The sequence below is a fragment of the Electrona antarctica genome (assembly GCF_951216825.1).
Source record: "Electrona antarctica genome assembly, chromosome: 11".
NCBI lineage: Eukaryota > Metazoa > Chordata > Actinopteri > Myctophiformes > Myctophidae > Electrona > Electrona antarctica.
In genome coordinates this window covers 21,196,880-21,341,058 of record NC_136792.1, presented here as the reverse complement: position 1 = coordinate 21,341,058, position 144,179 = coordinate 21,196,880, and the positions used below count along the sequence as shown (strand labels likewise).

Sequence of the window (144,179 nt, the reverse complement as noted above, 5' to 3'; positions counted from 1 at the left end):
GCTCCCGTCTTATTCAGGGAAGCTGGTGTAATCACTTCATTTGTGCGGATCGCAGAGTGTAGCCTTTCCGCATTTTTCCCAAGCGATTCGCCTGGTGTCGCCTGGTTAGAACGCCCATCCCACACCATATAAGGCAACAGGAAATATCGCAACACGTCATCATAGCCTGCAACAGCCGCGATGAGCTTTAGAGCAGTTAATTTTGACATGCGGGTCTCTGCACGGACAGATCTTCAAGCAAACAGCGCGAGTTATATATGTATATAATTATAAACGAAACTTGCCAACTTGGCAGGCATTACTTCACTCCTTGTTAAATGTCAGAACGTTAATAAGTTAACTGATGTTACAGTTACTTTCACATAATGAGAAAGAAGTTAATTTGTACTGTTCACCACACGACCAAATGCTATATTAAAACTCGGCAATGATAAAAGGCCCTATTGATTAGTCTACTGCGGTGATTGATTCCCTGCAATCCCGTCGGATTTGGAAAGCAAATATATGGACATGCATGGACACAGGACATATTTTCTTTCTTTTTGTTTCTTGTGGGATTAATTCGTTTTTGGACTAAAGGCTATAGGCTATTTCATCCGATCCAACTACGTTGTATGTTTCCTCAGCTGCAGGTTAGAGTTGGCTATTCTGTGTGGCGTCCGCATGTGATCAATATACATTATTATAAATTAATACCACGACGCAAATGGAGGCAGATAGGTGCTTGCAGCAAAGGCATTTAGGCCTACGTGAAACTTTAATTGGCTGAGTCTTTGTCAACATGCTGATCAGCGAGTTACAGTGGCAATAATAATCATCATCAACAGCCTTTCTTGTCTGTCTGTCCGTCATGTTTGTGAACAAGCGCGAGTGGAGGTGAGCTGGCTTAAAACTATGATATGACTGGCCGACTTTCAAACACGCTGATGCCATTCATTCAAGGCTAATGTGGTCTTCTATTTTTTATATAGGGCTAATTCCCCCCCCCCCCCCCCCCCCCCACACACACACACACACCGACAGTCAGACTGACTCAAAGGAGCTCCGTAACAAAACAATTTCAATAGGCCTACTGTAGGCATTACTACACTAAACAACGTTGGATTCGTACAGTGCAGAATGCAGCTAAGTGTATGTTCTTATTGTAATTGTAAGTTTGTTTTTTAACATGCAGCGCGAGCCGATCTACAAGCTCACAACGCGTTACACTGCGAGTAGAAAGCTGTCAAGTGAGCAGCGCAATCGCGCATGCTAGAAATATCCTAATAAATAAATAAAAAGGTGTCGGGCTTGCAGGGGCAGTTTCTGTATGGGATGGGACTCTAGGCTAACCTGCCTCTAGAATGCTTGCATTTAGGCATACAAGTGATACTTGGCTTTTATATAAGCTATAATTTTTTTTATGTGCTGACCAATGTTGACACATGCCTACATATTTTATCTGAGGTTTGGGGACTTTTAATTGAGTCAGCATGAAGACTAAAGCCTTCTGAATAAATCTACGCAAGCAGTACACGACCATGAGAGCTGGCGCAGCTTATAGCGGAGTTTCCGACCAAACAACGTCACCGTCAAGTTCACGTTCAACTTCATGAATTCCCACGTAATGTGGGAATCCACGTAAATGCCTGTCCGCTCACGCTCCGCTCACGTTACGTAATGTTATGAGCGTAAACGCCGTTGTGAATGAGGACCAGTGTGTGTGTGTGTGTGTGTGTGTGTGTGTGTGTGTGTGTGTGTGTGTGTGTGTGTGTGTGTGTGTGTGTGTGTGTGTGCGCTCGGCACTAATCAGTCTCTCTTTTAAGGAGGAGCCTGTTGAGAAGAGGGAGGGGCTAACAGAGGAGGCAGCCAGATATGAAGCTGCTAGTCAGCGTTTGGCCAGCGAGGCAGTGAGGCGGGGCTGTGCCGACAACGTCACTGTGATCCTGGTTTCTATTGGCTTCTAAACACGCCACACACTCACACATTTCCAAACTGCAGACAATACGTGCCAACAGGCGCCAAGAAAGCACCTAGTCCAGGCATCGCTTCTGGGTTTTTAAACAGCTGGTGGATGGAAATGACGCTCGCGCGTGGCTGCAACTTGACGTGTCGGAAAAGCGTTTTTTTTTGCCGATGCGTCAAGTTGCAGCTGCGCGCGAGCGTAATTCTATCAACCAGCTGTTTAAAAACCCGGAAGAGACGCATGGACTAGGCGTTTGACACTTAAGTGTGCTTACACCCACACTGATGACTTTCCATGGACACTGACCGTCTCAGACTTCTCCACCACAAATTTACAAATAATTATTAAAAATAACTTTTAAATGACAAATCTGCCATGCCTGCACTTATTAAACACAAAACATTCAAAAACAATGTTTAACTTAGTTTAAAAATATTTTGGTCTGTAGATTGTTTCAACTTGTTCAGCAGACACATTCCACCAGCATGTACAACAGACAGTGGCCTTGTGTTTAGGGTGTCCGCCCTGAAACTGGGAGGTTGTGGTTCGACCCCAGGCCAGGTCATACCAAAGACTGTAAAAATGGGACCCACTGGGTATAAGCACACCTAGGATTCCATGCACGGCCAAAAGCCGCGTCGGCCTGATGTGTGTGTGTGTGTGTGTGTGTGTGTGTGTGTGTGTGTGTGTGTGTTCCCCCAGAAAATTGGGCCTCATATCATACCGGTTAATGTATCCAACTTTGAAACTGATCGTTTGGTCCAATTTAACTCAAGAAATTTAACAATTACACCCAGCTTGTAAGCCTACCATTTGGTAGGCTTACCATTTGGCCGGTTGAGTACCGGCCAAATTCAAAGTGTAACAAGAAGTATGTCATGTAATTGAAAGAAATTAAAATATTAGGACATAAGTCCCGAGCTAAGAATGCTTACTGACAGACAGTAGTTGTACGACAGCAGGACTGGTGCAGACTCACTCAGCCAAGAGTCTTAAACAGTTTGCACTCACAAAATAAATGTGCGTTTTTTTTTATTTTATTTAACGCAGCAGCAGACTGACATTTTGGCTCCTCAGGGCTTTTTTAATTTATTTTCATTCAAAACGCAAACATTTCTTCTGAGTTTCGACTGTTTCGTAAGACAAGAAAGAGGATTGGCAAGATAGGCCATGCAAACTAAGTATTTAAAACAAAAAGATTCCTAACTTAACTATTGAAATAATGCCACCTACTGTATACTCTTATTTATCTGGATGAACAAAACAGTAGAAATATACAAAGCCCAGTGTGTGTGTGTGTGTGTGTGTGTGTGTGTGTGTGAGAGAGAGAGATATATGAAATGAAATATTAAAATTATAAATTATTATAATTATGAACTTATATATTTATTATAGATTAAATTAAAAATATATTTTTTTCAGCAAATGAAGAAAACCTTGTATTTTTAAAACAAAGCAATACTACTTCTTCAAAGTTGGTGTTGTAGCTTTATATATTGTCAATTACTGCATGAGAGGGGAGTTGGCTGCTTTATCAGACAATTTGAGGGTCCAATGGAGTTAAGAGTTTGAAATTACAATAGTTTGTATAGGAAGGGGGTGTGTCTGATGTAATTAATATCAAATATCTAAATCTTGAATCAAGCAACTTAAAAACTGCCTGGGCTGGGGTGAAACACAAAAGCCTGAGTAGATCATGCTAAAGTGACCCCAAGTGAAATATCCATCTTAAAGCCTTGGCCTTGGGCCCCACAGGGTTCTATGCTGGATATGCCATTATTTCCCTCTAAATATCTTTGAAGTAGTTAAGTGACACAAATGTTAGGCAAATGTAAACATTTACATAGAGGTGTAGTAGCTATATTAATGCAGTTAAAAAAGAAAAAAAGTGAGTGATTGAGTAAAATATTGGAATGTTGGTGCGCATTGTTATACGATAAAACCTGTAACTTCACAAGCTAATAGTAGGCTGGGCTGGCTGGATAATATATTAATCAAGTTCGGAAGAAGAATACGTGGTAGTTGGCTGCATGTATTTCCAGCACAAAATAGTGAGGAAGCATGATGCAGGTGTATTCCTATGCTTCTAAAAGCACAATGAAACATTAACATATTGTAGTCTAGAGTCTAGAGTCTAGACAACAATAAAGACTAGAAAGATTAGCATTGTAACAATAAAGACAAAATAGTTTGAAAAGAATATCAGTCAGCGGCGCCCGGTTCGATCGCCGGCAGGAGATGGGGGAACAAGAAGCAGCATACAAACTCTTAATGTATTAACTAAGCCCACGTTAAGTAGCAGATAATGGCTGAGCCTGATATTAATTATTTTTGACTCGTCTGGGGGGTGCACCGTTCCTGGAGATACTGCAATACCAGGTCGATGCGTGGAGTGGACGGAGCAAGCCCCTATTCCATCTCCCAGTTCCAAAAATCAATTTAATATATGGTCCCCGGGTAGGGGACGTATCAGATATTAAACTGATAAGAACAGATACTACACTTGATCTTAGCCAAAAGGCCGAGAAGCGATGCCGATGTGCCTCCCGAGAAAGTGAAGGCATTCTTGGCAATACCAGGCAGCGTCATGTTTCGGACACAAAAATAGAAATAAACACAAAACAAAGTAAAATTAAAACCCTATGCAATGAAGTGCGTAACGTAGGCGCACGTTATTTGATCATCCGGAGAATTTAAACACCGATATGATATTAGCATAGGATATTAGTCATTACTTACTTCCTGGACAAGCTGACGATGACGCATTTCGCCATGGACCAATACAAAATGGGAAAGAGCGGTTACATTAAAACCCCGTTCAAATCGACGAACATGCATTGTACGAGCTATAACCTACTAAAGTTCATCATGAATGTGTAATTAACCAGATACGATTGTTGTTAATTGAAATGACAAATCAAATCGGTAGGTATGAAGCGTTTCAAAATGTTTAACTAGCCACAAGTCACGACCATGGCTAAGAGAGTTCTGGCGCTCTCCAGTGGACAAACAAAATAACTGCGGAGCAGTAATTTGAAGTAGCCTGTGCTGGATCTCTCGAAAAAGATTTTATAACTGATTCAGGCTATTAATGCAAAACAATTTGAATGCACAAAAGCGTAAAAGTATATAAAACATTGCAGTTAAAACACAGAAATAGGCTATTATTTAAAAAGAAATTACATACCGTATATCAAAATAGAATAAGCTACAGACAGCTTACATTCCAGGCCAAGGTTTTAAAAGAATATAATACAATTGAATATATAAAACTAAATAGTAACGTATGAGGTAATACAAAGAAATATGGATTTGTTTACAAAAAAATCATCCTGCACATGATTGGTTCAGATTACTTTGTAGTTTTAGTTTGATAAATGTATGGTTGAAGAATGGTGACTGAATATTTTCAATGTAACAATAAGATGAAAACTTTTTCTGAACCATGGATAAAACAGGGCATATATAATTGGGTTCACGGTTGAGTTGAAGTAAGCCAGCCAGAGAAACACTTCAAATAGATCAGCAGGTGTGTTGAAACCTGTGTAGACATCAATTATAGAATACAAAAAGTAAGGCATCCAACAAAAGATGAACATACCAACAACAATAGCCAGTGTTTTGGCTGCCTTGTGCTCAGACCGTCTAATCAGTCCCTTTCCACTGTTCAAGTTGTTAATGTCATTAATCTTTCTCGCATGCTCTTTAGCCACAACAAATATTTTAGTGTACAAGCCCACCATTACAGCACAAGGAAAGATAAAAGCTATGATTGTGTCAAGGCTTCCCCAAAGGATATTCAAAGGAAAGTTACAGCTCCCAAGGCAATAGATGGATTTCAGGTAATTCTCTAAACCTACTACATTAGCACCTGAATATATGAGCCCATAAGAATAGATTGCAGCTAATGTCCAGCTGGCAAATACCATAAGCCAAGCCACAGACATGGTGATGGTCCTGGAATAATGCAGAGGGTTACATATTGCCTCATGTCTATCCACAGCGATACAGATCAGGTGGAAGATAGAGACAGAAGTGAGGAAAAAGTTAAAGCTACCGTAAAGCAGGCAAAATGTGTCTCCGTAGAACCAGCAGCCCTGAACTACTCGGATGGTGCTGAGGGGCATGACAGTGACACCCACAAGAAGATCTGCTAAGGCCAGTGATAGAATCAAGATATTTGTGGGGCTGTGCAACTGCTTGAAATGAGCAATAGACACAATGACCACCAAGTTCCCCAAAATGGTTACTAGCATGCCCAATATAAATACCAAATATAAGCCAACTTGGGCCCCCACGCTGAATTGGACCCTGACACATGAGACATTAGAGTATGGGTAACAGAGCTGCTCCTGAGAAAGACCATCACTCATTGTAAAGGCAGACACACATACAATTTACAATTTAGGCATTTAGCACGCTCTCATCCAGAGTGACTTACAAAGTGCAACATCAAAGTGGCATGAACCCTAGTCAACAACGTAGGGTAAATGGTCAAATATACTGTAGGCATATAGCAAAGAGTAAGGTAACTAAATTAGCATTATGAAACTAAATAAACATCAACTAGCATCTGTCAAACACAACAAATAACGTTCTTAGCATTTGCGGTCAAGCAAAAAATTGTATGTCTGTTTAAAAAATATGTCAACAAGTAACCAACATACAACTGCATATGGTATAACCAGCATCTATAGGGGTGGGGGGGGGGATGGCAACAAGTGATACAAAATACAAAATAAATAATTAAAAATGTACAGTAGGCATTCAGCAGAGATCAGAGAAAGTGTGAGAGCAGAGTAATGGCATGAACCCTAATAAACAAATGACAGAGTAAATGGTCACGCAAAGAAAGAGGTGAGAGCCAAGTTCAGAGCTAAGAAAGCTACAAAAGAAGTGTGAGAGACTTGGAGATCTCTGACTAATCATAGAAGATGGGGATATATATATACCCCCTGCATCTCTCTTCATCCACTAGGGCCTAGCTAGGCCATCCAATCACAAGTCTCACACTGACACTGTACACGTACAAACAGGCTCATCAGAGACATTTTATTTACGGTATGCTTTAGCTCTTGTGACATATCTACACACAACTACATTTATTGTTTGTTCGTAGAACATCCTTATAATTGCACTTGATTGCAACAAGGTGACCATTATGAGTTGGGGGGAAAAAAGAATGATAATCACCATCAATAATAATAATTTAAATATAGCAGCATGGCAACAAGTTTCCACTCATGAGATGATTGGAATGTTTAGGGGTTTTGTGATATATGCTTAGAAAGTTAGAATATACTTAACAGCTAAATTCTTCTTGTAGAACATTTGTAGAAAATATATATTATATATAACAATATAACATTAACATCCATGAAAGTCCAAAAATTGGATATGTTTTCCTGAATGTAAATACAAAGTAATGTATGATTTGAACATCCATGAACATTTGACATTTAAGGCCTAATATTTCTACAATTGCTACAAATAGCTAAACCCGTGGCTATATTTGAGAAGTTCAATACTTTACATTATATGCAAAAAAAGAAGATGAGACCAAGGCACTCTTGTAGAATCTCTAGAATGCCTTTGTCTTATCTTTTTGAGCAGTGCCTCCGCACAACTCTGTCATTTTGTCGACCGTTTCGGACGTGGGAAGGCTCGCCGGAACAGGGCAGGCCCCCTGGCCGTATTCCTGCAGGGTCTGGATGTTCCGGGGACCCCCACGCGGTAACTGTCATTTCTCGATCGTTTCGGATGTGGGAAGGCTCGCCCGAACCGGGCCGGCCCCTGGGCGTGTTCCTGGGGGTCAAGATGTTCCGGGGACCCTCACACGGTAACTCATTTAACTCATTTTTTCCAAATATAATCAAAGTAGGCCTACAGTAAAGAGCACAGTACACTACAATACAGTACAGTACAGAGCACAGTAACAGTGCAGTAACTATAACAATAAATGTATAGTTGCACCGCTCAGTTCACACAGGTGTGATTTTTTTTGCATCAATTCTGTCACCCAGTTGTACCAAATATCACCTACCACCTACCAAACATTTCTATTCTGGCCAAACAGATGTGCTCCTTCCTCTCCTCTCTTTTTTTTCTACTTGACATTATATACTGTACTTACCTCAGACTGTTTTCCAAAGTTTTAGGGTATTTATTTACATTTTTGGGGAAACAAATTTCCAGGGCACAAATCAAATCAATCAATTTGGTTCCTTTGTCAGTTTTCTATGTTTCTATTATATCACTAAACTAAAAATGTAATTATACAACAACAATCTGCAGAAATACCATTTCATCATAATCATTAATTCTGAGAACACTGAAGGGTGAGTAATTTGTTCCATCTGTCCTGACTCCTTTGGAGTCTTGGAAAGTAGGCCTAATGAAGTCCCTGGTTTATAATAGTGACAAGGGAGTGAGATTGCTAATGAATTCCCAGTTCCTAGAGGTGTGAACACTGAACAGTCAGTCTTGGGCCAAAATTGGCAATGTACCCATGAGAACGCTAGCATAGGGGGACCATACCAAAACAACAACCTCAAACGCCTTTAATTGATGTTTGTATTACATCAGGTCATTTATGACAAACAGCAAACCGATTTAATATGATCATTCAAACGTAAATGTATGAAGTTGAAAATCTAACAATAAGGTAAAGGAGGGTTTGTCTGGACTGGATAAGACGAATCTGCCAAATTACCAGCAGTAACCAATTGTCAGGCATTGGTGCAGTAGCACACTGCAGAACATAGACTGACTTATTTGTGAGACACTAAACATTTTGTGGGGAAAAGGGCAGAAGGGAAAAAGGAGGGGACCAAGATAAGACCCCTGGGGTCTTTTCCCCATTATTAATGAAGTACAGTGCTTACACTAATGTGGTGAGCATACCCCATGCATATCACATGTTATTACCATTTATTACATGGCTTGGTTGAATGCTTGATTCTGATTGGTCAATCGCTGAATTCAGCGGTGAGTTATGTCTTGATAATGACCACTCCGCTCTATAACAGACCCAGGCCCGGCGCCAGGATGAAATGACTGAGGGGTCAATTGAGATTTTTTTTTCTCAATATGATATATATTAAAAAAAAATCATATTGTGTTGCTAAATCAAGCAGGCAGTGTCAGTTCTATGACTCAGCTGGTCATATGCAATATTGGAATGATAGAACTGCCCCGCCAGGGGGGGTCCGGCGGGGCGGCGATGAAAATGCTTCAATCTGGTGCACTTTGAGATAAAAATGAAGAGGCTAGATCTATAAAGAACTACACACATCATATTAGATTATTATCATCTTTACTGTGCTATTCTTGCCATTTGCCAACATCACAGTAGGCTACAAAACAACATTGGATAGGGCAGGGGTGGGCAACTTTGATGATGGAGAGGGCCACTATATTTCAAACTCACTCCAGAGGGCCACAATGCATATAGTCAAAAGTAGCTGAAGTAGCTCAAAACGTGTCGCAGTGCGATGCATTTTGAGCTTGTAGATCTGCTTTTTTGCTATTTTTTTTAATTGGAATCCTGAATTATTTTCACCTATTTTTTAATTGGAATCCGGAAAAGTAATATTTTTTATTTAATTTCAAATACATTTATATGTTATGTTAACTTTATGATTATGAACTGAAATGCAAATATTGGACATAAAAAAGGCTAGTACTAGTCATTAAGCTACTAATATAGACTGAAAATTTTAAAGTGGGTCATGTTTGCATGTTTGGAATTGTAACAGCTGAAATCAATAATATATCAGTATTCTGATATTAACCTGCAGACCGCATTAAGTGAACTGAGTCTGTGCTCAGAGAATACATTCTTCAGCGTGTCCACAATAGTCCACAGCCCACTTTGCCACTTGCTCTGATCCACTGCATCAATAGCACCCCTCCCCCCCAATGGCAGACAATCATATGTCAGACACATACATTCAGTTGATCCGAATTAACATGTGTTAAATTCCTGTGCCTCAGGAATGTCATACTTCCTGTTCTTTCCAGATGGGAGATGGCCATGAAGCATGTTAGATGTTCCTTGCAAGTCTGTACAATACATGTTTGTGTTTGTAGCAGCATGTTTCGAGTTGTTATAACCAGTGCTGCTAGTGAATATCACTGCCAAATATCACTAGAAAACCAATCCAGCACAAAAGGTAGTTTTATATTTTATTATTGACATTATTATTTTTTTCTTTAGGGGTCAAGGAGGTCGGGTTGAGGGGTCAAGTACCCCCTTTGACCCCTCGTGGCGCCGGGCCTGAACAGACCGCTGCCTAATCAAATCATCTAAGCACCAGGTGCGTGGCTGCGCCCCACTTGATTTACTGCTGTTTCCAACATGACAGCCATGTAAACACACACAGTCACACACACTAGTGACACACAATGTAATTTACAGCTAAACATTGTTTTCCGACAGTGCTCCAGCCCTGCAGCTGGGTAGACGCAGCTGCGACGCAATTAACCACATCGGCTTCGCCTTGGTATTATCCCTTACTTAGACGCCCTGAGAGCGAGAAGCGCCCTCGCCCTCGCATCCTCCTGGGTGACGGCAGACTGCTGGGCAAGCGCTGGCGCTTTGGCATGGGGGGTCAGATCAACATAATTATGGAATGAATTATGTACTGGCCATATATGGAGCGTGTCTTGAGTGTACAGGGTTTGATGAGGTCAGTTAAAATGTAAAAACCGCACCAGTTAATGTTAATGACTCAGAAACTGGGGTTCAACATAACTGGAGTGGGGCGGAGCAGCAAACCAAACCAATTCAAATGCAGGAGAATCATTCAAGTGTTTTGACCAATGGTCTCTGTGAAAGCAGTATGTGGGTGTCGGTAGCGCTTAACAAAACAATGAACTGATGTCTGATCAACCTTAAACACTGGTGTGACTGCATTTGCATCTATCCATTGGCGTTGGTGGTGGTGACTTACTCACTCTCAATATATCCTTGGAAGAGGCAAGAGGGACTCCAGTGTTTGTGAACTCTTCATAGTTCACATTTTATACTAGATTTTTAGGTTCAAAGTTCATTCATGATTGGTGTGTGGTCAACAAGCACAGCTGTAACCAAAACAGGTAGGCCTACATTTGTGTTTATTTTAACCACTCATCGTATTGCAAAGTAGTCTTGGTTACTGTATTGCTTATAGTGTGGCTGGGGTGAGAGGTCTGACTGCACTTACACAAACGTTTTCATGCTTTGCCGATTTGAAGATAACTTTACCATTAACTGCTGTAAATAATCTACTTTTAATTATAATTTAGTTCCACATGAAGGACATTCTGCTGACCATGTTATTTGTAGGACACCAGGGGACAGCAAAGATCCCAGGTAACCAACTTCTTCTTAACCAAGCTGTGCATGCTGTATATGTGCATGTGATGTGACCCATGTTTATCATGTTTTATTCAGGTTTTACTCTGACTGGTGGTTTTGCATTTGTACATACTGTGTGAGTGGTAGGCCTACATATTCTTCTCCGTCATTTTGGTACTGTGCTGAATTGTACATTTTATTGCAGTCTTTTGTGGCCGAAGAAGCGCAGAAGACAGATTGTTTACATTCCCAAACCAACTCCTATGGAACGATTCAACTTAAAGAGTCTGAGCATTAGCCAGCTGTGTGAGCAGAGGTCATGCGAGATGAAGATGATTAACATGCTGAAAGAGAAGCAGAAGTCTTTTGAGCCAAGGAGACATGTACCCAATCATGGTGAGTTCAGACCCCATGATTCCAGACTTTGCAGAGAAGAACCTATCTGCTATCCAGAAGAGTGGGTACCTGAGAAGTCACACTCAGGTAGAGCCATTGCCTGCCCTGGACAGACGGAACTACCTCTGCTCTCCCTTAAAATACAATACATTTGCAGCTAATACAACAGCAATGCAAGCTTCTGTGAAGCTCATGGAAAAAAAATGAATGATGTGATCTCAGAACCTTGGCTGTCATCTGTCCACCATCATTAGGCTGTTTACATATGTAATTGTTAACCTATATCGTATGATCTATAATATAGATCATACTGCAGGTATAAACCACAAGAGATGACACAGTATCTGTATAGTTCTAACAGCTTTGGTCCATATAGTTACCTGTGGCAACCCAGAGTTTGACCAGATGGACCATGCAAAACGTTATGGTGTACAAATGACCAGGGAAGACCAAGAGTCCTTAAAGTTGCTCAGCATTGTAAAGAAGATGTCCGAACTTGAAGCAGGTTAGTAGTGGCACTGACATCAGTCTTCTGTCAATGGTGTGTGAAAGAATATGTCCTCAATTACTTTATGTCTGTGCTGGTGTACGTTGTTTCCCGTATCCATTTTCCAGGAAAAACTGTGTTGGACTTCCCTGTGTTTGGAGTGTTGGACAACACATTCTTCACAGGGACAATTGATACGCTGCATTTTGACAAGCAGAAGAAACTGGTGCTCAGCCAAGTAAAGAGATTACATAAAGATGTTGAGCTTTTTACTGCAGATTCTGGAGAGCATAAATTTCAGGTAACTATATCTTTGCAATTAATGCACTCTTGTATTTTAACTAATTATTGCTGATTAAGTACATTGCAAACAGTAACAAACCATCTTTACTTATACAGACAGCTATGCATAAGCTCCTTTTTGACTGTATGGTGAGTGGAGGTGTGAAGAGAGAGCAGTTTCTTCAGCATCTCCAACTGCAGCCTCAGCAGAGTCTTGGGACAGAGATCCGTGGTCTATTACAGAGTCTTGGGACAGAGATCCGTGGTCTATTACAGTCTTGTAGTACCTTTGGAGAACTCCTGGATCATGTACTAAGCACCATGGTCTTCTCAAAGATCAGACGGGCTGACAAGTTGCAGGTCATCTATGTTGTTGAGGCCACTGATGGGACAATGCGTGTCCAGTTTAAGGAGACTCAGCTGAGAGCAGAGCTGGCAGGACACCTGGCCTATTGGAAGGGCCAGAGAGAAGCCCATGGTGTGGACATTGAGGATGCATGGAAATGTGGAAGCTGTCGCTACAGAGATGACTGTGAGTGGAAGAACAATGACTTAGTGGAGGCAAGGATGGACGGAAGGCAGCAATTAGGCAGTCACACGGTACAACGCCTCATTTCTGGGAGTCCACCCATAATGGATTCCACAGCATATTTTTGCACCATTTTTCAGTAATTGGAGAGATTTTAGTTATTTTTCTGTGATCCCATTGGATGTGTGTTTGACTGGGGCGACTGTGGCTCAAGAGGTAGAGCAGGTCGTCCAATGATCCATGGGTCGGCGGTTCGAATCCCGGCTCCTCCTGTCTACATGTCGAAGTGTCCTTGGGCAAGACACTGAACCCCAAATTGCTCCCGATGTGCTGGTTGGTACCTTGCATGGCCTCCGCCGCAATCGGTGTATGAATGTCTGTGTGAATGGGTGAATGTAATGCACAATCTATGTAAAGCTATATAAATGCACCATTTACCATTTATTTACCCTGTACTGATTACTTTTCTGTTTGACTGTACCCTGTACTGATTACATTTCTGCCAATAAAGCATTCAATCAATCAATCAATCAAGGAGGCAAGTAATAGTCAAAAAGCATTGGCATTCTTTATGTCACATTTAATGATTTCACCATTTTCCAAATCTACACTTTTTATAGAGACCTCACATGTTATAGACCCCCGCCCAGTGGTGGAAGAAGTACTCAAGTGTTGTACTTAAGTAAAAGTACTGTAATATAGATGTACTCTGTTACAAGTCCTGTATTCAAAATGTACTCAAGTAAAAGTACAAAAGTATCGGCATCAAGATGTACTTAAAGTACTAAAATTACTCATATTGCAGAATGTCCCATTTCACAATTTCAAAATGTGTAGGCTACAAAATCTTTTGAAAATAGCCGATCTACAAGCTCACAATGCTGAGCTTGTAGATTCAAGATTTCAAATGGCCGAAATGTATATAGGGTTGTAGTGGTTAATGTATGTTTTCTAATCAAAATTAAAATCTCCAAACTAACTAGTAACTAAAGTTTTCAAATAATTGTAGTGGAGTAAAAGTAAACATTTTGGCTCTGAGAAGTAGTGGAGTAGAAGTACAAGTATTGAAAATTGGAAATAGTCAATAAAGTGCAAATACTGTACATCAAAAGTGTACTTAAGTAAATGTACTTAGTTACTTTCCACCACTGGCCCACACCCTCCCCTAATTGAGCGCAGAGTAGAATAGATGCATCTATGTACTGTGTATACTGTAAATTGTATTCAAATTACATTGCGTCTGAGTATAAATTTCAAATATATAAAAATGCATTTGACAGCAATATTCTCTTGATCCAAATAGTCACTCACAACAGAGTTTGTTTGTCCATGACACAAAGCTTGTCAGTTACTCCTTTTTTACTTTTCCAAAATGAGCTACGGTGGATTCAAGTACTTCATTCTAACACAAAGTAATAAGAAACTACTTTATGTACACAAATATCTCAAACAGGAAAGGGGGGGGGGGGGGGAGTAACAACTTGTACCCCTGCTGGTTGTGTTAATTCCTGAGAAAGCTCCCATCCATGTCCCTATCGGAAAAAGCGAATTGCCTCCATTAATTGCATCGAGTTAGCAGAGTATTGTTTGCATGGTGATAAACTATAGCCTACAATAACGTTAATTACAATAAAACACTGTGAGAACTCATGAAATAGGATGATATTTATTTTCTTTATACAAGTTGAATTCCTGTCAAGGTTAATTTTATGTACTTGGAACTGTATTATATAAACTTCCCTAGTAGTATGGAAAATCAATCCCTTTCTCACTGAGATTTGAACGCAACCATCAGAGGCTAATGTGAATTACTTCCCCTCCCTGCTGTATCCTATCAAATATAATGCAAAGTTGACTAACAGTCAGGAAACTTGGCTGTTGCTTAGGTTCATAAATACAAAGGTCTGATAACAAAACTGTAGGTGAATAGTTTTCATTTAGATAGTGTCAGATTGGCTGGATGGTGAGGGAAAAGGACAGGGACAATATTTGATCATTTTCAATATAAAAGCCTGAATGGACATTCATGTGGTTAACAACCAATCTCCACGAGAAAACATGAACCTGTGTAGGTACACAAACCAAGTTATTGAGTTCAAGAGGTAGAGACCAACATGGTGAATCCTTTTTTTATATACATATACACACAGTAGTGTTCTGCTAATCAAAGAAATGACGAGAACAAAGTAAATACTTCTAGTTTAGGTATCACCCACAACTCTGTTGTCCACACAAGTGATACAACATACAATTAACATAACTGTTGTACATTGTGAATCATCATTAGTTTGCGTTTGCTGCTCTACAGAACCTACTCACAGCATTGAAATCAACAAATATTTACATTTATATGCAAGTCTTGAAAATAACAAACTTTACAACCCTAGAAATTTGCATGGCAATAAACCTTACCAGCAGTATTGAGGAAGGTTTTTTGTGTTCTGTAGATTTGCTTAAAATGTCCCCCCTTTTAATCATATATGCACACATACATATGAAACTTCGAATTGCGAGAATGCATGCCATAGAATCATCTAAAAATGGAATAGAAAATAAGTCTAAATATATTAAATAATTTACTTCAAATCTTTTTTGGAAGGAGTGTGGAAGTAGGGTGGGTATTCATGAAGAGAGTATGGCAGATGATGCAAAACATAGTTTGTAGAAGTAGATTGGCTATTTTCGACAAGCGACACCATCTTGCGACAGTATAAATTAGGCTTCAATTATTAAAAATCATAAATCATATACACAAGAACAGATGCTTCAATAACATGTTACTTGCTTCCTGTAATACAGTGAGGACCCCATCATTAAATGCAATGCATGAATGAACATTTGACACAATCAAGACCACATATACAAATTATATTGCTGACATGTTTGCCCTATTAGTCCAAATAGGAATGGCCAGATTAGACATGCAATTACTATTTTCTTTCCTTGAGACTACAGTAATTTATGGGCTGCTTCTCATGCTGTGTCAACTGACATCAGAATACCCTGATGAACTGTCTGCTCCAATTCCCAATATTTTACATTTCTAACTTCTTACATTTGTTAGTATATATTCAAATCTTACTCTTTTTTTAGATTCCAAAACCACTCTTAAGTGACAATATGTTTTGCACTTTTTAGTGTGTTCACATTTTATGCGCTGAGACGCTCTTGGTTGTGAATGCAGGTTGGTTAACTGTCTGGTGGGGTCCTAATCAGGCACACAGAAAGAGAACACATGGTACATTCCTTCAGTGAAAAACCACTAATAATCTGATTGAGGTGACAGTATGTTTCTCATACTGTAAGTGTTTAGCAATACATCACATAACATAAATTAACAGCAGTTCATTGGTCACATATACCTTCAGCCGTATTGTTAAGTTTTCATGTCCTACAGGAAACTCCTTCCTTTATAAATAAATAACTACAGTTGGGTGCCACCGATATTGTCCCTTATCATTTGACCCATTTAGGCCTGACCTCAAAATTAAAAAAAAATCCTTCTAAATCCTTTTCACGATTTTTCAAAAATAGCAGACCTACAAGCTCGTAGCGCGCCACTCGGTGGCGCGCTATGAGCTTGTAGATCTGCTATTTTTCAATAGCTAAATTATAACAATGTTTAAAACACCAAAAGGGGTTCCCGCCCAAAATGGGTTAACTGTCCTTTCGCGCAGATCACGCAAACCTCAGCAAAAAGAAAAGGACAATATCGATGGCCTCCAACTGTATGTAGACCTATGGAAATGAGATGAACTGCATTTTGTTGTTGGGGAAAGAGGTCAAATTACTTCAGTTTTTTTGCCTGATTTTAACCACATGAACCCTAGCATCCCTATTCTAGGGCAAACACTTACCAAAAATAGCAGATCTACAAGGTCACATTTCACAACGCATCACAAAGCATGGTAAGCTTGTAGATTGGCCATTTTTGGCAAAGAGATGTTGATGTGAAAAATGAGCAGACCTAGTATAGAGCCCAGGGGGACTCCGGTCAACTAGGTATAGGGTAGGGTTTAAGTGGTTAAGAATGAAAGACACATTTGTGATGTAACACTGCATGGGGAATGTCCGTTTCATTCTTAAAATGTATACCGGTAGCTTTTGACAGGCAAGTACAAAACAAAACAAAATACACAATAAAAGACTAACTTCCAGGTAGATAACTGTGCTGTGGCTAAGTGGATTCAGTGTAAAAATCTTCAAGTCTGATCAATGTTATGTTTCATTGTTCTCATTTCAAACAGAAATAAAACTAGACTATACATATACATATATAAAATATTTCCTGCTACACCCCCCCCCCCCCAATCAATTTATGTTGGCGTTTTATGGGGTAGTAACTTTTGCTTAAAGTTGTGGTATTAAGTTAAAACTGCAATTACTGGGCCAGCAAATGATCTAAACAACAAAAGACAAAACGTTGTTGTGTATAAAACTTGCATAGATTTACCACTGACAATCTATGCAAGCATAAGGGTGTAAAACTTGCACTGCATTTATACTCATAAGCGTATGCACGTTTACATGTGGCCCCTAATCCAGTGTTTCTGAACCAGTTGTTCAGGACAAAAAGTGGACTGTAAGATGTTGACAGGGACAGGGTCACAGACAAAAAACACCTTTAATAGAGAAAAAATAAATATATCATATATTGGGTCCTGACTCCTGACTTCATGGTCAACATAAAATTGTGTACTAGTGCAAAACCAGTTGAGAACCACTGCTCTAATCTTTGGCTAGAAAACATTTATTCATCATAGCAAAATTGTTGGCCTAATTTTTAAGCACGCCAAAATTGAGACGTACTGTACGTGTAAAGATTTAAAATAAGTTGTTCCTGCACCCGAATGAAAGTATTGAATTCAGTGTAGGCACATGAAAACAAGTAAAAAAATATTCTACACATCGTTTAGCTTCGGGTTTGCATTTTAAGTTTGTATGAAGTTAAAACATGTTAGAACAGGGTGTCCTTTAAAAGAAATGTATATGTTCTGTTGAGCCGAACTGGCAACTAATGTCCTCAACAAGAGTAAAAATGAAACCTAGCAGTAGAAAGGGGCTCTCCTGCAAATATCACCACCAGGCCAGGTGGCCTACCAAGGGCTATGGAAGCCATGGATTGGACCAGAGGAAGCTGCTGGGGAAAATAGTTTCTACAATATCCGTATGGAGCAACATTTTGTATTAGGTCACACTTCCCTCCCCTATGGCCATAAGTGAAATTTGGAGGTGTGCACTAAAGAGGTCCCTCAACATGTGATTTCAATTTGGGGTTGATATTGGGTTCTTGCATTTTAATAGCCCCTCCCACAATGTATTGGGTTCTTGCATTTTAATAGCCCCTCTCACAAAACATGTTTCTGCAACAAACAGTGATATTGGAGCATTTGTGGCACCCCCCCCCCCATCACTCTTAAGTGAAGTTACTTTAGGTGCTTCGTTATGTAGAGAATTCAAAATTGGGTAGATTGAGCAACGTGTTAATGATTTTTGGCATTTTTGTAACAGGCCCTTCCCACAAACTTTGGAAGGCAAATATAGCCAATTGGAATGGCATAGAAAAACTCTGGTCATCATATGACCCCAGAGATAATGTGTAGCAATTTGTGTGAATTCTGGACAAAATTGAGTAGCAAAAAGTGCGTTTTGAAGAAAATGCAAAATAGCAGAATATCTGGTTAGGCAAAAATGGGCGTGGCCTATATGTGCCGGTGCATCATCGTCCTACGAATCCAGGCTGAACAACCTGGTTCAAGAGTTAATGAACAAAATGTAAAGCGGGCTGGTATAGCACCACCATGAGAAAAATTGGAGTGGATGTACTTCCTTGATCTGTGTCTGTATGCACAAAGGTTTGGTGCCGATCGTTCCATCTGTTTCCAAGATTAGCCTCAAATACACAGACGGACACACAGAAACAGGGTCTGGCTGAGCCAATAGAGTACATTGTAAAGGCTTGAATATGAAATCTAAATAGATTGTCTGAATATAAAGTAAACTTTGATTAGCGAACATTTGACTGACTATTATAGTCAACATTTATGCGGCTGGTTGAATTCAGTGTGGTCTAATCTTGTAGGGCAGTAAACATCGATTCCAATTAAAGATACCAGTCTAAAAAGACTTTTTTCCCGGACAACCGCATAAAAAAAATAAAACTCTTTGTTACAATAGCTATCGAATCCCTGTCCATGCCTCGTAGCGCCCTCTCCTTCTAGATTTAACGATTTAAGCTCCCAGGTGGCTTATCAACCTGGAAGTGGTAATTATCGTATTTATTTACATATAAACATTCTGATTTGGTCTATAAAGCATTGCTTTTATACACTTGCATACAAAACCGTCTAATATCCAACAATCAGTGGTTTATACTATTTCTTTTATATTTTTCATCTTCACTATGAATGTACACACACAGGTAGGACACTGTCCTGCTCTCCAGTGAAATGCTACGCAGTTTTGGGGGAAAAGGGAATAACAGAACTGTACCCATTTCCGACCTCCTTTCTGAGAGGGGATGTGCACTGGATGGGCGCAAACCCCTATGAACAGAAGTATAATAAGATTACAAAGTTATGTTCATTCAAACTTTGCGTGCAAATTAAAACAAAAAAGGAACCGTGCATGCGGTGCGAGAGAGTTGGTACACGCTCCTTTCTGGATTAGGGGTTGGAAACTAGGTTCATTCTGTCAGGTGCCTTCTTGTTCCCGGTTCAGCAGCTTTGTCAGTTGCAGTAGCAGTGAGAAGACATTTGCAACAGTAGCTATTCCCACACCAGTGGAGATGGGGGCATTTCAGATGGCTGGGCCACTGTGGAACTATACAGAGACAAAAAAATACAATGTTTATTTCAACTACTCATCGACTCGCAAACTAGGTTTTTCACTTATGTTAAAATATAAATATGATATATTTTCTATATTTATATTACAACTACAGAATAATACATCTTCAACTGTCATTTACAGCACATGAATAGAAGTACATTATGGAGAAATGGTGTTATAGTTTGTAATTCAATATCCAAATTTGTTGATTAGTTTTGTCTAGACTTTTTTGTAAACGGCTAAATCAAAAATTATTAAGACTAGTCTGTACCCGTTCGAATATATGAAAACCAAATGTACAGTGTGGGTATTTGCGGCACCCCCTATGGATGAAAACGGAATTGCTTTTGTCTCTGTCTATTAAAAGGGTAAGACCACTTTTTTAGAGGTTTGGGTTGTTTTCTTACCTTATTATGGGCAAACTCCACTCCATGATTTATTTCGTTCCGTACCCTATCACCCTATTTTTTGAGTGGTGCAACCACTCCCTTACGGAGCTATGTGTGTGGGTGCCTGTCTGGGTGGGTATGAGCACGAAAAGGGTGGGTATGAGCACATAATAGCATGGTTGTTTTTCACCACCTGTGCGCAACCTAACACACACACAAACACACACGCACATATTAACTGTATATATGATGATTTCGGGTGTGCCAGTACAGTACAGTACTGTAGAGGCCGGGTACAGTAGAGGGACCCCCACACGGTAACTCTGTCATTTCTCAACCGTTCCGGACATGGGGCAGCTCGCCGGAATCGGCCTGGCCCCTTGGGCCCTGTGGGTCGGGATGTTCCGGGGACCCCCCCGGGGACCCCCGGGGACTCCCCGGGGACCCCTGGCTGTGGTCCTGTGGGTCTGGAACTTCCGGAGACCCCCGGGGACCCCCACACGGAGTTGCACCACTCACTTCACACAGGTGTGATTTTTATTTCTTAAATTGCTAATAAACAACACAACGGAGCGAAATAAATCATGGAATGGACTAGTTTGCCCATAATAATGTAAGAAAACAACCCAAACCTCTAAAAAGTGGTCTTACCCTTTAAACCACCCTCGACATGTGTTTAACCTAAAGGTTGGGGTGGATTGGACATAAACATTTGCCCCTCCCACTAACTCAGGAAGCAGATTATGGCAGAACGATACAGACTATCAAAATTCTGCCTGTTGTGTTTTAATCAGATAGACCAGAGATCATGTGTACCAATTTGTGAGATTTAGATCAAATCTGTAGGTGGAAGAGCAAAAAGTTTGTTTTGAAGAAAATTCTAAATGGTGGAAAATCTTTCCTGGCCTTTCCATGACCCAAGGAATCCAGAGAAAATTGCCATTATAAGTCAATGGGGAAAATTAATTCACTAATAAATGTAATTAACAGCGTTAAGTTTGTTAAATTGAAAAAAGGGCGTCGTTGACCTCCATAAGGTAATGGTCAATGTCCGTGTGGAAATTCAGAGCTATTGGTGCAGCCAGGGAGGAGACAGACAGTGTTTCATACAGACAGACATTCCCTTAATTATATGTTAGATTATCCAAGAACACACTGTGCTCATTTCACACCAAAACTGACCCCGGGCACTTCATGGACAAAGCACTTTTAATAGAGGAACACTGTGTTACTTTCTTGAACTTCATCAAAAGTGTGAAATGTTTACCTTGGCCTCTACATTCTAACTTCTCCATGAAGTCACAATCAAATAATAGATAACACAATATTCCCCTGTTAAAATATCCAGAAAGCCCGTTTTTGATCTTGTTCCACTGGTTGAGAATGACTATGCTAAAAGCAAACAGAGCATTCCTCTTACCTAATAAAGCTTTTGAAAGCAGCTGATTGTGGGTTAATACAGAGAGGTACTCTGTTCCCTTTCTGCTGTTCCAAGATGAACTGATGGATGATGTCTGTGGAGAACAGAAAAGGGCATCAGCCACATTAATGTATAGTTATGATTACATTCAGCACCATGTCTCTGGCCAAGGGTAAAGCCACCAACCTGCCACTCCCCAGCACCATGTGATCACAAGAGACACTGTTATACATGAACATAGCATACCAGACATCTGCATAAATCTTAGCTACAGCACAGTGGGTCATTTATCAGCCACCCAAATCCACCCATTCAGTATAATATACACCAGCATATGTTATAAAGACCAGCTAAAGGAATAGCAGCAGCTGGTAAATGGTGCATTTATATAACACTTTTATCCAAAGCGCTTTACATAGATTGTGCATTACATTCACACACCGATGGTGGAGGAAACCACGCAAGGCACCAACCTGTACATCAGGAGCAATTAGGGGTTCAGCATCTTTCTCAAGGACACTTCGACACCAACTCTGGGGGAGCCTTTCCCATCTGGCTGTTCTACCAGACAATCTACCCCTAAACCACTGCCGCCCCAAGTGGTAAACATGTCCATTTTGTATCACCTCATTGTTTTAAAGCCCAGCTTATTATTTAGTCATAAGTCACACACACACACACACACACACACACACACCCCCCCCCCCCCCCCTACTTTATTTACAGTTTGCTAATAAATACAGTGGTATGCGCTTTCAGTTCACAACATTTAACGAACACATTCAATTGTTTCAGCATCTTGTTTCAACATTTCAGCATGATCAACAGTAAAGCCTCTCCGCTGACTAGTGTTGTGTTGCTGCAGGAGACGGAGTGTGAATGAACCGTGCGGTCACTGGAACAAAGCCACCGTATTAGCATTTGAATACCTGTTCTGTGAACACCGTAAAGGTGTGTGCCTATACGTGACAAAATGACCAGGGGGAGGGGAGCTTCAGCCTTCAGTCAGTGGGTCAAGCACTCTCGAAGTTGGCACACACACACACACACACACACACACACCACCCCCCCCCCCCTGGTCGTCATGGCTCACTTGCAAATGAGATGTAAATCACAATGTGATCTCGGGTTAAGTAGGAGACATAATCCAACTCACCCTTGACCTGCCGCACAGAGCTGAGATTCTTCTCAAAGCCATCGTCAAACTTGGGATTGGTGACAGGCTCAAAGTCGCTGGTGTAAACGCGACCAGAGGAGGTTGTGAAGCAGCACTTGCACATGCAGGTGTGGTATCGCAGTCGGCCCTCATCCAGGTAAGGATGAGCCAGGGCGTCCTTTGCTGAAATCCTCTTCGACTGAAGATCAGAACAGAGATGTCAGACTTCCTAAAACAGTGATTCTCAAACATTTTCTTGTCAAGGACACTTAAATTGATATGAATATCGGCACAACTCTAATAGTAATCATTGCTATGGATGGAGTGTTTGTATTATGTATAATGACAATGTTATTAATATTTTCCAGCAAAACAACCACACAGGGTTTGTGCATTTTCAGCTCAGGATACCAATTTCATAAATCAGGAGAGAGAACTCCTACAGGAAAAACAAATGCAATTAGAAGCGATGACACACACGACACACACAAATGAGCAGACAAATTTGAAACTGGAACACTATGAAGATCAAAGCTGACAAATTGGTACTCTCTCCTGATTGGCTGAAATTGGTAACCCACCTGAAAATGTATGTTCTGTTTAGAGACAGGGACCCCGCTACTGAACAAACACTCTATAGCAGTGGTTTTCAACCAGTGGTCCAGGGACCACCAGTGGTCCTTGAGGAGGTTCCAGGTGATCCCCAGCTAAATGATGCAGAGTTGGTAAGCAAATGGACCCTTATTAGATCTTTAACTCTTGAGAGCGTAAAATGAAACCAAATGAGTTACATTTTTGTTAAATATTACTTAATTTACGAGAAGTTTACACAATTAGAGAATGTAGAAAAATTATTATTTTGTTCAATGTTCGTTACTGTATCTCTCCTAACAAAATGTTCCGATAACAAAATCTACTAAGTTTTGGATATGAGAGGATAAATCTCATCAAATGGTGGTCCATGGCTCAAATTCCACATAGATAATGGGCCTTGACATGAAAAGGGTTGAAAACCACTGCTCTACAGCAATGATTACTATCAAAATGTAGAGCTTTAAGTTTAACAAAAACACATTTGTGTTAGTGTTTAAAAACGTACCCTACCTTTAATTTAGATAAATAAATGTACAGTATATAAAGATTTAAAGTCAAAGTGAATTAATAACCACTCACAGGGTCAAACACCAGCATCCTGCAAAGAAGGTGCACAGCTTCATGTGTGGCTTGGCTTGACAGAGTATACAGAACAGGAAGGGATGGCTGGGAAATAATTCAACAGGTCATGATGTGATACAAGTATGCAAGCATCATCTGTTAAGAGGAATACAGTCACGTTCTTTGTCCTGGCTGAATGTCTTAATATGAACAGTGTTCAGAAGGAGAAAGCTTCTCTGCCTAACCAAACATCAGCGTTCTCCCTTCTAGGTAGAGATGGCCAGCATATTATGTACCTGTCAAAATACTTCCTTAATGTCAACGAAGTCCATGGTCACAACACCAGAGGGAGTACCACAAACCACGTTCAACCCCGATTCGGCTCCAACAAATGGTTAAATTAATTTGGCTCCTATGCCACTAAAATGTGGAATGCCCTACCAACAGCCATTAAGAAATGTGAATCCCTAGACTCAAAACCGCTCTTAACACTTTCCCTCCCAAACATGACTTACACGAGTTGTGTTTTCATTGTTTAATTAAAGACATTCAGGGTTTCCATCGGACAGTGTGTGATAGGTGACACGTTTTGATGACGTCATTGCAAAAACATCCGTCGCACCGGCATGATGATTTCCTGATTATTTCCTTTTTTTGCATATAAGTGTATATCTACATCTTTAAATGATTCTGATGAATTGAAAATGGAGGACCCTGATGTAAACAAGTCTTAGTGCTTTTGCTGGCGTTATCATCAGTAGCAGATTTTGTATTGACCTGTACTGTCGTTGAACTTTCTGTACCCATTCTACAAACAATACAATTTCAAATCAATCAATTAGCAATGCATCATGTAGCCATCGTTTACCTGTTTATGAGGTCCCCTGAGGATGTGCGCGCGTGCGCCTTCACATGCTGTCCTCATAGCTTCCAGAGAAGGAGTCCCCAAAAGGTCGGTGATCAAATCCAGCTAAGATAAATGCGTAACATTAGAATTTGTTTCATTACATTCTCAGAAGAGATAATCATTCCTAACTGGCTCAAACTTCTTGGAGTGATTCACGTTTTGTCCTACTTTTATAGCGTGTATAGTTTCAATGTACTGCAGTATAAAAACGAACTTTCTTAATCTAGGAAATAACCTCTCCAGCAGGGTTAACCAGAGCTTGAGATGTGTCTTCTTAAACCATTAGATCCCCCAACAGATCCAGGAATTACATTTGTTTTTAAATGACCTTGTACAGCAGGAGCAATATTATAGGTTTGAATATCGAGTTGTGATTTTACGACCCACTGCAATGATGTAACTGGCATGTAATATTTATCCATAATGTGTTAAGTAATACACAGCAATCACCATGCTATTTAATATTCATAGTTAACACTACAACCCCCCCTCAAGGCAGATTCAGAGCTCTGCAGCTGAATCTGTCGGCAACTCCTATTACACCGTGTTGTTATTAGGAATGAAAACAAAGGAACACCACCGGAAGAGGAGAGCTGAAGGAGAGTGAAGGGGCTGACATCAGTTTTATTTTTATTTTATTTTTTTTGGGGGGGGGATATCATATTAGCTCATTCACAAGAGGAAAACAACATGTGTTGCACTAGCAGAGGATGTAACGTAAGTCAGAAATGTAATTGCCAAAATGACAAGCAGCATCAACACCTACTAGCCAGTGGCAGCACCACCTGGGGAGGCCAGCCAACTAACCATCTCACAGGCCAATGTAGGTAGAGTCTTAAAGTGTGTGAACAGCCGTAATAAACACCCGGTTTTGAATGACAAAAGACAATGGGAAGTGTGTTTATTGTTGTGCTAGCCTATGCGTCTGTATAGGTGGTTGTGTGTGTTCAGGTCAGTTACCTGCTGAATGGGACTTTGGGCTTGGAAGAGGATGCGTCGTCCCAGCAGCTCAGCGAAAATGCAACCCACCGACCAGATGTCAATGGCATTCGAATAGTGGCGACTCCCCATGAGGATCTCTGGGGCACGGTAGTACTGGGTCACCACCTCCTGAGTCATGTGGCGTGACTCGTCGGTCTCCTCCACCCGCGCAAGACCAAAGTCACAGATCTGGAGGACAATAGTTCACAGACTGTGACAACTGAAGGGATCTGTTCATTCAGACTAAACTAAATCTCTTTCATTTTGCACGTTGTGAAAACAGGCATTCCTGGCATTGCATAAATGCAGAATGTTGAATAAATAGTGATGTTTCTGCTGCAATCTTGATAATGGTAATTTGTGATGCAGATACCTTTTATGATCTAGTTATTATTTGCTTCAACGCATAAGATAGAAAAATGTTCCGTTTAGGTTTTGGCAACATTTGAAAAGAATATAATATATTGTGGAATATAGTTATATAGCTGTAGCTGTCTAGATTCTAGAATCTTAAAATTGCATTAATATGTTGCCGTCATTTTACAATAATCACAGCTGTGCAATGTCAAAACGCACCTTCAGCACACAATTGCTGTTAACAAGGAGGTTTCCAGGTTTGATGTCTCGATGTAGAATGCCTGCTGAGTGAAGGTATTTAAGTCCTGCAGGGAACAGCAAACCATCGGCAACGAATTAAAAGACCAGGAACACACACACAGACACAGACAGACACACAGAACATATGTATAGCATAGTATAGTATATATGTATAGCTTCATTATATAGATATTCCACTGTTACATTCTTAGCTTACGGTACGCATGTTTCATGATAAATGCTTTTTATGTGATGTATTCCCATGCTTTTTTGTTCTTGCTTAATGTAAGTCGCTCTGGATCAAGAGCGTCTGCTAAATGCCTAAATTGTAAATTGTACAGACAGACAGACAGACAGACTTTATGTTGACCTGGATCAACTCCTTAAAGGCATAGTTCAGCGTTTAAAATGTGGGTTTGGTATTGCATAACCCAAGGTTCTTGTCACATAGTTGTAAAGTCTACAGTTCCTCATAAATGTCCACTGGAAAAGCTTGATAGTATATTGTAGCAATGTTAATGGAAAACAAATGCGATCAGCTGGTTAGATAGACTCGCTATCAAATACTCGGGTAATACGTTCTGCCTCAATCATGTTGCATTATATCGCAGTGTCATGATTTCGCATCATTTGTGGGTGATGCCTGGTTTGAATTCACATGTACTAGGCACTGACTTTGCATGCAACAGTGCTGCACAGGTGTCTATTGCATTGACTGTATGTAACCCTCCATTTACAACAAAATGAAGTTCTCTAATCTAAGCTATCATTTTCCAAATATACCAAATGCACAGGAGTATATTTCATTTCAATGTAGGAATAAATTAGGTAGTAAATGTTTGATGAACATCAAATAATTTCATTAATGAGAGCTACTGTACAGGGCAGGCGAACTTACCTCGGAGGATCTGATAAAGAAAGACTTTGACATGGTCAGAGCTTAGAGGCTGTGGTGATACAATGATCTTATGGAGGTCACTTTGCATCAATTCAGTCACCACATAGCTGTAAAATGGCTAGTTAAGGCAACAATAAAGCAAAGCGTTTACTAAAAGAAGCTATTGAAGGGACTAAAGGGCCTGAAGTAATAATTACGTGCCACTGTGCCACAACAACACTCTCACATGGGCTTCATCTAACTTTTAATAATAATCTTAATTGGTTTTGCTCATGTTAAACCATGTCTTTTTGTATACCATTTAAATAGTCTTGAAAAAAAAGCTGCCATTTGTCCCAAAGTGACTGCAAAAAAAAGCAATTTGTTTCAAAAAAAGCTTTATACCCTGTATAACATGTATAACGATGCAATGTGACATACAGTAGCTGTTTACAAAGTGCTGTACCCCCTCCAACTGTATATACTTTCTAGAGAATCACGGTCATACAGAAGTCCCAGGACATGAACAAAGACAGATGTAATTGGGCTGCTTAATACTGGCCAAATGCAATATTGAAGGATACATCTCTTCAAAGTAGTCAATGTGTGGAGGCTGTAGAATGTCCAGAGCAGATAATACCTGTGGACAGAGAACAAGGCCAAGTTAAACCCCTACGGAATACAGATTCAGTGTGTGCATGCGTTTGTGCCTAAGTATTGCAGTTGGATGAAGATAAAACCATTTTTACTGTTAAATCAAATCTGACCATGTGTCCCAATCCTTCACTTAAAGGTCTTAAAGGTTTATGCGCAGCATGTATTATTTATTTTATATACGTTATGTACTGTATTATGTTCTTCTGTGTGAAGTGAGCCTTAACAATGAGATTTAACAAAATAGGAAATGTCAAATTGATTTTAGTCGAGTACAACGTGTAATACATTCCCCCCCCCCCCCCCCAAACGCCCTGGGGATCAGGACAGGACAAAATACACAGGGAAATAAATGTCATGCAAAATGTTGACATATTTCTGGGTTGGAGAAGTGTTGAATTCTGATGGGTTTGCTGTGACACCAAGTTTTAAAACGATGTTCAGAATCTATGTTTCATTGTCCAGCTTCCCGTTTCCATTCAACTCTAGAATATAATAATAATAGAATAGCAATTTACTATTGGCTTCACTGTGGGAAGAACCTGTCCGAAATCACCTCTCTGAGTCTGCACAATCACCTCTCTGTCTGCACAATCACCTCTCTACGTCTGCACAATCACCTCTCTGTCTCTCTGCGTCTGCACAATCACCTCTCTGTCTGCACAACCACCTCTCTGCGTCTGCACAATCACCTCTCTGTCTCTCTGCGTCTGCACAATCACCTCTCTGTGTCTGCACAATCACCTCTGTCTCTCTGCGTCTGCACAATCACCTCTCTGTCTCTCTGCGTCTGCACAATCACCTCTCTGTCTCTCTGCGTCTGCACAATCAACCCTCTGCGTCTGCACAATCACCTCTCTGCACAATCACCTCTCTGCGTCTGCACAATCACCTCTCTGCACAATCACCTCTCTGCACAATCACCTCTCTGCACAATCACCTCTCTGCACAATCACCTCTCTGCACAATCACCTCTGTGTCTGCACAATCACCTCTCTGTGTCTGCACAATCACCTCTCTGTGTCTGCACAATCACCTCTCTACGTCTGCACAATCACCTCTCTACGTCTGCACAATCACCTCTCTGTGTCTGCACAATCACCTCTAAATCAGTAGTCACGGAACTTGTACATCTGCTATTTTTATAGCCAACACAAAAATCTAAAATGACACAGATGCTTTCCCGGTTTTAATGGATTCAATATCACATCCTTAAATATTTTCGTTTATCTCGAGTTTACGACCTGAGGGGCCAATAAGATAAATGTCAGAAGTCCAACGTCGTGTAATTAACAGTTTGACAGCAGAAACACAATTTGCGTCCTCACTTTTCTGTCTTCACATTTCTTCCCTCACTTTTAGCTTTGCTCAGCCAATCAAATCATCACTATGGGGTGATCAGCCAATCCCAAGCCAATGTTTGTGTCTCAAAAAAACAAACAGGGAAACAAGTGCATCTTAAAGGAGAATTCCATACTAGAAGGCTTTCTTACCTTTCTTTGTAGTTGTTACGTCCCCACCAAAGAGGTCCAGGTGTTTTTTTGTGCAAAAACTCCTTATTGGCCATTTCCCCTACCATAAGCCCTCAATGAATTGCATTGCATTGAATGGGGCTATGGGGTGTTATGCTAATTCGCTTATATCCATCGAAATAAGTAGTAAAGTGTGCCGCTTGGGATATTATTTACATTATAAAGAGAGGATATATACAAAAATAATAATAATTTTGAGCGATGGAAATAAGCGAATTAGCATAACACCCCATAGCCCCATTCAATTCCCATTCAATTAATTTAGGGCTTATGGTAGGGGAAATAGCCAATAAGGAGGTTTTGCACAAAATAACACCTGGACCTCTTTGGTGGGGACGTAACAACTACAAATAAAGGTAAGAAAGCCTTCTAGCATGGAATTCTCCTTTAAGCATAAATGACGAAGAAGACATTTTACAGGAGGAGGAAATAATCTAGGCTTCTGTGCAGGACAATGTCAGGTGCTACTCACATTATCATGTTTGAAGAAGCAGAGCATCTTCAACTCTCTGAACACCCTCTTACAGGAAACAAGGTTTTGGAAGACATTGGGCATCTTTTTGAGGGCAACACGCTTTCCATCTCTGGGGTCTGTAACTGACCTGTGTGAGGAGAGATAGGAAGACAAAGTTAAGTCAGTCCTCATTAATCCAGTGGCAGTGGTGGTGTGCAAATGCCTCACACTTAAACAGGATTTTGTTTTTGCATTGTCCATGTTTTTTGAGGGGCGCTAGCCCCTCCTATATACAGGTTTAATGTTTGTCTTTAGTTTGTTTGTTTTGTAAATGCCATTGACAATGAAGGGAAAGTTTACGTCATAATGTGCCTCATTACGTCATATTGTCTCTTTATTGTTAATGGCGTTTAATGTAATGTGTGTGTCCTTGATTTTTGTTGTCCTATTACAGAGACACTTTGAGGTGATGATGTACCGTAAACAAATAAAACTGAAACACAGGACAAAGTATCATGTCATGTCCCACTTTGGAAAACCATTAGTACATTCAATACAAGGCAGGAGGTACATCTTCAAAGAACTGCTGAAAATTGTGAACATTTTAAATAAAACAAATAAAAAGGAATTCTCAACTTTTTCTTAGTGAAAACAGATATTCTACAAGCTCATAACGTGTTGCATATTAGTCTTACGGTGAAGTATTTGGCTTCAGTGGTTAAATGTCATGGCCTGAATGATGGCACTAATGACAGACAATTAGCACAATTACTACAAATAATCTCCGCCACCGTTCGCCCGGTCGATGCCAAACTGTGCACACTCCCTGGATGCCAACGATGAACTGGCAATTCTTTGCATGCACAACATTGCACATTCCCACTAGGCCGAGGAAGAAATGCCACTTGAAAATGTTCACATCAGCTTCATGGTGACGCTATAACTGGCCCATGTGTGTTTTTACCTATAACTGCACCGATCTGTGTAAAACTTTGTATGCATAGTTACTCCCTAGAGGCCATGGAAGAACCTTTGTCCGATTGTGGTGAAACTGTGTGCATGCATTCCTCTAGGCTGAGGAAGAAATGCTACTTGACATATTTCCCAAAACGCTCCTATCCTGGTGGATACGTTTCTAGTTTAGCAATAAAACATTTTCTTTTTCCTTCCATTTGTCAGTCTGTTTCTTCTATGTGAAGTGTAAACCACACACACACACACACACACACACACACACACACACACACACACACACACACACACACACACACACACACACACACACACACACACACACACACACACACACACACACACACACACACACACACACACACACACACACACACACACACACACACACACACACACACACACACACACACACACACACACACACACACACACACACACACACACACACACACACACACACACACACGTTGGCAACACTGCTTGTGAGGGGTTAAGGTCCCAGTAGTAGCAGCTGACCTCAACAAGGCCTGAACATGTTGGTTCTGGGACACCAGAATTAACTTTTATATTGGTCTAATAATAATTCAACCCAGCATTTGTTATGAGGTGTCCACTACAACCAACCCCCCTTTTACTTGAATATTTCATATAAACTATCTTTTGCAGGAGGTGAGGTGATTATCAAGTAGCACATAGAGGATACATCCGTTGTATGGTAAAACAATAAGAAAGTGCTGTGATAGTTTATTTAACTTTTTCCTTTATCTGGTTTGGCTGTTCGAGGAAAGGAGTTACTTCAGTAGCAATAAGAACAATGATAATAGCAACATAAACATACTAGAAATAATTCTTATTTTTCGAGCATATAAAAACAAAGCGTAAACAATGTGCTTTAATAAAAAGAACAATTCTTTGGGCCAGTGACAAACCGATACTGTGGCCTAGATAAAGAGACAGAGGGACTGACAGAAGAAAGGTAGACTTAACAGTGAGGAGAGAGAGAGAGAGTGTATGTGTGTGTGTGTGTGTGTGCGCGTGCGTGCGTGCGTGCGTGCGTGCGTGCGTGCGTGCGTGCGTGCATGTTAAAGAAAGGCTTAGTAGGACATGGCCAGGAGGATTGCTATTTAAGCTACTCTGATCAGCAGCACATTGAGCACAGTAGTGTATGAGCACTGCTGCTGCTGTCACAAGCATTCAGGTTTACAGAACCATTATTACACACACATCTTTCTCTTGATATATTTTTAAATATATCAGCTATATTTATTAATCAACATCATAGAAATTGTAATTAAATCATACCAATATTTAATTTTGGATATGAAAGGGAAATCTGTCAGAAGCTACATTGGTGTAATACCTACATGTCATTTAAACTTTTAATTCTTTATATTCTTCCAGGCACACAGAAATCTTTTTTCACGATTTTGAAAAACATTTTTAAATAGTTCAAATAGCCGATCTACAAGATCACAGTGTGTCAATGTAGATGGGCTATTTGAAGTATTTGAATGTTTTTCATGGACGTTTAGGGATAAGGCCCCATGTTCTCAGCCTTCAGATGACACACGTTACTATCCGAGTCCACAGTTCGTCCAGACGATCTGAAAGTAATAAAAATAGCCAATTTACAATTGACGCGCCGCAACGTGTTATGAACTTGCATATTGTTTTTTTCACTAGTTTTATATTTTGTTAACGATAAGAAAGACATACAAGGTTTCCACTCGACAGTGACAAGTTGATGAACCTGATGGCACAGTGACCTCAAGTGCCCCTCAATAAGGCACGTGCACAGATGTACGCTGTCAGAGTTAGGGCTGTTATCAATTCAGACTGGTAAAAAGCCTAAACCTTCCTCACCTCCAAAACCCTGGGGCATGCTGGGTAGCCAGATGATGGCCAAGCATATAAAGCATATATAAATGGCCAAGGATATAAAATGAGATATAACGTGATATGAGCAGGGCTGCACACAACTGTTTTGGTCTAGTACTCAGAGGAGCACCTGGAGAAGTTACTTGGTACTCCAAAATGCGGCGACCTGTCTCGCCGGATGGATAAAAGAGGGATGCATGAATAACTTATAGAAAAACTATATTTGTCCATGTGTGGTCCAGCCCTAAATGCATATTCTAATAAAAACAACTTAATACTTCCTAAGGATAATATGAGCATCAAAGCAATATTTAGGTACTTAAAATATATATATTTAAATAGCCGATCTACAAGCTCACAACGTGTTGCGGAGGCGACACGTTGTGAGCTTGCAGATCAGCTATTTGTTTAACATACACGTTGTACGGCGAAGCATACGTCAGGCTTCCCTTTTGTTTTTACCGAGGCAACGTACAGTCAGACTCAGACAGTTAGACACACATGGCTCCTCGGTGCAAAAATAAACAGTGTACACTACCCGAATTTACGATAATAAAGGGACAGTATGTCGGGACACGGTGTTGTCATGTTGATAAGCTTCATGTTGTGCAGCAGCAGTGCCAGTCCGCAATGCTTTGCACTCTTCCCACTGTCGGAACTAAAACCTGTACCCGTAAAAAGTCAGTGGCTGGTGCCTATAAGCCAGACTGAATCACGACAGTGTGATTTGAGTCTGGCTTATTAGCCAGGCTACGGTGCCTAGGCTGTGAGAGACGGCATCGCACACGAGCAACTTGCTCCAGCACCCGGAAAACAAACATAAGCACAGTGGCGAATGGGAAGAGTGCAAAGCATCCAAAGCATCCCCTTTTACAACTTTTACTTTTTAGTTTGCTCCACATCTGAAACGGAGAAGCCGAACCATTTGTGTCAGGATTTCTCAGTAGTAAACTCCTGTCAACCGAACCGCCCTCCTCCCAGCAGCGAGCAGCGAGCAGCATGGAAATGGATCCTCCCTCGTTTGAGTAAGGACACGCTGTGATTGGCCACAATGGCCAGTGCACTTGTGCAAGACCAGAGTAATGTAATAAGAGAGTGGTGACACGCTTTGATCTCGCCGCAAAGCGGGTGCATATGGGCGATAGTTCCAAACATTGCTCCTATGGCTGGAACTATTCCATTGAGATAGAATGAGCACTTCCTTATTCCATTGTTACAATGAGAGTCAACGGGAGTGTCATTACTCTCTTTTATACTACTCTGTGCAAGACGTACTTTGATTGGCAGTCGGTGGGAAATGCTCTCGCTACAGATTTTACTAGTATTCTGGCCATAATAATCATTCTAGGCGGCCCCAGCAGGCGGTACGCAGAAGCGCTTCCCGGCGCTTGATTGACAGCACAGAATTAATTTTGACGACGCATGCGCACTGGCGTAGCGCCTGTGTGCAGCCCTGGATATGAGATTGTCATATCGCCCAGCCCTAGTCAGAGTGCAGCTACATCCTGTGGAATGCATGGTGGGTGTATTTAAACACCGGAAGCCCTGGAAGATGCTAGCCAGGATATGCCAGCTTGAACAACAAATTATTTCACTTTCACAACACATTTCCCAATGTCGGAATAAAGTAATGACTGATCAAATCAAACGTTTTAATATTCTCGCAAGGCATCAGCATGCTGCATGTTCAACCAACAACGAATCCCTTTGTTATTTCCCTATTACATTTTTCAGGTTTTAGCCCCCCCCCAAACCCATAAATCAATGCTATTGAACACCCTTAAAATCTGTGCGTTGGTTAAAAAAGATATTGATAATATCAATAAAAAAGTGCTTCTGACGAAACCAGCCAACTCCATTGGATCCTCAAACTGTGTGCAAAAGCAGCTAACTCAACCCTCTCTCCTAATCTCTAATGCAAGCATCTGACAATATAAAAAGTCACAATAGCAACTTTTATGAGGCAGTATTGCTTTGTTTTAAAAAAAATATAAGGTTTTCTTAATTTCCTAATGTTATATTTTTCATTTCCTAGTGAAGTATGAACATTTTGGAGTTAGGTGGTTTCTGCTTGTATAGTTGCTGGGGGATATGGTAGACATTATCCAAATGTATGCATGTTCTTTACAAAAGACCTTTGCTGTTAGCTTGTATGTTAATATTTAATATAGGTTTCATGTTTATCCTAGTTACTTTGTAGCACACAATTGTTTGGAACTCTTGACCGCTTACCCTACCCTGTTGTTTGTTGGCTGACTAGAGTTCATGCCATTTACTCTTACTCGAGGCACTCTGGAGTTTCTTATAAATAACTAAATTGTAATGTGTAGTGTTATATTGGGGGCCGGAGGGGAAACACCAAAAAACGTTTTTACCTTTGCTTAAGTGCCCTTCAAGGGTCAGGTGTTTAAGAACTCTACCCTACATTGTTCTTGGATCAAATGCAGACAATGCCTTACTTTCTGTCTTCTTTCTTCTCAGTAAACTAAACGGCGGGGACTTGAGTATCCAATATACCGTAACTTAAAAACCTAGCACTCAGGGAGCCTTTTAAAAAGTCACACCTTATGCCAAAGAAGGCTCTGCTAAAACTTGACTGTATGCTGCTGCCTGTGCCAAACACTTTGTGCCTTATTGGGACTCCAGGTGTTCACTCTTTAAATGAAAAGGGAGATATTTCCTTTTACATCAAGTCTCCCTTTCACATCAAGTAAGAGCATTCTGTCCTACTCCTCTCTGCTTTAGCCCTCCCTGCACGATCCTCAGTAAACCTTCCAAATAGGATCAGGGAAGACAACCAGATGGCAGCAGCCTAACAACCTGGGATATTCTAGGATCCCAACACGTGCACCTATGACTAATGCCGAAACAAAGGCTCATGAACAACTAATTAACCACAGTAGTAGTAAACGACAGCCCTTTCAAAGATACAAAACATCCACCCATATGTACACAAACAAACACACGCACACGTTTTCGAGGTACGCTTTAAAGAGGTCTAGCCTAACTGCAGATCAAATACAAGCAAAAGTAGTTGGAAACGTAAAAAATAAAAATAAAATAAATGTTACATCTTTACTTTTAAGTTATTTGAACTAATTGTGGAAATCTTCAGCAGCGAAAGCACTAGCAGATACTTGTGTTCTCTAGGCCCAATAAATCAGTTATTAATGAGGAGTTTTTCCTGAATCACAGTTACTGTATAACAGTAACAGAAACTTGTATTGCAATGTTACACAACTTACCCTAACTCCCATTTAAACAGTTTATATGAAATGACTGGTGAATTAATATTTGTAGTTTATTCATTATGTACAATTGTAAACCAAATAAGATCTTAAGGGCTACATAAGCTAGAACAGACTTAGACTACGGTTTCTGTCATTGTCATTTTTCTTCTTTTTTTTTAAATACAGGTTTGCACATCATTCTAGTGATATAGATGGAAGTGCTCTTCACCTCAACGCTCCAAGAAATGTTCTGAAAATGTTTCAGTCATTATGCATAGACATTAAGATTATATCACAGTTTAAACCAACTACAAGCCTTCTGAATCCTATTAAGGTTTGTGTCCACATCTGTGTTAAATATTAAACAGCTGATGAGAAACTATTATTGAAACAAGTACTGCTCTCATATCCCCGAGCATGCTGTTCTATTTGAATCATAATTTAGTCCTAAACTAGGGTCATTAATGATTTAGGCAATTAATTAGGCAGGTAATTCTTATGGAAATATCCTGACCTGAACTCCTGTGGAAAACGTTTACATTGTTGTGAAGGGTAATCTGCAAACAATTAGGCTAGAAATATATTCTCACTAATATTTTAATTTTTAACAAATATGTTACATACAGTGATTTGAAAATGTGGAAGGGTTTCAATGTGGTAGTTTAAAATATTCTCCCTTTTTTCACGTTGGTGAAAGAATGGTGAAGAATGGTGCATTTATATAGCGCCTTTATCCAAGGCGCTTTACATAGATTGTGATGCGCGCACACACACACACACACACACACACACACACACACACACACACACACACACACACACACACACACACACACACACACACACACACACACACACACACACACACACACACACACACACACACACACACACAGCAATTAGGGGTTCAGTGCCTTGCTCAAGGACACTTCGACACTAACTCTGGGGGAGCCCAGGTTCAAACTGGCAACCTTGCGGTTACCATCCAGCCACTCTACCCCTGAGCCACCGCCGCCCCGCCTCTATAGGTGTACTATTGTTTAATTACTTCCTCTGCTTATTCTCTTGTTTTTGTATAAAACTTTGTGCTGCTGGCTGGAAAGCTGCTATAATAATAAAGGTATAATGAAGTTATAACAAAGAGAATGCATGTATGTATATATATATATATATATATATATATATATATATATATATATATATATATATATATATATATTATACAAACTTAAGGCAGCTTGACAAAATAAGGAAATCAGATGTTTAATACAAGTGACTTACAGAGAGAAGAGGGATTTTAGAATTTGTGTTACCAAGACATACTTCCACAGGAAACGAAACAACTGTTACGACTATAGTCTACTGCAGGTGTTGAACTTTGTGTACTTTTGGTTTTGAGCTACAAGTGACAGTGACACCACCAGCACCTTGTCACTCTCCTCGGTCTGCTCCACAGGGTGCTGCACAAGCAGAAATAATAATGTAGGCCACTTACCAGACAACCCCAAAAGCTCCATAGCCAATGGGTCTGTCAGACTCGATATCCAGCTGTGGTTGTAAGTGATGAGAGTGTTGTTGCTGCTGCTGCTGCTGCTGTTGTTGCTGTTGATGATGATGGTGGTGATGGTGGGCTTTGACAGCAGCGGCTTGAAGCTGGGCAGGTGCTGCAGCTGCCATGGGTCCGGGGGCTTGTCCAGGAGCAGGAGAAGGGAAGTAGGGTTGCTGCTGACTTGGGTTCAGCATCACCGCAGCAGCAGCCGCCGCCGCCGCAGCGGCGGCCGTGGAAGTGTGCTGCTGAACAGGATGGACGGCAGCGGCAGAGCCAGGGTGCTGCTGCAGGTGGTGCTGGCCTGTGTGGTGGTGGTGGTGCATGTGTGGGGGTGGGAGATGTGGCAGCTGGTGGTGGTGGTGGTGAGGATGGTGGGCAGCGACCGCCGAGGAGCCACCGTTGTAAGCAGCCATCATCTTTGCTGGGTTTGTGGCAGTCGTTCCACAAAGAGCCATTCACTCAACGGGGATGAATAGAATGGACGAGGACGAGGCAGAGAGAGGATGGGGAAGTGTGCCTTTAAAGAAACCACTTCCAAAAGTGAAGATGAATGGCCAGAGGGAAACCGTTGGCCAAGATGGTTTGCAGTATCTCGATTCATCAAAATTTAAAAAGAGATGTAAAATGGATTTGCTTAAAATTAAAAAGATCAAACTTATCAGTAATTTCAAATCTTTGCCAGACACAAAACCTCTCTCATCTACCACCTTATCATTAAGCCTCCAAGGGTTTGACCCACTTCCTGCAAATTAATTTCCCAGCTTGCACACCATTAGGCTTCTGCAGCCCTGGCTGCTAACGGAAGGCATGTCGTGATCATTTAGGGGGAACACTATGCAAGTCTGACTTCGACTACATAGGCCTTCCAGTGAGTGCACCTGTCAAATAATATGAAAAGCAAAACATGCAGATAGTAAACAACCCTCACCCCCCTCAACGCCACCCTATATTTCCCTCATGTTCAAAGTGGCATCTCCCTCTCCCCCCTACGACTAAAAAACAAATATTCACTTTCCCTTATCTAAACAATGTCACATGGGAAACAGTGCCTTCATCTTTCAAATTCAGACAAGTTTGCCATGAGGTCTTGTCCAGCACCGAAGCTGTGTCCGCTGTCGGTCAGCTTTGTGTTGTGCTGCAAAAGGGAGATTACAGATGTTATACATAGGCCTGTATATCCTAAACAGTGGCAATGTCCCAAGAAGACCGTGGTTCCTGACCAGATAAATCAGAGGTGAAGCCTGGCCTAGGCTAAACCACCACAACGTAGCTTATACACTCCAGGCCTCGCCATCCACTTGAAGTCAGAGAGCCAGACTGCAGCCGGCCGAGAGGACACAAATCCACATCATTTTGGACAAAACGACGAAGCCTTTGGCTTTTAATCCAACGCGAAAACAAATCCTCCTTCCAGGCAGAGTCAACTCATTTTCTTCTCATCGGTTCCCGCATGTCTAACGCTGGTTAGACACAGTGTCCACTTGCGCTGCCCAAGACATACATCCACCATCCACAAGAACGGAATGATATATTTATTTACACAATAATTAATGTGATTGGTTTATTTCTGTAGCCTACTCTCTCGCCGGATGGTGCTGCCAGGACCGCGGAAGAAGCCAGCAGGGTACCCAATCGGACAACTCGTGATGGAAGCCTGTATCTCCGAATCCTCTTTGTGTAATGGTCCGAGGACCCGACAGCTCGGACTGGCAGCCACAGGGGTCTAATTTCGGTTTAGGCCCCTAAACGTTTAGGAACTGTCGCCGTTGAGGTGACCATAAAAAACTACAGGTCGCAAATGCAACTGATTGAAGCAGTTGATCCAACATGGTGAACAAAACCCCAGCAGCTACTCCTCGACCATGGGATTACATGAAGGAGGGCATCGAACCAATCACATAGCCGCTTCAGTACAGCGTCACCTCAAATGTCGTGTGATTGGCTCTGCATGGAGCCTCTCGCGAGCAGTGCTTTGATTGGTTAGTATCAGTAACAGTCCACTGTAGAGATTCTCTGTTATGTTATGTTGTATAAACATAATAGTTTACAACTTAGTCTAGGCTGGCAGATGGACACCCACCACAACTCTAAACGAGTTTGATGTATGCGTTTACAAATACACAGACTATATTGTGTATTAATTAATATACTATTACAAATTAATCTAAAACTCATTAGATCAGCTAAAATCGGTTGCCAGACAACAACCTAGCCAATCACAGCGCGGTTGTTTATCTGACCTATGCTACACTCGTGACTCAACTCAACCTATCACAAAGTTTATTAATCACGCTTATTACATGACTCAAACACATTTTCCCCCAGTTGTCATTGGACATTTTAATTAAGAAAGTACTGTCCATCCATGTTCATCAGGTAGCCTACGCACCATGGCTTGGCCACTACCCAAAAGAGGAATTAACTGAGGCTCTTTCAATCTTTTTTTTATTTTTTATAAACGGCAAACACGTGCTGTTTTGACAAGGCTAAAAGTGAATATTACATTTTCATTTGAATTATGGGTGCACTTACTGCACTATGCTTCCATATATAATAATGTAGGCTACATTACTACATTTAGTTATTACATGGGCAGACGCCGACGGTTTGAAGTCCAGACTGACTTGTACAGTCAACTGCCATGTCATTACACATACAGTACCTGTAGGGGGCACATGAGTACAGATCTTAGGTACAGATACGTTATCAGCATAGCAACAAAACAGAAGCAGGGCAGGCATTTCAGGGAGGCCACGAAGGCCATGGCTGTGGTTCAAGTGGTTGCCCCTCAGTTTGGCCTTGTGCCCCTCAAAAAATAGCATGCCCTGAGGCCACAGTGGCCTTAATGTCCCAGCTGACTGTACTACTTGCTGACTGTACTGTAATTGTATTGATACATTGTGCTGCCTATTTTCCCGTTTTTGAGGGGCGCTATACAGCTTTTGTCCCCACAAAAATGTCCGCAACACAAACATTAACAATGAAGGGAAAATGTACGTAATCTTGTCCCCTCTCCACACGTCTCATATTTGCCATCGACAATGAAAGGAGAAAGTAAGTCAAATGTCTGCCAAATATGACGTAAACGGTAAATTTGTGGCAACAAGCATTCTGATTGGCAAGTATGAGATATATGATGATGTACGGTGATAAGCTAGCGCCGCTCACTTCACACGGGTGTGATTTTGAACTTGTTTTTGATTGTTTATACTAGAGTGAGTTTGGAAATTCACACTGGAGTACCCCCTTCTTGTTTGTTTATTCAGTACACTGGGCGGGTTGTCGTAAAAAAATCTGGTGTGCTGCGCCCCGGATGTGGTGTGCCCGCACTGACTGACCCTACTCAGAAGTTGGGGTTGTTCAGTATGAGTGCGTCAGGTGTCTCGAGCACTCAGCTAGCAAGGCAAGCATTTAGTACATCACCATCATTTACCTTGGCCCTTGTTTTTACTGGTTAAAACGACCATTTTGAACTGGTCATTCGTAAATAAACCACACTCGGTGCGTTGTGACGTGACCGCCCAGCACACTAAAAAAACAGAGCACATTCCTGCTGCGAATATCCGAACGCACCCTAGTCTCCATTGTACAGCATCTTGTAACATTGCTTCGAAAGGTGCTTTATGAATAATTGCGAACCAAGTGGGCACTAACTATAGAAGCTGGCCAAAACTGTCTGTGTGTCACGCTGTAACACCACCCGCCCGCCACCAGAGGGCAACTGAAATTGGAATGATACAGAGGTGTGTGTGTGTGTGTGTGTGTGTCAGACTGCCACAACATCTTTGTTCGCTTCCCGCGTTTACGCGTCTTACTTGTATGTACTTACTTACTTTCTCCTCTGTCTCTTTCTTGTCAATATGTAGACACTCACCAGTGTCTCTTTCTTGTCATGTAGAGTCAGACGTAAACCAATCCAGTGACTTTGATTGGTGCAGGGCTGGATCAGATTGTAAATACTGCATCCTTAACCCATAAATTCAATTAATTATTTCAATGGATTTGTTTGATGGCCTTCCTGCCCTGGCATTTGGTCTTTGTGCCCTCAAAAAAGGCCAAAGGCCAACAAAGGCCAAGTGGTCTTGCCCCTAAAATGACGAAATTCCAGGCCTTCCTAGGAGAAAATAATCTGATGCAAATTTATTTATTCAACAAGGTAAAAACATTGAACTTCATACAATGTTCATCGGATATGGATAACAAAAAAAAGCATATTCCCAAGTGAAAACAATTATCCAAATAATTAAGAACCAATGAGGAGAATGGGGTGAGTGTGCGTGTGTGTGTGTGTGTGTGTGTGTGTGCGCATGCGTGTGCGCGTGTGAAAACATATTTTCCCATCTCAGGCTTTCGCACTTTGACCCAAAACCAAGACACAGCAGTTCGCCCGCAGGCTGGATTTATTTAAAGGCGATCGTCAGGTAAGAGTTCAGAGAGGTTTAAATATAACATAAACAGTCTTTTATGTTATGTCTTTTATGTGGAAACCCACAGGGTCGGCATGGGTTTCCAATACCTATCGAACAGGATGCCGTCCACGCCGGAGGGGTACAGGTAGGTTGGGCACCACTCCAGCAGGCACCACGGCTGTTCCTCTTGGCGTTTGGACTTGAACTTCGCTGACCGGATATCTTTTCACATCTCCATAGACACAGGTCACTGGGACTGTCTCTCTGGTGAGAGAGTCGGTGGTGGTGACCATCCTTTGTCCCGCCCGGGCCGTTCCTCTGCAGGGGGTCTGGACGGCTTGCGGCGGGTGGCTTTCATCATTTCGGTGCTCACCTGGTGGTTTTCTAATAAAGCTATCAATGCCTCAACCGAGGTGGGGCTCACCTGTGAGGCATATTTACGGGCGTCTGGTGGGTGGCAGGGCACAAATACATTTATCAATGACCATTCTTTCTACATACCCTGTCAGCCAGCTGGTGGTGAGGCGCATAAGTGCGACAACTTGAGGGTGGGGAGACTGGTTGGCTTGGAAGTTCCAGTTATGGAAGCGTTGGGCTCTAGCGGGGAGGCTCTAGTGGGGAGACTGGCCAATATGGCATTCTTTCATTTTCTAAAGTCGCGAGCATCGGCCTCACCGAGAGAAACGGTGCCAGGATAGTCCCCCAATCAGCCACCGGCCAGCGCTCATGGGCCGCCGTGCACTCAAAAAGCTCTAAATATGCTTCCACATCATCAGCGGGAGATAATTTAGTGAGCACGTCCCCGGGTGCTCGAGTGGCTTGTCTTTCTCTAGCTACGCGGTGTGCGAGCTCCTGTACTGCTGTTTGTAGATCGGTCTGGCTCTTTAAGAGAGCGGTTAGCGCTTGGGCATATTCCATTCTTTCTTACATTTGGTGTGTTGTTAGGATCAGTGTGTCGGGGTTCAGAACTCAACTGGCCGTTTGGACTACAGTCAGTGAGTTCATGTTGTGCACATCGGGGCAGGATGACGACGACCTCCAAATGGAGGTATTAAGTGAATTTGAACTTGAAGACATAGACAAGCATCCACTTTTCTGGAAGGAAATTCTGTGAGTGGTGTTGCCAGAACTTCAGCAGCAGCAGATAGCTTCTGTCTGGATGCTGAATCCAACACCAAGTTCTCAGTCTGGGTTTCATTCTTCGAGATTTACAATGAGAACATTCATGATCTGCTGGAACAAGTTCCCAGTGGAATCAGCAGGAGAACGGTTCTGCAGCTGTCTCAGGATAAACATGGAAACTCCTTTGTCAAAGATCTGTGTTGGGTGCAGGTGAACACGTCAGAGGAAGCCTACAGGGTAATGAAAGTCGGCTAGAGGAACCAGAGTATCTCTGCCACCAGACTCATATGTCCAGCAGGAGCCACAGCATCTTCACCATTTGTGAACGTACTTAAGTTCTCCGCCATCGCTCAGAAGGTTGTGTTGTTGAGGCCCGTCGAGCCCTCAGTCGCCACCCAGCGGGCGTCCAGGGAAGTGTCGATGCGCATAAACAATGCGGTCGGCAACCGAGGGGGAGGGACACCATCGCCTGGGAGAGATCCAGCTGCCTGGAGGATGAGGAGGAAGACTCCATCTGCCTGGAGGATGAGGAGGAAGATGAGGAGGAAGAACAGGAGGAGAGTGTGATGGAGAGAACTGTTGTGGGACAAGGAGACGACGGCCACGGAGGTCCAGCATGACCATGCCGCAGTATTTGCCAGCATCCACCTCGTGTTTGATGTGGTCACCAAATAGAGGAGGCATGTGTCAGTGGAGTGGGATGTTCTGAACCCAGATTGGAATTCGTACATTAGGTTTTTAGTGGCAAGATACTTTTCAACCTATTCATAGACTATTTTTCCGTCACTTTCGAGATGGAGCTAAGAATAGAAATAGGGCGGTAGTTGCCGGGGTCTAATTTGCTCCCTTTCTTGTGCAGGGGGGTTACTTAGGCAAGTTTGAAATCTTGGGGGACCTGTCCCTGTTTGATGGAGAGGTTTATTATGTGGGTGATGATTGGAGCTATAGAGATGGCTGAGTCTCCAGCGGAATATTGTCATGGCCAGGGGGGAATATTGTTGGGTTGTAGGGCACTCAGTTTCTTTAGTACCTCATCAGTTGATTACCATTACCAGTTTAAAATAATCTTTACAAACACCTTCTGTAGAAGGTTTTAATGTGCTCTACACCAAAAAGCCAAGAGTGGGAGGGCAGTTTGTTAACCAGCGTTGTTGTTTGTAAAGAAGATGTTCAAGTAGTTGGCCACATCAAGCTTGTCAGTGATGAGAGTGTTGTTCGATTTTATGTTCATGTTTGTAAACCTGGTTTTCAGTTTCTGACCGCAGCCTAGTTGGTTGTTGAGTAGCTTCAGCTCCCGATGATTGTTTTTGTTTTCCTCAGCTTTATCATTGATAAAGTTTCTTTTAGCGGATTTGGTCATGGCAGTAACAATGTTTCTTAGCTTGTTTCGTCGGGTTTTTAGGTTGTCCAGTTGAGCTTGGATATCACTGTCGAAGCGCTTGGCAAGCTTTGACTTGCATTTTAGAAATTCAGAGCATTTTTTGTCTATGGCATTCATTGCAGTCAGTATGTCCGAATGTATCTATTGCTCAGAGTGGGTTTTGACCCTGATGGTTCTCAAAGGAGCCATGTTGTTCGGTGCTGATGTAAATTTGATTTTGAAGCCAAGCCATGCTTGGCCATGCCACGACAAGTGTGCTCTTAAGCTCATCGGACCAATCCAGACTCTCCAATTCTTGGTTAAAGACCTCACTAGAGCATAGGTTTTGAGGAGAGGTCCCTAGACTGCTTTGTGACTTAAAACTTAAGTTTTAGTTTTTTGCGGGTACAGAATATTATAAAATGATCGCTAAGCCCACATACAATAACACCTTTCTTGGAGATTCTGGAGGTCAGAATGAGATCAATGACAGTTTGAGTAGAATCACACACTCTAGTGGGTTGGGTAATTAACTGGCTGACACTATGCAGATCACAAAACCTACTAAATGGCGCCTCTTTATGTTGTACGTCTGTATTGAAACCACCAATCAGGATTTACTCTGCACCCTCCACCTCAGCTAAGCATCCCTCAAGAATATCATAGAAGCCTTGCTGGTCAGGAGGTCTGTAGACTGTGCCAACTATTACTGATATAGCATTTTTGAAAATGAATTCAACCCACACAGTTTCAATTTCATCATGCTGCAAGTCAGTACGGGTAATGAATTCAGTATCTTTGTGCCGTTTGTGGATATACATGCAAACACCACCCCCATTCCGGTTTCTATCATTTCTGACTATGGAGTAGTTCTCAATTTCAATATCAACGTCCCTGATTGATTCATCTAGTTTGGTCTCAGAAAAACACAAAATGTTTGCCTTGCCGTTAAGGAATAAAGATTTATTAGATTTATTAGATTGCATAAAGATTGAGGCCATCATCACACTATAATATGAACACAGCATTGAGATTTGGGTGGCTTTATCTACAAACTGTACGCATGGAAACTTTGGAGCAAAACATTAGCTAATATCCAAACAGTCTGTAGGCTTACATTAGAATTGAACACATTCACTATGGTAGGTTGCTTCAAGCAACTTGAAGCAAGTACCCCTCCCTCGATGCAGTCTACAGATGGGCCAGGGTCATCAGGTATACGATACAGGTCATCAGGGTCAACCATTGAGCTAGGGATCGACTTGGAAACCATAATATCACTAGCAGGTGGAGTGGAAGACTCCGCCAACTTTGGCTCCCTGGCCAACCAAGTTGTTGTATTCAACAACAGCCTTTTCTGTCTGTAGAACTCTGATCTCCACCCCTTTCTGCTTCACAAAATCCAGGGTGGAGGAAGGCACCTGGGACAAGGGGAGGACAGCGATGGTAAGAGGTGGTGGAAGTTTGTTAAAATAACAAACACACCAATGAGGGCAGGTCTTTTAATATACAAAATATAATACATATAATAAATTATATATATATATAATATATATATAATATTTATTATATTTTTAAGAGTAAAGAGAGCCTACTGTCAGCTGTCCAGCAGTCCAAATATTATTCAATTAAATTTCAGAATGGTAGACCTGAGGCCTGAGGCCTACCATACCAGGCCTAACCATTGTGTGGCACATCTATGCACGGAATGTCTATGTTCACAGGCTTCTGTGTGCGGCCTAGAGGGCATCTGAGCATGTGCAGCACTACAAGTCTTACACCATATGCGTTTGGGAAACCCAGCCATTTGTCATTAACCAAATTGGGGTCGATTTTTTCCGCAATGTCCCGCCCCATATTTGAATACTGGGCCCTGGTTGGTTATAGCCTGGTTTCAGACGAATCTAGTTGGCTCGTCATCGTTTTAGCCGTGAAGTCCTCCAACAATTGAGAGGGACCAGACTTAATCTGCCTGGGGCAATATGCATTGCAAAGGCAGATGAAGGCTGGTTACGCAGGGCTAGGTCGATTTGGGCATGTCAAAATATTTTCTAATTTTATTTTTTAAAATAACAGATCTACTAATGCACATGTCATGAGCTTGTAGATTAGCTATTTTCACTGTGCAACACCATCATAAAACAAAATATAAAATAGGGTTTAAAAGTGGTTAATTAATAAGGATGCTGGAACCAGCACCTTAATTCTCGAATTAAGCAGCCCCAGTACCTTGTTCTATCGTACGGCCTTGGAAAGCCTGGTCAGATTTAGCATCACAGTTTGGTTCGGTAGCAACTGAGGTCCAAATTGTTCAGATTGGTGCAAACCGCAGGGAAGATCATAGGGGTAAGACAACTCCCCTCTCTGCAGTCTATTTATGAGCAGGCTACATTAAAACAGGCCCAAAAAATTGTCAGTGGTGTTACCCATGTTTTAAATGGAGAGTTAAATACTTCTGCCCTCTGGGAGAAGGCACAGAAGTGGAAGTACATCAGGTTTAAAAAAAAAAAATTGTACCAGCGTCAACTAAAATGCTGAACAAGGCTCTGAAGCAGCAGTGACTGTAAGAGGTTAGAATATTCACACTATGTGTGCACTTGTGTAATGTTGTGTCTCCCTCTGTTATGTATTTTGTTTGTCACTGATGTTTTGTGTGTGGCTGCAGTAGGGTGAAAGCCCAAGACAAATTTCCCTTGTGGACAATAACGTTTACCATGACCTTGACCATGGTACTTTAAATGTGAACAAATATTCCACATTGCTATAGGCCTACCTGTAGAGCTTCACTCATGCCTCTGCCAATGACTAATAGATGGATGCCCCTCCTCAGAACCTCCTCTAGATCCGCTGGTTGTACTCCTGGGTGATGCTGCAGCAGAAGAGTTAACATATCGAAACAACACAATGAATTAATTTACACATTGTCACCGTTCTCTAAATAAAATACATTTTATGTTACCAAATGTTCTGGCTATCACACTATTGAAATAATGGACATCTAATTTTGGACCACAGCTCTCCAGAAATGTCTTGTTTCCCTGACAGTGCGTTTTAACAGCGGGCGAGCATCGGGCGACACATTGCCTAATCGCCCGATATTGGGCGAAAAGATGAATCATTTTTATCTTTTCGGGCGACGTTCCTCTGCCCACTTTTCGATTATCGTCCGTTCACCTGCTATAGGCGGTAGTCACCGGGTCCCATAGACAAATAATGCACTTCCGGAAAATTCATCTGGCTGTCGCCTGCTGTTAAAACGTACTGTTAGATCACATGATGTTGTTCCCTGGGGAGGTGTATAAAAAAAGGTTCTGCTCTCATACACTAATCCAACCCAAGTTGTGCAGAAAGAACATATTTGTTTCCACCTGTCTTTGTGATATATCAAAATCTAAAACAAATCTCTATAAAGCTGTATTAAATTAACAATTATAGAATTTACTTTTAGATTAGATTATATGGTCATAGAATTTAATCCAAATAAGTGTAAAGTCAAAGGACTCGATAAAGAAAGACCCAGTCTTGCCACTCACATTAGTCCCTGTCTCTCCCCAGTCCCAAGCACTGCTGCCTCCAGGCCACACCTTACAGTCCTTGTAGGTGGAGGAACATCCCTTCACCTTCATGTGACCCCAGGAGAGAGACGTGATCTCTGGTGAGGACATGGTGTACACTTCCTGCTGGAAGGGAAGGATAAGGAGCAGAAAAGTACATATTTTACACTTAACAAACACTTTCATAATTTCAATGATTTTCCCATAATCTTATACAGTAGCTATACTATTGGTCTCTCAAGACAAACTTTCAATGGATTGGGAAAAGACTGTATCCTACATTCATTATTCTACAAGCATGGGTAACCAGAGTGAATCACTTCATAGATAAGGAATTTATTTTGACATTTGGTGCTGTAACACAAAGATGTTTAACAACCCATCACACGACTACTGACAAGGAAATGTTCATACAGGCCTGACATTAGTGCAACATTGTGTTTTTTCATCCTCTTTACTTGAATTATACTTTTTCCTTTTAAAAAGTAGTAGATCTAAAAGCTCTGCTATTTTCAGCATGCAACACTCATAAAACAAAGTAGGCCTATAAATCAGACATTATATTTACATACGTAGAAGAGCATGCATGCAGACTTTTATTTACTAGAATGCCTTTGATTAAAGATGTCAGCGTTTACCTGTTACTTTTTGTTGTAGAATGATGAATTTTAACGTTTGTATTGGTGAATTTTGATTCATTGGTTGATTTTATTTGGTGACATAAAAACAGAGCACCAAAGCATCTTCCAACATATAAGTTGGGGCATTTCTGATACTTCCGTGACCGTGGAGAGCGAAGGTCCGTTTCTCAGTGGATTTACCATCTATGAAGGTTGTAGAAAACATGGTAATACATCAAATAGTCATCAATAAAAATAGTCATCATGAATCATAGTCTTCTACCTGATGACGACTCACTGAATCTTCATCTTGAAAGGACAAACTACCTTACATATTGTTAGAGCAGGGGTTCCCAAACCTTTTTGGCACAGGTACCCCTTTCGGGAGAGGAGAATTTTTTCATGTATCCACTCATCCTCGCAACACTGATAAGCATATTTACAACCTTACATTTAGATGCCATTGGAACTATTTGTATTAAAACTTTTCAAAGTCACAACACATTTTCACATTTATTTAAGATGCTATCTGAGAATATACGTAGACCTATTTGACAGTGCAGAAACATAATTGCCATCAGCCCTAAACTGATCACAGTCACAGACACTCTATCCAAAAGCCCTTGAATGATAGAATATGAGGATTACTGTGATTGTGGTTAGCTCACATATCACACATGCCATAATACACTGGCAAAAAATAATCTGAGTGATTTCGCAGACCCGACAATATTGAAAAATTGACCTTTCAGAGCTGATAATTGGCGGCCATCTTGGATAAGAAGAAGTTTAAATCATTTATGGATTCCTCAGCCCCATAAGTAATAGAAAACAAGCTCTACACATCACTGGAGGGCGGAGGCCAAACCATTGAAAAGTTAATTTGTGTCATAGCGGGTGGTACTGTAGCCATTTTGGGCTCTGCCAAATTTTGCTCACATTTTTGCGAGGGGCATGGGGGCTCAATTTGTTATTTAACCTTCATAGATGGTACAACCACTGAGAAACGGACCTTCGCTCTCCACGGTCACGGAAGTATAAGAAATGCCCCAACTAATACAATTGTATCACAGAGAATGAAAACAAAACACAATATTTATTATTTCCATTGTGGTCCAAGCTTCAACAAAAAAACAGCATAACAAACGCCAACACATCAGACATATGAAACTACAGTATACGCTAATGATGGGCAGTCAATGCAATTTTACACATTTAACCTATAAATGTGCAGTCAACGCATTTAACCTATTTTAAATAAAGTGATATGTATGTAACTACACTATAGTATATAATAAAGTTCACATACCATTGTGCTATTGTTCGATTAAAACACAGTTTTTGATATGGTCTCTCTAATCCTACTGTAAATCAAATTAGTCAAATCATATACAAGCATAGTATAGCATGGTACTGATTAGCAGAAATGGAAATTTTCAAGATATTTTAAAATATATTTTCGTGAATGGAAATGAAATGACAGATGATGAGCACTTAGGCAAGATGGAAAATATATTGCATATAATTTAAACTGTATAAGGCAAGCAACACTGAAAGATCCATAATGGTACTACAGCTACAAGAGGAAGAGCTGTGCAACAGATAAGTACATTTACAAATATGGAGTCATGGTTAGTTATGCTTATGGCATAAACTCTAGTACTCTACTGATCACAGTATGCACTAGCAGCTAGCACTAACAAAGGCAATGATAGTAGAATGTATTTGGTGAACAGCATCAATGGTGAATTACCAGTGTAGTACTAAACTCCTGACATTCTGCATGTATCCTGGATTGGTATTGTAGTTAAAGTCATGGATCCCCTGGCAGATTTTGTAGACCTACTTATTTTCCTAAACTGTAGACGTCCTGACCTACACCCTAAAAATGTCTTAAAACATAAATTGGTCATATAGGCCTCGGTGTGCCATTAAATCTTCAAAGAGATTTAAGCCATTCATACTGCCAAATGTTGTGTTATTCATAGCTGAATTTGGCTAGCTAGTTAGCTATATTGTAGCTACTGAAGGCTACACTGTGGCTAAACGAGATTTCTATGGAAAACTTATGTTTCTATTAGGTCAAGCTAAAATATATGAAAAGGTAATGGTATATATGATCATGTTGTTAGTTTAATTGCCTATAGGTCTATAGGGAGATTCTGGGAGAATTAATAAAACAAGAAAGATATGGCCGCTTACCCCCTTGCTTAAGTTGCTGTCAACCTCAACAGAGGTAAACGTCAACAGAAAAGCCACACTCCAAACTTCTGCCTCCTACTTTTAAAAAGGGACTCAATATCATTATAAAAGGTCTAGGACTGAATAAACTCTAAACCTCTCCCAAAGCCAGAACCATGGGCCTAATTTCTAATAACAGTGTGCGTGCGATAGTTGTCCTATTATAAATAAGAAATTAAGAAAGAAAAACTACTATAAACAAAATGCAAAATTAAACAAAACAAATGTGCTGAGCAACCAGTTAATGGTTACCGTAATACATCTATAATTAAATCAATATACTGGCAAATACTGAACAAATAACAGTTAAGTTCGCATATCTTTTCAAGAAGACAAACATTATTTTTACAAATTAGGGGGGTGCACCGTTCCTGGAGATACTGCAATACCAGGTCGATGCGTGGAGTGGACGGAGCAAGCCCCTATTCCATCTCCCAGTTCCAAAAATCAATTTAATATATGGTCCCCGGGTAGGGGACGTATCAGATATTAAACTGATAAGAACAGATACTACACTTGATCTTAGCCAAAAGGCCGAGAAGCGATGCTGATGTGCCTCCCGAGAAAGTGAAGGCATTCTCGGCAATACCAGGCGGGGTCATGGTTTCTTTTGGACACAAAATAACTTTAATAAACAAATACGTCAAAAATAACGTCGACTAGTCTGTAGCTATTGCCGTTATGCCATAATACGGTAAATAAACTGGTTTAACCGTTTAGAGATTTTATCTACAGGCTGATTCATGGTTCTTCGTCGTACACCAAGAACAATCGATCTACAAGCTCACAACGTGTCGCGACGATCACACGTTATGAGCTTGTAGATCAGCGCATCCTGATGACGCGTGTTCACTGTGCACCAATACAAATGTGGCAGAACTATATTATCAAAATATCTTTTTACATCGATGAAGATCATTTGTACTTCTATTAAAATGCGTTTGTGTGAACACTGAACACATAATAAACATTAGACTATGGTTATTTAAAAGAATGGCGAAGTAACAGACAAACATATGATTCAAAACATATAACTTTCTGATGCACTCTAGTGGACAACCAAAACAACTGCATCGTTACAGGTTCCCTATGCTTTTCCTACTCATTTAATTCTATTTTAATTTAGGAAATAATAGCAACGTGTGAGACTCACATGCCCATGCAGCCGCTCCTATGACCTATGCCACTAAAATGTGGAACGCCCTACCAACAGCCATTAATAAATGTGAATCCCTAGACTCCTTCAAAACCTCAAGAGACTCAAAGAGAACAGGTCTAGGACGGCTGCAATTCGAAACTGCCCCCCCCCCCCCCCGCCCCACAATACTGTACGTTTTCCCTTTTTTACTTTCTATGATGATTTCCTTTTTTCATAGAAGCGTATATTTGTACGTCTTTAAATGTTCTGATAAATTGAAAATGGAGGACCCTGATGTAAACAAGTCTTAGTGCTTTTCTTAATACGGTATGTCCTTATGCATGCAGTAGCAGTTTTTGAATTGACCTGTACTTTCGTTTGAACTGTACCCATTCTACAAACTGTGAATAAAAACACCATGGATTATATTTCTTGAATTATTTCCTTTGTGGCGTCACAAATTGTTGTAAACAAGTTGTAACAACAGGTCAAGTAAAACAGACACATTCTGTTTTACTTGACCAGTCCCATAACCATTAAGGTTGAGGTTATATTCACAAAGCATACTAGTGCATTTTACTAAGGGATTTTAATAGTTACTATATGCTACTGTGTGTGCTCTTATCATCGTACATCATGACGTAGCATGTCGATATGACGTAAATTCTCCATTCATTGCCAATGGGAATTTAACAAAAATACCGATTTGCTCAGACACATAGGATGTAAATTTGCGTAGGATGCATATTATGACGTAAATTCTCCATTCATTGTCAATGGCATTTAATGTTTGTTAGAACAAAAATCTATAATATAGACTTTTCACAAACAAGAGAAAAATCACACCCGTGTGAACTGAGTGGTGTAAGGTCTTATATAGACTGATCAGCTGTGGTCTGACGTAATGTCTGACGTAATGAAATCACACCCGTGTGAACTGGGTGACCATAGCAACCGTGCTCATTTTTTGGTACGAACAGACAGACAGACACGTAAACTAACAAAGCCAGTCGTAGGAGTGGTTTACTTTACACCACTCAAAAATAGATATCATGGGGGGGCAAAATCGGTGAAAAACGTGGCTATACATTTTAAAATATTACAAAAAAAAAGTGAAGTGAGGGGGCGCTCTTATCATGACGTAAACACGCCAACAGCATTATTGTTATTCTGACTAACCCTTTAGAGTTCAGTCAGGTTTGTTTCTAAACTGTGGAACCATTGGCGTGTAAGCCTGTATAGTATGCATTTGTGATTTTATGTAGACAATGTCTGCCTTTTGTTTGTCTCTGTATTTGTATGTTTTTTTTATGTCACTATGGACCTTGTGTCTTTAATAAAGTTTGATTGATTGTACAGTAGAGTATTTCCTGATATTATTTTAATTTCAATTAGTTTAAATACTGGCAATAATATATATCTACAGCAGATATGCAGCTGTGAACTTTGGTGTTGGGTAGTTATCCTAATCAATGAATTGTTGATTGTTGTCAAATAATTTCAGACTGTATGTGACGAGGCTAAGGGCCGATTCATACTCCTATTTTACCGCTGTTTCGGTTCTGTAGTGCCGAAATGATTTCGGCTCGTCAGAAATTTTCAGTAGCACCGAAGAGCCGACTTTAGGACGGTACCCGCCCCCCCGAACCTCAAATTACGTCACATTGTAGGCTCTACAGAGCCGAACCGACTTTTATTCGGCTCCAAAATAGGAGTATGAATCGCGCCTTTAAGGTCCTTCACTCAACGCCGGAGGGGCGCTAAAACAGCAGCACTCATGCTCATGCATGAAAGATGAAAAGGGAGAAAATACATGACTACGTTTGCAACACAGCATTTTAATGAGAAATGCCAAGAATTGCTTTTACTAGAGAAAAGGTGGCGATCCGAGCACTCAAAAATGTTTAAAAATGAGGAGAGGGTGGTTAAAAATCAAGGTACTTTATTTAGAAATGTAAAAAAGCTTTTTTACATTCTAAATAATGTACCTTGATTTTTCTAACAAATGTACCTTGGTTTTTATCCACCCATCGCCTCATTTTTAAACATTTTTGAGTGCTCGGATCACCGTATTTTCTCTAGTATTCCAGTCCCACTGATCTTTGAAGCACGAGTCTACTTTACTTTTAAACTTTTATTGGTTGATTCTCTTTGTGAAATTGCTTGTTTTTACTGGATGAAAAAAAGAATCCGATATATCACCCAAATATTCGGCTATTTTAATACTTTTTGGTATTAAGTCAAATACTAAAAATCACACCTGTGTGAAGTGAGGGGCGCTCTTATCATCGTACATCATCATAATTTGCTCAGACACACATGACGTAAATTCTCCATTCATTGTCAATGGGAATTTAAACTTTGTGTAGGACAAAAATACAGATTTTCTCGTCCACATATGACGTAAATTCTCCATTCATTGTCAATGGGAATTTAATGTTTGTGTAAGACGAAAATCTACACTAATAACTGAATATAGGAATCAGTATTATTCATGATTTCTGAAAGCCCTAATTAGAAGAGATTCACAGTTTGTCAATGAACCTCTCCAACAGGGAAATTAGTCTCTGCCTGGAATCCTGACTGTCTGCATCCAGTTCTCCTCCCGTATCATCAGGCTTTTCTTTTGGGAAGGCCTCTTTCTGGTTGATGACCTCAAGACGCTCTCTCTCCAGAAGAGCTCGGTCTCGCTCCATTAAAGCCCGGTCTCTCTCTAGAACGGCTCGGTCGCGCTCCAGAGCAGCACGGCACCTTTCTACAGCAGCTCTGTGTTTGTCCAGTGAGGCCCTCTCTCGTTCTATAGCTTCCATCTGCTGTCTGAGCAGCTCTCTCTCTCTCTTCAAGACCAACCTATCTCGGTCTAACTGCAACTGCTCTCTCTCCAGTGCCCGTCTCTCTCGCTCCAGCTCCACTATCCATCTGTCCGGTTCCTCAATCTCCATCGTCATGTCTCTCTCCGTGTTCACTGGTGTCCGATCCATCACATCATCGAGCTGAACAGAAGGGTTCTTTTGACCGGTTCCATCATTGTCACATTCTATGGTTGCATAGAGTACAGTACCTACGTTAACTGAACTATTGGATACTTCAGTGGTGTAGAGCAACGTAGGAGGTTTAGAGCATGTATCCACAGTCTCTCCACCCTCCTGCTTTAAGGCTTGTAGTAGTTCGACTGCAGCCTCATCCTCCTGCTTAAAGGATCGTACAAGTTCCACTGCAGCTGCATCAAGTTCTACTGAACCATCTGCTGTTTGTCCAGAGAGGGCCCCTTTATCGAACCCTGGGATAATCCTGCTGGACCCAACAATTCCACCTGTATTCGATTCCTGTAGCTCATCCTGGGCAAATAGGGAGGGGTTGAGGACACAGGCAGAACTGACCAGGTGACCGCTCATGGCCTTGTCCATGAGATGGAACCAGCGCCATGAATTAGCTTTGCTCTCTGTCCCGGGCAGAGGGTTCTTCAGTTCCTGAAAAGAACACAGTAGAGATCATGTTTTATTAGTTCCTACAGAAGTTAATAGATACTATTATATATATTGCAAATGAAGCTGCTACAGCAGCTTTTAATCATTTTATATAGGTACAATAGGATCTATAAATGTTAATAATATAGATTGAGATGTTACTGAATAACTTAATGTGTTTATATATTTAGAATTAATTAATTAATAGAGTAATTTTCATTACAGTAACCCAGGGGTGCCCACACTTTTTTGACTTGAGAGCCACTTTCAAAATGACCAGCTCAACAAGATCTACCCACCAATATGATCATTGCTGAAATTTGTTTAAAAATGTGCGGGGGCTTTGGAATAGCGTCACTGGCGTTACATACAGCAAGACATAACACAAACACACTTGGAATGGGGAAATAGAGGGACAAATGGAATTGGTAGGGTGTTTTTTGTGTTTTTGTAATACAAGTATTGCATTGTGGGTTTGAACTGACAAGTCACCATAATTCAAGTGGCAGATTCCCAAAAGTTATTTTTTAACAGCCTATTTAAATGAAATATATTTTTAGGACCATGCCATGCTGTGATCTACCTGCACAGCCTTTGTGATCTACTGGTAGATCGCGATCTACCTTTTGGGCACCCCTGCAGTAACCCCTAGAATACCGCCATAAGACTAAACATCACAGGTCTGGACAGCTGGCAGAGACTTCCGGGCACCTGGGCTGCTAATCTAGCCTGACAGTGTGTTGCGCCACGCGGGTTTGAATCCCAATCCAGACTTCCTTTGCTGCGTGTGTCTCTCTCTCTCTCTGTCTCTCTCTCTCTCTCTCTCTCTCTCTCTCAAAAGAAAAAAAGACTAAACCTCACATAAATCTTACCCTGTACTTATCTTTAATATTTTCCCATTTCTTCTTCAGCTGTAAGGGTGTCACCTTCCCCTGGAGTCCCATCTCCTGTCTGATTGCGCTGAAGATTAACAGTCTGTTTAGTTTAGTGCCTTTAAGTGTCTCACATGATCTTTCATGTGATTGTATAGCTCTTCTCCAATAACTTTGTCCCAAACAAAAGAGAAACATGCCAAGAATAATGCCAATATCATAAGCCTATTATTGTTTTGGACATGCTGTCCATGGAAGTATAACTTCCATCAATGACACATTTTGTAGATACTAAAGTCTAATCCATAGTAAAGCATCATGTACAGTATCCATACTAATACTTTAATTAATAAACAATAACATAGCCTACTATAGAATGTGGGCTATGTGGCATAGTGCATACTAAAGATTGGTATGTGCACATTGTTACATAGTAGTAAATACTATGAGGTATTGTGTATGTAGTAGTACACTAAAGTATAGTAGCTAGCTGTATTTACGTAGTAGTACATACTAAACTAGAACTGCACTGTCGAGTGCCTACTTGCGCGTTGCACACAAGTGCACAAGCGCAAGTAACAAGTGTCATTCACATTTCACCTCCATGCACGTAGAGCAGAGTTCCGCTTCCCGGTGAAGAGGCCATTGTTGGTCGCACGCAGCTTGATCAGGAGTGTGATGTCTTTATCTGTCACTAGAAGAACAATAACATGATATCGATGTTAGTGGGGTGACTGTAGCTTTGTATTAATGGAGAATAATTTGACAGAAACAGATAGCCACCCACGTTTGTAATGTGTCATCTTTATCTTTTCACCCTTCCAACCTAGAACCTAGTTAGTACCTAAGGCTAATGGTACAACGAAAGTGGTGTCTTATTGCAATTTGTTCCACCAGGCAGCCAATCACTGCGCGTCCCCTAGCGGAACAAGGAAGTGACCTCGAGCCGGTCCAATGCTTATATATATACTCTATGGTCCAATGACATCAGAGCAGAGATTTCTGTCCAGTCGTGTAGTGACGCGGGAGTGAGTAGTGACTTTACACCGCTTTGCGAGGAATAAACGGCACCAAATGGGTTCTTCCTTTACGAGGACACGCTGTTGACACGTACGATATGTCCGGAGAGAGCACTAGCTGTCAGGTAGGAAACCATCCCGTCTCCTCTCACTTCAAACACCGCATTGAGCGCTGCAGACGGCGGGCGCCATGTTGGCCTGTAGATAAAGCTCATTGGCTTATCGGTGCGCCTGTCCCGCCCACTCTACGCTGCAATTGGACAATATTTGACGAACTGTCAAAACGTGGGAATGGCATGAAGCAGAAATATGCGCCGTGTAGATTGAATGAATATTAGTGGTTTATTAAATTAACTGGCCAGTGGTCAACTTGTCGATAGAGGATCTTTGAAAATGTTTTCCATGATGTCAGTTTAGATCAACTTGCATGGTCCTATACCAGCCAAATGTATAGGACCATTATTTAGCAGAGATTGCCATTTGCCACTGACAACCTTTGATCAAGAAAGAGTCAAAATAGACTATCAAAGATGTAGTATATGTGATCGATTCTGACATTTGCGTAGGCTATCATAGACACCAAAGTGAAAGTCAGACGAGGAGCCCTCGTACAAGGCTCCAGACTTCCCAAAACAAACTGGTCAGGCTCCTACTTGGCCTCACCCCCCGAACCCACCTCACCCCTGCCCACTTTGACAGGCTGGAATGGCTCAGGGTCGACGACAGAGTACAGCATCGTGCAATGGGTCTTGTCCACAAGATTCGATACACCACCAAGATACCCATGTACCTGTCTAAATACTTCCTTAATGTTAACGAAGTCCACACCCACAACACCAGAGGGAGTGCAACAAACCATGTGCAACCCAGATTCGGCACAAACAAGGGACTAAATTATTTTCGCTCCTATGCCACCAAAATGTGGAACGCCCTACCAACAGTCATTAAGAAATTAAATTAAATTAAATGAAATCTATATTTACCCAGGGTATCTGGGCTAAGCTCAAGAACTTGTTTCCAGCCAGGCCCTGCTCATAGAACACATTTCATCGTAGTGGTTGATGCCTTGTTCAAGGGCATTTCAGCGGTGGTAATTTTAACGTGTCGGACGGCTGATTCGAACTGGGAACCTTCCGGTATCTAGACCGCGCCGCTATCCGTTCGGCCACCGCTGCCACAATACATGTGAATCCCTTGACTCCTTCAAAACCGCACTCAAAGGGCACCTACGGACGGCTGCAATTCGAAACTGGCCCACGTAAAATCTGAACCCCCTCACTGTATATGTTTCTTTTCCCTTTTTACCTCCCTTATGATGAATTCCTCTTTTTTTTTGCTATGAAAAACACATGGTAAACAAGTTGTCTCACAAAAGGTTTCTTGAGACAAAAGAATGCTAAGTGTCTTCAACACCTCACCCGAGCCTCAAACAGATTGAGAACAATGCAAGGTACTCAGGCTGAGTGATTGCTCTAGACCGACCGCCTCCTAGCTCACTAACCAAATTAACACATGTAGTGACCAAAATGTATCTAGTCTAATTATTGCAAATATAGCATTATGGCTTATGGACGACTATATTGATGAAATGTGGTTCCACCAGATACGACACTATCTTTGGAAAATGAACCCACTGCACAGTAAACTTGAATATCTCAGTTGCAATTGAATTGCAATTCATGTGGACAATAGAGTAGGGGTTTTCAATTGATTGTGATCAGAACCGGGGACCACCACCCTGAATCAACCTGTTGGGTGGGGATATGGCATAAGATTAGTGCTTTTGGTAACACCTGCTATGCATTCCATGTCTATAATGCATTATAAACAGTTTATAACACGTTTGGATTATAACGGTACACTTTCCCTGGCTTCTTGAGATTCTAACTCTAATTCTGTGGAAGTTCTTGACTTCCTAACTGCTGTCTACTACATTCATGCATCATCTTAGGTCACCGTGTCATTGAGTGAATTTTACTAGTTTCTCAAGACAGACTGTTGACTTGCATCAAAGAGGGCGCTGTCTTTCCTTTGTTTTACAATTTCCCAATGAGTTACCAGATTGATCAACTAGTGGTCATGATTGCGGGTGGTCCATGTCTGTCTGTCTGTCTGTCTCTGTCTCTGTCTCTGTCTCTGTCTCTGTCTCTGTCTCTCTCTCTCTCTCTCTCTCTCTAGTCTCTTCTTGGCTATTAGTGGAGTCTCATGTCATTTTCTGTCTAGAACCTCACCCTGTACATGACAATGATCTGATCCTCTTTTGTAGTTGTTAAGCTTTCAGTACTTTTTGAATTGAAGCATAATCCTCCCCAAAGGACCAGTATTAATGAGGATAATGTCTTTAATTCCTCTGGCCTGAAATACCAGGCCTACTGAATGCATGAGCAAGGACCACCTGCAAGTTCAGGTTTATCGCCTTGACAGTTATAAAGTCGACGTCTCTGGTTCCAGTGGTTAACGTTTCACTATCACTACTACCCAACATGATCTTGATTTTAGATGTGATGATATGTTGCTTCGTTCATCAGAAGTTCCAACATTCCCCCAGCCTCACACCAGTAAGAAAGAACCTCCCATGGTGCCCCTCCCTTATAACTGACTCAGCACACTTATCTTGTTGAGCCAGAGATTTCTTGGAGGGTGGAGCTTCTGAAGGGGGATGCATGGTTTAAAAAGACTACTGTTCAATTCCCTTATCTATGAGTTATATGACCTCACCAAGACGTAGCAGTCATTCAGAGCCACTGTGACACACACAATAGCCCACACAGTGCAGACAGAGTGCAAGGATACGGTAGTAGACAACTATGGAAGTAGGAATGTACATTAGGGTAAGATCATTAGTGCATTATTGTTTAGCCTCATGTAAACTGGTTAAGTGGTAAAAGATAGGCCTAGATATGAATGTGCTGGATTGGATGGTGGTTGGGTCAACAAACAAGGAAACTCCTGTTATTGAAGAATTCTAAATTAATTACTTTTCTCCCCCAACAGGATGACAACGGCAAAGTTATCAGAGTCATTCGGATTGGAACACGCAAGAGTCAGGTATGGCCAATCAAATTATATTTTTGATTAACTGCTAACCACTTGAGCCCCAGCATCAGAACATTTTCAGCGAAGAGATTTGGTGTGTAGAGGTAAAAAAGGGCACACCAAAATGACCAAATACAGTTGCAACTTATTTACTAAGAATAGAGTGCTTAAGTGGTTAATGCTGATGATCTGAAGCACTCTTCATCCGTTTCTTTACATACAACACAAGAGGTTGAGATAGTAGTCCTGCTGCTTCTCAGACAAATGGTGTCTGTCTAGGTCTAGTGGTTAGAGCTGATTATGGACTGGTTATCAAACATGCAATGACTATGAAAATATTACATCAAATGTAGAGTACTTAAGTTAATGTGCTACTTAAGGATAACATGAAATGACATAGAGAAAGTATAACAGGGAAGGATTATGTTATTTTGCTCCAGTTGGCTCGCATCCAGACAGACTCTGTTGCTGCCAAGTTGAAAGAACTGTACCCAGATATCCAATTGGAAATAGGTGAGATGATGTGTACCAGCTTTTCTTTCTCTGGGGATATTAGGGGTACAGCACTTAATCAAACAAATCAATGTAATCGTTAATTGATAATGTAAATACAATAATAATTTATTCCTATTTAGGCATGTCATTATAGGTGTTAATACATAAAAAAGAAAATCCAAAATAGTGATTGGTAAATGAGTAGTTACTGTTAGTTACTGTTATGCATATACATGCTGACAATTAAATCCTTTATTTCAGTTGGCATGACAACAACAGGAGATAGAATCCTTGACACAGCTTTATCGAAGGTGAGCTTTATTAATGTTACATGGTGTATCTAATACATGTTTAGATTTCTTTTTTTAAACAGCGGGAGCAGGATTCGATCCCAAGGCGCTGGGATCGGAAGTCTAATACTTAACCTTACACGCCATGGAGCAAATGTCGTATTGCATGGGTTTTGGAGTTATTTAAAAAGGGGATCGATTGGGGGGGGGGGGGGGGGGGGGGGCATATAAGTGGGGGATTATAAAATGATTATAAAAACATTTTGTCTCTGCGTGACGTAGCGCTCCACTAATTAAAAAATCCACAGTACACTACTGGGGAAAGTAACTGACTGCTATCTACCTGGGGTGCAAGACGATTCTAGTCTATCATAATACTGTAATGCAGAAATTCTGTTTTTGATTACAGATTGGAGAGAAGAGTTTGTTCACCAAAGAGCTGGAGAATGCTCTAGAGAAGAATGAGTAAGTGGGTGTGTATAGGTTTGTTGTGACTATGTATTTATCCGTCCGATAAATCTCACAAGTCATTCACCAAAGGTGGTGTAATACTTCATTTCAGCATATAACATAAGCTAAGCAGTTGACACATTTTCTTTTGTGTGTTGACAAATGCTGGTCACATATCGTTTTTGAGGTTTGGGGCCTATTAATTGATTCAACATGAAGACTAAAGCCTTCTAAATAAATATACGCATGCTTTGATCACTGGTACACCACCCTCTGAGCTGACTTGGATCTGAGCGGATTTTACGACCAGCGACCGTCAAGTTCATGAATTCCACACGTAACGTGGCAACCCTCGTAAATGTCCGTACACTCACGATGTGAGCGTAAATGCCGTTGTGAATTTGGCCCTTTGTGTGTAATAACAACACTCCTCTGAAACAGGTTGATGACTACAAGTATTTGGGTTCATAATATATCTTCTTCCCAAAAGGACTTTCAAACTAGGAAAGCAAACTAGGTATGGCCTGGTCAGCCTGCAATGACATGCATAAGATCTGGTCATCCCAGCTTAGTAAGATGTTAAAAGTAAAAATATTTAGGACGACCGTTGAGCCGATTCTACTCCGAGACATGGACACTTTCAAAGAAACTAGAGAAACGGTTGGATGGCACTTAGACCCACCTTCTAATGAGAGCGCAAAATCTGTCATGGAAGAGCCACCCATCGACTAATCTAATATACGGCAACCTTCCCCGTGTTTCTTCACTAGTCCGATCCAGAAGAACACAGTTTGCCGGCCACTGCTACAGAGCTGACAATGAGGTTATATCTTCCCTTCTTCTCTGGAGTCCTGCCTCAAAGTAGACCAGAGGTAGAAAACTGTCGTTCCCTGATGTCATCGCTAGGGACACATGCATCAGTAAGCAGGAACTGGGCATGGCAATGAAGGACCTGAAAGTGGAATTGTGAAATCCATGATCTCGACCGCGGTCGAAAAATGATGATGATGATTGTGTGTAATCATGTGAAAAATGTGTGTATACAGTAGGTTATTTCTGTCAGTATCTTTCTCCTTGTCCGTTTAGCATCAAACAAAAGTGCACATTTCCGCCTTGCGCTAGCTCCCGTGTCAAGTTCTTCAGAGTCTGTGACCCTTTGAACATCTCATGACCTTCTTTTGGTAGCTGACCCACTAGTTGTGACCCACACAGTACTCCTCTTTGTCCCACAGAGTGGATCTGGTTGTGCACTCTTTGAAAGACCTGCCCACCACACTTCCTCCAGGATTCACCATTGGGGCAGTGCTGAAGTAAGCCACACACACACACACACACACACACACACACACACACACACACACACACACACACACACACACACACACACACACACACACACACACACACACACACACACACACACACACACACACACACACACACACACACACACACAAGCATCTCTATTTAAGACAGTACAATGACATAGTATAGTAGATATATTCAGTTTGATTTTAAGGGAATGTGTACTAACTCACTGGTTCTCAACACGGGGTGACTGCTCTAATGGAAATTGTATGTGTCATCTACATCACTGCTTCCAGACGAGAAAACCCCCATGATGCCATAGTCCTACACCCACAGAATGCAGGCAAAACCCTTGACACGCTTCCCCAAAACAGGTATGGGATGAGAGACTGTATATTTTTGTAAATGTTACAACAAACTGACATGCATACAACACAGTATGGCAGCCCCCTATAGTACCCCCTTCACATTTAGTAGATCCTGTGATCTTTTGTGGCCAGATGTAATATAAAATAGTTAAAATCGCTAAAACTAACGAAAGCAGCAAATGAAAAATGTTTCTCTAATAACCTAAAACATGAACCGTGGTTGAAAAAAACTAAAGTTGTCCTTTAAGCCAAAATAACCTGTGATTTACAACACACAACAATTACCTAAACACTTTTAAACACTATCAGTTAAATTATTTGCGTAGTTACTGCAGTTTGGCTTTGGCAGAATAATGTATTTATTGACAGATTAACAAATGATCACACAAAGTTTTAGGGTTTTACTTACTACACTTACTTGTATTCGCCCTTGCCCTTTTTCCGGGCCTCTTCCGACTTCCTGGTATTACCGATGATACCAATAGAGTGCCGAAGTCCTGCCGTCACTCGCTCACTCCTGGTTCATGGAAGTTTTTCTTTGATTGATTGATTGAGAAATGTATTAACAGTTTGCAGAATTACAGTACATTTCAAGCACAAACTCAATACAAAGGCTGTTAACTGTGAGTGGACGACCCAATTAAGCATTACACTTGTTTCCAATAGGGTCCACAATGTTCAAATCATCAAAAACATTTAGAGACGTACAAATAGACACTTCTATATAGACAAAGGACAGGACAGGAATTCATTCTCTATGGAGAATAACATGTGGTCATCTTAAAATCACCTCATATAAGCACTGTCGTCCAAAACAAATCAAACTGCCTCTGCGAGATTGTCGGGGAGGTGTCTCTGTATCGTTTACGACCATCAGTCAGTTATAATTGATACAGTCTGTTTCTAGCGAAGATTTTACTAATTCAGCAGCAGTAACATTAGCGTTTTCTCTCAGTCAGTTGATTCTTCATAAACGGCCTGGATGATTTGTTTATTTTTCAAACACAGTTCTTATATGAGGCGAACTAAAATTCCCCTATGGGGATTACAATGCAAATAAAAAGTACATGAACCTGTGGACTTACCGATATTGACGCCAGACGCCAGGTGTTCTATTAACTAAGGCTCTGTTCCATTCTGGTCATGTCACGGTGGCAAAAAGTATTGAACCCAAGTGCAGAGTCACGACCAGCAAGGCAGAGTGTAATCAAAGCATTTATTGAATATTGCAGAAAAAAGGCAAAACATATACAACTAGTAAAAGGCAAAAACTAAGCAGTCCAAAAATGCAAAAACAAAGAGGTACAAGCAAATTACCAGAAGCTTCAAAGCATAGTCCAGGAACAAGGAACAAGGCAAGAGATCCCAGGTACAACAACATGACATGAAAGTATGATCCGACAAGGTGTGTGTGCAATGAGTCCAGTCTTATAGGTGGTGGGTTGATTGCAGTAGTGTTCACAGGTTTGTAATGGGCTGGGCTGATGAGAGTGGAACCAGGTGTGTAACTGGGACTGAAGTGTGGAATGGGATGAGGGAGTGGCCGAAGTGGAAATACAGACAGGGGGAGACTCAAATCATGACAGTACCCTCCCCTCAAGGGGCGGATTCCAGACGACCCATGACCTAGACCAGGAACGAGCAGGGTGGGTGGAGGGGGTCTGGAGGAGGGAGACTGTGTCATGGCACCAGAGCAAAGGGATCCGGGAACCTGAACCTCAGGCGGACGGCCTGGAGGATGGACCCGGGCTGAGCAGCTTACGTCTGGAGGCCGGCCGGGAGGCAGAGACGAGACGAGGGAGGCGCCGTGTGGAGGTCGGCCGGGAGGCCGAGACGAGGCGAGGGAGGCGCCGTCTGGAGGTCGGCCGGGAGGCCGAGACGAGGCGAGGGAGGCGCCGTCTGGAGGTCGGCCGGGAGGCCGAGACGAGGCGAGGGAGGCGCCGTCTGGAGGTCGGCCGGGAGGCCGAGACGAGGCGAGGGAGGCACCGTCTGGAGGTCGGCCGGGAGGCCGAGACGAGACGAGGGAGGCGCCGTCTGGAGGTCGGCCGGGAGGCCGAGACGAGGCGAAGGAGGCGCTGTCTGGAGGTCGGCCGGGAGGCTGAGACGACGCAGCGGTGTCATCCGGCGGACGTCCTGGAGGCCCAGGAAACGGGGCTGCAGAAGACGAGGATGCTTCAGACGGAGACGGGACCCCAGAAGACACTGCAGGCTCAGGAGACGGGACCCCAGAGGATGCTGCAGGCAGAGGCGAGGCCGGAGGTGCTGCAGGCAGAGGCGAGGCCGGAGGTGCTGCAGGCAGAGGCGAGGCCAGAGGTGCTGCAGGCAGAGGCAAGGCCGGAGGTTCTGCAGGCAGAGGCGATGCCGAAGGGGCTGCAGGCGGAACTGCAGGTGGAGGGGGCGGAGCTGCAGGCGGGACTGCAGGCGGAGGAGGCTGATTGTGGAGACTGGACTGTAGGTGGAACTGCAGGCAGGGCTACCGGCACCGGAGGCGGGGCTGCAGGTGGAACTGCAGGCAGGGCTACAGGCACCGGAGGCGGGACTGCAGGTGGATCTGCAGACACCGGTGGTCTCCGAGGCCGAGCAGGGGCTGACTGCAGACTCGAGATGGCTGACCGGGTGGGCTTGGTTGCTTGGCGATCCTGGGAAATTTTGCCCCGTTTGTTGACACTACGGGGACCTCCCAGAGCCAGGCGTGTGCCCAGATAAGGATTTGTGGCATGAGGTGGCGCTGAATAAACAGGTATCCTTGCATGTTTGCAAAAATAAGACAATAGGTCTAATGGCTTGGCTTTCTGCTGGTCATTATTAGGGCTGGCAGGATTCAGGCTCAAGACTCCACACCTAATGGAGTGAGGGGCTTTCTGGGAAGTATGAACCAAGCTGGTCTCAAAGTCATTAAGCTTAGTACGGACAGCATCCAAACGGGGCACAAAATGGCTGACCCAAGGCCTCTCTTTAAGCCACTGCTGCTGGTTTGAAATCTCCCCCTCAACCTCAGCACGCAGGTTAGGAGGAGAGGCCATAAAACGATCAACCAAACATTCAAAGTCTGCCACTTTTAGGCAAAAAAGTTTTAACTCTGCTGGGTTCATAATGGTCGGATCATTCTGTCACGGTGGCAAAAAGTATTGAACCCAAGTGCAGAGTCACGACCAGCAAGGCAGACAGAGTGTAATCAAAGCATTTATTGAATATTGCAGAAAAAAGGCAAAACATATACAACTAGTAAAAGGCAAAAACAAAGAGGTACAAGCAAATTACCAGAAGCTTCAAAGCATAGTCCAGGAACAAGGAACAAGGTGGTGGGTTGATTGCAGTAGTGTTCACAGGTTTGTAATGGGCTGGGCTGATGAGAGTGGAACCAGGTGTGTAACTGGGACTGAAGTGTGGAATGGGATGAGGGAGTGGCCGAAGTGGAAATACAGACAGGGGGAGACTCAAATCATGACAGGTCAAACTGCTGCTATTGTATGTTGGCTCACTGGAAACACTCTGCGACTGCTCCACCAGTGGGTCTCAACTCTCAAAGTGTCCTTTTTTAATTATTATTATTATTATTATTTTTATTGAGACTCTGAAATTTCACATTTGTTCAGTTGTAATATACAGTGCATATTGAACCACCCTTTTGTCTTTTTTTCTTTAAAAACAAAAACACAACATAGAGAAACAACAATAACAAGTACCACAATACAAACAGACTTGAGTGTGTTCCAAATGGCCCTATAGGCCTATACGGGTGTGTAACTCTGAGAGTGTACAAATGGAACCAAATATTTCCATTTGTACACTCAGATTTATGGGGGTCCTTGAAATTAAAAAGTTTGAGAACCACTGTCCAGTGTACACTAAATGGAACAGAGCCTTAATTGGTATCATTGGTAAGGTAAAACACCTGTGAAGGAAGTCGGAAGAGGCCCGGAAGTAGGAAGAGTTATTTCCAAAATGTTGTACCTGTAGGTGCATCAGAGCATAGACATATAAAGGTAAAAGGTAGACGCCTCTTCCCCCTCTGGGGCGTCCGTAAATCAACATGGAGGCAACGGGAGACAATGGCAATGCGTGATTGCATTGGCAAGAATAGCGGAAGCAAAACGGAAAAACGGAAGGGGCCAATCAGAGGCGCATGCCTTCAAGATTCCACTTGACTGCCAATGAAGCACCTATATTTTTTTAATATCTATTGTGCATAGAGCCTATTGCTCAGATCAGAGTGTGGATGGCTGATGTTCCTGATATTTGTGCTTGCAGTGTGATAGGTACCAGTTCATTACGACGTGCTGCTCAGTTGAAGAGAAGGTTTCCCCACTTGGACTTCAAAGATATTGTATCCTTTTTTGTGTCAATAACAAAATGAACATTTCAATACAGATGTTGACAGACAATTATTGAGGAGCAATAATGCTTAATATAAGGCAGATCTAAATATTATTTGTTGTAGTATTTCATTGTGATAATGATAATACTACAATACACATGACCTTGTCTAGGACGGTGGCCATAACTGTCATGGAGATTTTTTATTTTGCCTTAACTTGCCTCTTAAGCGTGGGAACCTGAACACCCGTCTGAAGAAACTGGATGAAAAGGAGGACTTTGCTGCCATCGTCCTGGCAGCTGCTGGGCTCAAGAGGATGGGCTGGGAGGACCGGATTAGCCAGGTACCCTCTAGAAAACCCTTGTTAGACTATGGACTTTACTATTGAAGTATACCTAGAAGTTCTCATATCAGTTTTGTCTCTCTAGTCCTATGTTGAGGTATTCTTATATATTGCACAAGTGCTTCAACAAAAGTACTAAAAATGTTTATTTGCACTGGTAGATCCTGGAACCTGAAGACTGCATGTATGCTGTGGGACAGGTGTGTATAACTGAGGATTCTGTTCGTTATACGCATCAAGCGGTTATAAGGGTATTGTGGGACAGAGAAGCAAAGGACAATCCACATTTTTTTGATTGCAATATTTTAATCAACATCTGTGTGTGTGTGTGTGTGTGTGTGTGTGTGTGTGTGTGTGTGTGTGTGTGTGTGTGTGTGTGTGTGTGTGTGTGTGTGTGTGTGTGTGTGTGTGTGTGTGTGTGTGTGTGTGTGTGTGTGTGTGTGTGTGTGTGTGTGTGTGTGTGTGTGCGCGTGCGCATTCAGGGAGCCCTGGCGATAGAGGTTCGAGCCGTAGACGCAGACATCCTGGAGATGGTTTCTGTCCTCCATCACAGAGACACTCTGCTGCGCTGCATTGCAGAGAGAGCATTCTTAAGATCACTGGTAAAACAAACACACACACACCCTTTCACACCTTTCACCTTTTAGAAAAGATAGTGACAATAATGAAGGCAGTCAAGGTGATTAAAGCTGCACTATGTAACTTTCCTCTTCTACCCTGGATTTGAACCCGGTTTCCTGCGCAAGTCCAGATTCCTGCCAGATTTCTCAGGGGATAAATTGAATCTTGACCATCAGGTCAAAATTCGTATCAGATCCTGTCTAGTTGAGACATCTAAATTAACTAGAAGAGCCAATATACAACCAAGTTATGTTGTATTAACATACTCTACCATACAGATTTCATTCATTAAAAAATGTTACGTTGTGCCGCTTTAAATTTGAGCCTTTAGGGTTTAGGTTTCATGTGATTGTTGTTATTGCTGAAATTAGGGTATTGCCAGTCTCAAGTGGTTGAGATGGTACAGTATTTGATTTATTAGTGTGTATGTAAACAGTGTGACTCATGTTTTAGGAGGGAGGCTGCAGTGTTCCAGTTGCTGTAAACACTGAAATGAAAGACTCACAGGTGAGTTTTAATTATATAAATAATAATAACACAGTCCAAGGATAAAGTGTGGGTTAAAGGAGCATTCAGTGATTTGGGTGATTTGGAAAAAAAACCCAGTCAACCCGGTAACAAGATGTGCACATGCACACGCTCTACAGTGGGGAAAGTACAACAGACCAACAGCACGTGCACCAAGGCCCGCCCCACTCGATCATGATTGGAGGAAGGCCCCTCTCATCCTGATTGGATGAAGGCTTTGCCACCCAAAGCCCAAACCGAAATTAGGGTTTTTTGACCCCATGGGTTAACTGGGGACAGGGAGGAACTCCTTATATGGTTATAGTAGGGAGGATTATCCAAAAAATAAGAAAAAATAAGTGATATTTGAATTAAGTGAAATCACTGAATATACCTTTAAGAACACAACTACATTACCTGTAAGGGGTGCATTTTAATTCCTAAATGTTATACAGTACGTGCCGTGTCAAATTCCTAGTACCTCCAGTTGTAATTGTACTGTGAGTGAATGCTGCAGGCGTAAGAGTGTTTTACCGGTAATTCTACTGTGAATGACCATTGCAGGTGTGATGGTGTTATTTGTGTGTGATTTGTGCAGCTTTACCTGACGGGGGCGGTATACAGCCTGGATGGTTCAGACAGACTGAAGGACACGATGCAGACCAGTGTAATGGACTGTGATAAGGTGACTAGTGATAAGTGTGGTGTTCAATGTACTAACTAGTGTAATGGACTGTGATAAGGTGACTAGTGATAAGTGTGGTGTTCAATGTACTAACTAGTGTAATGGACTGTGATAAGGTGACTAGCGATAAGTGTGGTGTTCAATGTACTAGTGTAATAGACTGTGATATGGCACCTGCACCCCCAACATCCGTCCCCATGTTAAAAACCTTGGCATACCGTAATTATCGACAGCTCTTTTAAATTCGACAAGCAAGTATCCTCCATCATCAAAACCAGTTTCTTCCAGCTGCGTTTGATTGCTAACGTTAAACCATATCTCCCCCCGAAGCAACTTGAAACATTAATTCACGCTTTTATTTCTTCTAGATTACACTACTGTAATGCCTTGTACTCTGGCATCGACCAGTCCTTGGTCAGACGACTGCAGCTAGTCCAAAATGCTGCCGCACGCCTCCTCACAGGCACAAAAAAGCACGACCATATCTCCCCTATCGTGGCCTCACTCCACTGGCTACCTGTCAAATTTAGGATTGATTTTAAAAATTTGATAATTGCTTTTAAATCCCTCAATGGACTGGCCCCCTCTTACTTTGCAGAACTACTTCAATACCATAAGCCAGTTAGAGCCCTGAGGTCAGCGCACCTCTCACTATTGACCCCCAAAACAGCCCTACTTAAAACCAGTTCTTACGGTCCGTAAGAACTTGGCTCGAACACCAGGACCATACCATAATAACTCAACACAAGGCAGTTCAAAAGTTTACAAAAGGTTTATTTAAAACTGAAATCAGGCATATAAAACATGTACTGAACACCAAACAGGCAATGAATGAGTTAAGGGACGAATTAATGAACTCAAAAGGAATGAAGTAAAAAAGGAACGCTGAATAACCAAATGAATAAAGAAGTGAATGAATGAACTTCTAAACTAGTGGATTAATGAATGCCGAAATCAATCATAAATGTAAACTAAAGACCTAACTAAATATCCTAACAAACAAACCAAAGGATGGGCTGGTCACAACTAATAAGGTGGGGAGCCTGGGCAGCTACGCACTATGTGCGTGTCGGAGTGCCCAGACTCCTCATAAACTATCAAACATCAGCTTTCACTGTGGCTGCCCCTAGGCTCTGGAATAGCCTTCCCCATCAGATCCGCCCAGTCCATTGAGACTTTTAAGTCTCTGCTTAAAACCCATTTTTTCGACCTAGCTTTTAATCACAACCTAGTTTAAATTCCAACCTTTTATTTTGAGCACCTCTTATCTTAGTATCTTATGGGTTAATAACTAGTGTAATAGACTGTGATAAGAGTAGTGTTCAATGTACTAGTGTAATGGACTGTGACAAGGTGACTAGTACAGGATGTATTTGTCATGTCTCCACAATGACAGCTTTGTTTTACTAGTGAAGAACCCCTTACTATGAACGAATTAATATTTATTTTGAACATTAAAAAAGAGAGTATAAAATACAGAAAGTCACAATAATAATGTAAAAAATAAAATAAAAATAAAGCAAAACACACAATTATGCACAATAATAATAATAATAATTCCAATTAAAAAAAATGTAATTGTTTGAAAAGGAGTAGGAATGAAGCCTATGATTATCTGGTCCTACCCCTATTTTTAATCATTTCTGCATAATGAGTATTAGTATTTATATTACCGTTTAAGTACATTTTTATGCCATGTAAAAATGAATTCCAGACTTTCACTTGTAATGGAGTATTTCTACATTGCACTATTGATACTTTTACTTAAGTTAAATAAAAGGGAGTACTTTTTCCAGCCCTTACTGAATGTCATGTGTCCTGTGTGCTAGCCCTCGGAGGATGCAGACGAGCTGGTCCAGCACGTGGGCATCACCGCCTGCAAGGTGTCCAATCCAGCACAGGACAGCGCAGAAAGGCTGGGCATGGACCTGGCTAATCTACTGCTGAGCAAAGGAGCCAAGGAGATCCTGACCGTGGCCAGGCAGCTGAATGATGCCAGATAATGTCTGTATGAGGGGTGGGAGGGTGGGGGGCGGTATTGAAAAGGATTCCAAGTATTACATACAGAGAGTCATGTTCGGCACTTCGGGATCGCTTTGGGAATATTATTCATTCTTTATTATGACTTTTATTAGGCAGAATGGCCTAGGTGTTTGTGTGACTATCCTGTAACAGAAAATGTGCAGGTTCAGTGCCTGCTGCAGCCATATATAATATATATATAAGTGTCCTTTAGCAAGGCATTCTGCCCCCAGCTTATCCGTAACCACCGTTATTAAAGCTACAATCTGTACATTTTTATGTACGTTTTCTCTCTCTTGACGGAGATCATTGCAAAGCTGCCTGAACTACAATAAAGATGGCACTGTCTGCTTCAAATAACTCTCTCACATTAGGTAACAATGTGTTGAAATCTATCAATGGAATAGACCACTTCTAGCCACCACAGATGTACATTGTACTCACTAATAAATTGTGGATTGTAGCTTTTTTTCAACAATAATTTCCAGATTACAGTAAATTCAAAGCAATCCTGGTATACATATTCAGGATAAAGGTGCCAACTAAACCCCCAGAGTTTCCTTGATCATAAAAATGGAAATTCACAACCAGCTTCAATACTAGAGAAGCACTAACCCCAAACACTCTGCAAAATGCCATTGGAATTTACTGAGGTCTTTTACCAAAGATATGATTTCTGGATCCCAGTTGATTCCACTATGATGAAAATCCACTTCATTTGCTTGTACATAGTTACAGATATATTATATGCAAGTTATAAGAAAAAAGGTTCTGTTTTTGGTCCACAAAGTCAGTCCTCCAGTCATTGGGGTGGCCTCCTGTCTCTAACATCAGATTATTTTTAATTTCCTATTCCTATTCTATTCTATAAATCTAAATAGATGCAGCTCAACCATGCTCTGCTGATGTGTATGACATAATGTACTAGCTACCTCTTTTACCAACAATAATTATTATATCCATTACATCAATTTTACTTGACTTGGCCTAGTGCCTTTTGTACTCTCACATTTTTCCTTAGTACACATAACAATCTTTACTGTTGACTCTTGGGCAGTAGAGATTGAAGCTTGGGGTATAGCAGTAGAGGCCATTTATTAAGCAATTTAACTGTTATGTGATAAACATTTACACATTTCTTGGTGAGAACTAGATACAACCTGCATTCAAGCCATATTACTGTTTTAGACTAGCCAACAGTTTGATGTTAACCCTCATTTTCTGCAGTTGTGGTTTAGTCAACACAGTGCACATAGGTCTGGCGATGTTTATATATGTGTCGTTTTTTAATACCTCCAATTCCACTACTGAAAGTATACTCCTAAAAACTGCATAATGAATAATAACAGAATAACTTCCTAAACTGTTACAATTGAATTCTTAAAAATACAGTAGAACAGCAGTTGAACAGAAGCTTATTCAAAGTCAGTAGTTGTTGAGACCTCTTTGCTGTATCTTGTTGGCATCGCTTTCAAAATGTGACATCTGTATGAAGTTACTATCTTTAATTAATCAAGTAAACACAATTGTCTGTGTTTCTTAACTGGAATAATCTCTGCTTTCTGTGCACTCTCTATCACAGCTATTATATATGTCACTGTACAGTTTAATGAGGCCGTTTTTGTATTTCATTATAGCCTATATGTGTGTTTTGGTCTCCGCCAGGCTGAAGGCATGGGGATGGGGAGAGAATACGGTATGTTTTTCACCCCACCCCTCCGTCCATCTGTCCTTCTGTCTGTGTGTGTACACTGTACAGCTGATCTGCCAATCTGTGCACACACACTCCCTGGATGCCAATTCTGAACATCTGCCCCAAATCTTCCAGAACAGCCTGTTATAGAGCCACCATGAGGCTGATTTTCCATATCCATACATCACGCAAAGTTTACAGGATTGGTCCGTTTTGAACAAAATGAACACTGTGCGATTTCTATGAAATTTTGCATGCACATTCCCACTAGTCTGAGGGGGCTAATGTGTAAAAACATTTTTTATATTACTCCTTTTTTCCCATTTTATCCAAATTTCATGCAAATCTGTACACATTATCTCTATAGTCATGTGATCAATACGGAGTTGTTTGATTTTTCATATTCCATCCTGATTGGCTAAGATTGTCATCTAATGTTTGCACAACTGGTCCATTTAGAACAAAATGCCGCAAATCATGAACTCAGCCTTTTGTTTTGCAACTATATTCAATTTACTTGAATATAAATTGTTTTTACTTTTTTCTCAGTACTCAAATTGCCAACAATCAGCTAAAATGAAAAATTTTCATATGCAATCGCAAAGCATCTTGGCTTTTTTATTTTGTGAAATATGTCAAATAAAACTTATTATGAAATGTCAATGCTATGTGATACTTTGTACTTTGTGTTGGCCTACTTAAAATTGTCTTTTATTCAGGAAATTGTGGTTTCACAACCGTTTGTGTTAAGGTGGTAAGAATGGTGCTTAGATAATCCTTTTTTAGTCCCTAATCCAAACAACTTGCATTATACATAAAGATTGTAAAACTGCCCAGATATCATGCAATACCATTGCTGTCAGGCAGAAACCTTGAGTCCATATCTCAACTTTCTTAATGTTTGTCTTAAATTGCCCTATTGCCACTTTGTGCCAGGTGAAAGTAGCCTAAATAACCGATCTACAAGCTCACAATGTGTGACGCGTGACATAAGGAAGTGAAAGCTCAAGTGGTTACATTGTGGATCTTTATAAACCAATATATTAATCAGTGTGTTACTAGAACAACATTGGAACACAGGTTATTTATTTTTTTCCATTTCCTGAAAAGTAAAAGTTATGGACAAATGTTTCCACCTGATATCAACGATATCAAACATTTTATATGGAGGACTGTTTTGATCGAGTATAGTTTCAGTTGTCCACAGATGACCTCTCCAGAGGACTCAACATGTGGCTGTTGAGAAGGTGACTTGTCAAATGCTTTGACCGGAGGAAAGTATATTCATATTTTGCCAAATGACAGCACATTTCTGAAATTGCAAAAATATGTTTTCCCCCAAAAAATCACACCCGTGTGAAGTGAGGGGCGCTCTTTTCGTACATGTATCATCCATTCATTGTCAATGGGAATTTAATCTTTGTGTAGGACAGAAATAGCCGATTTCCTCGTCTACATATGGCGTAAATTCTCCATTCATTGTCAATGGCATTTAATGTTTGTGTTAGGACAAATATCTACCTGCCACTGTGCCACATCCTCTGAAGTAGCAAAATATTACTTTGGTCAATGGTCATTGAGGTGTGTTTAAATCAAATAACATATGATGCAGTATTATACAAAAGCAGAAGGATTCCTTTTATTGTAATTAAAAAGGTGGATAGTATTGGTAGCATAGTTCCAAATAATACATTAAAATAACCTGCCTTAACCGATTTATGTTATTGCTGCAGTATCCACACAATACTGTAATTTGATATTGTAGCATCAATAGACTCTCACTCTCTCTCTCTCTCACACACACACACACACAAACACACACACAATGTGGAACTATCACAGCCTTTTTTTTTACAAAATTATGGAAAAACAAAATACAAATATTCATGAAACCACCCAACCCTTCTTAAATTACAAAGAAAATGTTGCATTTGCAAGAAAACGTTATGAGGAAATGTCATTAAATTAAGTGCTGTACACATGTGGTAATAATAAATGATAATAAATTAGGAATACTTAAACTTCTTTATATCGGTACATAGCATGGCTTCCTCCTTTGAACGTCATTAGCGGTATAGTCACATAATGGCTGTTTCCTGTCATAATGCCAACATGTCTGTGCTTGGCTTTGTCTCCACTTGTGCATTGTTGCATCCTTGTGTCAGAGGTCGTTTTGAAATCATTGACATTTTGTCTCGTAACCCAGGAAAAACAGAACAAATTAATACATATTTTAACAACAGATTTTTCCACAGTTCAATCCCTGAAGACAAAACATGGCAACCCTTATTTGAAATTGCATAAGTATAAGGGAACATAATACAATGGATTATGAATTACACATTCTAACCCATTAGCAACAAGCCAGACAATGCCTTTCTGCTTCATAATTTTACTATGGCTATCAAAGGCCCGATGTCATTGAGGGTGTCTCCTTTCACATAGTGACCAGGGTTTGTCCTTTGGATAAAAATAAATGCAGTTCGTAAAGGTACGGTGTTCAATACAAACAGGGAGATAGATGAGACAACAGTTCAAAACAAGTTGTCCATCAGTAGTTTGGTGTCTCAAAATGTTTACACATTTTTGAAAGATTTTCTCTTAAAAAAAAATCAATACAAGTTTGTGAAAGACACATGCTATTTCCTTTCAACAGATTGAACCAGGTCCATGACATAATCGAATAGTCAAATTCATCCTCCCTGTTCCTCTGGAACCCATGCTGCTGGTTTTCAGAGACACGTCACACTGGGACAGTGATTGCATCCACCTGGCATGCTAGCTCTAACTAATCCCTGATTAAGACAAGACAGCTAGGACAGCAGGTGAATGCACAGACTTGAAAGCCAACAGTACTTTGGGACCAAGGGTGGAAGTTAACCCTGCGTTAAATCAGCAAGAATCAATGCATGACACTTCTCTGTGACATTGTCAGGAAATTGATAGGCTACACTGCTATGATACAGGCCTGTATATGTTGGTTTAATTAAACAGTGGTTCTCAATTTATGGGTCCCCACATGTTTTTTGGGGTGTCCCCAGATGACAGTGAAGTGACAATTTAAGCTTTAAGGGCCTTTAAGAGTGAAGACCTTTTTAATACCTTAAAAAAAGTAAGTAAGAAAAGAAAAAGACTATTACTCCATCAAAACATTAAAAACTGGTCAAACATTGGCCAAATTGTCATAAGAAATACGCAAAAATTGTGAAAGTAGCCAATCTACAAGCATTGTCAAGCAATATATCTGTGGAAGCTTGTCAGGGTGGGGCGTCCCCAGTTCAAATTTTATAATTTTGGGGGGTCGCAGCCTGAAAAGGTTGAGAACCACTGATTTAATATAGTGTATAAGATATTATTCAAAATATAGTAGTATGGACTCATAAAACAACAATAAGCTTGCTTTGCACATGCTTATGATAAGCAAGTGTTAAAAACAAAAACAAACATTTTAAATAATTTTGATTTACAATTGATGGAGTTTGTATAAATATGTATTTTGCTACTAATTAGGCAGTCATGAAATCAGATGACATCACTTTTTAGTTCCAAGAGGCACTAACAATAATACTGTTACTGGTCACAGACTCACAGCACAATGCTGCAAATATGAGCTAAATACAGTCAACACCTGAGAGGCAGCGCAGAATTCCTTGCATGCGGTTAAAGGGGACAATTATTATTTTTCATGAAATAAAGTTATCAATAAATAGATATCAATTGGACAACCCCCCCACCACCCCCTTTAAAATAATATTTACAGCTACCTACTCCATTTGACCCCTTAAATAAGATATGTAGCAAACATGACCACATGTCACCGTTGGACAAGATTCAAAGCATACGTGTATGATTGTCAGTTGTGCATTTTGTGCTATTTTGTTGTTGGGACTCTTTGATATCGACCTACTTACATGGATGTACAAGTCAACATGTGGACCACGTTATTAAACATTATATTGAACATTGTTCCTAGAATTGGGAAGCTCCTGATAAGGACTTTAAAATGACAATGGACATCCACTACACAGAACAGAGATTCTCAAACAGTCCAGGGGTTGTGACATGCATCTCTAATGTAAACAAATCCTGTCAGTTTGTATTGAATTAGAACATTTCACATTTTCATTTAGCCTAAGATTTAGACTCTCGTAGATGTATTTTATTATGTGTGGTAATATGATGATGTTAAAACTGCCATGACGTTGCCCTGCTGTAGTGAGATTTATGCTTCAGCAACAAAGTATCATGCAGCATGTCGCTACACAAAAGTAACGTAATTTCAATGACACCGTGTCGCTGACCCATAAAGCAAGCTTAATACCTGTATTAATATATCGTTGCTGTCCGGCAGAAACCAGCTAACTCCATTTTTCAGGTTTTAGATTTTTTTCTTCATACATTAGTGCTATTGAACAACCTGTCTGTGTGTTGGTTTATTTCTTCCTTCTTTTAATTTCCTGAAAATTGTACATTTTGGGGTTAGGTGGTTTCTGCCCGACAGCAGAGAACATACAACACCACACAGGCAACATCTGTGAGTCAGGCTCAATCCATATCATCACACATCATGATATCCAATATGAAGTGGATTAACTCAATTATTGTTAGTTATTATTATGCTCATGCTCAACACTTCTGATATATGCAGAGAAAAATATATGATGAGTCCATTCACTGACTGAGGATAAATTCAGGCAGAAAGCTATTTTAATTTGATTTGTATCAATGCTAAGCTTGGCAGCTTAGCAGTAAGTACTGTATGTGTGGTTATAAGGTGATGCACCCAGAGAGAGGCACTGCGTTCCAATCCACTAAGTACTCGTCCCCAGCCCTGGTCCCTCATACTGTATGCAGGAACAAATGTTACACGAGTAGCCACTTGGTGAAAAGGTACAGTGAGGCGGTAGATGGGTCTCGTTGTAATGGAACACCCTCAGAAGAGGAATGTTGCCATTTTTAAAGTTACGGAAATCAAATCACAATGCATTATGGGCAATTTAGGCGCTTAGTTTACAGTTTTGCAGACCCGTTCCCTTGGAGGGGGTCCATGGAAACTTCACTTGAGTTATTGGCAGAATGGAACGGCACTTAAGATGATGACAGCTCAACATCAGGTTTCGAAAGGGATTCCCTCAAGAGGAAGTGGTTAGAGGAAGTGAATATATAGCAGATTGGAACGTGTGTTTGGGTGTGGGGGTGGAGGGGGGGACCGGCACCAGGCCAAACCACCAGCCACTGCAGTCTGTGGAAGTGTGTTGTTCATTCATCTAGCAGGGTCTCCCTCCAGTTGAAACTGTGGTTGGGTCCATGCGTAAGGGGGAGGATGGGTGGGTCCACCAGCTGCCACACCCCTGTGTCCCCCTGCTCCTCACAGCAACAGAAGCCCAGATATGGGATCTATGGATGGAAATGAAGGTTACGTAAATTGAAGATAATACAATCGTGTCCGTGAAGTGAGGGGCGATCTTATCATCATACGTCAACATACATCATCTCATTCTGTCCAATCACAATTTGTGTTCTCACTTTTGTCTTCAATGTTTGTGTTTACACACTTTTGTCTTCAATGTTTGTGTTTACACACTTTGTCTTCAATGTTTGTGTTTACACACTTTTGTCTTCAATGTTTGTGTTTACACACTTTTGTCTTCAATGTTTGTGTTTACACAGACCCTCAAAGCTGGACATAGGATGGGCTAGCGCCCCTCAATAAATGTGAAATTTAGTGAGGTGATTCATGGTAACAAACTAAGATAACATAAAATAACAGAATTACAATAGAGACCGTTAAAAAGAATCGGCTTTGATAAGTACTCGTTTATATGATGTTTTTGCATATTGTATATTTGTCTATCGACTATGACTAAATGTTTCCATGAATTGAAATACCATAGCATTGTATTTGTATTAAACTACTCTTCTGTGCTGTTAATAAAGTATTCAATCAATCAATAAATCAATCAAGCTTCACAACAGAACTGCAGTCAACAAGATGAGAGAATGTTCATGTGATGCTGATCTGAATTGTTGGAGGCTCACAACAATGTGTGGTGTGGCCATGTTGTGAGCTGCTATTTGTGACTCTTTTTGATAGAGACAGTCATGGCGGCAAGACTAACTGTTCAGGAGAGGAGAAAAACAGATTTTCTTTTTTTTAATGCTAAATGAGTTAATAGCACAGGCTTCACATACTATTAGAGCATGTCAGAGCTGAAATTGACATTCATGTAAATATGAAATAAATGCTTAACATGTAGCTAGGTGTAATGTTAGAGTCCACATAAGTGAACCTTTCAAGCTTGTTTTCTCAACTCGCTGTTTTCTGCAAGACATTACTCTTTTAGCCATATCTCCAAAACTGGTGGGTCAAACTGAACAACCAATATGTCAATTTGAAGCTATGATTCCCTGCTTTCATATGACATGAAAAAATGAAGAAAAAAGATCAATGACTTAGACCATTTGTGGTGCATGACAATGACACAGAACAAAATCACCCTCAAAATAAGTGAATACCTCACCCCCAAAATGACTTATTCACCTCATAAAGCCTTAATACATGATGATTAGCTTGTTTGGTCACATTTCACTAAATGAAAAATCTCTGTTTTAAGATTCTTCATTCACTGAATGTAAAGTAATGCAAGAAGTACTCAAGGGAAAAAAAATGTAATTTAGGGGTTATCCTTCTACCCTAATTGAAAGGGGGTGCAAAACAATATGCCCATATCCGTTTCTCCTACCAAACCACTCCGTTAGAACACATCTCTCCATGCACAAAATATTCTGCATGCCACAGGAATTCATCTGCACTATTTACTGCACAAATATTGCTTTAGTGTGCCATACTGTCATTGCGCAACATCTTGCTGTGATTCAAATTACATCACAATTTCCACATTCACCTTTTCACTGCACGCACGCACGCACGCACGCACGCACGCACGCACGCACGCACGCACGCACGCACACACACACACGCACGCACGCACGCACGCAGTATTCATTTATGATATATTTTCTCTATTATTAAGGTTATTTTTGCAGTCAGTTTGTATTGGGGGTACAACATGTGTACTAACAGTCCAGGCACTACTCTCCCTCTGCTAACCTGGGGAGAGCCCTGAGCTCTGAGCTCATGCTTCCTTCAATGCATGAGGAGTGAGCAGGCCGCTTCTTATCACCTGACAGAGGTGAATTTCCCCGGTAGGACGTAGCACGTGGAAGGAACACTTTATTCCAACCAGTTCCTTTCCCCTCCATCAGGTGCCCCGGCTGACCAGGGGGAGGCAGTTTAGAGACCAGGATTACTGCATGTTTTTTGTGAGGGTACCTACCCTAGGGGACATGGGGAGAATATGCAAACTCCACACAGAAAGGCCCTTTCACCAACCCCACCTAAGGTATGGGCACTGATGACGTGGAGGAGAGAACACGCCCCCAGTGCCCATAGCGTCCCCGGCGGGAATCAAACCCGGAACCTTCTAGCTGTGAGGCGACAGCGGCAGTATGATTCAATATGGAAAAAGTGATTAATCACAAATTACATGCTGTTTTTAGACATTAACTAGAATGAATCATTGATCTTTTCCGAGGTGGGTTGAGCAAGAAAGTATAAACCAAAATAAAAAATCACACCCGTGTGAACTGAGTGGTGCAACTCCCCCCCCCCCCCCCCCCCCCCCTCTCTCTCTCTCTCTCTCTCTCTCTCTCTCTCTATCTCTCTCTCATTAGCAGGCAACAGTGCAGCACTATTTGTCTCTCTCTGTTTCTGGCACAACAGTGCCCCTACTGGTACTCATGAGTCACAAACATAGTCACAAACATACATAGGTTAACATCACAGACATTGCTGTTCGTTGGAGTGGTTGCACCACTCAAAAAGGTCACTGATGCCAAATTGGCCAATTTGTGACAAGTCGGATTTTGGTCACAAAATTTAGTCACAAAATTAAGCCACTGACGAGATGCAGGCATACCATATATAGTGTTGGTATAGTGTAGGTTCAGGAGAGACTAGACTAGAGAAACTAGGTTTATACAGACATATTTGAGAGGTAGAGGTTGTTAAGGTATGACCTTTAAACCAGACATATTTGAGAGGTAGAGGTTGTTAAGGTATGACCTTTAAACCAGACATATTTGAGAGGTAGACGTTGTTAAGGTATGACCTTTCGGACAACTTGGATGAAGTCCTTAGCATTCTGTGGGCTGCGACCTTGCAGCTGCCGCGTGCATGCTTCCAGGGAGGAGGCGTGGGCTACGAGCAAAACGTTGTTTCCTGTGGAACGAGGGACACGCACGCACGCACGCACGCACGCACGCACGCACGCACGCACGCACGCACGCACGCACGCACGCACGCACGCACGCACGCACGCACACACACACACACACACACACACACACACACACACACACACACACACTTAATATATTTTAATAACAAAACACTCCCCTTATTTATGCCCTACACCGAAACCCTGGTGCTAAAAATAGCCTAAACCTTTGAAAGTTGAGGACCAGCAAAATGCCATGACAGGATTTTCCTCACTTTTCTATCCACATTCTGTCACACATAGAAGGATAAGGAAACATAATGAAAGAGCATTCATGTGTGCACACACCCGCCATACAAACGCAAACACGCACGCACGCACGCACGCACGCACGCACGCACGCACGCACGCACGCACGCACGCACGCACACACACTTTTTCAGTAACAGGAGTAGTGTGTGTCTGTTTGTGTCTAAGATTGTACATACCTGTGTTTTTACAGTCAGACATGATGTCTTTGGTCACTTGGTAGCTGCGACTGATGTAGCTCTCATAGCACTCTGACACAGTGAGTTTACTGACTGGGATGAGAGGTCTATGGAGGAAACCAACAGTCATTTACCATAGCAGTGGTTCTCAAACATTTGCATGTCAAGGTTATGTATTTTGATAAGGATATTGTCTAATACATACAAGTGGGGTCCGGGGACCCCTAGGGGTCCTTGAGAGAGTTCCAGGGGGTCCCCAGCTAAATGATAATTAGGAACCAAATGAACCCTTATGGGTCTGTATTAACTCAGAGAGTGTACAAATGGAACCAAATGGACCCGTTAGATTTTTTAATTTAATTAATTAATTAATTTTATAATATAAATTGGGGGTCCCAGAGATAGAAATGACATTAACCTAATGTATGTCCAACTGGGTGTGCTTGAAATTAAACGGGTTGAGAATCACTGCTAGAACTGTAAAAATCTTCTCTTATGGGGGGTCACTGGCATATCTCTTAAAATGGGGGTCCGCGGGCTGATAAATGACGATTTAGGGGTCCTTGACATAAAAAGTTTGAGTGGTCCAATAGACGACTATTGCTCAGTGGTAAAAGTATGAAGACAGTTGTTTGCTATAGGAATGTGTTGCATAGACAATTTCATTTTCAATATCAGTTAGAATGCTGCTCAATAGGATGCTGCTTTTTGAATATAAACTCTTTAATCCAGGAGCAACAAAAAAGTTTCTAGATGTGATTGTTTTAGAAATATTGGGTGCCCAGAATAAGATGTTGCCATGGGATCCTGAATTCCAGTCACCTGTATGTTGTGTCCACACTGAAGTGAGCTGTGGCCAGATCAGTAGGAGAGATCCATGCAGGCAAAGAGTTGCCAGACACCCATTTGGTCCATTCAAAGAGGCCTGGTTCCACTCGCACCTTCATCTTTCCTTCCTGCTGCAATCCTACAGTAGATAGGAGCACAGCAGTGCTAGATAGACTTTAAGACAACCTGTAAATCGCTGCCTAATAATACATGCTTACGTAATCTATTTTATATATAGTCGCTGTCCTACAGAAACCAGCTAACTTTTTTTCATAAAATAATGCTATTGAACACCCTTCGGTCTGTGTGTGGGTTAAAAGAATATTGAACCAATGAAAAGTATTATATATTATATATTATATAGTATATATTTTAAAAATATAAGGTTTTCTTCATTTCCTGTGAAAAATTAACATTTTGGACTGGTTCCTACCCGACAGCAGAGATATACTCGATGAAATGAAGGAATATATGTTTCTTTATTTGAAGATGAGCTCACCTTTGAGAATGTTCTGAGCGGTCTGAACACATCGCAATGAGGGAGAGCAATAAAGAAAGTCTATTACTGTGTTACTCTCCAACAGAGCTTCACCTAGACAACACACACACGCAACACACGCACGCACGCACGCACGCACGCACGCACGCACGCACGCACGCACGCACGCACGCACGCACGCACGCACGCACGCACGCACGCACGCACGCACACACACGCACGCACACACACACACACACCATAAATCATTGGTTGTCAAAGTGGGGTCCAGGGAACCCCAGGGTTCTTTGAAGGCAAAGCAAAATTAGATGCTATGGTATCAATATCAATCAATATGAATCTTGGGAAAAAATGGAATAATTTGGAATAATTTAGAACATATTGGGGTCCCTGGCACAGAATATTTTCAGATGGGGGTACGGTAGATCGTGTATTTTCCCTGTGACTACAGGTGAACCGTGACAATTTGACCTGTCCACCACTGGGATAGACAACCAGCAGTATTATATTGGGATCACTCTTCTACATGCAGTCATGTGTTTGGTTGTGTAGACTAGAGCTAACATACCTACTAGTCGAGCCTGAGTGGATCCAAATACAGTGATGGGAGAGTCCATGTCGTAATCTGTCTGCCCTCCTCCCCACAGGGGCAAACTGGGAGGCATATTCAAGTTTGTACGCACGTATTTACCTGGGAAAGACAGCAGACACTCATCAAAACGCCTCCTCCTTTTACCATATTTTGTATATGTGCAAAGAAAGAAAACTAAACTAAACCAACTAATGTGGCAGTGGCATATGTCTGGGGTCCGGGTACAAGAGTTGCTGTGGGACAGCATACTCATAATAATTATTTGGGGTAAAGGGCGAGGGCACGGGGGTATGGGGAGGTTCTCACCTTTACTGTCAGAGCACAGTGACTGCCAGTGTTTACCAAACACCACGTCCATCCTCTCGCCATGCCGACAGACAAACAGCGTCCGCTTGGGCTGCCGGGAATGGCCACTGCTGATTCGCAGGACCTGGTGTCAATCAAAAGACGTTGGTAGTGGAGAGGCAGAGCGCTTCATCAGAACAAAGGGTTTCATGCAGTATTTTTTTGCCAAGTTCTCCTTTCTATTCCTGATAGAACAGACGGTCCAGTTTGAACTGTGTCACTCTGACCTGCATAGGATGGCAGATGAGACTGAGACCCGGTGTGTCCCCAGGACTCGTGTTGTCTAGGCGACGGCTGTCCAGCAGTCCGTCAAACATGCCTCTGTCCTTCACTGCCTTGTCTGAGGGCCCACAGCTGAAGAATGAATGAGATCTGCGGGAGCAGAGTTCATGTGTTCATATGTTCACTACAGAGAAGGGGTCATCAATGTGTCCGTACACAGACAAATGTGTCTATGGCAAAGACGTTGATCGTGGCAAATGTTAGATTTTTTATTTTGATCATGAGACCCAATTACTGAATGCCAAGTCGATCGTTCAAATGCTCCACAGTTCCTCCGGCTTGGCCGGGCACTCTCTTTCTTCACAGATATTACCAATGATACGGTTGGGTTCCATTCACATTAAGTCAGGGCGCTGCCGTATATTGGCTGGAAGGCTCTGCAACAGTACTACATTAAATGGAAACAAGAGTGTGTTCCTTTGTGTTCCTTCGCTTGCATTAACAACAACCTCCTGGTGAAAAGGAGGTCCAACAGCTGTCAAGTCAAACAGCTGTTGACTTGACATGTGTAACATGGTCGTCTACACCCTCCTCCCACATGACCAAACTGAAACTGTAGGGACTAGCAGTGACATACTTGAGTAGCCTATTGGGGAAAATGACAACATTAAGAAGGGGAGGGGGGGGGGATCGGTTGCCCTGCTGGGACAAAATGTTCATATCTTCAAAACTCGCTTTAACCACTTTAATATTGGCCAAAAATAGCAGATCTACAAGCTCACAAATGCATCGTGAGCTTGTAGATTGACAATTTTTGGCAAAGAAAATTTGGTGTCGACATAAAAAAGCGGCCAAAGCACAGTTGTATTGTAACTCAAGTCCAGTTAAGTGGTTAACTCTGTCCTCTAGCTGGTTTGCTGCTCCACTCACCCATGGAACACCCAGGTGTCGCACTCATCTGTTCGGCTGACGTAGTTCTCAGGCAGCAGGCCAGACAGTCCTGTGGCCAGGGAGGTCCCATACACCCACCCCTCACTGGCTCCACCCTGGTCCACTGGTGACATGAAGACAAAATCCCCAGGGACCAGCTCCAACTCATCCTCATTCTGGGGGGCATAGGGGTACATCACCCTCAGGCTCTGTGAAAGGAGAGGCGTTTGGATGTTTTCTTGTGAAATATGTCTGCATAAAATGATCTTGTTGTTGCTGTGAGAATTGTATTGACATGGGGAACGGAGCACGTATCATGGACCAGTATAAAAGGAGTTAAGTAAATTACTGTGTACTTTTTATATCTGTTGTAGCGTATGTGCTTGGAAACAAAACTAGCCACTGTCAACACATTGACAGTGACTAGTCTATTTATTTACTTTTTTATAAGATGAAAATCTACACTAATAGCTGAATATAGGAGAGGCTAGCGCCCCTCAAAAAAGCAATCAGCATCAGTACACCAATGTTGCCAATAGAGGGCAATATGACCCCATACATAAACTGTTATTTCACTAAGAAGACCCTTTCTAGACAAGTTCTATCTATCTCCTAGAAGGTGATGTACAGGTTCCTAACCTGGCATTGCCAAACTGATCACTTGGGTTCAGTCATATTCGTGAGGAACGTGTGTGAGTGATCCCACGTGATCAGTCTGGCAATGCCAGGCTAGTCAGTGGGTTCCTACCTCGTGGTTAGCGAATCGGATGTCCCGCGAGAAGAGGACGGCCAGCCAATCACAGCCCAGCTTTACTTCAATGCCCTTGGCCAGCTTCTCCAGGGAAGACAGGTGATTGGTCGGGAAGTGATAGGCTAGGGTCACATGGAGTTGTTTCTTATGAGGCTCCACATGGACTTCTGAAAGAGACAGAAGTGATAGGCTAGGGTCACATGGAGTTGTTTCTTATGAGGCTCCACATGGACTTCTGAAAGAGACAGAAGTGATAGGCTAGGGTCACATGGAGTTGTTTCTTATGAGGCTCCACATAAACTTCTGAAAGAGACAGTGATTGTGTTTACCTGCACTGTCAGTGATGTAAATAGGTTTTCAATGTAATGAGTCCCGGGATGCAGGGATGGTCTTTTAGATGAGTCCCAGGGACATTCTTATTGAGTCCCACTTCAACGACGTTAGGAGTCATATTTTGCCATTTTTACAAATTGCAGCATTTAACTCCCATTTCATTTTATATGGTTATAATGTGGTTATATTCATGTAGAAAACAGAATAAATGATTATTATAACTAAAGCTAGCAAAATAAACTAAAATTAAAAACAGTACAGTAGTGCATCCCGTGGATGTTATGCAGAGGTCGTTGTTTTATTGCGTCCCTTAACTATAAACTGTGTTTTGGGATGCAAAATGCACCCTATTTTAATCTCTGCACTGTACTACAGTACAAACTCAATCACACTCTTCATAAAACAAAACTTAAACTGATAGCTGATTCGGGGGTAAGGATTTAATAAAGCATAACATGATTGACACAAGATAAATGCCAAGGCAAAATCAAAAATACAAAATGTAATGTTTTACCTGATTACAGTTAGAAATATCAAGTGTCATTGTCTCTGTACAGACCTGACTAAATGCATGGAAGGCAGCCATGTTGGCCAGATAGTTGACTGATGCTGTTATAATATGGAACAGGATGATTGACCTGGTTTGGATGCAAGGGTAAAGTTGCAGCTTGAGAGGATATCGTCACTGTCAGGCAGAAACCTTGTATCTCTATATTTCAACTTTTTATATTTATTTCTTTTGTAAATTATTGCCCATTTTTTTTCTTCCAATTAATAGCCGATACAAGTTCACAAGACATCGCATCGTGAAGCATTGTGAGCTTGTAGATCTGCTATTTTTGAACAATTTGAAGGTGAAAGTGCTTAGGTCTGTCTGTGGGTTTTATATTTATAAATAATAACTACATTGAATTCAATGGAACACCGGTTATTTTTCCCATTTCCCATGATGTGTTCCATTAACCCATTTTGACCTGAGATCAGATTCTAAAAATGTCTTCTACATCCTGACAGTTTTCTGAAAAAGCTATGTGTCTGTCAGTCATTCTTCGATTTTTCAAAAATAGCAGACCTACAAGCTCATAGCGCGCCACTCGGCGGCGCGCTATGAGCTTGTAGATCTGCTATTTTTCAATAGCTAAAGCATAACATAATGCTAACACCAAAAGGGGTTCCCGCCCAAAATGGGTTAAGGCTTAAATGCTTTGCTGTGTGGCTCTGCATTATTTACAGTGTGTCACCATTATTATTATTATAGACGTAACAATACAAAAGTTGAATCGTGAGTCCCCTGTGCAGCTCCCTCACTCATTGTTTTATCCCACCTGCTTTCCTCGCAGCTTCTGCAGCGAAGTCTGTCGCAAACTGCTTGATAACGTCAGCCACTTGCTCCTCCACAAAGAGACCGATGAAGTTGGAGGAGGTGTAGAGCTCCAGGGGCAGTGGACTGGGGAAGCGACCTCTCCACTGGGCTACGCTAACCTGCAGAGCTTCACACAGAGCCTCCACCTTCTGGTCCGCACACTGTGGAGGAGGAAGTGATGGATGGGGGTTATCGTCACACTCAGGGACACCGGGGATTCAACTAATCATTTTCCACCCATGGGTATTCCACTTCCATGTATTTTCTTTCTGTTGTTGAGATGGACAGTAAAGAGGGAGACAACTTTTAACAGGTTTTGGCTCATGGTCACTATATCTCTGGGTACATACAGTATGAACCAAATTGAACCAACACACCACATGACACACAGCAACTTAAACAATACAGCATTTTATCCGGTTATACTGTTTGTCTCAATAATTACAAAATACAAAAGGGGAGTGACTGCCCACTCTCCCAGGATTCACATTATTCACAGGACGTGCTTGGCACACAATATGGAGCAATGCCATGCCATAGTCCATTGGTTGTCATTTGATGATAATCACCAGGATGTCAGCAAATACTATGAATATATGACAAGCTAGAGAGTGAGATAAAAAACACATGTACTGTATGATATCTGCACCTAGGCGTCATGGAAGCCATTCCTGTATGTACTGTACCCCCACAATTGGCTGCAGGAAGGGAGCACAAATGTGGTTTGACGTGATAACTCATTCAGTCCACTACAGCTTGCCTACTCGGATGGTTCGCACGTTGATGTGCAAACTATCGACTGCTCGGCGTGGGCACTCACTCACGGTTCACCTGGTGGCTCACTTGGGTGCACCTCACGAGCCTCAAGGGCCTGCTGTTGGCGCGCTTGCCTTGTTTTAAAGTGATTTAAAAAGGATTTTTTTTTGAGTGAACCAAAATGAGCTTTCCTGTCCGAGTGTCCGTAGGAACAACTACTTAGCGCCAGGGAACTCACCATGAAGAACTGACAGAGGGTGATGTGAGGAAAGATATTGTGCGCCTTGTTCTTGCCACAGGTCACCCGGCTCTGCTGCCAGAAGTGGGAGAGCTGGTTCTGCAGAGGTCCGCTGGGTCTCAGGTAGAGGACGTACTCCCTGGGCAACGGGTCATCCAGGAACGGATCGTCAACGTGGGAGAACAGCCTGGGGGGTGTAGGCATTACATTTCATACACAATCTTTTCTCTATCTCTCTCCTCTTTTATTTAAAGGGGGTGTCAGTTAAATATTTAAGTTGAAAGTGGGAAGTAGAGATGGGAACCTCAAAAACTCTTGAGCAATGATTACTATTGAATATAGAGCTTTAACCTTTTAACTATCAATTACACCCCCTTTAAGGTAAATGTAAACATATATTTGCATTGATGAAGTCTGTATAAACAGTAAACTGCTCAGTGTTGATCTAACTCCGAACAGTAATAGGCCTAGCCTCAGACGCCCTGTCATTGCCTGAGACGGGGGATGGGAGCACTCATTTTGTTTAACGTGATAATATATTCTGGGCAGCTCACTTTGTACTCTCTTCAGAGTTAAACTAACACTGAGTATTTTACTGTGTAGAAGAGGCCAGTGCAATACATTACAATGTCACTTGTTTGGTGCATAATATGTGTATTACACCTTACCAGTCACACGCTGCTTGGACACTGCGGCCTCCCGTTGATACTAATGCTTTCAATCTGTAGAACACACAGAGAAGACATTTGTTATTAATAATTTGTATACATATCAATAATCAACATATGATCACTGTACTGTAGATAACAATCAGAACTAACGTATCATGCATGAGTTAACATATGATATGACATTGAATAGCAAAGAGAAGTTAGTTCACTTTTAGACTGTCAGCGAGTGCATCAGTTTGTCTCAAGTCTCACTTCTCCCTCCTAAAAAAGCCAAGAAGCAAGACACACAGTTTATCTCTCATCTACTCTATCAGATAAAAGAAAGCTTGTTCTGACTCAACACATTTGTTGGGGTTGTGACTCACTATAAAGAGTTTCAAACAGTGAAGCAGCCATGACTCAGTCTCTCTTAAAGCTATAACCCGTAGATGTCATGTCCTATACCACGATTTGAACCTGTATGGGAGACTAAACTTCTACTATCCTTCCGAGACACAGCATACATACTTGGCCTGGGGAGATATTGCATTGATGACTTTCAAGCAGTACTCAGTTTCTCAATGTAAGAATGGGGAGACCACCAGCAAGTAGCAACAACATGCAGATATATTCGTTATATTGTATTACTGTAACATACTCTACCACAGTGGTTCTCAACGTTTTTGGCTGGGGACCCCCAGAAATGCTTTGGCCCCCTCCCACACCCAATACAAACTGACTGCAAAAATAACCTTAATATTAGAGAAAATATATCATAAATGAATACTGAAACCAGCTATAATCATTAAGGAAAGTTTATGCATATACTATGTGTACTATGTAAACTCTTAATTTCCATTTTCCAGCCATTCAGTTGCAAAACAAAAATCATTTTTTTTGTTTTTTGTTATAATTTGGGGACCCCCAAAAATAATTTGGCGACCCCCCCCAGGGGTCGCGACCCACGGGTTGAGAACCCCTGCTCTAGTCTCTACCATACAGATGGGTTCGGTTCAAATAAAGTTTTATTTATTAAAATAAGTATAACGTTGCAGCCTTAAAACAGCAGGTGGGTCCAAGAGAAAGCCAGAAGATGCAAGCAATACAGAAATGTATCACAGCCAATCACAGGGTTGTCTGAGTTCAAGAGTCCGAATGGAACATCTTAATGTCTAAATCAAATATTCTGAACAATATGGATGAAAGGTCCTTTTTGGTCAGACGTTGAAGAGGAGTAAATGGTAAACAAACCACATTTATAGTTTATACAGACCATTTCTATTCTTCTGAACACTCAAAGCACATTACAGTGTATGACTCACATTCACCCACATACTGTACACAGAAACGCCGGAGACAGCCATGCAAGACACCAATCTCTTCGTCAGGAGCAGTCACTGGTTCAGTGTCTTGCTCAAGGATACTTTGACGGACGCGATGTGTCCTACCGTATTAAGACCTGAGGTAGATTCTAAAAATGCCTTCTAAAACATTTTTCTGAAAAACAAACGTTGCTACCAGTGGTGCTAAAAAGAACATATATTCAAAAATTTGCACATATTTTCATGATTTTCAACAATAGCAGATCTACAAGCTTTTATAGCGTGGCACTTCATGAGCTGGTAGATCTGCAATTTTTTAATAGCCAAGGTATAAAATAATGCATTTTAGCTCAAATCTAAAAAAAATGTTTTACCGTAATTTAACTTTGATGCCCACCCCCACACATTTGAGCAGAGAAGATTTTGACAACGTAAATAAAAGCAAAATCCTGGGTATGATTCCCAGTTCAGGACCTCTATTGCATGTCCTTCCTCATGGACTGACTTTCCTGTATGTCTTCCGTATGTTTTCTAATTGAAGCACAAATTACTTTATATACTTTATTGTTTGTTTGTCATTTAAGAAAATGCTCTGATGTCAAGACTAGAGAAGCAGTCCAGATGATTACCAAACATACGGTAAGCCAACAGTCCTCAATGAACAATGAATCCTGAGTCAAAGGAAACATCAGTTTGTAATAAACGCCTCTAGGGTAGAGTGGAGGAAGATAACACTGCGTAGGAAGAGATGGAAATCAACTCCCTGAACAAGAGCAGTAACTGAATAGAAGTATGAATAAATCACCAAGGGATTACTCTAACTTTACCATTACAGACTGAAAGATGGTTCAAAAGACAGCTAATTAGCCGAAGCGAACGTAAATAAAAGCCTGGGTACCGGGGCTAGCTAGTTAGTAACTTAGTTCCCAGTGGGAACTAAGTTACTATCGTCCCGGACCGGTACCCGCAGGCGTTCCCAGTGTAAACACTGTCAAACAGACAGGCCTATTTGACTGGTGAGCAGCACTAACACCTGGCTGGAACTGCAGTTACAATAATGAACAAGAAAGGGAGCTGGAACACTACATTATTAGATTATTCATATTAGGTCCCCAGAATCTCATTAGCAGCTGCATGTTCATGGGAGAAGAACCTATAATGCCATTTCCTCCTCCGGGAAGCAGACCTCTGAGGCTTGTTGCTGCTGGAAGCTGCCTTCAGCTTGTGAAGTCAGTGTGCACAAGCTGGTCTTCTACCAACTTCAACTTGATTTTGACAGCATATATTTTGATGTAGTTTTAGTTTTTTAGTTTTAAGTCTTTTACGGAGCCCTGGAGTGGCCATGGTGAGAAATATAATGTGAGTGGATGAAACTTGACGCCACTTGAAGCGAATGTCTGTATGTGTAGCCACTTTGTATTCAAATGTCAGAGAGAGGGAAAGAGAAAAAAGTGGCAGAAGTGACAGATGGCAAAAAGAGTTTGAGTGATTCTGCCTTGAACCATTTCCCCCCCACCCTCTACCCCTGGGCGGCGGTGGCTCAGGGGTAGAGTGGCTGGATGGTGCCCTGCATGGTATCCGCCGCCATCGGTGGGTGAATGTAATGCACAATCTATGTAAAGCGCCTTGGATGAAGGCGCTATAAATGCACCATTTACCACCTTCCCCCCCCTGGGAGACCCAGGGGCTATGACACACCACTATCTGACTGAAACCCCATCACACTTTCACAATCATGACAGAGGATGTGGAAAAGAGAAGTGGGTCATATGACAGGGTCATCAACCACAGGCAGACATGGAAACGTTGAGAATGACCTAGGGGGGAAGGGGCCATGGATGATCAGAAAACATCCCTTGATGAATAAATATAAACCGTTTGTGCTCCTGCAAAACCACTTACTTAAAGAAACGTTTTGCTCAGCAATCAGCTACATCAGGCAGTAACCCACAAGTATATACCCACAAGAACACAGAACTGTAATTGTGAGGAGTCAAACCATGAAATGAAATGATTACTATATTTACCCAGGGTATCTGGGCTAAGCTCAAGAACTTGTTTCCAGCCAGGCCCTGCTCATAGAACATTTCATCGTAGTGGTTCAATGCCTTGTTCAAGGGCACTTCAGCGGTGGTAATTTTAACGTGTCGGACCGCTGATTCGAACTGGCGACCTTCCGGTATCAAGACCGCTCCGCAATCCGTTCGGCCACCGCTGCCAATTAGTTCTTTGAGAAATCCAAGGCACAACAAATAACTCAAAATGCAGGACCACAGATCCTGCAAATGTGAGCCACGCAATTGCATTCTAACATAGTCCACATGGTGTCAACCACATGCTGTATGTTCTTCCATAAAGTCATTGAAAGCCTGCTCAGCTGCTCTCCATATACAGAGGTATATACATGGGGGAGGATTGGTTGCTTACAGGTTGTTGGTTGTTTATCTCTGCCTAGGGGCCGCGCCGCCACTCTCTCTGACACTCATTTACACAAACACTCTGCTAGGTTGTATCACAGACACTGACAAGACTATGTCAAGACAGAGCTAATCTCACAAAACCTGAGTCTGGACTGATCAGTAGTAAACTTGATACAGCAGAATGCACACTGCCAGTAAGCCACAGAGGTACAGCTACAGCTAGGTACAGGTACTTATGCTTGCTTCTTTTACTGCACTCTTTGAGTTGCCTATAATGACAGGTACCATTACAGAGACACCCAGTTAAACGTGGGTGAATGACTGCTGGTCTCAGGTAAAACAATGTACACTCACGTTCAATTGTTTGTTATTATTATTATTATTATTATTATTATTATTATTATTATTTATTTTGTTTGTTCTGATGAAGGTCTGACAGAACAATATACTGTGTGTATACTGTGAGAGGTACAGTAGTCTCTCTTCAAAAGTGATTGACCTAAACATTTTATCATTTGTGTTTTGGTGTACATTTTAAATTAAAATCTACTGGGGGTCGACGAAACAAAATGTTTTGAGATGGGGGTCTGTGGCCAAATACTGTACATATTATCTTGGGGGTCCTTGACATGAGAAAGTTTGAGAATCACTGATATAGCAACATAGGGTTTTCAGAAAGCTGTTTAGAAGACATTTGTAGAATCGACCTCAGGTCTTAATGAGTTAAAGCAAAATTGCTTTGGTGTACACAGTGGACATGAGTGCCAGTTAAGAAACGTTGGAATCTTTATAGTACACATGCGGAAAAGTGCCATTGGCTTCATCTTGACAGTGCTTAGAAGTGACACGTTTTCAGATAGAAGTGCATAACCCATAACCCAGCATTTGTGGGAACTAACAGATTGAGACATAAAACAAACAAATTGGTGTGAGTCAGACAGTTGAAAACCACAGCGTATACACACACATACAGCATACATATACACAATTATATACGGTAGTAACGCAGTCCACGCACGCACGCACGCACGCACGCACGCACGCACGCACGCACGCACGCACGCACGCACGCACGCACGCACACACACACACACACACTAAAGCATTTCTATGTGAGTCAGTACAATGACACAGTTTAGTAGATATGTCCAGTGGCAACGTTCTGTAACTCACTGGTTCTCAGTACAGGGTTCCACACAGACAAACAATCACACAATTTACAATTTAGGCATTTAGCAGATGCTCTTATCCAGAGCGACTTACAAGCATGAGATTTGAATTGGCCGAGTAAGCATGAACTCTAGTCAACAAACAACATGGTAAATAGTCAATAGTAGAGAGAACAATGTAGTTCCTAAAAGAAACTAGGATAACAGGTAAACAATGAGCCCACCGACCATCTGTCTAAACAACCTGCTATCTAAATAACATTTTTTACAATTGTGTCCAAGAGAAAAACAAATCTAACAAAACAACCAAGACCTGCATAGTAAACATAGACTCTATAAAAACACACACACGCAGGCAGGCAGGCACGCACATATACGCAGGCACGCACCGACGCACACACACGCACGCACCGACGCACGCACGCATGCACGCAGTGCCACGCACGCACGCACGCACGCACGCACGCACGCACGCACGCACGCACGCACACACACACTCGTCATCCTCACTAAAGTGTGTCTGGTTGCCACTCCCTCAGTCCCTCTCATGACATTACTGCTGCACAGCTGTTGCTCTCCCCGTGTTCCCAGCAGACAGGGCAGTGAGTATGTGGGCTCAGCTATGTTCCGACAGCCTGTACAGTAACAAAAGCCTTTGTGTTCATATGTCCAGGTTTAGGTTGCTTACATTAACTTTTGGCAAACATGGTGGAAATTTTAAATCATTAGCATTAAGTGGTCCTCATGAATTTACAGTAGCACTCGTGCGAGGGTGTCGCTTGCCTAAACTAACTGATCGACGAGCTAACAACCCATTTTATTTTTAGCATGTAGATGTGTTCTTTTTGGCAAGTGACACCGTGGTACTACAGAGTATAAATGAAGAGCAGGGCCTTGCAGGAGTATAGTCCTAACATGTGTTTTGGTGTGGGAGGAAAGCCAGCGACCACAGAGAGAGAACACTCATGCTGAGCAACCCTGTCACATAAGTAGCTCATTCTCATTCAACTCAAGGTTATTATAGTTAACAGAAACTATCGAAATAACAAAAACTCAAATTGACTGATCTAATAAAAAAATAACACAAATAATACAAATAACCCTAAATATATAACAAAAAAAACTAACACGAAAAGTAATAGAAACTAACTAAAACTATTAGCATTTTCTCAAAATAAAAACGAATAAAAACTAGCAAATCCGGCTCTAAAAACGTATTAAAACTGACTGAATTAGGGGGGGGGGGGGGGGGGAATCACAACAAACTCCATTTTCAAAATCTAAAACTATTATAACCTTGATTCAACAGAAGGTGAAACGAACAAAACAAAAATGTTTTTCCACATACAAAATGTTTCTGTGTATAGTTCACAACTTATGGAAACTGTCTGTAAACTCCAGCATGTGGACTCTGTTCGTTTGTTCTACTTTTTATGTGCATGCAATTTGTTTTTCTTTAGTTTTAGTTCATAACCTGCAATAACATATTCAAAATGTATTTTCATCACTCAAACTATTTACATCTCCAATATAGGCAAATTACCACACTGTCTGTAGTACTGTTTCCTTTGTGGAACACAACGTACACACTGTTTCTGGTCCATTTTTACAATCTTGTGTTCATTGAATGCTCATGAATTTGTAGGGTGCTCTCTGAGAATCTCCCTAATAATGTCTTTATTACGCCTTAAGTATATAATACACAGCTGTTTCTATGCTCACACACCATATATATTATCTGTAAATATGTTTTTCTTTTTTGTGTGGAAAAAGCAAAGAAACCCTTTGGGTGTACAGCTGTAAATAAGCTAAGAGACCTTTTGTTGTACTGCTTGTCACACGCACGCACGCACGCACGCACGCACGCACGCACACACACACACACACACACTCTTTCTCTCTCTTCTTACCTTTCTTAAAATGACATGATGGGAACTACGCACAAAAACTAATTTCACCCTCTTTTTACCTGTAAAACTGTGATGTGACAATAAAGCTGATTCTGATCAAGTGTTCAACTTGAAACTGTGGTCTGAACCTTTTCAGCTCGAGACCCAAAAGAGAGATTTGGTGTCTCCCTGGACCTGGACCCAAACTTAAAAATACACATTATGAATGAATTGCTCAAAAATAGAGAAAATAGCTCAGCTACAAAGGATACGTTATTGGAATACATGATACTCCATAAACATCCATAAACATAAAAACCACCTAACTCAATTTTGTAGTTTTCTTTCTTTTTTTTCCTTTTTTACATAAATCAATGCTATTGAATACCCTTTATGTCTGTGTGTTGGTTAAAAAAATATTGAACCAAAGGGAATTATTAAAAAGCGCTTGAGACAAAATCTCTTAACTCCATTGGACCCTCAAACTGTCTGCTAAAACTATAGCTGTTTTAGCAGACAGGTTGAGGGTCCAGCTAACTCCACCACCTCTCCCCTCTCATGCAAGTAATTGACAATATATAAAGTCACAACACCAACATTGATGACTCTGAGGCAGTATTGCCTTGTTTTCAAAATATAAGGATTTCTTTTTTTTCTGCAAAAACCTTGTATTGAACATTTGTTAAGATTTTCATCATTTTGTGAAGGGTGGTTCCATTTATGTATCTCCGAAATGTGTGAAAGACATTTTTAGGTATTTGTACTTTACTTGAGTATATCCAATTTTCAATACATCTCAGAGGCAAATATTGTACTTTTACTCCACTACAATTATTTGAAAACTTTAGTTTCTAGTTACTCTGATTATTATTACAAAACTTCACTTCAACCCTACATTTTGACCATTTCGAAATAGCCGATCTACAATCTTCTACAATCTATACGATCTTTAGATCTGTTATTTTCAAAAGATTTTATACATTTGAAAACTTGAAATGAGACGTTCTGCACCAAAGGTGCAATGAGTAGGCCTACTTTAACTTTTGATACTTTATGTACATTTTGATGCCAATACGTCTGTACTTTTACTCAAGTACATTTCGAATTCCGGACTTTTACTTGTAACAGAGCATTTCCTCTACTGCTGGTGAGAACTCTCGCCCACGGTGGAGATGTGAAAGTGAGTCTTCCAACCATTACAAAGGTCCTGTTTGAAACAGGCTGCTCAACACACCGGGACAGGAAGAGGAACAGACAAGGCACTAAGCACTACTCCAGCCCCCACACATACACACACACACGCATGCACGCACACACGCACGCATGGTCGCACGCACGCGCGCACGCACGCGCGCGCGCACACGCGCACACAATCACACACACGCACGCACGCACGCACGCACGCACGCACGCACGCACGCACGCACGCACGCACGCACGCACGCACGCACGCACGCACGCACGCACGCACACACACACACACACACACACACACACACACACACCGATATGATTCACAATGGTTTAATTGACAGCTTACATCTGTGTGTCAAATGCTCTTTACCAACTATATGAGAATATATGTGTGTGCACTCGCTCGCACACACATATACAGTCCATCTTAAGCTATAATTTGACTCCAGTGGCGGAGTCAAATTTAAATAGATTATTATTGACAAATAATTTATTCCGTAGTTGCAACGTGTTGTAGGCTTGAAGATCGGTTCTTGTTGGTAAGCAACACCATCATGTGATGGAGTATAAAGGAAGCTTTAGAGCAGTAGAGAAATATAACATAGCAGCAGCTATATACTGTACTCTATACTTATACACAATTACACAGTACAGTTATTCACAATACACATTTTCACAAATATCTTACGTATATTTTGTCGACTCAAAATATTATATCGTTATTGTTTAGTTGCAAACATGACATATAGGCTATATAATATGTGGTTGGTGTATGGGAGTTGTCCATTTTGAACCAACCACTCCCTGCATTGTTGAGCAACATATGAGACAAGCTGTACCACCAACTGTTACTGGACTGATGCCTGTCCACTTCCACACAACCAGCTGGATCCTCATGCACTGTTGGCACACCACAACATGCATGTTCACACAACTCTCACACACACACACACACACACACACACACACACACACACACACACACACACACACACACACACAAACACACACACACACACACACACACACACACACACACACACACACACACACACACACACACACACCACCTACTCCCAGCCAGCTTCTTCTCATTCTCCGCGCAGACCCCTGGCTGACTTATGTATTGAAATCTGTGTGATTGGTTCATTGCTGAGTGGGTGGTGTATTAAATCTGTGTGATTGGTTCATTGCTGAGTGAGTGGTGTATTTCTCAACACTGTTATCAATATGTGTCTCTCACCTTGCTGTTACATGCTCTGGTGAAGACTAGTATACATCAGTGATGTAAATGGGTTTTCAATGCAATGGGTCCCAGGACCCAGGGTTGGTCTTTCAGATGGGCCCCAGGGACATTTTACGAGTCCTACTTCAACAACGTTACAGTACAGTACACTGTCAGCACGGTATTGCATCCCAGGACCCCCGGAGGGTGACATGATTGCGTCCTTTCTCAATTTATTGAGTCTAAGGATGTAGGATGCAGGCTATTTGCATCACTGATACCTTTGCTGCGTGTCACTCCCCATATCTCTCCTCGTTTCTTCTCAGTCTACTTTCTTATCAATAAAGGTGTAAAAAATAAAAATAAATTTTACAAAAAAAAATGATATATAAAATAATAATGCTGAAGGTAACAACTAGAAACTAGAAATCAACAAATTATATTATAAAAACTGGTCAAACTTTGGCCAAATTGTCAAATAACATAAGAAAGAGGCAACATTTGGGAAAATAGCCGATCTACAGCTTGTAGATCTGCTATATTCATTTATCTGTGGAACCGAGTCAAACACTCAATTCCAAGTGCTTGTCAGGGTGGGGTCCACAGTTCAAATATGATTATTTTGGGAGGTCACCGCCTGAAAATAGTCCCTATTTCACGCACGCAATAACCCACCCGGGAATGGCGGGGTTACTGCCCGCTCTTCCAGCCTCAAGCTCCATTATCACACTTCCTGTTTACAAAGTGACACTCTCAAACACGCATAAACATTAAGAGAAGCCGGCACAACAATGCAGTCAATACAAGGCAGTGGGGAGCAAATGAGACAGTTGTACATGTGTGAAAGCAGTGGCGTGCACAGATAGACACTAGGGGGTGCTAGAGAACCCCCTGACCTTTTCTCTCTGGACAAATGTGCCCTTTTGAAAAAAAAAAAAAAAAAACGTTTGTACAGTGTACACTGTACAGTATGTGGACCATGGTGACATTGATCAATTCTTTATAAAAAGCTTCTAATGTATTATTTTGGCCCAAGAATCTATAAATCTCACACTATTAAGGCAACCGGCCGGTTCCACACGCTGCACAAGGTGCCCTTTTTTTCACTTGAGCACCTGCCCCTCTAAATGTCTGTGCATGCCACTGTGTGAAAGGAAACAAGCACACACATGCACGAACACACACGCATGAACGCACAGTCGCACACACATCTTAGCTCCATCGTGTACAATGATGATGCACACATGGTAAATGGTAAATGGTAAATGGTGCATTTATATAGCGCCTTTATCCAAGGCACTTTACAGAGATTGTGCATTACATTCACCCATTCACACACACATACATACACCGATGGCAGCAGAAACCATGCAAGGCACCAACTAGCACATCGGGAGCAATTAGGGGTTCAGTGTCTTGCTCAAGGACACTTCGACAGTAACTCTGCGGGAGCCCGGGTTCGAACTGGCAACCTTACGGTTACCATCCAGGCACTCTACCCCTGAGCCACCGCCGCCCCCCACATGCACGGCACACACACACACACACACACACACACAAAAATCCAAAGATCTATGTTGCCAATCATGTCCTCTCATGGTCTGCTTCCTTCCTGTCTGCTCGGTCTAATGAATGTTATCTCCAGTTCTATAGGGTTAAACTGACACTGATTTTTCAGTGTGGCTCCTTTGTCACTGTCTCTCTCCTCAGTGTTACATTTGTACCGAGTCTACCGACCGACGTACAATGTGATCAATCAATCAGTAATGATTGATACATTTGTACCGTGCAATGTGATCAATCAGTGATCAATACCGTACAATGTGACCAATCAATCAGTAATACCATGAAAATAAGAGGTTAATTAATCAATCCCTATTTTAGGTATGTCATTATGGGTAAAATATCTTTAAAATAATTCCAACGTGAGTTTGTAGATCGGCAAATTTCACAATATTTTCACAACACTGCTATGTGAAGTATAAAAATAACTAAATTAAATACATACAAATAATCTATAGTTGCGACCGCAGGTCACATTTACTATGAAAGTGTCCATTTCCCGTCAGTCAGTCAGTCAGTCAGTCAGTCAGTCAGTCACTTATTACCCCCATAGATGGTCTCGTGACATCACGTGACATCATCAGGGATGGAGATAGTAAATGCGACCTGCTGTCGCAATTAAGCCCATATATGGAGATCCCTGATGTCATCAATATTGTCCAGCAACTCTACATCTGACCTCAAACCTCAAACCCTTAGATCTCCATATATGGATATATGTCAGAACCTGTTCTGACATTCCATATGTTGATCCTTCCCCATCCATACTTCCTCTTCAATGTCTCCCTTTTGACTGATACTTGTCCATTCCAACTCTAGATGGGCTTGCCCCAAAGTTATTAGTGCAGCTGCGCCCGGCAGCCGGCGAAAACTCAACAGGCCCCCACCTGGGCCCTCATCAAACCCTGTACACTCAAGAGAATGTCCCTGCTACCACCATTAAATCTCCATATGGTCAGTTCTGACATTCCATATGTTGATCTGACCTCATCAAACCCTGTACACTCAATACTTTATTAGGATGCAGCAGGTTAAGACAAATGAATCCAATTAATTTGTCTTAACCTGCTGCATCCTAATAAAGTATTGGCACTCTGGCTATTGCCGTGTGCGGCCACTTTCTTGTTTTTTCAAGATTCCCTCTGCAGTTCTCTCCTGTGGGCCGGCACCGCTACAAGGACTTTGGTGTGCGTTAGCATCTTTGTGCACAGATCTGACCCCCCATGCCAAAGCGCCAGCACTCGCCCAGCAGTCTGCCATCAACGTGGCGGATACGTGAACGCAACTTCGCCCATTAGGGCACGGTCGCCCCGTAAAAAGACTTGAGCAGAATTTAATGGATAGCACACAGCTAATTCACAGAATGTATATTTGGTCGCACAACACTGTCATCATACAGTGCTCACAACACGGCGCACGCAGATACCACGTGTTCTCGACGCCGTCGTATGAATTACGCATAACAGTTCATTCCGTGGTTGAGCGTCCAGTGACTGCAGCCGTCCTAGTTCTATTGACGGAACTGTGTGTTTGTTCTAAGGGCCTTTGTTGCAGTACTGAGCCAGCATTGTGTTGCCTGCAGAGCGACGGGGGGCACACACTTCCTCCTGCTGCTCAATAATAGAACTGATAATCTTTTTCCTGTTTCACTGTACATTGTTGTACAGTCTCAAAGGCTGCCAGCAGCACTGGCACAGGTACACGCACGCACACACGCACGCACGCACGCACGCACGCACGCACGCACGCACGCACGCACGCACGCACGCACGCACGCACGCACGCACACACACACACACACACACACACACACACACACACACACACACACACACACACACACACACACACACACACTTATACGCCTCTCCAAAATCTCTTGGCTTTCCCACAGAGAGTCAGATGTACTGGGAATCACTGGCAGTGCAGATTATTTGCCTAAAACCCTATACTTAGTTGACCGGAATCCCACCAAGGGCTCTCTCCATACTGGGCCTGTTTTCGCTCTACATTAAATATCTTTACTGAAAATAGACAAACGATTTGCTATTTTTGTAGAATGTTCATCCCAGAATAGGGATGCTGCGGTTGTTTTGTTTGTATTAAAAAGGCCTTAAAAGTCTTTAAATTGTCACTTCACTGTCATCAAAAATGGGGTCATTTAAATTAGAAAGGTTGACAACCACTGATTTAGTGTGGTGGGAAGATACTTTACTACTTTATATGCACCTCTGCATTGATGCTTATTTTAACTGCTAAACCATATAATAGAAAATGTGCACACAGTCTGTACCGATTAAAATCTTCAGTGTTAATGTAACTTGAGAGTGTACAAATGGAACCAGATGGACCCATTTGACTGAATAATGTGTGTGCACTTTCCCATCAACCACCTCCCACAATGCCACATTGTCTTATGAAGCGTATAATATACAAAAGTGAGAGTATGTGAATACCCAGCCTTTTAAAATGTCAGTACTGGCAAATAGCTTCCATCCAACTTACATAACTTTACTACACTAAATAATGTAAACTTAGACCATTATTTCAATGTCACTGTATCATTTGGATAATCCATACATATCCCTGTTAAATGTTAATTTAACTCAGAAGTGTGTACAACATACAAATTGACCCACTGTTTGTGTACAAAGTTACATTAAAATATACACTAGTTTATTACCTGGCATAACAGTATTCTGTACTTTGATTGATTGATTGAATATTTCATTAGACAACATTCAAATGCACAATGTACAGTCAAGCATCTTGTCCAAAAGGACCTCACCGAAGAAAGACCTTGCGGTCTTGTTTCCATTCGGGTCCCATACACTCACACACAATCATGACATGAACAACAATCCAGAACAGCAACAACAATATTGATATAATAATAATAATAATAATAATAATAATAATAATAATAATAATAATAATAATAATAATAATAATAATAACTAGAAAAAGTGCCCTTCTGTGGGCACAGGTCTCCACCAGGAGGATAGGAGTGTGTGATGTTTGGCAAAATGTTTAGGAGTAATATAATCATTTTGTGTGTGTGTGTGTGTGTGTGTGTGTGTGTGTGTGTGTGTGTGTGTGTGTGTGTGTGTGTGTGTGTGTGAGAGAGACACGGCTTGGCCTGTTGTAGCCCCACCATGAGGCTGATTTGAAAACTGTCAAGTGGCATTTCTTCCTCAGCCTAGTGGGAATATGCATGCACAGTTTCACCGCAATCGGACGCTGCGTTGAGTAGTTGTGGCGATTTGTACAAAACGGGTACAAAGCGGGCTACTCCTGAAAAGTTTAGATGCCAATCGTAGGCAATGAAGGTGGATTATGAGAAATCAAACAAACCCGTCTTGATCACATGACTATGGAGAGCATGTGTACCGATTTGTGTGAAATTTGGATAACATCTGAAGGAGTAATATTAGAAAATGTGTTTTACATATGTCGGCCTCCTGGTGGCGCTATAAAGAGCAGATGTGAAAAATTCCAGGCAAAGGTTTTTCCTTGGCCTCTAGGCAGTTGGCATACAAAGTTATCCACAAATCCGTGCAATTGGAGGTAAAAACACTTTTCGGCCAGTTATAGCGCCACCATGAGGCTGAGTTGAAAATGTTCACATGGCATTTCTTCCTCGGCCTAGTGGGAATGTGCGTGCGCAATTTCACGGAAATCACACGATGTGTTCATGATTTGCAGCATTTTGTTTGAAACTGAGCACTCCTGCGAACTTTGGAAGACAATCTTAGCCAATCAGGATGGAGTCTGAGAAATCTGAAAAACCCGTTTCGTTGAATGGCTCTAGAGAGACTGTGTACCAATTTGCGTGATGTTTGGACAAAATCTGTAGGTGTACTGTCCAAAAACTTGTTTTGCACAAAGCGGCCTCCTGGTGGCGCTATAACAGGCCGTTCTGGAAATTTTGGGGCAGAGGTTCATCGTTGGCATCCAGGGAGTGTGTGTGCTAAATTTGGCATCGACCGGGTTAACGATGCCGGAGATTAGCTGTTCACAGACGGACGGACACACGGACGGACGGACACACGGACGGACGGACACACGGACACACGGACACACGGACGGACGGACGGAGTGCAAAACATACTCTCTCCCCATCAATGCACAACTAAATTGGGAGAGTATAAAGAAACATGAAAAACTAGAAAAAGTGCCCTTCTGGGCACAGGTCTCCACCAGGAGAGAGTGTGTGTGTGTGTGTGTGTGTGTGTGTGTGTGTGTGTGTGTGTGTGTGTGTGTGTGTGTGTGTGAGTGAGTGAGACACGGCTTTGCCTGTTGTAGCGCCACCATGAGGCTGATTTGAAAACTGGCATTTCTTCCTCAGCCCAGTGGGAATATGCATGCAGTTTCACCGCAATCGGACGCTGCGTTGAGTAGTTGTGGCGATTTGTACAAAACGGGTACAAAGCGGGCTACTCCTGAAAAGTTTAGATGCCAATCGTAGGCAATGAAGGTGGATTATGAGAAATCAAACAAACCCGTCTTGATCACATGACTATGGAGAGCATGTGTACCGATTTGTGTGAAATTTGGATAACATCTGAAGGAGTAATATTAGAAAATGTGTTTTACATATGTCGGCCTCCTGGTGGCGCTATAAAGAGCAGATGTGAAAAATTCCAGGCAAAGGTTTTTCCTTGGCCTCTAGGGAGTTGGCATACAAAGTTATCCACAAATCCGTGCAATTGGAGGTAAAAACACTTTTCGGCCAGTTATAGCGCCACCATGAGGCTGAGTTGAAAATGTTCACATGGCATTTCTTCCTCGGCCTAGTGGGAATGTGCGTGCGCAATTTCACGGAAATCACACGATGTGTTCATGATTTGCAGCATTTTGTTTGAAACTGAGCACTCCTGCGAACTTTGGAAGACAATCTTAGCCAATCAGGATGGAGTCTGAGAAATCTGAAAAACCCGTTTCGTTGAATGGCTCTAGAGAGACTGTGTACCAATTTGCGTGATGTTTGGACAAAATCTGTAGGTGTACTGTCCAAAAACTTGTTTTGCACAAAGCGGCCTCCTGGTGGCGCTATAACAGGCCGTTCTGGAAATTTTGGGGCAGAGGTTCATCGTTGGCATCCAGGGAGTGTGTGTGCTAAATTTGGCATCGACCGGGTTAACGATGCCGGAGATTAGCTGTTCACAGACGGACGGACACACGGACGGACGGACACACGGACACACACACGGACACACGGACGGACGGACGGAGTGCAAAACATACTCTCTCCCCATGCCTTCGGCCTGGTGGAGACAATAATAATAATAACAATAATAACAATAACAAAACAATAACAACATATGACATTTCTCTAAACAAACTTGCTTTGTTCTCAGTACACAGAGATTGTCTGGGACTCAGAGCCTCTTAGGCCCAACTTTCTTCCCATGCTCATTAGTGCTAATTGATATGTGGACAGTAGATAGTCCAGCTGGCCAAACTAACAGGATGAAAACCAGGCCCTTATTTGTTAACAGTACAAAGATACCATCAATGGAAATAAATGAACAATGTGCAACATTCAGGCACGCACGCACACACGCAGTCACGGAAACATGCACAGTTTGCACACACGCATGCGTGCATTCACGCGTGCATGTGCACGCGCACACACACACACACACACACACACACACACACACACACACACACACACACACACACACACACACACACACACAAACACAGCAGGGGTTAGCAACTATGCCTTGCTGTCATATTCGACCATAGTCCTAATATTGCCTATCATTTTGTTATTAAACCCCTCTGGCATCCTCACATTTTGTTTTAAAATGCTAATTTTGGTCATGGTTGACTTGGTACTGTAGCCTATAGGGGATGAAATGTTATTTTAACAGGCTTAAATAAAAACACATCTTGCAGGAAAAGAGACAATGAGATGACATTCATTTATGACATAATAATACTGAGGATTTTACTGTGCACTGAACAGCAACCGGGGAGCAGTTAGGGGTTCAGGGTGTTGCTCAAAGACACTTTGAGTTGCTCGGATCGAACTGTGCAACTGGCAACCTCACAACTGTCTCTGTATTTGTATGTGTTAGGCTCCCTTGTTAAGTGAAGTTTAAAATAATATTTGAAACTTTAATGGACTTAGGAACTTAAGGATGGGTTTATGCAAAGTCGAAGGCAAGAGGACCTGGTTTGACCTCACTGTATCTTATATACAGTATGTTTAGCGCTACTATGTACTTGCCAAACCAGGGTCAAAACATACTGAGAACACGGCCTGTCATTACAGAGCAACAGCAGTGCTTCTAAAGCACTCCTGGCCCACTGCCTACCCTGCTGCGCCACACAGGCCTGACAGGACAGATTGCATCATGACATTTATTTCAGAGCTACACACTCACACAAGTTCAATTATTGAGTATGTTCTCGGCTGATACTTTCTCTCTTTAAACTAAAAAACATATTATATATTACATAACATTGAGTTGAAGAAGTAGGAACACATGAAATATGTATCAGACTGACTAGCTAATGAACATGATTTATGTTAAATATGCATATGTCATGGCTAATTATCTCATGATTCCATTGGACTACTGTAGAAATGTCTCACAAAGAGTGCATGTTGCAGTGCAGTCAGCTCTACAACAGCCATCAATTAAACATTACCTCGTCACATTTCAACTCATCTGAGTGACACTCTAAAGCTGGAGACAAGATGCAGACGAGAGGCTGATTCAAGATAGAGGTTTGTGTGTGTGAGAATGACATGCATGCATGCATGCGTGCGTGCGTGCGTGCGTGCGTGCGTGTGTGTGTGCGATTGTGTGTGCGACTGTGCGTGCGTGCACACTGGGCTTTTGTGGCCAGCCTAAACCTTGTTCTGGCAAAGGTACTGCAGGCACAGATGGCTCTACCATCAATGTATTCACACACACACACACACACACGCACACACGCACACGCGCACACGCGCGCACACACGCACACGCACACGCACACACACACACACACACACACACACACACACACACACACTATACTGAATACAGTGTGGGGACATGAAGTTAAAGCATGAATAAACATACACACGTCAATATATTAATAAATAAACATAGGCTCTGCCTCAGACACAGGGTGGTGTTGTGAATATATGAATGAATGAACTTAGGCTCAGAGGTTGTAACGTGAAAGAATGAACATCTAATGTTATTAGATAGACGCTCCACACGTCCCAAACTCTTCTCCCTTCTGGCTCCAAAACTATGGAATGCACTTCCCAATTACAATCAGAACTGCAGCCTCACTCCCAATCTTCCGCCGTAGTCTGAAAACCCATCTTTTCAGACTCCATCATGGCCCGTAGCACTTGCCCTAGCCCCTTAGATAGCATTTTATACAGACTTATAGCATGTTACGTAGACAGCAGCACTATAATTGCATTTTTATGTAGTCATAGCACATTATAGTATATATGTATGGTATAGTATGTATAGTTTCATTATATAGATATTCCACTGTTACGTTCTTAGCTTACGCATGTTTCTTGATAACTAAAGTTATGTATGTGATGTATGCCATGCTTTTGGTTATTGCTTAATGTAAGTCGCTCTGGATTAAGAGAGTCTGCTAAATGCCTAAATTGTAATTGTAAATTGTAAATGCACCAAGTCTCTGTGTGTGTACGTCTGTACGTCTGTAATCAAGACAAGAGGCGATCAAGAAATACATGTAATCATCCATGCTGGCACAAACATGATAAGGTGCTCGTTATCAATACAAATGAACGAGCTCCATCCCTAAACACGAAGAGACATCCTCCTTGCAGGTTATTTCTGCCACATTGTTTCTGGGTAGAACTGTTGTAATCATCTCACAAATGACTGCTAAAGTCCAGTGCCGTACAGCCTGTCCTGAAGCTCAGGGGACAACTGGATCCATGCCCAACGATCAGCCAGCCGGGCCGGGCCAATGACACACTCCTCCCATTGTACGACCAACCAACGCCCATGTTATAAACTGCACTACATCCAATAGAGGGTATGCGCATGCATAAAGAGAGTGGCAAATCGAGTGGCAAAGTGAGTTTAACGTTGTTTAATGCAATCAGATTTCTGTTTGGATGTATGCGCTGTCAAGGCCAGAAAGTCATTTTTGCCACCAGTAGGCTTTCGCGCATAACTTCCGGTTATGATGATGATGTTGTGCACATACACTCTATACTGAGAAAATGTGTATACTGTGTGTGTGTGTGTATATATATATATATATATATATATATATATATATATATAAAGATATTATTTTCTGTTTTCTACACAAATGAGTCATCTCCGAGTCGCCGCTGAAGTCCAGTGAGCCTTCATCTGATAGTGCTTTCCTTGCTTCCTCTCAGAGCTTCAAGTGAACGATGATATGATCACTGGCTGCAGGGGAAGTGCACCATTGACCAAGCAGCATAGCTATATCCAGCCAACCCCTCCTCTCCTATTTCACAGAAGGACACTAATGACATTTGTATATGACCTTCCTTGTTAGAGATGGACTACTCCCCTGCAAAGCCATGGCACACGCTGACAGGACATTGAGGAAAAACACCCTGCAGGTACTTCATGGCTAACTGTGAATTGTTAGTGAGCCTCAAGAAGAAACGTGAATTCCAATGGGGAGGTAAAATATTAGCCAAAAGCTGTCCAGAAAGCTCAGCAGCTTAATTCTCTGCACACAAAGCTATAACACCACAAGGAAGACTCAATAATTCACACAACTCCACAAGTCCACAGCACTTCAGACTTATCATAGCTAGGAATGGGATTAGAGATGGGAATCATCAATTAATTAATTCATTGATACGTTTTGATAACTTTATCAATCGATAAAGATACAGGGCCAGGCGTGCGTTCCTTGGCCACGCGCGCGCACAGACAGCATTACATTCACAGAAAACCACCCAATGATAGAATCAGAGTTTTCAATTAATTACGATGAATTATTAATTGTTAAGTTTAACTGATTCATTTCTTAACGGTTATTAATCGATTAACGATTAACATCCCCAAATGGGATATACTGTACTGTATACCACCCGCTTTGAATGATATTGATGAATTGATGATTGACAGTAGGTTACTTATCAAGACGATGCAATCGAGCCAGTAGACTCTGCTGGAGCCTACTGGCTGTGATTAGGAAACACAGAAGTGAAATTACTGCCGCGAAGAAAAAACAACGTTACGTTACGTGGCCGATTAAGACTGATACGAGGTTAGGGGACTTACGTGGCCAGTTAATACTGAGGTTAGGGTTAGCGTTAGAGTTAGGGTTAGATTTAGGGTTAGTAATAGTCGTGACCAATGCCACGTTGGATGTCTCCACGTTTCCTAATCTCAGTCAGTCAGTAGGCTCCAGTAGAGCCTACTGACTCGATTGCATCGTTTTATCAATACTGGTTGAGTTGATTTTCATTCGAATCAGCTAGTACTGTATATAGGCCTACTGCAAAGCCTGACTTTATACTGCATATTTAGATATTCAAGTTCAACACTACTGCTGCTGAACCATAACAGAAACATACGTAACGTTTGTGTACATGTTGGCACTGAGAAGCGTCTTCTTGTAGGGTGGTGTGCTGAATCATAGATGACCATTGACCACATGATTGCGACTTCCCTGGATTCCGGCTGTGACCTCTGTTGCATGTCCTCAATCTCTGCACTCATATCACTTTCCGTCTTTCCTGTCTCTTTACTATCATATTTAAGCAAAGCTAAAAGATAAATAAATTATAGAAAATCAACCTCATGGTGGCGCTACTACAGACTGCTTTACATTTTGGCCTATAACTCTGGAACCATAGGTCATACAATCAAAACATTTTTCCTGGATTCCTTAGATCATAACACAACTCCCCATATAGGCCATGCTCATTTACGCCTAACTCGATTTTCCACCATTTATCATTTTCTTCAAACCCACTTACACCTTTAAACATGAAAATGTTTAAAGGTTAAAATGTTTAAGGCCTACCGAAATAAACTATTCATTCAAGAGCGCACTTTTCTTGTGTTACAGAGTCGAGACAATCAATGTGCATTACAACTGTGAAAATTATAGTAGCCTATCTTCTGTGGCTGGCTACTAGAGCAGTTGTGAATGTAATGTAAGTATCTACACAGGAAGCAGAGGCGGGACATCCCCTCTAAATAAAACATACGGTCATTAACCAAAATTATTATGAAAGCAGCAGAAGCAGTACATTGTGTTTTATTGCATTGCTATAAGTTGTTGGTATTTAAAATACCAAAATGTTTCTGAATGACACCTTATGAAAGGTGTCATAATATATATTTGGTTTGCCCTGTAGCCCCGATACGTTCCCTCAGTCCCTATGCTCATTCTGTAGCTCTGAGATGAGGTCACGTACAACCCCCCTCCCACTGCGGCTCATAAACGGTGCATGGTTTCCCACCAGGAACGCTTCTTACCCTTTTCTGCACATTGTATCCAAAAAGTTAATGTCCGCTAACGGGCTAAACTAATTTAAACTTAGGAACGGCCAAGAAAATCCAAGTCACAAGTTGAAACGAACGTTTAAATCGCCTGTTTAGTCAGCCGCTTCCATGTTTTTCAAGGAAGTTGAAAAGCATTAGTGCCTCCCCTGGTCGAATGTGGAATTAGATTTTCCTACTGACTTCAGTTCAGTCGGCATGCACACGGCCACACGCACAACTTCCTTGAAAAACATGGAAGCGGCTGACTAAACAAGCGATTTAAACGCTCGTTTCAACTTGTGACTTGGATTTTCTTGGCTCCTCCTAAGTTTAAATTAGTTTAGCCCGTTAGTGGACCTTCACTTTTTGGATACCATGTGCAGAAAAGGGTAAGAAGCGTTCCTGGTGGAAACCATGCACCGTTTCTGAACCGCAGTGGGAGGGGGGTTGTACGTGACCTCATTTCTGAGCTACAGAATGAGCATAGGGACTGAGGGAACGTATCGGAGCTAGGTTGCCCTGTAACCTATTCTGTTGTTCAACAGGTACTGATTCACACGTGTCATCTTGTTCTCGAAGCTTGTTGCTTGATTACAGAAAAGTACTCATCACTCACTCCTCACTCCTTAATAGAGATATGCTTAAGACCTCAACTAAGGTTTACTTCACAAACATTGGGAACAGTCAACTAGATATTTTCAGTACAGCATCAATCATAATGAGTTCAGTCTGATTTCAGCCACAATAAAGCTATGTTTGGGTGAACCACAACATGTATTCTAGTGGCACCGAGGAAACGGCTGCCATAGAAAGCCAACTACTGTTCAGACTTAACAATGATGTCAGATAACGCCTCGTACTAATGAAACAGCCACAGTTAACACTGAAAAAGAATGGGAGATAATGGAGGGCTGTGAATGACTCTTTCCTCTTCCTTTAGTTCTTTCTTTCTGTGTCTGTCTTTTATTCATTCATACGCAGTTAAAACAATAGCCTGAATAAAACAAAGTATATGTTAAAATATCGTCAATAATGCAGAGAAGGGAAGAAAGTAACAGTGAGTACACAGAGAGCGTTGGGAACCAACCGTTCCCGAGCCATGTGTTTCTGTAGAGTGAGGTGGGTTGATGTACACGCACTATACTGTACATCACCCGCTATAATGTACAAGTGTACACCCCCTGCCTGTACATGACGCTAGTATGTTGCAGCCCCTAACCCTAAGCCCCAGTCCAACACTTTACTGAAAACCAAGCTCCCAATGTGTGCGATACATTGTATGTAGGTTAAAAGTGATGCAAAGGGGCTAACGAACGAGAGCCATAGAGTAAGACAGAGTTACGACATTGAGGGGGCAGAAAACAGCCCAGTCACGTGGTTAATATGTACCGCGCAAGCCCATAGACTCCAATGCATTCCGTAAACTTCCGGTGTCCCTATTCTCCAATAGAAGTCTATGTAGAAGAGCCCCATGAAGTGAACAGAGTTGTCGTGGCTAGCTATATATAAAAGGCTCTAAATGTCCATGCTGCTTTAGTGTCCTCTCCTCCTTCTGCTATATATTAGAGCCCGACAGATGCCATATTTTTGGATCCGATGCTGATGCTGATTTTGGAGAGACCTACACCGCCGATACGATGCCGATACGATGCAGATGTTTTGGACCAATGTTTAGTAATCAATTAAAATAATAAAAAATGCATTTAAAAAACTTCTAAACTTCAAAATGTTGTCTTTTTTATTCAAGTTAACAATAGAATACACTGAGAACTTTAAAAAAAAATGTTTTGGCACATAAGGCTTTTTTTTCCAAAATGAAATGCACCTCATCTATTCAGCTACTAGTGTAGATTTCCGTCCTACATAAAGTGTAGGACGGAAATCTAAATGACAATTTTATGTCATAGTGTCTGAGCAAATAGACATGTTACATCATGATGATGTACGATGATAAGAGTGCCCCCTCACTTCTCTTGACACGGGTGTGATTTTTGAGTGGTGTAAACCACTCCTACAACTGGCTTTGTTAGTTTACGTGTCTGTCTGTTTGTCTGTCTGTCTGTTCGTACCAAAAAATGAGCATGGTTGCTATGGTCACCCAGTTCACACGGGTGTGATTTCATTACGTCAGACATTACGTCAGACCACAGCTGATCAGTCTATATAAGACCTTACACCACTCAGTTCACACGGGTGTGATTTTTTGATTGTATGTAGGATATGCTTCAAATAATAAAGCGGGGTAGTTGCACTGCGCACCCACAGAGTGATACTTCTCCAGTAAGCGGTGCAGAACCGAAAAGGTGATATACTTCTCCAGTACAGCGGTGCAGGACCGAGAGAGGGATATGTGCAGGATGGACTGTAGTAGACATTGAATACTTTTCCCCCTCCTGTATAAACATTGGGACATCAGATTAAATAAACACTGATGTCCGGTGTCCAAAATGACCGATACATCGGTTCGACCGACGGATCGGTCGGGCTCTACCGGTATATATATATATATTATATACAGGACTTTGGAGCAAACCTATTCACTACAGTGATGAGATGCCTGTATGAACAATATAGAGACAGAATAATTGAGGTAAAAAAGAAACAACACAATCATAATTGATGCAGGGCATTATGTGTATGGCCATTGGCCAACATGGTGCCATGCATTTCAAATGATTACTGATAATGAATGGGTAATAGATAGATTATCACCCAGGCAAACCTGGGGAACATAGGTACGCTCCCTTTGTCATTGCTTAAGGTAAACGAACCATTTTCACAACCATCAGTATATTGCATATAGAGGAAGGAATGTCTAAAGTTATAAGTTCATACTTTGACAGCAATACAAAATGAAGTCGCTTTTGTTGTTAACCACTATTTTGTAGTTAAGAGACAATTGCTGAAGCGCCTTTAGAATGTGCCATGCAAATTAAACAGCATTGTAAAGTGATTTTGCTTGTCATTGCATTTATTTTAATTACATTGTACTGTATATGCTCCAGGTTTATTACCACCAAAGAAATTACATTTTGAGCCGGTTAGCTCGTTCTCAGACCACAAATCAAGAAAAGACAGAGACCGCCTGAACCAAAACAATGGATTGTGCGGAGTCTTGGATAAGAATAATCCAGAACCAGGCCACCTGAAAGTGGGTCAGGATATTTAGTGAGTCAATTCTTTAGAGATAGAGAGAAAGAGAGTAGGTCAGAGAAATAGACATTGAGAACACAGAGAGAGAGAGGGCTGTGGGCCAGTGGGGGTATTTCATGGGTTGTTGTCTGAAGAGCTTGCGGTCCCTCTAAGGAACTGTGTGCTAACGGAGGGCTAGCCCGGGGGCGGGGGTGTATCTTTACCCTGCTGTGTCCATTCAGCGAAACCACAGCAGACTTCCTCTGAGGGAACCACACGTACGCACGCATGCACGCACGCACGCACGCACGCACGCACGCACGCACGCACGCACGCACGCACACACACACACGGTGACACACGGTGACACACACACACACACACACACACACACACACACACACACACACACACACACACACACACACACACACACACACACACACACACACACACACACCCATGTCTACCAACATGAAAGTTTCAACAACTGATGGCTAAAGCTAAAGATTGTCAGCTGCTATTTTGACATGACCTTACAGCACAGAACCACAAAAAGGCCACTGGATGGCTCTCAGACGACATGCCAAACAACACTGTATCCCATCTGCTGTCTACAGCAGTTCTCAAACCTTTTAGTGCCAAGTGCCTCAGTAAATTGTCAAAATTGATATGTATTTGGCTGCGGACCCCCATCTGAAAATGTTTTGTGCCAGGGACCCCGACCAGAAGAGAAGTTTTCAAAAGTGGTTAAAGTGATTGCTGGGGACCCCCAAGGACCCCTGAGGGGCCCGCTGCCCCGGGCCTTACTTTCAGAACAGCAGTGGTACAGAACTGCTTTTTCATGTCAAGGACCCTCAAATTAATTTGTATTTTGCCAAGGACCCCCATATGAAAATATGCTGTGCCCAGCACTATACAAACAAATATTCACAGTGCATAGTGAGTTTGTATCAGCTATTTTCAAAAATGTATTTTTTTTATTTCATTTTGCTGGGGAGTGGGGTCCCCTGGAACCACCTCAAGGTCCCCTGACGGTCCTCAGACCCCACTTTGTGAACCACTGGTGTACAGTCCAGGCCTACAGTGAGGCGTCTGTCACACACCAACAGTTGTGAACTCACTGTGCTGACCAGAGTCACACACAAGACAGTACCCCATTCAGTGTGACTGGTGCTGATTACTGTGACAACGCACACACACACACACACACACACACACACACGGAGAGAGAGAGGGGGAGAGAGAGAGAGAGAGAGAGAGAGAGAGGGGGGCGGGGCGAGTGTAGATAGATATTGGAGAGAGAGAGAGAGAGAGAGAGAGAGAGTTATGAAACTCATGCTCCCTCCTGACTCCAATTTTCCGATTCATCACCAGTTACAGCAGTAGTATGATGAAATCTTGAAGCTCATATCTATCTCTTCTTTATCTTCTCAAGTTTTGCAGAAGTCCAGACATTTGTGCGACGGACTGAATACTGTCACCAACATTCTACGGCTAAACTCTAATAGGCTAATACTCGTAAAAATATAGATTGTAACGTTCCTCATTCACAATGACCCGTAAACTGTTATCTGCATCCGCAGGCAGCTAACGTAAAGCGTCAACGGGAAAAGGAATGCGTGCATGGAGATTCTGCAAGAGCAGGACCATAGCCTACTGAACAGAAGTCTTGTTTCGAATGAACACAATATAACAGAAAACATGTTGATGTGGAGATTAACGGGGGTGGGTATACAAATGGAAAGAATAAATAACATTTCCAAGGTGCAAATATAGGCTAAATTTGCCCATACAATTTGGTCAATGCCTATTCATTTTTGAAAAACAAATGTTAAACATGTCTATTGTCGGTATGCACGAGAGAGGTGTTCTCATATATGTGACTGTGCATTTAAGATTTAACCCGTTAAAATGATGACAGTTATTTATTAGATTTATTTAGCTCGATCATACTGCTACAGTAGTCAGTCATTACTTATCTGATCTGAGCCTGGCTTTATCTGATGGACACGGGTTTCTGAACTGTGTAAAATTGTTGGAATAACCTAATTCAAAATCCCCAATGTGATGTCCTGTCGTTGGGGTCTGTACTTACGCCCTTGCTCTGGGGAAGCCCATTGATAAGAGGACGTCCAAATTGGATCCACATTTCACAGTTCCCGGTCGGTTCTGCCTCAGTCTCCTCGGGATGATCTTACTGTAGAGGTCCTCCTTTGCTGCCATGATTCACGGTTCCATTGATTTACAGAACAATTCATAGATGAGAGGAGATCACTGTACAGTAGTAGGCTACTGTATTAATATATAGCCTACAGGAGACTCAAAAACACACAGCGCAACGCAGCGCAGCGCGACGCAGCTGTGTGGCCAATAGTGCTGCTAGTTTCCCCGCCCCCGAAACATTATGCTCAGTATTTTTGTGTTCGTGACGTGTGTACGCACCATTGAGACTGAGGACCACTGACTGAGGACAATGTGATAACAATTATATAGCAATTTTAAGAAAGAGAGAGAGAAAGAGATAAACACCAATTAAGGGGCTATTTTATGGTCACTTTTACGTTTAGAATTAGAGCCAAGGTCACATATAAATAAGTGTAAACACTTGTCTTCACAGCAATACAGTAGAGTAGCCAATGGACATTTTCAGATGGTCCGCACAACTTAAGTATATAAACCTGCATGTTTGAGTGCGTATTTATTTTGCATATTATTGTCTCCACCAGGCCAAAGGCATGGGGAGAGACTAGAGTATGTATTGCACTCAGTCCGTTAGTGTTTGTGTGCGTCCGTCCGTCCGTTTGATGTGTTACCAGCTAATCTCCGGCACCGTTAACTGTGCCAAATTTTGCACGATGTTAACGTTGAACCTCTTTTTTTTTCCCTAATAATTTTTATCCCGTTTTTGCAACCCAGTTTTTTTTCACCCAGTGCCAATTATCTAATGTAATCCTGGGCGCTACACTTCCTCTGCCAACCTGGGGGGGGGGGGGGGGGGGGGGGGGCAGCGGACTGACCTCATGCCTCCTTCTATGCATGAGGAGTCCAAGCTGCTTCTTTTCACCTGACAGGGGGGAATTTCCCCGGCCGGACGTAGCGCGTGGAAGGAACACGTTATTCCGACCAGTTCCTTTCCCCTCCATCAGGCACCCCGGCTGGCCAGGGGGAGGCAGTTTTAGAGACCAGGATTACTGCATGTTTTTGTGAGGGTACCTACCCTAGGGGACACGGGGAGAACATGCAAACTCCACACAGGAAGGCCCTTTCACCAACACCACCTCGGGTATGGGCACTGATGACGCGGAGGAGGGAACACGCCCCCAGTGCCCACAGCGTCCCCAGCGGGAATCGAACCCAGGACCTTCTAGCTGTGAGGCGACAGCACTACCGACTGTGCCACCGTGCCCTGAACGTTGAACCTCTGCCACAAATTTTCCAGAACGGCCTGTTATAGCGCCACCAGGAGGCCGACTTTTGAAAACACATTTTTTTACTTCTCCAAGTTCTATCCAAACATCCCTCAAATCGTTACACACTATCTCTATAGTCAATAGTCATGTGTTCAAGATGGATCTGTCCGATATTTCATATTCCATCCTAATTGGCTAACATTGGCTTTCAAAGAATGCAGGATTGGCCAGTTTTTTTTTTCATTTTCCTCATAGACATTTCTTAAAGTATTTATTTAAAGACGGTTACGCCGCGGACAAAGCCAACTCATGACAACACAAACAATATTTTGGACCAAACAAATACTTAGAAAGGAAAGAAGAAAAAACGGCAGGTTACAACACTTTTTTTGTTGTTTTTCTTCTTTGTAATTATTTGTTTGGTCCAAAATATTTGTGTTGTCATGAGTTGTCACGACTCGAGTTGGCTTTGTCCGCGGCGTAACCATCTTTAAATAAATACTTTAAGAAATGTCTGGGAAAAATGCATTGGGTTTAATTTCCTGGTCCAGGGTAGGAGGCGGGACTGCGACGCTCTATAGGCTGAGGAATATATCCCACCCTTTTCACATTGGCCTGTTATAGCACCACCAACAGGTGGATTTTTGCAAAACACATTTTTAGAACAAAATGCCTCAAAGCCAATTGCCATCCAAGGCATAAGAAGAAATGGCACCCTTTTCACATTGGCCTATTATAGCGCCACCAGGAGGCCACAACCTGACCTGCCCTGGTGGAGACCTGTGCCCCGAGGGGCACTTTATCTAGTTGCTAGTTGCATGCATCTGGAAGTAGATGAGATTATGGCCGGGACAGTGTTTCATTGTGAAAGATGAAATGATGCCATGACAAAACACATCAAAAACGACACTGTACAGTACACTTGTCTTTATTTTGTATAGAAATCACATTAAATCTACAAAAATTACATTCCACATTCGACCCTTACACAATCAACATTCCACATGATGTATTGTGGAATGATGTCTGTGTTGATTCTAATTAATGATATGTCATACATTATATACATACTGTTCACATCATCTGTCACCATAGATCTATATTATAGATTATAAACATACTGTTCACATCATCTGTCACCATAGATCTCTGGCACATTGATTCAACTGTGATGATGAGGTGAAGTGCTGGCAGTTGGATTATATGGAACAATCATACAGAACACATAGCCTGCCTCTTGGAAAGCGTGTCTCATCGCCACCTAGTGGATAAAGTATTAGAATCACAATCAGAAAGAGTTAATTGGCAGGCCAGGCAGATTATGGTCATACTGTAGCCTACATACAGTAGGCCTACAAGGAATTTACAAAGTAGTACATTAAAATTAGAACTACAAATTGAATCTGATGCTAGTGAGTTCTATGTACAATGATTCTATTATAAGGACATATATAAGTCAAGTGCCCTGCTGCTAACATGGATGGTGTCTTTAAAGTAGCCAATCAGAAGCAGAATATAGACAACCACATCAAACAGGTTAAATATACAGCAGGGTTTGAGTAAACCCACAATGGTTGGTTTTCCATCCTACCAGGAAGTTTGACACAGGTGGAAGGCAGACACCACCAGGTGAATGTAATGAACTTCCTGGTAAGAATGGAAAACAGTCCTGGAAGTCTGAGGATTATAGTTAAATAACTCAGCACTGTCACACAATTCACACACACACAAACAGTATAACACTAACCTGACTAGTATAACACAGCACAATGTTCCAGTATCAGTGACATTTTGAAACTATTTGTTCAGAGCCGTCATGGCAACAATATTTTCAGAGTCTAAACTATATTTACAAATACATGTGACGCATATATTTTTCAGATAGCTAATGTAGAGTCTTGGCTTTCTAGATTCTAGTTTTGGAAGAGAATATGTCAGAGCTGGCCCAGACAGCTGGTGTAGCCGTCTGGGCATCTAGGGCTCCATTTTTGTCTCATCTTTCTAAAGCCACTATTTGGGGTTTTAGGAGTGGGGAAAGGGTGTTCCCCCACTAAAGTTGGTATTTTGGTTACCTGTCTAAATCCCTTAAACACCTCCGTTCCCCGTTATATTATGCATAGGTGTGGTTTGGGCGTTGCAATAATTAAATCAGATTTAACCAATCACCAGTCTTGGCTTTAAGAGATCCCCTTTAGTGCTATATTGCTTCATAGCCGCAGCCGCTGCAGCCCCCCCCCCCCCCCCCCCCCCCCCGCCACTGGTGCCGTTCTTTTTTTTTCTCCTCACGCACAGAGCCAAGAACACTCGTCTTTTCATTGAGTCACAACTCGCTCAAATCTTGCTCATTTTTAAAAATTCAAAGTGCTATGTAAATTAGGGCTTTCATTTGGTATATAGATCGTATATGAAGCGAATGAAGCGATAAGGAAAGTTCGGCAAGTCGGATTAAACCATTTGCTGCGCTGGTGATGAACTGAAGAGCAGGCTGGCACAAATAACTTATTTGACTATACAATTATATAAACACAATGGACACAAGGAAGTGGCAGGCACTCACTTCAGCTGATTATAGGAAAATAACAAAGAGATGCAATATGAATATTGGAGAGATGAGGCAGCCTGACTATAGTCTGTGCCTGGACATCTCCATTGAAGCGCGCGGTGGCCACTCTTTACCAAACTAATTTGGCATGGCTTACGGGTGCTTTTAAATGCCACTATCGCTTTCCCAAATGTGTGTGACCAAAATAGCCATTTAGGGGAAAGCGTGCAAACACGCCCATGACCACACCTCTAGGCGCAAATACCGGTGTCGGCAAAGAAGATAGCGGGTGATGCTGGACGAAAATACCATTAAGGGACAGAGAAAGCTCCTATATTCGTAATGTTCGGGCAGCGGCTGAATTGCGGGCCGTGCTGCGGGTAAAGGATGCAACAAAATTGGAGCCCCTAGACTTCTAATGCCGCCTGACAGCGTGTTGCGGGTTCAACTCCCGATCCTGACGACCTTTGCTGCTTGTCACTCCCCATTTCCTGTCAGTCTACTATCTCTATAAATAAAAGGCAGAAAAAGCCCCTCAAAATATCTTAAGAATCTCAATGTCAACCCAGGGCAGCTCCCTGTTGCTGGCCAATGTGATGGTTAATTTCTACACATAGAATAGACTATGAATCAGGCTTTCTTACCAGTTTAGTTTGGTCCAGACACAATCCCACGACTGCACCTCCACTGCCTGGTAGCTTCACAGCCGAGCCGAACTGCAGAAAGGAGGGAAAATAGCCTTTGAAAATTGGAACAAAAACTTTTGAATATATTTTTGATATATTTTGCACTCTGAAAAATATCATAGTACTGCATTGGAGCTCAGTTTGGGTCTCAGAGCTCAGTTTGGGTCTCTCCCCAGGTTCAGAGGGAGAGCAGCGGCACACTGCCCAGGATTACAGCTTAGGCAATGAAACATATTAACTATAAATACAAGTAAGACGCGTAAACGCGGGAAGCGTACGAAGCTGTTGTGGCAGTCTGACACTGACACACACACACACACACACACACACAGACACACACACACACACACACCCCTCTGTATCATTCCAATTTCAGTTGCCCTCTGGTGGCGGGCGGGTGGTGTTGCAGCGTGACACACACAGACAGACAGACAGACTGACTGACAAACAGACCAGCTTCTATAGTTAGTGCTCACTTCGTTCGCAATAATTTCTGTATGTGATTAATGTGTGCTGTTGGAAGTACCAAAGCAGTAGTGTCTCTCAGTACCTGCATGGCCAATTGTACCATCTTGAGGTTCCCAGGACCTAGGCATTCGTCTGTGTAGACAGACCTGTAGAAACAATCAAACACAAACAGTACATTTGTCTGTTAGCGAAACCACTTAAACACTAGGTACCAGTAAGACGCCCTGAGGGCGAGAAGCGACCTTGTGTGCACGCATCCGCCTGGGTGACGTCAGACTGCTGGGCGAGCAAGAGCTGGTGCTTTGGCATGGGGGGCAGATCAACATATGGAATGAATTCTGTACTGGCCATGTTAATGGCCATATAGAGAGTAGAGGGTTTGATGATGTCAGATTGACATATGCGTGATCATATTATCGATGCGTGACCATTGACTGACTGACGGGAAATGCAAGTTTTCATAGTAATGCGACTAGCGGGCGCAATGACTGGACTGGATCAACCTCCGGTTTTTGCACTACACTAATTCAGTTCAGTCAGACACTTTCTTTAGAATTAACCATAAAATGCAATCCTGTAATGATATTGCTTTCAGTTTGGCGGTGTGACTCTGCTCCTCTGATAGTACTGATGATCTGCGCAAGCATGACACAGAATCTGAGATCACTATCCCGTTGAAGCAGAGATACAGAGTTGAAAAGCTGTCAAAAGGCAAGAATTGGTCCATCAGTGTTTATTTGTGTTAAAACACCATTATAAAAAACGTTTCAGCCGTGAACGGCCTTCATCAGGTGATGATGATAAAGAGAACATTACATTGAACACTTCAAGGGCATACGTTAAGATACAGAGATATAACATTATATAATCGACAGAAACATACATTTAACTTAGAGAAGACATAGATGGCACAAGGAGGAGGCTGGGGAGAGGGAGGGAGTTTGATCACTGACAAGCTGCAGAACAGTGCTGTGACAAATGAAATATGAAGAAAGTGAACAGTGTTCTGGTTAAAAAAAGACTGCCTTGAATGAACCATTAGATCTGTTAGCTTGTTGGCGAATGAGAATGAAAGGAGGCTGAGAGAGAGCTGCATGAGCCTGGAGAACCACCATGTACTAAGTACGTATTAACTTGTTAGCGAATGACAATGAAGAGAGGCTGAGTATGGAGAAATACCTGATTGTTGCGTCTGCATCGCAATGCTCGCTCAATATATTTTCACTGTATGTTCGCCCCAATTGATTGCTTACCTCCTCAGTTCAAAGTTCTGGTTCATCAGCTGGGCTAGCCTGCTCCAGTCTCTGGCCTGCAGAGCTGCCCTGTAAAGCCAGGACACCAAAGAAACAACAGGAGATGCTTCATTCCTCTTTGTATTTGTATGTTATGCAGCAATGTGTGGCAGGCCTATCTTTCTTTAAAAAAAAATAACAAGAACAGATGGGCAGATCTTCGCTAAACATGCATGGTCGGAATGATAAGACCCTGACTATAAAGACCCTGAAGAAATGATTGACATTCAGGTTTACAAGTTCAAAGATGAAGGTCACAATCTCCCACTTGGACACTTTCTAGCCAGGCTCATTCATTCCAATGTAAATATCATGGATTTTACACATTAGATACTGGTTCATTTTTGGAACCAGACCTTCAAAATCTCCTCAAATCCATCAACAAGGCCTGCCATATGCACTGGAAAAATATGTGCGTGACATTTCTATTTTAAAACAATGTTTTATCATATAGAAAAACTATTGGTGGAGAGATTTCTCTAACCCATGTTATGCTTAGCTGTGATTGTCAGAAAGCTAAAAAGGAGACATAGGAGTGGCACACGCAAGAAGCAATATGGCAACAGACCCCCCCATCTGGATATGTTGTTGGTATTAACCACTTGTCTATGAATGTACACTACTTGTGTGTAGTTACATTTTGTGTATAAATAGCATAGAACTGATCCAAACAGCTCTGAACCAACCTGGCGTTATCGGTGAGCTCAGCAAATGACTTCATGGCTTCAACCACCAGAGGCTCCCCTGACAGAGAGAGGTTAAGATACGAGCAGTTCATTCATAATGCCAGTATCCCTAATTGTACTGTTTTTGTCATGAATAAAAAAAAAGTTAAAAACAATTGATAACAAAAAAGATACAAGCCGTTAAACAGACAGAAATAAATTGCACAACAGCTGTATGCCTTAAGTAGGGGTTCAGTGCTTTGCTCAAGGGCATTTGAGCCTTGATATGGCTCACTACAGATGTAACATTACCCACTCTTGTGTTCTCGTCTTAGCTGAAATGCACATAGTAAACTCCTATGTTCATAATTCATTTGAAACTCAGAAAGTGTTTTACAGAGTAAAAGTATTTAACTATATGTTCCTGAAAATGTCAAGCAGTAAAAAAGAAAAACGAATCAGACTTTTGCACACCTACAAGGCAACAGGTGCGTTAGAAAATATAATCTTCTCATTAAATATGCCTTTAAATAAGCCACGGTGTCTCAATTAGTGTCCTGCAACCCACTTTTGGGTCACAGAATGTTCTGGCAGTGTCCTGCTAGCAGGGAACTGAAACAAGGCCAATGTGTCTGTGAACCAGGTGAACAGATGAAGTGTACCACTGAGCCAGCGCTGCCGGACATTGCTGTGAATGCGTCCAGAGTCACTGGGGTCACTCAGGTACGCTAACCAGAATGGAGGAAGACTCATCATGTCCATCTCTATGTACTCCCCTGAGGATATTTGTGGAACACACAAAGAAGAAAATAAACTCATCATTTCACAGGTTTAAGAATATTCATATTATTTCAGATTTCTGAAACAGGATGTGAGACATGTGAAAGGAGGGCGATGATGTGCTGAGACAAGGTGTGATGTGTGAAGGAGAATGTTTGCAGGTTTGTGGGCTGTTCAGCCGTACAACAGCATTATTACCATAGCCCCTTTCATCCATTAGCTGCTTGCTGAAATCCATGTAGACCAAACCTTCATACACCTGTAAAGAGCAGAGCGGTAATGACTATCTGTCATCATCAACATGAGAACAGTGCAAATCAGAGAAGAAGTATAAAAGTAGATAGTAGATCATTATCTATACTATATATGTGTGTGTGACTGTGTGACTGTGACTGTGACTGTGTGTGTGTGTGTGTGTGTGTGTGTGTGTGTGTGTGTGTGTGTGTGTGTGTGTGTGTGTGTGTGTGTGTGTGTGTGTGTGTGTGTGTGTGTGTAAGTACAGCAGATGTGTTGGTCTGTAGAGGTAACGTAGCACTGTGTGTGTGTGTGTGTGTGCGTGTGTAAGTACAGCAGATGTGTTGGTCTGTAGAGGTAACGTAGCACTGTCACACTATTCAGACACATACAGTATAACATAGCACAATGTTCCAGTGTTATTAAAGGGCTCATGTACGCAGATCTAGATAGTATAGGAGTAGATCATAGATAGTGTAGAAGTAGATCATATATTGTATAGAAGTAAATCATAGATAGCAGTTTCCTGATACACAGCAAGTGCCATCAAAATATACATTTATTTCATAAGCCCGTGAACTATGGGCAGTGTATAGTGCAAACCATACAGAGGACTTGTGCTGTCATTCTGGTCCCTTTAGTTTGTATTACTTAGACTGACTGATCAGCAGATTGTCATGTTTTGGCTGCATGTTTTAACTACTACGTACTTAAGCAATATTACACAAGAAGGTGTGCTTTACAGTCATTAATGCACGTTCCAAAAGGCATCGCAGAAGTGCATTAATGACGGTAAAGCACATCCTCGAGTGTAATATTGCAATTATACAACAGTTACCCTTAAAATTAAGACATCCGCTAAAAGCGGATATTTTAATGACAGCTGTCGCCACTAAGACCACAAATGTCCCAAGAAACAACCCAGTCGGCTGCGCTCTGGGAGAACAGAGCAGCTGATTTCTATGTTTTGATTAGGTGTTCCATTACGCTCGTTTAAGCATGGCCAGAAGGCTGTTTCAATCAATCAGATTGCTTCCTCGAAACGACCTGTTGTATAATTATTATTATTTCAATGTGAATTTTATACTGAACTGTGTGTTCAATGCCGTCCCTGTACAAATATAATTGACAATGTGCTTTCTTTCCTTTCCACCGTTGTCACATGCCTTGTCATGCAACCGTACCCACAAAACATTGTCATCACATGCCCCAGCCATGTGATGTTGGGGATTTGTACTCCACATCAGATGATAGATTTAGGTTAGGATAGGTTTAGATACCATGCATGTTGTGGCCACTGGTAAACACCACAACACAACACAAGTTTACACAACACAACACAACACCACTCATGGTTTAAGGTTGCTGACCTGCACAACTCGGTCCTGTAGGCCCGCTGTGATGAACAGCTCATCTGTCTCCACGTTAAGGATGAAGTTGGCTCTGGTCGGTTTAGGGAGGTCCTGAGGTAAAACATGTCAACATATATAACAGATGAATGTTATTGGTTTAGATTGTGTTGTCGACTTGTCGTTCTAGAATGCTCCAGAGACAAGAACACACATGCATAAATAAAACTTGGGGAAATAGTCTAACATCCTCACACTGTCTGTGATGTTGTAGAATTTCATAAGACACTTCAGGGTAGCTGACACGATGGCACTGGAAATTAAGATTAAAATAGTCTTTAATACTGTATGTAGCTTCAAAAACCCAATTTATCTTAGTTGATCTATGCAAGTAACAAAGTCAACAGGATTCTTTACCTGCTTCCAGCAAGGCCCTGCAGCAAAACAGAGAAAATGACAATTGATGACTACAGAAAAGTTCTTGTAACAATGACCAGCAAAAACTGTGGTTTATATTTACAAAAGCCTCTTTCGTACAATTACTGAATCTTTAATTTATTCATTGGGCTATAATCTGTGTTGACTAAGCTCGATCTTCTCAGATCCTCACCACTTGTCTAGGAATGTTGGTGTCGTACTTGAGCGTGAAGTTCTGCTTCGTCAAAGTAATACTGAGACACAGGAAATGGTATTTTACTTAGATGATCAATACTGACAATGAGAAATATCAAACTCCTGGACAGTTATTAGTTAGAGCCACCTGTCCTACCTACCCTTGTTTGAAGCAAAACTGATAAAACTTTTTACACGTAGCCTGAAGCAATCTCAGACCTCCCAGGTACCTGAAATAGATTGACATTGATTTATAATACATTAAGACATTATTGAGATAGACTTGGTTTCTGTCAGGCATCACTCTCTTCTCACCAGCACTATGACAACACCAGTTACTGCACGTTTGTCACTGTTCCACCACACAAAAAGCATCCCATTCCTTATGGTTAAGATGTGAATTTAAAGTAAAGGAGTGAAGGAACAGAACCACATCCACTATGCTGCGTACAGTACATTGTGTACACACCCTTCCTTGCGGCTGATGAAGAACAGATCTTGCAGGCTTCCAAACTCTGTGGGGTCGTTGAGTGGGTGAGGCAGTAGAACCTGGAACACATACATCCATTATGTTTACAGAACATAATATCTCATAATCTCTCACTTTCTTTATGTTATATCTCATAACCTGTATGTGTGTCACTGGCCTGTACACATAAGGACCAAATGTCCTCACCAGAATAGAAACACAAGTAAGTCCTCCTAGTTGGGAGTAAATTTTTCTACAATAATTAGTATTCCCGTTCTGCAGTGCAATGAAGATGAAGTTACAGTAGTTATGACTGGATGCACACGCAGACCCGACACACCAAAGATCCGACATGTGGGAACAGCGGTCGGACATGCGGTCGAACATGCGCTGCTCCATGCTTGCGGTTAGGTTAGGGTTTGAGGTAGGTTGTCGGTCTAATGACACTCGGACCAATAGTATGTCGTAACTAAAGCCTGTACCCGTTATGACAGCTAAGATGAATGAATGCAAGTCAATTAAAGGTGCTTAGTATAGTTGATGTCAGTGTGTGTGTGTGTGTGTGTGTGTGTGTGTGTGTGTGTGTGTGTGTGTGTTACCAGAGTTTGGCTCTCCACCAGGGTAACTTCAGCCCAGAAGTTGCAGATGGACATAGCGATGGTTTTTCCATTGAATCCATCAGAGGGGTTTCCAATGAGTCCCACCCTGTGAAGAACCCAGAAACCATATCAGCCTTGACATGTTGAAAACACATTGATAATATAGTACAGTATGTGTGTGGGTGGGCCGGATATTTAAACAGATTGCACCAATTTCCAGAGGTGCAGTGGAGGCTATACAGTAGAACACCATGCTGTATGAATATTATGAATATGTTGTGTGGATGACTGGATGTGTTACCTGGCGTATGATCGACATATGATTGGATTAGCAGGATCGTTCTGCTGCTTGGCAGAGTAATGAGTGAGCCATTTGGTGTAGTCTGAGAGTCCCTGCCATGGCAACACAAAACAACCAGAAATTAATAGTCAAATAACTGGTAACACACTGTCTGTCTGTCTGTCTGTCTGTCTGCTTAAGTGCACTTGAGCAAGACACCGTCTCCATAATAGGCTACTGTAGACAGGGGATAGAAGGATGGAAAATGTAATTTCCGTTCTGATCAATACAAATAAAATCCTGAATAATCTGTACACACTACACAGCGAGCGTGTCCTAGAATTTGTAGATTTATGATTTTGCAAATAATTGTCCAATTCCAACTCCACTGCACATAGACCTATTAGTATTTCCATTTCATTTCATTGCTTACAAACGGAAAACGTAATGTTTCTGACGTTTGAAAGCATTGAAACATAAATGGCCATGCTATTTCAGTGATTAAAATAGGGTGCATTTTGCATCCCAAAACGCAGTTTATAGTTAAGGGACGCAATAAAACAACAACCTCTTCATCCACGGGATGATCTAATTTATTTTGCTAGCTTTAGTTATAATAATCATTTCTTCTTCTGTTTTCTACATGAATATAACCCCATTAGAAGCATATAAAATGAAAAAGTTAAATGCTGCAATTTGTAAAAATGGCAAAATATGACGCCTAACGTCGTTGAAGTCCCTGGGACTCATCTAAAAGACCATCCCTGCATCCCGGGACTCATTACATTGAAAACCTATTTACATCTTTGCTGTTTACAAAGTAGTATAACTCTTAAGTAAAGGTACTGACCACTTGTCCAATGAGTTGGAAACCTGTAGGTAACTTCATTCCAAACACCTCCAGCTGCCTCTCATTTATAAGCCATTCCTGGAGAGACAGGAAACACAGGAAGTCAATTATTATTAGTATTTTTTTAATGAATATTGTCAGTATTACTGTAAGGTGAAGTGGAGTACATGTTACATGCTCACAGGTCATATGACCTCACATGGGGCGTGGGAAGTGTATTGAATGTGGAAAATGTTCCGTTTACAAACCCAGAATCGTCCAAAGCTCCTGCATTTGGCTTGCGGCTGCAGAGCCAGGAACTCAGAGATGTATGGTAATGTGCTGCTACGGAAACAGTAGAACACCACACTGGCCAATCTGGATGCTGTGACGCCCTCCTTGGGCTTCTCCAGGAAGCGCGTAATCCTGATACAGAAACCATAGAAAACATACTGTGACTACAATGCAAAGTGCAATTTACACAACATCACCTATGATCCAACTCCTGTGGCTCTGAGTTTAGCCATTAGTAAAGTTGCACACTGCACATAATATCATATGCCAGGCAAGCTGTCTGAACCACATACCTTACGACGGTGTCGCGTGCCGACATGAGATGAGACACAAGCTCTCAAAGCATTGCAACACAAACGCATTGTGAGCTTGTAGATTGGTCATCTGGCTTTACCTTATGAACTCTCTAAAACTGATTTGTCTCTTTCCAACTGACACTGGGAAGGTAATGCATACAATTTCAACTGCGAGCTTGATTATTGTAATGCTGCATGCACTGCTCTCTGTCCTTCCTGAAGAATATGGGCCAACAAAATGCTACTGGAACCAGTAAACAAGTTTGCATTTCTATATCAAAGTATATCGAAACTGATTTGATAATTCATTGTATTTTGTTCATTAGCTTTTAAAGCAATCTCCAGTTTTTTCCTTAATTTACTTTTGTTTGTTTAACTTGTTTGTTTTTACTGTAACCTGATATATGAAATACTGGCTAACTGATCAGACCTGTGTGTGCGTGTTAATTGATCTGAACTTATCAGACACAGGTGTGATAAGTTAATTGATCAGACCTGTGCGTTAATTGTTCGGACCTGTGTGTGTTGGGGCAGACCTCCACAATCCCCCTGGAGCTGCTCTTCTCTCCTTCCTCAAGCTCATAGTAGATGGCCACTTCTCCAGGCTGCAGAGCACACAGCCACACACCATACAGTGTTCATTTTATTCTGAGAGTGTACACATAAGGGTCTAATTGAAAACTCTCAAACTTACAAATGGATAATCCTTTTGGACTTTACAGACATTGCCTCTATCCATACAGCAAATGGAAATCAATAATGTAAATATATTTCTATTTCCACGATCCAAAACATTCTGTAATTTGTTGTTTAGAATCTCATGAGATTAAATTGATCAAATTGCAAGTCTCAACATTATTCTAATAGAACAAACATGTCACACAAATCTGCCATTGCAACATGTTGTCCCCCCCCCCCTCTCTCTACCACCGTCCGTTGTCTTTGAAGTAGAGACCTGCGGATGGCGGATTTAGCTGTGGTTGCCGCGGTTAACCACAGTTTAGGGTGGATTTGGGTCATTAAAATGTATTATAACTTAATATTGGATAAACCACGGGTGAAAAAATGCGGGAAATAAATTAATGGCATCTATCTATAGGCTTTGAAAACGCACAAAATCTCGCAATTCGCAACCACCCACGGATTAATTGCGGTTCGATAACGGGTGGATTATAAATATGCACACACGGATTCGGGTGACAAAAAAGCTCATCCGCAGGTCTTTACTATGAAGCTTTGAATGGTTTAGGGCCAAAATATGTTCCTGATCTTGTACAAAATCATGAACCATCCAGATCTCTCAGGCCATCTGGGAAAGGTCTGCTTTCTGTCCCTAAAACCAAACATAAACGTGGGGAAGCAGCATTTCGTTTTTATGCACCATGGAACAAACTCTGAAGGTCTGCTTCCAGTCTTATTCTAATTTCTTTCTCTTCTGCACTGTAACTGTATCGGTTATGTTTTACTTATTTTGTTTTATGCACCCTAATGTCATTGTATAATTGTGTTTCCTTTGCTTGATGTTCTGTGTAAAGCAGACTGAATTGCTTTGTTTTTGAAATGTGCTATACTGTACGTATAAAACTGCCTTGCCTTGACTTTCTCTCTCTCTCTCTCTCACACACACACTCATACACCAAAAAAAACATGAATGTCTGTATCTGTCTGTCTGTCTGCGGCTCTGTAGAGGACATGCAGAATCCCTCGTGTTTGGGATGTACTTGTCCTGTACTGCATAATGTGTACAAGTTTGACAAAATAAAAATACACAAAACCAACAAAGTGAGAATTCTACCTTTGACCTGAAGAAGCGTATGACTTGAGCGATGTCAAAGTTGTGGTCTGCACAAAGCATGTCTCCTGCAATCTGCTCACCAACACAATACAACACAAGTTACACTGCCATAACACAACACAATAACATAACACTAGCACAACAAACAACACCTTCATAACATAACATTACATAACATCACAACACCATCACAATATAATATCACAAAACTCACAACACTAAACGTCACTGGCGGGGACAGTTTAGAATTTTGTTTAAAAGTGAAAGTGGTTAAGTGTGTCTGTGAGTTTTATAGATATTGAACAAAAGAAAGGTATTGACAAGAGCTTGTGACCAAATAATAACTACATTGGATCCACCGGAAACAGGTTATTTTTTCCATTTCCTGAAAAGTAACGGTTTTGGGACAAGCGGAAGGTTTCCGCCCGACAGCAATGTAATGTAATAACAGCAAAGTGATAACACAACACCATCATACTGTATAGTAGACCAGTGGTTCTCAAACCTTTTTAGCTAAGGTCACCCCTATATAACGTTTTTCATCCACGGCACCCCTGAATTATTATTGTTACTTTATGCCATATTACGGTAGGTAAATATGTAAATAATAGAGAGAGAGAGAGAGAGAGAGAGAGAGAGAGAGAGTGACACAGAGAACCTCAGAGGCATAGAGACAGCAGACCGTACCACCATGATGTCATCCTGCAGCTTGCGGCTGCGGATGGCCAGCTCCAGGTCAGCCACGCCCCCCAGGCGGTCGTCCAGGGTGGTGCTGCCGTCGTTCACCACGTTCTCCACTGGGAAATCGTTAGCTGTCGCCCAGCGCTCATAGTGCTTATACCTGCAACAATAAAACCACATCATAGTCACTGTCGCCCAGCGCTCATAGTGCTTATACCTGCAACAATAAAACCACATCATAGTCACTGTCGCCCAGCGCTCATAGTGCTTATACCTGCAACAATAAAACCACATCATAGTCACTGTCGCCCAGCGCTCATAGTGCTTATACCTGCAACAATAAAACCACATCATAGTCACTGTCGCCCAGCGCTCATAGTGCTTATACCTGCAACAATAAAACCACATCATAGTCACTGTCGCCCAGCGCTCATAGTGCTTATACCTGCAACAATAAAACCACATCATAGACACTGTCGCCCAGCGCTGATAGTGCTTATACCTGCAACAATAAAACCACATCATAGACACTGTCGCCCAGCGCTCATAGTGCTTATACCTGCAACAATAAAACCACATCATAGACACTGTCGCCCAGCGCTGATAGTGCTTATACCTGCAACAATAAAACCACATCATAGACACTGTCGCCCAGCGCTCATAGTGCTTATACCTGCAACAATAAAACCACATCATAGTCACTGTCGCCCAGCGACATATTTTTTATTTATATGGATTAGGCCACGGACCCCCATTTGTATCTCTGGGACCCCAATCTACACTGAAAATGAAATCAAATTGTACAAATGGAACCAAAATGGTCCTGTAACATTTGGTTCCATTTATACACTTTTACAGACCAAAGGCCGAGGTGCCTTTGAGCAAGACACAACACACCGCCAAGATGCTGCCTGATCCTGTGGTTGGGGTCAAACCCCCACGTGGAGGGGAGCAGAGAACAGAGAATATGCAAAGGAAGGCTCTTCCACCATCAGTGACAGCTGAATATCGCCTATCTATTCTCCACATTTAAAAATGGTATGTTTTTTGATCAATGCCCTACTTCACCATACAAGAGCGTCAACCAAAAGTAGTGAAAATTGCAAGCTCACAATGTGAGCTTGTAGATCGGCAATTTTCACTATTTCTGAAAAGTTTTGTTCCATTTCCTGAAAAGGAACGGTTTTGGACATGAGATTTACACCCAACAGCGATGAGATTGTTTATAAATAATTATAATGTTAGATTAATGAGCAGTTCTACTCACTTGTCTGCATTCGTGACCAGATAGACATCAGTGAACAGCTGACGCCTGGAGAGAAATGTGAGATGCGTACAGTACAGTATTTATGTATTTGTTACGATCCCCATTAGCTGTGGCCTAAAGCACAGCTAGTCTTCCTGGGGTCCACATATAAAACAATGCATAAAACACATTTGAAAAAGAAAACAAGAAAATACATTTTACATTATTTATATAGTCCATATACCGGTATACTAAATAATAATTTCATGAAGACAAATACAAATGCATTAAACAATCTAGTGAATGAAATCCACATAGTGAGAAAAGTTACAGCTAACACAAAAACCTGAAACTGCTTGACATCCTATAAATATATTCCCAGGTATTTGTATCAATTTGGTCATTAGCAAGTGGCAAGGAATTCCATGTTTTCCTTGCTCTGTACTCTACTGTGCTCAGACTTCAAGAAATTAGTGTTTGCCTTTATACAAAGTGAAAACCGGTCTTGTGTTGCCTGTCTGGTGGCATAATCTGTACATGACTCTAAATTGTGTTTCAGATGACTGTACCCAAATGATTGAGTTTTGGATTGTAAAACCTTCCATGTTGAAAGTAGCAGTGCATTTTGTCTTCAACTTTTAGCCTTTCTAAATGGAAGTGCATAGTGTTGATGTTAGTTCTATATTGGAATTCAGTAGAATTGAACCTTTGCAACAGGACAGATTAGAATTGGGCAAAAATCCCACCAAAATGTAATATGCTATAAATGAAGCACCTTTCAAACAAATGAAAATAAATGGCTTAGTAGTACAACAATCTGTACTCGCCACTTGAACGTACGTACGTATTGACAGTTTCCCACCAAAAGTCCAGTATTTTCTTTCCTCCTACCCCAGGCAGGAGGGCCTTAGGGACCCCAGTCAGGTGGCTGTACAGGCCTGTGTCATCATTCTGTGAGATGAGAGTGGTGTGAGTGACTTCACCAAGTTCACCAATGGGTATTACATGTAGGCCTAAATCAAACAAATAATCAATAATGGTAGGCCACTAGAATTGAGGGACCACTAATCCATGTGTGTCAGTGTATCTATGAATGTCAGAATAAAATAAATCTATGACTTATTGATCCAAGGTTAAGGGACACTAGCTCCTCAGAGATCCACATACAAGTTTTAATGTTTGTTTCAAATGACTTTTGATTATCCTATTATAGGGAATATAGGCTAACCATGGCAAAGTAATTATGGTTAGGTTATGCTTTACAATGGCCCTATTCTAAATGTACATTGTAAACCCGCCTTCCCCTTCCTGTTTCAACTGCGCGCTTCTAAACTTATAATTCAGTATAAATTGCATCTCAGTTTATGCACAAAATTGTAGGCTACTCCATTGAGTCTGAGCAGCTGAAGTTAGCAGCCTACAGCTACACGTATACGCGCGTGCGCGCACACACACGCACACACACACACACAAAGTACTATATAATATGTGAGCTTTGCACCCAACCTAACTAACCTAGTTACCTACGGACGGTACCTCTCTGCCTCCACCACCGGAGAAACTTACCTTTATTTGGGCTTCCAAAACGGTGCCGTGGCCGGCCACCACTAATATACAGATCATTGACAGCACCTGAGAGTTGGTTAGTGTGTGACGTGAGTATTTGTATCTTCTGACTGTAGTACACGAAATACGGAATGAAAAGGCTTCAATCTCGCCCCGAGTGACGTCAAGAAAGCCAGTGCCCCCTTTTCTTAAAGGAGCAGTGTCACCTGATAATGGATGATGTTATTATAATAATGTAACACTGTCATCATGACCCAGGCTGTTTCGCTCATTTTTTATTGTTATTAATTGTATAAAGACATACATACTGGTTACATACAATGCAATGCTTAGAAACTACCTACTCAATCAATTGGTTGGTTAGGTTATAGTTAGTTACATTGTTGCAATGCAATTGTACATTGTCTCCAGTGAGTTTAATGGAAAGAAATACAAAGCAAAATTGTTAACCATTGATGATTGTATTATATCATCTGCTCAATCTGACGAAAAGTCAGAGAAACAAATATTTTGGAGACTTCAACATGAGAGAGAGTGCGTTTGTTAATAATAAAAAAAATACAGAATTGAAATGTTTAAGAAAAATATAAACAAATAAAATACAAATGACACTGACATGACATGTTTTCAATATGTTAAGAGCTTATTAAATGTTGATGGAACAATCACTTCCACACAATGTTTGTTGAAGGAGGCATTCAGAAAGGGCTTCTCAAGTTTGACATTGCCTCAATCTTTTTTCAACAGACCATGAACAGTCTTCATAACACATAAAAAGATCTAACAGTATTTGAATACTTGCAAATATTTCAGAGCAAAGTAGCTGAATGAGAAGAGAATATAAATTTGCTGAACTTACTATTCAATGAATATTCAAAGACCTGCGCTGTATCATGCACAATCGATTACATAGGTGACCTGCTGTACCAAATCAGTCCGATGTCACTGAGTTATGAAAAGAGATGTTCAGCTTCTGAATGACCAACATTAGTTCTAACCTCAAAATAATCACACAAATTGGGCAACTCAAATATCGACCGTTACCAAAATGGCCTCAAAGTGTAACAATTATAATTGGTCTGGACTTGGCGTTTAACCACGACACAACAGTGTTAAAGTTTCACAGTATACGACTCCCTCTGTGTTACTGGCTGCCAAAATATTCATGTTCAACATGATTTCCATTTTCTTCTGAATGAATTCTAGTGATTGTCTTTATAAGGCAGGCATACAAGCCTATTCACAAGTCTCCAACCTACGTGAACGGGGCAACAATATTTACAAATCCTAAAATCCTCCTTTTGATTGTAATCCAATAAAAGCCAACAACAGACCAAACATCAAGATGTTATATTCACATTTAACTCAACATGAGTATGAGTGACATCTGACTGATTTGAAGAGAGCAGGTCACATTCAAGTACTATTTTGGCTTGACGTTATCTTCGGTGTGGTCATCACTTGACTTCTTCTCACTGAGGGTCTGTGGTGGACGAGCCCACGATGCCATGTTGTCTCAGCAGGTTCCTCAGGATCTGGTTCTTAGAATTCCAGTCTTCCACCTGAGCAACAATTTACAATTTAGCAGCGGCACTGTTCACTGTACTGGCAAGATATTTGTTCATAAAGGCCCTTTTCCAGTTGACAAAAAACCCACGAACACACACTAACATCTGCCTTTTTTACTTAATTGGGAAATGTTACACTCAAGCATTCATTTTAGGGACAAATTATTCTGCAGTAGACACAGATATGTATTGTCTCCACCTCTGATCGGCAGTTATGAAACATGTAGACTCGCTAACTTTCGAACAAAGAGCGCCGTCTTCTTAAATAAGTGTGGACTAGGCATACACACAACAAAGGTGACGTGGATGTTTTGTACACACCTATTTAGCAGAAGAACGTATCGGCAGAAAACGCTTCTGCAACCAATGTGAATTCTACGTAACGACCAATCCACCCAGAGATGTTCTAAACATCTTACTCTACCTCCTGCCTCAGTAATTGGTTGTCAATCCTGAGACGATCCAGGGTGCTGATGTCCTCTCCCAGTTTCAGGCTGCTTTGCCGTAGTTCCTTGATGTAGTCGCATGCCTTGGACAGGATCCCTCCTTTACTCTGAAACCAGACACAAGATGAGGCATGTTAAGTTTTAGATTTTGTAAAATTCAAGAGCCTTTATGTGCCTTTAGTCTCTGCTGTCTACGGAGTGAAATAATACACTCTGATGTACATTTGACATCCTACTAACATTCAATTTAACTTTGTACTGATCATATTCTCTTCCATTTAGCTCACATTCATATTCATGTATTTGACAAAGAAAAAGGGGTTTCAGTCGCTTTAACTCACACTCACTTGGCCCGTCTTGGTGTAGTCCACATTACAATCTGGAATGACCTTGGAGAGCTGCACAATCCAGTTGTTGATCTTGTCTCTGCGCCGGCGCTCAACTTCAGGAAATAAATCACAAATTCTGTTATCTGGTGGATTCTTGACCTCTAAAATTCACAGGTCTGGTAGTATTTCCTGATAAAGCATATCTGAATATGAAAATATTAGTGTATGAACTATGAACACACACCTTCGTTATGTTGGGCTCTCCTTTTCTCATCTCTTGAAGCCCGAGGAGTGTCCTGTTTTCTACAAACCAATCAGTACAACATATTAGCTTTTTAGATATCACAGACTCTAGTGTGACTTCAGAGTGACTTATAAAGTACAAGGTTGGAGTAAGAGCAAGAGACTTCTAGTCAACCAATAACAGGGTAAGTGGTCCAGGAATTAGAGTGCAAATAAAATGTATGTGCTTCAAAGTAATCAAGGTAGATCATATGAAGACATCAGGTTATCTAAAATAACCTGTAAACAACATACTGGTGGCTAACATTTATCTAATTAATTTAAGTGTCTAAATAGGGAACAAATACAGACACAAAGACAATACATAAGTGTTTGGAGAAGAGGTGGAATAAGATGAGTTTTCAGACTGTGACAGTCTGAAAACTGTTAAAGTTAAAGTAAAATTGTCTAGTTGACAAATGCTGTTCTAATTATTTACATTCAGCTACATTCAAACCGTAAAGGTTTAGACTAGATAATGCAATATACGAAATGTGCCATTACGCTATGTACGGCTGCGTGCGTGGTGCGATGGTCCTCTGATTGGCTCCTGTTAAAATGTCCTGTGGTGACATCATCACATATACCTGCCCTGTGGGAAAAAGGACTGTTAAATGTGCCTGTACAAGAATTCGATATATATATATATTATATAATACTCACATTATTGCTTAGCAAGGTAACCATGTCATAGTCCTGTTCTAGCAGTACTTTTCAATGTAAATCCCCCCCCCTTACATAGGATGACAATGGAAACAAACCTCCATGCTGTTTACATTTCTGACTAATAAAGTATTCAATCAATGAATCAATGAATCAATGAATCAATGAATCTCACGCACGCACGCACGCACGCACGCACGCACGCACGCACGCACGCACGCACGCACGCACGCACGCACGCACGCACGCACGCACGCACGCACGCACGCACACACACACACACACACACACACACACACACACACACACACACACACACACACACACACACACACACACACACACACACCTGTTGGAGTGCTCTGTCCCAGCAGCGTATCAGAGGCTTGTACGGTGGTAACCATGGTAGCGGTTGTGGCGTCTGCGATGGTGGCAGGGTAGTATGTGTACTGTGTCTCTGAGGCGTCTCCCTCTACTAAACCCTCTGACTGGGAGAACACAGCCTGAAATATAACACACAACAATTCAACTGTGTGTGTGTGTGTGTGTGTGTGTCCAGTGTGTCTGTATACCGGGTGTAGTGTCAACAGAGAGCCTGTGTGTAGATGTGTGACTGTCTGTAAAGACTCTGTGTCTGTACAAAGACCATGCACGACTCCAACTCGTTTCAATATTATTGAACTTTCTTACCGGATGCACATCTGGAAAATATACTTACTTACAATAAATCTCTGTAAGAAAATACCGGCACCCATGGAACTGTTCTTTAAAGCACTTTTATTTATATGTATAAAATACACAAATTGGCATGGTACACCGCAGAGAAGACAGCATTTGTATTTGTGTCTGTAGTGTATCTGTAGAGAGACAGTGCTCGTAGATGTAGTGTGTGTATTAGGGCATTAAGCAACTAGTAAATCCACTAGTCGACCTTGTTGGTACTAGTTGACTAGTTGATAAGAAAAGAAAAAATATATATATATTTTTTTATTTTTTTACCGATTTTGTAGGCCTCAAGATCAGGTAGATTATAGTTATAGTCACCATGTACACAGTTTTTCAATGTACAAATATTTATTTCCCAAAAAAAAGAAAAAGTTTATTGTTTTAATTTATTTTATTTTTTACATAATAGGTAGTTAAACAACTAGTCGACTAGTCGACTAGTAAACTAGGCAACTAGTCAACATGACTAGAAGTGAATGCCCTAGTGTGTATGTAAAGGCAGTGTGTGTCTGTAGAGACAGAGTGTATCTTATGTAAACACGTAATACAATGGGGCTGGGCCCTATCATACACCCAGTGCAACATGGTGCCACAGTGCCACTGCCAACTTAAACACAGCTCAAGTGTCATAGCTAGCTTTTTTTAGAGGTATATTGGAGAGAGAGACTAACCGGGGCCCAAACCACACTTCAAGACCAACGTTCAGGGCCATGGCCGCACAGATACGCACAAGTGCATTGGGTAATTAAAAATTATACAATGTGGGCACTGTGCGTGAAAATGACAAACGTGGAAACTAACATTCTTGTGGAGCGCTATTGCGCTGCTTTGCGCCGAATGCAAGATAATGCCCAGTGTGTCTGTCTGTGTCAGTAAAACCCTGTTCATGAATAGAATAGTTTTATTAACCATGTGAACTAGGAAGTTGACTTGGTATTTAGGTTACATGTAGGCTCAGTACACCAGTTAACAGCAAATTGACAGCTAAATTATACATGCATGCTATATAAAAACAAAACACATCATTGTTATAAAGTTAGAACCGGTTGTGTGTGTCATTTAGTCAGTATTTCGTGTATATTAATGATGGGGATATAAATATGAAAATGGTGTGACTATGTTAATGTAGTGAACTGTGAAATGGAGTTAAGAAAGAGTTGTCACCTGTGTGGCAGCAGCAGGAAACCCAGTAACCAGGCTGACTGCAGATCCTGCATCTGTTTGAGCCTCCAGCTGACCGTCTGACACCTGGATCACTCTGTAGGTCACCTGTCACATTTCACAATTTATTATATTTATTCGGCCTTTATTCAGAATAATTTACAAAATGCAAGATCAGAATAAGCAGCATCAAGGATGGACATCACATCTACCATCGGTCTAAATAACAGAACAACATAGCATCTCTCAACAAGTAAACAGTATAGCATAGAGTAGTACAGTATTATGTATCACAGTGAATTTTGATGAAGCATACTGCCTGAGGAAAGGTTTACACTAACCAGGAAAAAAATCAACATGACAAACATTTGTTTTTGATTATAACATTTTTCTTTTAAATTTGTGGGTCAATCAATCAGAAGAGGTTAAGTGTTTGGTTAAGGTTTAGGGTTAGAGAAGGAGGTGGCTCAACTGGCTCTGGCCTGGTGTGGAGAACACATTCCTGGGATGGGTTAGGTCTGTGATGTGATGACGTTCTTAGAGGGCAAAGAAAATGCCAGGAGATATAAATATAAACCTTTGCTCTAGCTTTTCTGTGGACAATGCTGTTATTCACTGAATAATTTGATCTCACTGCATTAGAATGTTGAGGGTGGGGACAGTGCAAATCCAAATAATCTAAAAGCCAAGGAGGAGCTACATTATCATGGTGAGTGTGGTTCATTCATGCCAGAACAGGCCAGCTCCATATATGGAAATCTAATCTAGGGGTGATCTGGATTTGGGCCCCGTCCGGGCTTTTGTGCTGTTCTGGACAACTGGCGATCCGACGGACTTGACACCGGGCACTGTACTCCCTGAGGTGGTGTGGAACGCGTGTGTCAAATTTGATGTGGATTACAGACGTACGTACATAGAGACTTGGTGCATTTATAGATAGATGAGTAATTGAGTATTCAACAAGTATTCTAAAATTCTGTAAGTACCAGTGTAATCATTGTCCTAGGAAAATAACACAACACTGTTTTGATAATAATGACATGAACACACAGCTCAGCAGTATCATATTGTAATCACATATTCTCTGAGTGATTCTCTGTGATTGTATTCTAGTTTATGATTGGTTGGACCTTCCCTGGTTCACTCTGTTAGATTCAGTCCCTGGTTGTTCCCTCCTGACATGACCTTGTTTCTGAATAGAAAATTAGCATTAGAAGCTACTGTAAGGAAAACACCTTTTCCCTAAATCCTACCTGCCCACCAGCTCCTTCTGTCTTGAAGAGATATTTGATAGGTTGGTCAGAGAAGGTGGTGGCAGACTGTATGGTGGCAATAGCAGCTGGAGCTTCTGCTGTGGCCACCGACCCTGAGAAAACAGATATGGACTTAGTCAAATTCCCATTATTACTAGGTTATGCGTTACACCATGTTTTCAATTATATAATTACAGCAAAACCATCCTAATTTTCAAAGCTAAAACTCAAAAAGGTTCAGTTTCACCAACCTTCCTCAATGGTAGTAATGGTCCCATCTGGGTCCGGGCTCTTCTGCTGACTGCATACAGAGATATAGTGGTGGATTATGATTAGCATTGATAACAAGTAAGACGTGTGAACGCGGGAAGCGAACACAGCTGTTGTGGCAGTCTGACACACATACACACACAGAGCTTTTTTCCCCCTCTTAATTTGTTTTTCTTTTTAATTCTTTTTAAATTTAATTTCTTTTTAAGGTTTTCTTTTGCGTGCGTGCGTGCAATGCACGTGCGTGCATGTGTGTGTGTGTGTGTGTGTGTTTTTGTGTGTGATACAGCTGCCTCAGGTGGCGGGCGGGTGGTGTTACAGCGTGACACACAGACAGACACACACACACACACAGACAGACATGATCTGCTGGGTCTCATAGTAAATAAATGCTCACTGCGTTCGCAATTATGCTGTTTCATTCAAGGTTTGATTATTCGATTTAATACTTTATTAACAGTTTGTAAATAGTACAGTGGTCTATACCCTAATAATGATGCTAAAAGGATAACACAAAAAGCCATATAAGGCAGTCCTGTGTATTCAATTCATCAAGACATTTTAAAGACATGCAATGGCAATTATGGCATTCTTTTCGATCCTATGCCACCAAAATGTGGAACGCCCTACCAACAGTAATTAAGACTCCCTTGAATCCCTTGACTCCTTCAAATCCGCTCTCAAAGGGCACCTACGGACGGCTGCAATTCGAAACTGGCCCCCGTAAAATCTGAATCCCCCCACCCACCCACCCCTTTTCCCCCTCACTGTATATGTTTCTTTTCCCTTTTTACCTCCTTTATGATGAATTCCCGTCTGTTCCTTGGCTTTATAGAAGTGTATATTTGTACGTCTCTAAATGTTTTGATGAATTGAACAAGGTGGACCTCTTGTAAACAAGTGTGGCAGCGGTGGCCGAACGGATTGCGGAGCGGTCTTGATACCGGAAGGTCGCCAGTTCGAATCAGCGGTCCGACACGTTAAAATTACCACCGCTGAAGTGCCCTTGAACAAGGCATTGAACCACTACGATGAAATGTTCTATGAGCAGGGCCTGGCTGGAAACAAGTTCTTGAGCTTAGCCCAGATACCCTGGGTAAATATAGTAATCATTTCATTAATGGTTTATTGGGTCGTCCACTCACAGTTAACAGTCTTTGTATTGAGTTGTGCTTGAATTGTACTGTAATTCTGCAAACTGTTAATAAATATTTCAATCAATCAAGAAATGGTATGCAATTAACGTACAGAAAACAAGGGGGGGGGGGGGGGGGGGGGGTGTCACTTGATAAGCTTAGAACAAGTTAGAAGACATTTCCAGTTACAAATTGTAGCAGGTATGCATTCCACCCCAAAATAATAGTTCCTAACCTCTTCATTTCCACCAACAGTCTTTAGATGAGGAGACCGCCTTCACTCACTCACTCTGGAGCCCAGACTATAGGAGAAAGTTCACAAGTTTGAAAAGAGAAACACGATCGAGTGAACAAACGTTTGTAACCAGCGCAAGAATACGACTTTATGTAGTCAATGCGTGCACTCCACAAGCTACTAGTTGAGTTGAACCGTGCTTGTTCCATTGTAATGCACGGTAAATGCTACAGTGCTACTGGATCCATTCCTACACAATGCTACTCGGCCCCAGCGGTTTTATGCAGATGTTCGACCAGACCACAAAGCACTTTTCCTTAGCCGTGGTTTATGAGGCTTATGGAGTATGTATTTGCCCCAGCTGGCGGATATGATGTAAAACGACATTTAATAAGTTATATTTATCTTACAAGGTTGGATTGTTAATATGTCATCATCTGGACAAAGATGTACTTACGACGCAGTGGAGTGGTCCCTCCCCCGGTATTTGTCAACAGAGTTGGATGGGTCACCGTCTGATCTGCGCAAGCGCGACGGTGTTACGTTGAAATGAGTGTCCTATGGAACTCTGTCGCCACAGAGACGTTGCAGATTTGCATTTCGACCAAAGAGTTATGATTTCAACTCACATGGATCATGGATGGTCCTGGACATGGTTTCAGTCTTTCAGACGTTTGTGGTCATTTCTTGGAGTTTGACTCAGTGCTGTGCATGAGTTAAAAAAAAAGAAAAAAGCTATTCTCGCCAATCGCCATGAAGTTACATTATGTATGCTAGTGATGCTACTACTCCAAACGTCCAAAGTAAAACAGTGTGGTCCCGAAATCACATATAATCTGATAACCTTTAGCTTTTTCTGGTTTTATTGACCTGTACCCTTGAGCTGCACACATTGTACAATCGGTTAATAATTATTTTTAATCAATCAATCAATCAATAACCTGTAGGCCTAACGCCTAATATAAGTGTCGATGTCGATCTGAGGTAAAGGAATCAAAGCTTCGATCCAGGGTCAGTTTATTACTCACCAAAGATAATAGTCACCTTTGAGGGAAAGGAAGAATCTGACCCTGAGACTATGCGTCTGTCGAAACCTAGGTGTTTGTAAAGACGATTTTAAACTAGTTATGGTAACAACTGATGAGGTACTTAAGAAACTGAGTGCCCTCCAACCCCACAAGGCCACTGGCCATGACAATATTCCCTCCAAATTTCTCAGAGACTCAGCCATCTCTATAGCTCCAATCATCACCCACATAGTAAACCTCTCCATCAAACAGGGACAGGTCCCCCAAGATTTCAAACTGGCCAAAGTAACCCCCCTGCACAAGAAAGGGAGTAAATTAGACCCCGGCAACTACCGCCCTATTTCTATTCTAAGCTCCATCTCGAAAGTGATGGAAAAAATAGTCTATGAACAGGTTGAAAAGTATCTTGCCACTAATAAATTAATGTACGAGTTCCAATCTGGCTTCAGAACATCCCACTCCACTGACACATGCCTTCTCTATTTGAGCGACCACATCAAACAAGAGGTGGATGCTGGCAAATACTGCGGCATGGTCATGCTGGACCTCCAAAAGGCTTTTGACACCGTGAACCACTCCATACTGGTTAACAAGCTAAAAGCAATTGGTTTCGATAGCACATCAGTGAGCTGGATGCAATCCTACCTGGAGGGGAGAGAACAGATGGTGGAAGTGAACGGAACACTGTCCCCCCCTCCCAGTGAGCTGTGGCGTTCCACAAGGAAGCATACTAGGGCCTCTACTGTTCCTAATATATGTAAACGACATGACTTCAGCTTGTGACTGCAACTTGTTCCTGTTCGCAGATG

General features: G+C 41.6%; 9 protein-coding genes across 15 annotated transcripts in view; 2 read left to right on the top strand and 7 right to left on the bottom strand.

Moving 5' to 3' along the window:
- ilkap (integrin-linked kinase-associated serine/threonine phosphatase) overlaps positions 1-2,138 on the top strand; it is an 8,569-nt gene extending 6,431 nt beyond the window's left edge. The window contains exon 10 of the mRNA XM_079514132.1: positions 1,806-2,138. Coding sequence (XP_079370258.1) covers positions 1,806-1,946 — 141 coding nt within the window. The 3' untranslated portion in view covers positions 1,947-2,138. The remainder of the gene's footprint in view (positions 1-1,805) is intronic.
- A 3,172-nt stretch (positions 2,139-5,310) lies between these two features.
- Positions 5,311-6,201, bottom strand: LOC306932040 (trace amine-associated receptor 13c-like; the record flags this gene model as incomplete). The annotated part of the gene is made up of 1 exon (XM_079513745.1): positions 5,311-6,201. The coding sequence occupies one exon, from the start codon at positions 6,199-6,201 to the stop codon at positions 5,311-5,313; it is 891 nt and encodes a 296-aa protein (XP_079369871.1).
- An 8,428-nt stretch (positions 6,202-14,629) lies between these two features.
- Positions 14,630-39,411, bottom strand: nlk2 (nemo-like kinase, type 2). Its single transcript, XM_079514116.1, has 11 exons — positions 37,511-39,411; positions 29,951-30,080; positions 27,877-27,932; positions 27,314-27,420; positions 26,395-26,480; positions 25,798-26,007; positions 24,799-24,900; positions 23,949-24,035; positions 22,776-22,974; positions 21,620-21,713; positions 14,630-19,801 (listed from the first exon to the last, which is right to left on the bottom strand). Exons 1-11 carry the CDS (start codon positions 38,017-38,019, stop codon positions 19,747-19,749), a joined length of 1,635 nt encoding a protein of 544 aa, XP_079370242.1. The 5' UTR covers positions 38,020-39,411; the 3' UTR covers positions 14,630-19,746.
- Positions 39,412-45,411: 6,000 nt separating this feature from the next.
- aamdc (adipogenesis associated, Mth938 domain containing) lies at positions 45,412-51,010 on the bottom strand. Of its 3 annotated transcripts, none has more exons than XM_079514144.1 (4): positions 50,832-51,010; positions 47,989-48,132; positions 47,229-47,324; positions 45,412-45,876 (listed from the first exon to the last, which is right to left on the bottom strand). In XM_079514144.1, exons 2-4 carry the CDS (start codon positions 48,118-48,120, stop codon positions 45,736-45,738), a joined length of 369 nt encoding a protein of 122 aa, XP_079370270.1. In that variant the 5' UTR covers positions 48,121-48,132; positions 50,832-51,010; the 3' UTR covers positions 45,412-45,735. The 3 variants fall into 3 exon arrangements, with proteins under 3 accessions (XP_079370270.1, XP_079370271.1, XP_079370269.1); XM_079514145.1 differs by having other exon boundaries at positions 47,989-48,128; XM_079514143.1 differs by having other exon boundaries at positions 47,989-48,135; positions 50,832-51,009.
- Positions 51,011-52,942: 1,932 nt separating this feature from the next.
- On the bottom strand, positions 52,943-57,260 carry LOC306932356 (uncharacterized protein). 2 transcript variants are annotated; one of them, XM_079514131.1, is made up of 4 exons: positions 57,135-57,260; positions 56,948-57,041; positions 56,348-56,426; positions 52,943-55,478 (listed from the first exon to the last, which is right to left on the bottom strand). In XM_079514131.1, the coding sequence occupies exons 1-4, from the start codon at positions 57,148-57,150 to the stop codon at positions 54,534-54,536; spliced, it is 1,134 nt and encodes a 377-aa protein (XP_079370257.1). In that variant the 5' UTR covers positions 57,151-57,260; the 3' UTR covers positions 52,943-54,533. The 2 variants fall into 2 exon arrangements, with proteins under 2 accessions (XP_079370257.1, XP_079370256.1); XM_079514130.1 differs by having other exon boundaries at positions 52,946-55,478; positions 56,348-56,435.
- Positions 57,000-72,669, top strand: LOC306932359 (porphobilinogen deaminase-like). 3 transcript variants are annotated; one of them, XM_079514136.1, is made up of 14 exons: positions 57,000-57,068; positions 60,361-60,414; positions 60,843-60,915; positions 61,159-61,208; positions 61,597-61,652; positions 62,870-62,947; positions 63,242-63,319; positions 67,565-67,640; positions 67,861-67,974; positions 68,136-68,174; positions 68,457-68,576; positions 69,049-69,102; positions 69,701-69,787; positions 71,617-72,669. In XM_079514136.1, exons 4-14 carry the CDS (start codon positions 61,164-61,166, stop codon positions 71,788-71,790), a joined length of 921 nt encoding a protein of 306 aa, XP_079370262.1. In that variant the 5' UTR covers positions 57,000-57,068; positions 60,361-60,414; positions 60,843-60,915; positions 61,159-61,163; the 3' UTR covers positions 71,791-72,669. The 3 variants fall into 3 exon arrangements, with proteins under 3 accessions (XP_079370262.1, XP_079370260.1, XP_079370261.1); XM_079514134.1 differs by lacking the exon at positions 57,000-57,068 and adding an exon at positions 57,352-57,491; XM_079514135.1 differs by lacking the exon at positions 57,000-57,068 and adding an exon at positions 60,098-60,197.
- Positions 72,670-78,761: 6,092 nt separating this feature from the next.
- Positions 78,762-116,496, bottom strand: ubash3bb (ubiquitin associated and SH3 domain containing Bb; the record flags this gene model as incomplete). The annotated part of the gene is made up of 14 exons (XM_079514102.1): positions 116,276-116,496; positions 89,795-89,848; positions 89,127-89,313; positions 88,095-88,293; positions 86,434-86,603; positions 85,686-85,894; positions 84,761-84,905; positions 84,495-84,618; positions 84,165-84,287; positions 83,597-83,689; positions 83,092-83,236; positions 82,270-82,376; positions 81,674-81,783; positions 78,762-78,899 (listed from the first exon to the last, which is right to left on the bottom strand). The coding sequence occupies exons 1-14, from the start codon at positions 116,401-116,403 to the stop codon at positions 78,762-78,764; spliced, it is 1,932 nt and encodes a 643-aa protein (XP_079370228.1). The 5' UTR covers positions 116,404-116,496.
- Positions 116,497-118,502: 2,006 nt separating this feature from the next.
- Positions 118,503-134,408, bottom strand: gkup (glucuronokinase with putative uridyl pyrophosphorylase). Its single transcript, XM_079514111.1, has 23 exons — positions 134,274-134,408; positions 133,552-133,658; positions 132,729-132,773; positions 131,468-131,621; positions 130,781-130,852; positions 129,502-129,590; positions 128,665-128,821; positions 128,417-128,494; positions 127,588-127,679; positions 127,287-127,392; positions 126,688-126,767; positions 126,380-126,448; positions 126,217-126,277; positions 126,024-126,040; positions 125,862-125,919; positions 125,628-125,720; positions 124,222-124,282; positions 123,906-124,019; positions 123,265-123,322; positions 122,540-122,608; positions 121,369-121,432; positions 120,777-120,848; positions 118,503-118,851 (listed from the first exon to the last, which is right to left on the bottom strand). The coding sequence occupies exons 1-23, from the start codon at positions 134,328-134,330 to the stop codon at positions 118,753-118,755; spliced, it is 1,872 nt and encodes a 623-aa protein (XP_079370237.1). The 5' UTR covers positions 134,331-134,408; the 3' UTR covers positions 118,503-118,752.
- Positions 134,409-134,533: 125 nt separating this feature from the next.
- usf1 (upstream transcription factor 1) lies at positions 134,534-142,856 on the bottom strand. Of its 2 annotated transcripts, none has more exons than XM_079514137.1 (11): positions 142,800-142,856; positions 142,343-142,409; positions 140,953-141,002; positions 140,702-140,814; positions 139,452-139,556; positions 137,911-138,064; positions 137,403-137,490; positions 136,861-136,919; positions 136,629-136,729; positions 136,266-136,394; positions 134,534-135,835 (listed from the first exon to the last, which is right to left on the bottom strand). In XM_079514137.1, exons 2-11 carry the CDS (start codon positions 142,348-142,350, stop codon positions 135,746-135,748), a joined length of 897 nt encoding a protein of 298 aa, XP_079370263.1. In that variant the 5' UTR covers positions 142,351-142,409; positions 142,800-142,856; the 3' UTR covers positions 134,534-135,745. The 2 variants fall into 2 exon arrangements, with proteins under 2 accessions (XP_079370263.1, XP_079370264.1); XM_079514138.1 differs by having other exon boundaries at positions 136,635-136,729.
- Between the last annotated feature and the right edge of the window lie 1,323 nt (positions 142,857-144,179).

Excerpts from the sequence above, each read along its gene's own strand:
- LOC306932356 (XM_079514130.1), bottom strand. Across the intron at positions 56,436-56,947 it reads TCTGCTCTACGTGCATGGAG|CGCAATCAGACAGGAGATGG; the intron begins GTGAAATGTGAA and ends GTTAATCTTCAG. Across the intron at positions 55,479-56,347 it reads ATATTAAAGATAAGTACAGG|GAACTGAAGAACCCTCTGCC; the intron begins GTAAGATTTATG and ends TGTTCTTTTCAG.
- usf1 (XM_079514137.1), bottom strand. Across the intron at positions 140,815-140,952 it reads CATTACTACCATTGAGGAAG|GGTCGGTGGCCACAGCAGAA; the intron begins GTTGGTGAAACT and ends CTGTTTTCTCAG. Across the intron at positions 136,920-137,402 it reads CGCACGCAGCCGTACATAGC|AAAACAGGACACTCCTCGGG; the intron begins GTAATGGCACAT and ends ATTGGTTTGTAG.
- LOC306932359 (XM_079514134.1), top strand. The coding sequence starts at position 57,465 with ATGTCCGGAGAGAGCACTAGCTGTCAG. Across the intron at positions 63,320-67,564 it reads GACACGCTTCCCCAAAACAG|TGTGATAGGTACCAGTTCAT; the intron begins GTATGGGATGAG and ends TTGTGCTTGCAG. Across the intron at positions 69,788-71,616 it reads GTGTAATGGACTGTGATAAG|CCCTCGGAGGATGCAGACGA; the intron begins GTGACTAGTGAT and ends CCTGTGTGCTAG.
- nlk2 (XM_079514116.1), bottom strand. The coding sequence starts at position 38,019 with ATGGCTCTTTGTGGAACGACTGCCACAAACCCAGCAAAGATGATGGCT. Across the intron at positions 30,081-37,510 it reads GGAGCTTTTGGGGTTGTCTG|GTCAGTTACAGACCCCAGAG; the intron begins GTAAGTGGCCTA and ends CTCCTCACACAG. Across the intron at positions 22,975-23,948 it reads GGATGCTGGTGTTTGACCCT|TCGAAGAGGATTTCAGCAAA; the intron begins GTGAGTGGTTAT and ends TCTGATCTTCAG.
- aamdc (XM_079514144.1), bottom strand. The coding sequence starts at position 48,120 with ATGTCCTCACCAGAGATCACGTCTCTCTCCTGGGGTCACATGAAGGTG. Across the intron at positions 47,325-47,988 it reads GGGGAGAGACAGGGACTAAT|CATCACCCAGGAGTACAACC; the intron begins GTGAGTGGCAAG and ends CTTCTGCTGCAG. Across the intron at positions 45,877-47,228 it reads GCATGAGTGAAGCTCTACAG|GTGCCTTCCTCCACCCTGGA; the intron begins GTAGGCCTATAG and ends CCCTTGTCCCAG.
- gkup (XM_079514111.1), bottom strand. The coding sequence starts at position 134,330 with ATGATCTGTATATTAGTGGTGGCCGGCCACGGCACCGTTTTGGAAGCC. Across the intron at positions 126,278-126,379 it reads CAGTTTTGCTTCAAACAAGG|TATTACTTTGACGAAGCAGA; the intron begins GTAGGTAGGACA and ends CCTGTGTCTCAG. Across the intron at positions 123,323-123,905 it reads CCGGCAGCGCTGGCTCAGTG|GGGAGCCTCTGGTGGTTGAA; the intron begins GTACACTTCATC and ends TCTCTCTGTCAG.